Source organism: Oxyura jamaicensis, chromosome 4 (genome assembly GCF_011077185.1).
Source record: "Oxyura jamaicensis isolate SHBP4307 breed ruddy duck chromosome 4, BPBGC_Ojam_1.0, whole genome shotgun sequence".
Lineage (NCBI taxonomy): Eukaryota > Metazoa > Chordata > Aves > Anseriformes > Anatidae > Oxyura > Oxyura jamaicensis.
The window spans coordinates 47,583,586-47,723,070 of NC_048896.1; the positions used below are offsets into that span (position 1 = coordinate 47,583,586).

At 42.5% G+C, this 139,485-nt stretch overlaps 6 protein-coding genes and 1 long non-coding RNA gene across 8 annotated transcripts in view; 5 read left to right on the forward strand and 2 right to left on the reverse strand.

The window, feature by feature from the left end:
• C4H4orf17 (chromosome 4 C4orf17 homolog) overlaps nt 1-124 on the reverse strand; it is a 4,604-nt gene extending 4,480 nt beyond the window's left edge. Inside the window, exon 1 of the mRNA XM_035324353.1 lies at nt 1-124. This exon is cut by the window's left edge and continues 63 nt beyond it. Within this exon, the coding sequence (XP_035180244.1) occupies nt 1-121 (121 nt within the window). The 5' untranslated portion in view covers nt 122-124.
• An 18,530-nt stretch (nt 125-18,654) lies between these two features.
• On the forward strand, nt 18,655-30,103 carry LOC118166836 (alcohol dehydrogenase 1). The gene is made up of 9 exons (XM_035326019.1): nt 18,655-18,830; nt 21,116-21,217; nt 22,233-22,371; nt 24,176-24,263; nt 24,371-24,590; nt 25,280-25,540; nt 26,035-26,170; nt 27,645-27,783; nt 29,701-30,103. The coding sequence occupies exons 1-9, from the start codon at nt 18,813-18,815 to the stop codon at nt 29,723-29,725; spliced, it is 1,128 nt and encodes a 375-aa protein (XP_035181910.1). The 5' UTR covers nt 18,655-18,812; the 3' UTR covers nt 29,726-30,103.
• A 1,763-nt stretch (nt 30,104-31,866) lies between these two features.
• On the forward strand, nt 31,867-37,579 carry LOC118166976 (alcohol dehydrogenase 1-like). Its single transcript, XM_035326146.1, has 9 exons — nt 31,867-32,187; nt 33,392-33,493; nt 34,102-34,243; nt 34,528-34,615; nt 34,726-34,945; nt 35,065-35,325; nt 35,603-35,738; nt 36,254-36,392; nt 36,957-37,579. The coding sequence occupies exons 1-9, from the start codon at nt 32,170-32,172 to the stop codon at nt 36,979-36,981; spliced, it is 1,131 nt and encodes a 376-aa protein (XP_035182037.1). The 5' UTR covers nt 31,867-32,169; the 3' UTR covers nt 36,982-37,579.
• Nucleotides 37,580-49,040: 11,461 nt separating this feature from the next.
• On the forward strand, nt 49,041-58,301 carry LOC118166612 (alcohol dehydrogenase class-3). Its single transcript, XM_035325653.1, has 9 exons — nt 49,041-49,151; nt 50,752-50,853; nt 51,432-51,573; nt 52,155-52,242; nt 53,376-53,595; nt 54,166-54,426; nt 55,160-55,295; nt 55,999-56,137; nt 57,976-58,301. Exons 1-9 carry the CDS (start codon nt 49,140-49,142, stop codon nt 57,998-58,000), a joined length of 1,125 nt encoding a protein of 374 aa, XP_035181544.1. The 5' UTR covers nt 49,041-49,139; the 3' UTR covers nt 58,001-58,301.
• A 2,346-nt stretch (nt 58,302-60,647) lies between these two features.
• On the reverse strand, nt 60,648-86,873 carry METAP1 (methionyl aminopeptidase 1). 2 transcript variants are annotated; one of them, XM_035326493.1, is made up of 11 exons: nt 86,700-86,873; nt 77,918-77,969; nt 74,863-74,972; nt 73,486-73,546; nt 72,120-72,211; nt 71,205-71,288; nt 69,714-69,852; nt 67,458-67,589; nt 64,710-64,853; nt 63,323-63,388; nt 60,648-63,189 (listed from the first exon to the last, which is right to left on the reverse strand). In XM_035326493.1, exons 1-11 carry the CDS (start codon nt 86,811-86,813, stop codon nt 63,029-63,031), a joined length of 1,155 nt encoding a protein of 384 aa, XP_035182384.1. In that variant the 5' UTR covers nt 86,814-86,873; the 3' UTR covers nt 60,648-63,028. The 2 variants fall into 2 exon arrangements, with proteins under 2 accessions (XP_035182384.1, XP_035182383.1); XM_035326492.1 differs by having other exon boundaries at nt 74,863-74,975; nt 86,700-86,870.
• Nucleotides 86,874-86,906: 33 nt separating this feature from the next.
• LOC118167240 lies at nt 86,907-95,377 on the forward strand. The gene is made up of 3 exons (XR_004751040.1): nt 86,907-87,182; nt 91,718-91,854; nt 94,110-95,377. It is a non-coding gene; the product is annotated as an uncharacterized LOC118167240 (long non-coding RNA).
• A 1,900-nt stretch (nt 95,378-97,277) lies between these two features.
• On the forward strand, nt 97,278-121,379 carry EIF4E (eukaryotic translation initiation factor 4E). Its single transcript, XM_035326494.1, has 7 exons — nt 97,278-97,343; nt 105,866-105,972; nt 108,174-108,269; nt 110,225-110,288; nt 112,123-112,236; nt 114,715-114,854; nt 116,857-121,379. The coding sequence occupies exons 1-7, from the start codon at nt 97,326-97,328 to the stop codon at nt 116,969-116,971; spliced, it is 654 nt and encodes a 217-aa protein (XP_035182385.1). The 5' UTR covers nt 97,278-97,325; the 3' UTR covers nt 116,972-121,379.
• The last annotated feature ends 18,106 nt before the right edge of the window (nt 121,380-139,485 follow it).

The following is a 139,485-nucleotide window of genomic DNA, read 5'->3' on the forward strand; positions in this document are numbered from 1 at the left end:
TGCTGGCAAGTGAGCTCCCCGCGGTGTTCCCACTTAGCACCCGCTCTTGTTTGACTTCTTGCATGGGGATGGCTGTTCCGTCACCACATGCTTGTTCTTGTAAAAAGCTGTTTCTTACCATGCAGACTGGAGCATTGTTTAAGCCTGTCCAAAAAAAAAATAATAATAAAAACAAATATATTATAATAATATAGGGCTTGTGGAATGAGTCAAAGGGAATTTCAGAAACCTGGAAAGCCTGGCAGGAAAAATTGCTACTCAGCTGCAAGAAAATTCGCAAACACAGTATGGCTTGGTTACTGTGTTAGGTCCGTGATCGGCCCCTCACAATCTGCTGCAAGCTCAGTAACCTTGATAGGAACAGAGCTGGTAGCAAAAATAAAAATAAAGGATACCTTCTGCCATCTAAGAATGACCCTGTAGCCAGCATTGACCCTGTAGCCAGCATTACAGAGACAGAAACAGCCAAGTTTGCTGTGTACTGTTTCATGTGTCAAGTGAGATTGCCCTTATATTTTTCTCATTTAAAACAAATTTTAAAAACAACCATTAGTTTTATCATTGGTCCAACTGAACTTAGCATGGAGAAAAAGCAGTTCTATTAAGTAGCTGATGAGGATTTTCAGAACCTCAGTTCTATTAAGTATTTGACATAAGACCAAGCTGAAGCAGAAAATAATTACAGCTAAACATTACTCTGCTGAGACTACAAAGTTAGCCACCAAACTAAAGTTCATTTGGCTAAGCAGTATAAGATTTTGGTCTTTGCTGACTGTTGTCAGCTTGTCTTTTTTGCCAGGTTCTATGAAGAGAGAGAGGGAGAGAGAGAGAAATACATTCTATGTTTATGCATATTTTATATTCTTATTTATCTAGATTTCTATATATACATGTACAGAGAGAGAGACAAAATTTTAGACATTATAAGCTGGGTGGTCAATGTGAAAGAAGTCTTTTTTTGTTCCTTCAAAGGTATCCATTCTGAATTGAAGGCTGAAAGTAATTCAGCCTTTTCAGAGCTAGTTTGGTTTACATCACTCTTCATACTTTATTACAAAAGTTGTATCACAGACTCATCAGCTAGCAATACAAATCCTGTAGCAATATCTGCTCATCCTAATAGTTCTCGAGGAACTCAGTAGAGATTGTTTCCCCATCATGAGCTTTATTTACCTTCTGCAATGTAAATCTGGCCATGCATCAACAATTTTATTTCAGCCACTGACAGAAAGATGCCTTTGTACAAACTTATGGGTGCAGCTTTAGAAACAGAAGCTCATCCCTAGAAGTGTAATTTATTTAGCTGATGCAAACGGTACACTGATTTTGACTGTATTCCTTCCAGGTGTAGGAATAATAATCATTGTTAGCATGCAATAGAGCAGCACAGTGTTTTTAGAGCACCAGGTTAGTATGAAATGCTACATTGCATAATATGTTGCCCCTAGAAAGGTATCACAATTATTTAGGTGAGAGTGAAATAGATCTAGATGTCTCAGAGAATAGATGTCTCTGTAAACAGTCTCTGGCACTTGGCATACACTTATATACAGAAGGAAAAAGAAATAAATTATTTTAGCTGAAATGAAATCTCGGACAGTTGTCTTAGTGCAATAGTTACTGGCACACTGTAAAGATTTTAGCATTACTAACCTTTACGTTGTCAGCCCGAGACTGTTTGCTTCTCAGAAATGGGTAAAGATGCTTAGTGGAATGAAATGAAGGTAATGACTTTGCGTGTGCATCGTGGAGAGTGTTTAGGGTAGGTTGTCATCAACAAATTTATACTGAAAAGGGTTTTAAGAGAATTTTTCAGTGTTTACTTCTCAGTAAGCTTCACTCAGAGTGAAGGTTAGTGCTTCGCTCTCTGCAATGAATGCCATGCTATCATGCAGAGACACTGCATGTCCATATTGCCCCCTTGAGGTCTCAGTATTTTGGCCATGACTGATCACGGGATCAGTCATGGCCAAAAACTTCAGAAAGCAGGATCTCTTACTGAGTTGTGCATGCTGGTGAAATGCTTTTCTTAGATACAGGAAATGGGAGCATAGGGTGTTTTTTGAATAAAACTGCATTACACTCGCATTTCTCTATGTTCTTGCCAGGGCAGGCATGCAGACTATCCATGTGGTCCCGAACAACTCTCACCGGGGATGTGGCAGACCATCCGAGGGTGGGGGATGTTCCTGGAGAAGTAGTAGTTTCCCCCTGCGCAGCTGGAGTGCGAGTAACGGCGGTGGTTCCATGGCACGTTGTGGTTGAACTGGGGTTCACACCCCAGCCCGAGGTTGGTATTCATCATGTGAACGTCCTTATTCTCTTGCAGAGTGTCTTCCTGCAGGGCAGGCTGGCTCTTCCGCTCTCCAGCTGAGGCCAAATGCTGGAAGTAAACAACAGGAATTGACATTGACTTTTCCGCTACTTTTCCGTCTATTTCTGTTTTTCTTTTAAGCACTATATCTCTTATTTTTACCTCTTCCATAAGCATTTTGGAGAAGCTGTAAGCACAGGGCGGTGGAAGCAAGCTGCCCACTGCTCCGTCCCTAGGTAGTTATCTCAGCCAACCAACAGTTACATCAGCTCAACCACTGCTTGGGGTCCCTTTAGAGCTGCCTTTATTTCCTTGCTGTTTCTGCTCAGGATCTCAGCTGCCTGATGCCACGTGTATTCGGAGATGTCTTTTTGTAGAAACAGGTATATGGGAGTAGATGGAGAAGATTGCTTTCTGATTGTGGAGAGAAGTGCAGGGACAAGTAGTGACAGCAAAGGAAATCTTTGGGCCTTTTGAATTTCCATCTTTACTAAAGATTGTGCATCCAGAGAGGAGTCCCTTATCTCTTAATACTTGGTGTCTGTTCTAGATTTTATTCTTAGATGTTGAATAATAGACTTGTAGCCATTATTACTGCTACCTTGATTATTTATTCCTTCCGTGCAGTAGAAATCACGGATGTTCACACTGTTCTTTGCCTCTGACGCCTTTGTCAGGTTACTCAGTACCATAACCTTGAAGACATTCCAAGAATGGTGGTTTATTTAAGGCATCTTGCAAATCTCACACAGCGGGTTGGTCTAATCTGTTTTGTGATGGTCTGGAATCAAGTTAATCAAGAAATTAACTTGTAGGTCTCCTGGCAGTACGAGTCTGCACTGGAGTAAGCGTTCATCAGTTACCTGTTAGGGTCATGAAGCAGTGTGTGGTTGTTGTTAGTATTTTAAGTAATACGTGGAGAGAAGAGGTTTGGAAAAGGAAAGGACTTCTTTTCAAGCAATTCTTAATGTTTTTGCAAGATTATTTTTATTCCATGACTGTGTATGACTCAAGAAAAAAACTCCAGTGAACTGACAGATTTTGCAACATGTGCAGAAGATCACTGAATGTGATGGGTGCCCATCTGAAAACAAAAAGTGCAAATTCTAGAGTTGAAGGTCCTGCATTAAGGTCATTGTATGCCCTGACAAACCAACTGATCAAAGGTCAGTGTTTGTCCTCTGTTATCATACCATCTCAATGCAGCTGTGTTAGGTTGGAAGCAACTATTCATATGAATGTTTTGTAGCTAATGGCAAGCTCTTTTTTCTTCTCTTTTTTCTTTTTTTTTCCTTTTTCTTTCTTTTTTTTAAATTTGAGGAAGCATATAGAATAGCTCAGGAAATAACATGACTAATAAACAAAAGCTGAAAATAACAAAACAAAATACAGGGAAGGGCAGGTGATTAAAGCCAATACTCGATTACGTATGATTTGAACTACCAAATCATTTTAGTTGTCATTTTCATCCCATACACCAATACTGGCACATTGCAGGTGTCCTGGTGTTATTCCTGCAGACTGCTGCCCTGCAGAAATTAATTCTTGATTAAAAAGACCAGGCAGCCTGCCAGATGCTCTGTGCTCTCCAGTACCAGTTAGAGTGCATTCAGTAATTTTCTCTGATATTTTGGACGTTTATTTGTTCATAAATTGAATGATAAAGTCAATTTTCACATCACTACCAAGTTTTGTACTAATGTAACTCTACTGGCTTGTTCCCAATTTAAATGAAATTAATTTTGAAGTCAGAGTTTTGGCTTTGGAGAAAAAAAATAAACCTGAAGGCTAATTTTAAATAGCAGCTCTAAGGAAAGCCCTGCGTTGAACTGTGAAGCAAGGTTTGAAGCAGTTACCAATTAACGCTATCTTTGTTTGTGATGAGTAAGTTATATGATGGGATTGTGTTATTCTCTGTTATTGTAAGAATACTTAGAGGAAATATTTTGGTTTTAGTGGATAGAAATGGTAGGTTGCAACAAAGCTGTGGAATGATGGATTAATCACCACAGTGAATTCAAGGTTGCAAAGAGATGTCATGATTTGTGTATTTTCAAGACAAATTTTGCCTCTGAATTGTATAGTTCACTTTTTGTTTGTTTGTTTTGTTTTTAACCACATTTTTAACCACATTTAGTAATACTACATGAAATGAATGTTGATCAAAACATTTTGTTGGGATTGTTGCCCATCAGACATTTGCCTATCCAACGGCTGCTTTTATGCTGCAGAAAGAATGCCTCTGTGCCATTAAGCTCTGATGTCTATGCTATCACAGTAGTCCAGCCTAGCTTTCATCTACTCTAAACACAAATACCAAAATACCAAAAGTTGTTAGGAGACTTTAATTAAAAGGAAGGGGAAGGAAGGAAGGAAGAGCATAACAATATAGAAAATAGACTTTTTTTTTTTTTTTCCCAGATAAATATAAAAATAGACTTGTAAAAAGTAATTCTTTATAATGATGGGATGTATAGGATATACTCAAAGTTAAATATATATATATCTATTAAAAACAAACAAACAACAACAACAACAAAAACATCTCCTGCTATTGGTTGTAGTGTATTGATGGAATAATTAAAATAATGGAAATGGCTAATTTGTATAATATCTGATAACTTATATAACTTAGGTTAAAAATAATAATAATGATTGGGAGATTAGCTTTTCCAAAGCCCTATAATTTTTCTAAAATGTGTAGTACTTTAACATATTCTGTATCTATGTTTAAGATGAAATGCTTACTAAAAAACAGCATATAAGGTAACTTGTAGGAGCAGAATATACTTTCCTTTTCTGTGGCTTCTGATTTTCTACATAATTCTACTTACGTTTTCATGTTGGTTACTTATAAAGGACTAACTACGCCATACTCAAGTTTTTTGAAATTCATGTGAGAGGGTTTTCTTTTTTACTGAATTGTTTAGTAGATTTCTTGGGTAATCTAAACCGTTTTGTGAAACATTCATATAAAATCCCACTAGTTATTTAGAAACATCGAAGTATTACATCTCAAACTCAAAGTATTACCTCAAAGTATATATAGAAAGTATAAAATTATTGTTGGCACAGCGCATTTGGGGGATTTTAGGTGTGTTACTTTGTCACAACACTGTGTTAATAATTAAATTAGTAAAATTAAATGCAGTAACTTCACGAACAGTTGGATGCTTGACAGAACTATGCTACCAGCCAGCACTATTGTTTTCACACTGTAGATAAAATCACACCCCAAATGTTGATTATCATCGCAGTATTCAAAAATACTTCAAAGGCTTCCCATTTCCTTATGGAGGATGCATACAGTAGTCACTTAGAGCAGTCTGTTATCTGGCTCTGTTAATGGGCTCTCGAGGGACAATGTAATTTACACTGTTTATTGCTTTATTTGCCAGTTCTCAACTTTTACCTGGAAAGCGTGTCAGAAGTCCCAGTGGTATAAAGGGTGGAAAGGCCGAACTTCCTGAGAAGCAGTGCTGCAGACGGCTTCCTTCTCAGTAGGATGCCAGGCCGGCGTGCCTTTTCTTTTAGCTACAGCAGGTAAACGTCCCTCCGTAGCAGGCAGTCGTGTGCTCCCTTGGGCAGGGGTTTGCAGCTGAGCAAGTGGAAGCCAGGCTTCTTTGCTCTGCTGAGCAGCAAGCAGAGGGCAGGGGACTGGTGATGGGTGGATGGAGATTCTAGAATCCCCCCCGGTGACACCATGGCAGCGATGACACCACAGCTCTTGCCTCTCATGAGCTGAGAGAAATGCTCTTGTACCACCAGTTCATCCATCACGTTTTTATCACTCTTCCTCTTCAATGTGAGAGGAATATTAATGACCAGAAAGAACTAATTTATCTAGAGAAGTAATGTCTGCATATGGAGGCTGAAGAAATAGATGCACACAGGACTGTAAAATCACCTGACCGTGGTTTTGTGTGTTCATGAAAATTCACACTTTTGGAGAAGCTTTCAGGGATGATTTTTTCTGGAGTACAAAAGTGCAGTGCTAAATATTTTCCCTGATCATTTTCAACCTTGGAAATTGGAAAGGAAATCTAAGAAGGGGATTGATGCATTATGAAGTGGCCACTGTTATTTACCCGAGATGTCTCTGTCAGTGTGTCTCAGCTTTTAGGCTCTTATGTCACTGCTTATATTCCAGAAGGCACAACTATCAGAGAGGACTTTTCCCTCCCTTTGAAGGTAGACCACAATTTTGGTCCCACTGGGGTGCCTTAGTGATCTGCTATCCTGTAATCTCAATTTCAGGGCATTGTACCTGCGAGTGATTTCTACTCATTTAATTTTTGGTTTTGTTAGTTTGCAAGCCATTTTGGAAACAGGAGGATAAAGGTTTTGGCTGAGAGGTCAGCAATAAATTAGGTTGTGGTTTCTTGTTGTGGCTTTAAATTCTTCAGCAGAAAAAGGTGGCACACCCCCTCTCCCTTTTTGTGACTCCACAAGTGGGAATATGTGGTATTGCGCACAATAAATGGGAGAATTAAAAAAAAAAAGAAAAAAAAAAAAGTTTGCTTGTTTGTTTACTTGGAAGGGAAAAAGGAGAGTTCCTGGTGTGACTCTTGTATTAATCACTTTGACAAATGTTTGGATAACTTACAGGCTATCAGACTAAGATGCAATTGAATCTCTTCAAGAAAGAAGGCGGCTGATAGCAGAAGCTATCTGAGAAAGGGTCCACACAGCTCCTAGCTTTTGATCCTGCAACCCAAAATGGCCTGTTATCATTTGCTTTGTTGTAAGGCCCATGTAGAAAAGAGGCTGTTGTGGAAGCACAGAGGTAGCATGAAGCGTAGGCTGATTTTGAGTTGTCACATGTGGGGAGGCAAACTGCCAGAACCCCAGCGCATGTGTTAAAATGTATATTCTGTTCCTGAAAGCACTCGTATAGATTCTCTTTAAACCAAGCCAAGGAGAATGGCATGAAATTGTGGATCTGCTTCCTCAGGAACTCCCTATGTCTGTGGGTTGGGGGAGAGCACAAGAGAACCTGAGTCAACAGAAGGTACCTGCATCTTTGCTACACATAACAGGCATTGTTGTAGGGAGGAATTCAAGAAATTTAAAGGCTGTGGAAGGCACTGCAAAATAGGAGTCTTTCATGCTGCTCTTCAGTTAATTTTCCATCAATGTCCTATATGATATTCAAGTAAACTATGTCAACAAAATGGCTTCCCATGGACCATGGCTGTCTGCCTACAGAGTAGAGTTCAAGCTGCAAACCTTGTTTTTCCAGTGTACGGCAGCTTTTTACAATTGCTTGCGGTTTACGAGTAGTTGCTATAAAAGCAACTTAAGCAAATAGCCAGTTGAATTCGTTAAAAGGTATTTGCTGTTAAGATCTCAAATAGTGCAGTATTGTCTTTATCCAAACATAGCAAACAAAAGTGAAGGTCTGGAACAGCATTTTAGTGAGATGCAGTACAAGGAGCTTAACCCTGTCTGGTAAACTGATGAAAAGGATCATTTGGGAAAACTTATTTTCTTCTTACAAAGCAAAGAGTAAATTCATAGACTGAAATTCAGTGTAATTCTGTGACTAGGATGCATATCAAGAGCTACTACTGCAAAAATAACAATGCATAATATGTTATATGTTAAAGAGACAATGGCATACATAAAAGAAGAAAGAGTCAGGTAAAGGCCAGTAATGTTAGTTGCCAAAGTTATGTGTCTTGGGAGAGATGGATATTCTACAGTTCCTTTGTTCAGCTTAGCCTGTTGACTACAGTGGAAAGTTAAAGGACAAGGCATTATTAAGGTATCAGAATCTGCCAGTAATTCTGGCACTTTGCTTTTTCACACTTTCCTTTCCCCAAAGTTGATCTATATTTCAGCCATTACAGTGCTAGAAAAATGCTGAGATATTTTTTTTTCATTTTTAAGGGAATAACTCTTTATGAGTCCGTATTTTGTTGTGCTATGAAAAACCCAAGTCAAATTTTCCAAATGTTAATTAATTAAGATAACTTTCTCAATGCCAGATGTTCTTCAGGCAAAGGAAATACCACCTCTGTTTTAGATCACGTTCATGGCAGTTGCTAAAACAAGTTTACAAGCAGAACAGACTTGGTCAATAAATAGCAAATGAGAGTAAATAATGAGAAAATGAACAGAAATGCTGGAAAAAGCCAAGTTGAGAACAGTCTGTGATCTTTCTATGTTCAAATATCTTCAGAATGTGAGGGGAAGGGCTGCCATAAAATATTAAGGTCTGTATCTTTTCATGAACTGCCAGCTGAAGACATTGCGAGGCAAATCTTATCAGTTCTTGCTATGGGCAGGGAACCTGCTCCCTTCTGGCTGAATTCCATGTTTTTATCACTCCTTCCAGGGCTGAGTTTAGTATGTTCCATAATGCCAGATACGATTACTTAACAAGTAGGAATATTTATTTAGTAATTAATTGCCTCTCTTGGTTCGAATTTCTGGGTAAAATCAGGCAGCAAGTTTCTTTGATTCTCTGAGCTTTTTCTTTCCACTTATTTGTCTTACTGGTATCTGATAACAATAATTCCATTTTAAGAAAGGCAGAGATTGTATATCTCTTGTTTGAACGGGCCAGGGCTCATTGCAGCAGTTCAGGTGATGGCTTCCTCAACACCTATCACCTGATTTCATGCTTGAAGTATGTAGCTGCTTGTTTTCAAGGAGTATTTGGGTTTTGAAGTATATGAAGGCAACCAATTTTTTTTGGAGTTGTATTGACAGCGCATTCTTGGCAGCAAAAAGCATTCCTAATGAAAGAGCAATTTTGCTTGGTAAGGTTCTCTCTCATTCACACTTCCTTGATTGGGTTATTCAGAGAAGCATATTGTTATGAAATTCCCACAAATGATTTGAAGGCAGTGTTATTGGCAGCCTTTCATGTTCACGTGAGATAAATGTGGACAAGAGATGAAGCAATACCTTTATCTCTGTAATTTTGCTCCTGCACTTCTATGAGGAGACTTTGGTAACTAACAAAGCCGAACTGAAAGTCTAGGATCTGAACATATTTATTATGAAGGAATTAACTGACAAATTATAGTTTTCTTCATTTGTGTTTTGAAGCAACAATCTTTTGGAGTCAGAAGAAGGCTCGGTCCCCAAACCAAATCACATCATGTGACTTGCTGAAGTCTGACTAATAACTCACAACTGTGATCGTAAGCTGTTTCTCAAGCTGTCCTAATTGTGAGGATTTGGATCAAAACAATTTAACACAGACCGCAAAACAGAGATCATTAAACATAAATGTATGGCATTTATAAACATTGTGGCAGTAGCATGGTTGTATTGCAAAGTAAACTTGGTGAATTACACAAAATTCACACTCTCTCTGAAAGTCCTTTTACCCATTTTGTGGAGGAAATACAACCCCAGCCAACATACTCCGTTTAGGTTCTGGATATATAGGTGTCCAAAACAGTCTCTCTCCAGGGCAATTTGCAATACTGCTGCAGGAAGTTACAGGTCTCAGAAGTAACTTTGCAATAAAGATTCCCATGTTCATCTGTACCTGCCTTCTGGGTTTTCTGAAGGTTTTTCTTTGCCAGCCGGGTCCCAGGAGGAAGGTGGGTTCTCACAGCATAGGTACAGCTGTAGGTGACAAAGGCACACAAAGGCACCCAGGAGCGCTTGTGCTGTGCAGTGAACAGGTCTGAGCAGCAACATATCTGGAGTGGGGTGCATGATGCTGTAGCTGTCTGAACAGCTACCAGGTCCTGTGCAGAGCCAGGCTTTTGGAGGCACAAATAATTTTGTCTCTTGTAACACCACCTCTTCTCACAAATGTGAGGATGTTTGCCCTTTGTCACTGCCACTCCTGTAATGTTTTGATCCAAAAATATGCTGGTGCTAGACGTAGAGCTTCCTCCACCTCCCCTTGTACAGTGCCACACACAAAAAAGCTGAGCTGAGATTGAAAAGGAAAGCCAAAACAGCTCTACAGGCAGCATGTACCACTGGCTTTCGAGGTTACTAATTTTTTTTTTTTTTTTTTTCATTTTCATTTTGGATTTATATATTGTATGCAAGTTGTAGCACTGTTTGGTACTCTGGTGTTCTAGCTTGTGGCTTGTGTTATTTAAGAAAGCACATTTATCCTTTGTTTGTAATCTACAAACCTGGCTGTATTACGATTTTCCTTGGACACACCTGAATATTTTGGGTGTGGACCACCGAATCAGATATGGAAGCAGAGATGAATTTCTGTACTTTTTTATAATAGCAAAGGACAAAGAATTAGTTTTAGAGGACAGTAATAAATATTTATGCTCCTATTTACATTTACATATACACTTACATTTATACCTACTCAGGCATTTATTAAAGAAAAATCTTTCTATGAATCCAGCTTCAGCTGTACGAAGTTAACAAAGCTGTAGAAAAATAAGCTGAGAAGTCATGTGCTTCATCCTGCTGTCCCTAGGGCAGATCATCTCTGGCATGCTTGTCTAATCCTGTCTTACAGATCTCCAAGATAATAGCTCCACACCATCCACTATCTCTAATGTAATCCTTGTTGGTTTTGTTTTGTTTTTTCCTCACTCATACCAAGATTATTTTTTTTTTTTCTGAAGTGCAATTTGAATTGTCCTTGATTCAGTTTAAATCAATTCTTCACCTGTCTGCCATGGTGATGGAGAAGAGAACATTAAGAAGAAAAGCTGCACAACAGTGCCACAAGGCTATGATAAATATATGATATAAGTGTATAAGTATATTATAATGATGCCATCAGGCATCATTGCTCTGCTTAGGAAAGCCGTGATTTTCATCACAAGGTTTGTAAAATTTCAGGTGCTGCCAGAACTATTACTTAGCAACCCTAAGCAGCTGCTGAACAGCAGAAAACATCCAGAGATCTTTACACCTAATAATCCCTTCCCTTCCCTTCCCTTCCCTTCCCTTCCCTTCCCTTCCCTTTCCCTCCCTTCCCTTCCCTGTAGGACATGACAGATATACCAGATTTCTGAAGCCTGGAACCCCAGTAGTGCTCATCTGTGCTGTGACCATTTCCCAAACACTAGTACACTACGGCAGGTTGGAGTACTATCCCCCTGTTTGTTCTTTTCTTGGATTCAGGTCAAATTATCTTTGATTTGGTTTCCAGGTAGACTCCTGTCCCATGTCATACAAGCTCGTAGTGACCCTCTCTTTGCTTATGGAGCAATTCTATTCAATTCTTAACTTGACTCTGCAGGAGGACGTCTGAATTATTTGACTGGGAAAGTGCACAGTGTAAACTGACAAGTAGGTTCAGCCTAAGGGAAAGTTTTAGCTTTTGGGGAAACTAGAACAACCTAAAGTGAAGATGCTGTGGCATGTCACAATTCAATTATGTAGGTTCTGTGTCAGACACAGAAACTGACATTCAGCATTTAAAACTGTTGCTGCATATCACACACCCTCCAAAAAGAAAGAAAACAGTGAGAATGTTTCGGTTTTGACTACTAAACCCAGGCCCTCTCTGCATACCCCATCTGAGGGGGTTTCAGTCAGGATGGCCATGGGTGGTATTTTTTGCTGTGCAAACCAGCCTGCAGCACAGGGATGCAGCCAACTGAGAAGGTCCATGCTGACCAGTTATTCTAAACACCTGTGTCAGCACCTTGGCTTGGGGCAGCTCGGCTGCCAGCTGCAGCCAGGAGACTGCCTGTGCCTGCCCTTTGCACCCCAGAGCCCAGAAACCAAAACAGAAAAAAAATACCCAGAGTGCAGTCGAGGACTGCTGGGCTTCCCTTTGAAATATGGTTACCTGTTGCCATCAGTCACTTTGTTGAACTGACTCAATAACTTGATCTTCCTTTGTTGGAAACTTGAAGATCAGTTATCTGCTATTTAAATGCACAGGTAGCTGGAAATCTACAAAAAGATGATGAAGTAAGCACACATTTTTTCATGGGTACACCCACAGTGTTGATGCACGATTTACAAAGATGTAGGCTGCTGTAATGGCTCATTTGGAGATTAATCTGTTTTGATACGGCAAGATGGCACAAGGGCTGTCTCAGGATTTCTAGGGAGAGATTCTACTGTGCATTGGGCACGTTTAGGTGGTTTGCATGTATTAACAATGCAATTACTTATTGATATATTTGTAAAACAGACCTTGAAGATGGCATTTCTAAAATCCTCAGTGCTTGGAGATACGGTGGGAGATGACTGAAGATTGCCAGTGTTTCTTTGACTTAAACAGAACTTTTTATTGCTAGGGGTATGTTGTAGATCCAGCACACAACTAATTAGCCAAGCATGCTGAAGTTGATACTTTTACTGCACTGTTACTTGTATTGGTTCATATTGTTGGAAAGTATCGCTTTACTGCACCAGATTTTAAAATAAGCTTTAGGTAAGCACACATTCTTCTTGTGATAATTTATTTGGAATGGTAGAGGTGAACTTCAGTATGATGTCAAAATCTGAGGCTGACTAAACTTTAGCTCATCTTTGAAATGTATGGCTTAATTGTCTCTCTTCCAAGAAGGTGGCTCTATCAGCTGAAAGATCAGCATCTAATGTCTTGTGAGCACTCAAAAAGGCAGCAGTTAATAAAACTGTTGATTCATACTTATTCCCTTTTGCTCCATTTTTACTTTTAAAGTAGTGTCAGATATCCTTTATTCCTCTCATCTGTTTTGTAACTAGGTTATGATTTTTATTTTTTTTTGAGTTATAAAGGATAGAAGATATTTAAAAAACAAATGTATTTGAATCAGGGCTCTCCTTAGATAATACTTTTTATCTTCAAATTACTTTAATACTTGCTCTAAATCCGCAAACTTTCATAACTGGTGTTTAGCTAATCTGCAGCTTCCAGCTTTGGCTTTAGTTCTTCATTTTACTAAAAGGAGTAAGGCATTGTCTCATGAACAATTCCCAGTTGATTTATTACATATTATCTTTGTGTTCTTGAAAGGTGCTGCTGTTTATTTCCAGAAGTCTTTGGTTATATTTCTCACAAAACTAGGTGTTGTAATTCTGTGCTTGCTTAATCCAGCTCCATTGCCTTGTAATCCACATTTGTGTAATCATCAGATATTTACTCCAAGCTGTTTGAACAGATCTAATTGGGCTTGACCTGTGTGGTATCTGAATCTTACCTGCTGCTCAATTTTAATTCCATTTTAGTATTATTCTAGTGATCACCTGCAGTGTTTCATGTACCTAATCCTTTGGACATCCTGAAACATGTAGGTGGAAGAAATACAAAGGAGATGAGCATTCACAGCTTCCATGCTATGCAGGATGGGGCTTTGGCAATGCTATTTTTTTTTTCTGTTTACTATTAACCTGTAGAGTCTAGAGCTGAATCTTTTGTGTTTATCACGTTGTGAAGAGTAAGAAGTGGCTTGTAAAAAAGTAACTTGGAAATTGCTGTCAGGGAGAGGAAATACTGAAGTTTCAACTCAAAGAACCTCAGTGAGAACAAAACTATTTATTTACTTATTTAGTTTTGGACAGTTAAATCATGGTTTGAAAAGAAATATAAATGTACTTTAGTAAGCTTAGAAATAATATCAACAGTATAGATCTGGGAAAAAGAAACCTATTTTTAAAAAATGCTTAAGTATTGGCCAAGGCTAATATGCATGTTATTTGTATGACAATGTTTACTTACCACTAGAAACTGTGATGCATAATTTCCCTTAAAAGCATTTCCTATAAAGAGTTAAATTACATTAGCTGTGATTATAATTTCATCCTGTTAAATAGGTCAGGTTCAGTGCAAGAAAAAAATTAATCTTGTTTATGTTAAGTGAAGGTGGTTGCAGAAATTACTGGTGCTTTTTACCTGAAGTCAACTTCATGCACCAGTTCAGGAAAGCAGGTGATGCAAGGCTGCTCAGCCCTGAGGGGAATGAGGAGTGAAAAGCAGGCTGTAATGCCTATGAAGTGGGAGTAAAAAAGAATCATCTCCCATTACAAGCTCCTATAGTTAGAAACTGCAGATATGGGTACCATCTGCTGAGCATGTTCAGAGTTGTGTCCTTTGCACAAGTAACAGTCCCAAAGTGAAGATGTCCTGGAGCCATAGAACCACAAAATGGTTGGGGTTGGAAGGGACCTTAAAGACCACCCATTTCCAACCCCCCTGCCATGAGCAGGGACAGCTCCCACAAGACCAGGTTGCCCAAAGTCCCATCCAGCCTGGCTTTGAGCACCTCCAGGGATGGGGCATCCACAGCTTCTCTGGGCAACCTGTTCTAGTGCCTCACCACCCTCAGAGTGAAGAATTTCTTCCTTATATCTCATCAAAACCTACCCTCTTTTAGTTTAAAACCATTCCCCCTTGTCCTATCCCCCAACTCCCTGACAAAGAGTCCATCCCTAGTTTTCCTGTAGGCCCCCTTTAGGTACTGGAAGGCTGCTATGAGGTCTCCCTGGAGCCTTCTCTTCTCCAGGCTGAACAACCCCAACTCCCTGAGCCTGTCTTCACAGGAGAGGTGCTCCAGCCCTTTGATCTCTTTTGTGGCCCTGCTCTGGACTCTCTCTATTACATCCATGTCCTTCCTGTGCTGGGGGCCCCAGGGCTGAACGCAGCCCTCCAGGAGGCTCTGAGCAGAGAAGGAGAATCACCTCCCTCACCCTGCTGGCCACACTTATTTTGAGGCAGCCCAGGATACAGCTGGCCTTCTGGGCTGCAAGCGCACATTGCTGGCTCATGTTGAGCTTCTCATCAACCTACACCCCCAGGTTCTTCTCCTTAGGTCTGCTCTCAAACAATTCTCTAGCCAGCCTGTATTTGTGTGTGGGATTGCCTCAGCCCAGATGCAGGACTTTGGACTTGGCCTTGTTGAACTTCATGAGATTCTCACAGGCCCACCTCTTCAGGCTGTCCAGGTCTGTCTGGATGGCATCCCTTCCCTCCAGTGTGTTGACTGCACCACTCGGCATGGTGTCATCAGCAAACTTGCTGAGGGTGCACTCGATCCCACTGTCCATGTCACCAAGAAAGATGTTAAACAGCGCTGGTCCCAATACCAACCCCCAAGGACCACCACTCATCACTGGTCTCCAGCTGGGCATCGAGCTGTTGACACAATTTAGGGAATATTATTGCCACGTATTGAGATGGACAAATTAGATAAAAGGCTGTAGCGATTACTTATGTTTTAATTGCATAAAGAGGAATAGATTAAGTAGTTAAGCTTAAAGAAAATATACTTGTGTAGTTAACTGCCCTAGAGGGGAACAGGATGGGGTCTAGGGAGCAGTTATGTATTTTGTGGCAGTGCCAAATCAAAACATTGAGCAAGAGCAAACCAAAAAGGGGTAGCACTGCAGCTTCCCTGCATTCTGGGGCTGCTGCATGCCTTGTCCCCAAGCCACACTCTCAGCATCTTGAGCAATCTGGCAGAGCAATGCAGATAAAGCAGTTTCTGCAACACAGTTATGCAAGTTGGCATAACTGGCTCCATGTTTCACTGGCTCCATGTGCAGTCCTTTATCTTGCCACCTTTCTCCTAAAGACTGTGCCACCTTATGCAAGTCAGCTTGTTTCACTGGTTCAAGGAAAAAAGTCCTTTTTCTTGACACTTTTTTCCTAAAGACTGTGCCACCTATACCTGCAGACAGGGTCCACTGCCCAGTGCTCCCAGCAGGAGGCATCCAGTCTGGCAAAAGGAGATGGTTTCCAGGTGGCTTCCACTCCATTCCCTGGAAAAACATTTCAGGGAATCGGCATGCAAAAAGGTGAGGACAAGAGGGGAGTTTTGAGGGGAAAGGAAGCATAAAGGGAACAAAGAAGAAACTGATAATGAAAAATAGCTGGGGAACTTTGGAAGAAAGGAAAAAGATAGCTGTCAAGGAATAGACTGGATTAGAAATTCTTCATTCTGTTGCAATTCTCTTTATTTATTTATTTATTTTAAAGTCACTAGGTCCTGCCTCCCAAGGCTTTGTGAAAAAGTCAGCATAGTACAGGAAGGTAAGCCATGTTGTTTTGGGTTTGTTTCTGTGCAGAGTACACAGAATGTATCTTCTACCTTGAAGGCCTCGGTGGGAGAACTTGGAGGCTTTTTCAACATTTCATATTTGTACTGACATTTTGTGTTACAATACTAGTCTTCTAATAGCACCACACCTCAGAAATTTTCAACTTGACAGAACAAGGTAAATGCAATATAGTGGTATTTCCTGCACTTTCCTAGAGGTGCCCAGCCTTCTGCTTTGGCCTCTTCAGCCATCACCCCACTCTCAGAGATGTATGGTTATGTGGGGTACGCAGGCAAGCTGGGGAGCAGATTTCCCTTTAGCTGGGTGAGGAATTAGTCTTTTTTGCTTTTTGAGGTTGGCGATCCATGTGCACAGTCTTTCCCAGCTGATGTGTCATGAAGTTGTAGCATGAAGTCTCTGTTGGCTAGCTGGCAGAGCTCAGAGCAAGGTTGTTACACATCCACCTTCAAGTGTCTTCTTGAGGGAGAAGGCAAGCTAACCTGGCCCGTTTTCTATGGCAGCCAAAGAGCTGCAGCCCCTTCTTTCAGACATGGCGATTATCTGCATAATCTTTGTCTTGGCAGTGAGTTGGTGTCAGTGCCTTGCTGTAAGCAGTACACAGCAGAAAGCATTTGTTGCTTCCAGTTCCATGATGGGTCAGTCATAGTGTCCATGTATGAGCTTGGCCAACGCAGGGCTTATCTAAGATTCCTTTGCCTTAGATGTGGAACGAAGATTACACAGCTAACAAAGCGTGTAAGCACATCATGTAGCATCTGCTATAATGCAAGCAGTCATGGCTGATCAGCAGCATTATTGGAAATCAATATATTTATGAAATCAGGTTCCCTATGAACTTTGCTGAAAGCAAATGATATTTCTGTGCCGTCTGTAGCTCTGTATTTTCAAGAAGCATCCATTGAGATGAATGATGGCCACTGCTGTATAAAGCAGAACTGTTATGCTGTAAAGGCACTGGGGAGTGGGGAGGCTGCAACAGCAGAGCAGCCCCTATGGATGAGTACCCTGAGGTCACCACCTACAGACTCTGTGAGCCTTTTTACATAGGAAGCCTCAGGTCACACCCTCCTCTTTTTTTCTCTGTGGGCCTTGGAAACAGTTTAGCAGGGGCTCTGCTTTTCTAGCCTGGGCCAAACATGGTTTGCACCCCTAGCCAGCTGTACCCCTTCAGCCTCTTGCACTCTGTTGTCATCCCCAAAGCATTCACATGACATTACATATATCTGCCACATTTCTCCCAAGCTCCTCTTCTCTACACCTTCTTAAAATAATTAATCATACAGGCAATTCTGAGAGACTACTGTACTTAGTACTTATTACTTAGGTTATATGCAGTATTTTATTTCTTTTTTCTTGTTTCTGAAGGCAAAATCTTGATTTCAAGTGTTGGAAATAATTTGAAAATAGATGAAGCTTGAAATCCACAGCAAAGGCATGTGGTGCTGACCACCACCCAGCCTTTCATTGTGTTGTAAAGGTAGAAATCTTAAATACATAAATAAATAAATAAATAAATAAAATAAAATTTTGTATTAGGAAAAAGTATATATTTATTTTTTTAACAAGCCTTTAACAAGCCTCAAGGAGCTCCCCAGTCTGACCACGGTGAACCCTGCTTTCAGGAGCTGTCCTGCCCTTGCCTATTGGTATGGGAGCCTTAACCTGATTCAAAGGAGCATGGAGCCCTTAAATGCACCTGCACCTGTTTTCCACTCGGGATCCGTGGGCAGCACAGCCCCTAGATGTTGTGTCAGGAGAGGGTAAGTGCGTGGGTGCCTGAGGAGCAGAGGGGCCTGGGCTTGCTGGTGCTGGCGGATCCAACAGGTCAGGCGGTCTCTTGTGAAATCAGCAGTGTTGCACATCGTAAGAAACATGCATCCTCTCAGCTTCTGGCCAGCTTACTGATTTTTGTTTTCCCATCAGCATGATCAACTCGTTGCCCTTGGTCGGTGATCACTGAAAGCCAGTCCAACAGATTAATGAGTAGCCAGACTGTAAAACTAAGGAATCGGAGGAGCAATTAGGGCTGCAGATTGACACTGTATATTTCTTAAGCCTCTTGCACAATAATATGTTCTAATTCATCAGCTGAGCTCTTAAGAGTGTCAACAAAATAATTCAACAAAGTCTTTGTGACCCTGCCTCTGTGAGATCAAGAGCAGCTCTCCCCCTTTCTCCTTGCTCCACACATTTGCACTGAGAGCAGCAGGCTCGGAGGCAGCCTCCCGGCGAGGTGGAAAGAGGGGACAGCTTCCAGCTGAGGCCAGCCACCGATGGGATGTGAAAAGGGTGGGGATGAGCCTGACAAAGGAATTGGGAAAACCAAGATTTCAGCAGACGGGTGGCTTATTTTCTTTGTAGTGCTTTGGATGTTTAAGGGGTGGGACTCTGAGTTGGCAGCTTGGCTAAAAGGTCGGAGCAATGCACTTGCAGAGCACTTTGCTAGACAAGCTTCTAGTGTATTGGACAGGACCTGCGGAATCAGCAACCTGACTGCTTCGCAGCTGACCCAGTGGTAGCAAGATCTGAAACAGGCACGCCAGTCAACATGAGCACAGCAGGCAAAGTAAGTGGAAATGTTTTTAGAAAAGTTTTGTTTTGTTTTGTTTTGTTTTGTTTTGTTTTGTTTCTGCAGCTGAGCAATGTATTTTAAATGCAGTTTCTTTGCAGGGACACCACAAATACTGGTAGTATGGTATAAATGACAGTTTCAGAGAAAGCTTGTATGGTAGAGCTGCCTTTCCTTGCAGAACGCTGTACGGTCCTAGGAAATGGTCGTTACACTCTTCAAATCAATAATTATTATGTATTTATTTTAAATATTGAGGCAACATAAGCTAATGGTGCTAAAATGAGAATTAAGTCACCCCAGGGTGAGCAAGCTAATTTTAATCTCTGATTGGATGGGCTAATATAGAATATAGTGTAGTAAGTGTTCAGATAAATAAACGTATTTACCAGCTGTGTTGATTTCCATTCTGAGATCCGAGGCTAGTTCAAACTATTATTAGCTTCTTGACATTTCCTATCAGTTTATTAATGGTTTGTCTTCAGAAAACATTGTGTAATATTTCAGGGTTTGTTTATGTTAAGACTGTCATTAAGTTTGAATATGCATATAATGAGTCTAAGGGTTAAGTTAATGAAGACTGAAGTAAGCATCACATGCAATGCAGTACTGAGCTGGCACTGAAATGAGTATTTACATCTTTGATAGAAAGTGATGAGAGACAGTGAGGTTGTTACCGCTGCTGATGTCAGTGTATCAAGCTTCTCAGGCTACCTGAGAGATGCTAAAATACCCTGAAACGTGGCAGAATCATCAATGGACAGGAAGCCATATACGGAAAATGACTGAAGGAATGCATCTTGCTGGAATGTGCCTTAAGAAAGTACCAGCACTGTGTGCTGCTACTGCCAGCTGTCTTTAGTACTCTGAAACTGAACAAAACAAGAGAGAGAGAAAAAGAAATAAGGCTCTCTTTAACTCGGAGATACAGCAAGTGCAAAATTAGTTTTAATTCATGTGGAGGTAAAATCAGTAAGTTTGGCCCTCCATTCAGCCTTTGACTGAGCATGATAAATAAGGTATTGAGGTGGACCTAAACCACTTTGTTTTCACCATGTTTGTCTTGGAGTTAATACATGAGGTACCATGCAGATTACTTGGTCATGCACCATGATCTTTATCATCTGTAAAAGCATGTGTTTCTGCAACTTACTCTCCCTCTGCTGCACTGACTTGTAAGGCTGGTGGAAAATGTGAATAGAAAAAAAAAATAAAAATGCTGTGACTCCAGACAGTTCTTGCTGTAATAGATCAGTTGGGTGTGAACATGCAACTGTGCTGTTGGTGCATCTGTGGGATCCTGTTACGGCTGACAAAAGTTCAAAGGGAATCAGCCATCAGAACAGAGCACAGTTAACCAAAGTCTAATTGTAAGGAGAGATACGTTTGTTCTCAGCAGTCCATGGTTATTGGTTACTTTTTGTTCTTCAAGCTTTGCGTTTGCAAGTTGTGTAATCATTATCGTGCGGTGTGCAATAAACATAAAGCCCTTTTTTCCAAAGAAATTTCCGTTGCCCTTTAAAATCTGATCTTTGGCTTCACTTGTAAATTTTTTACTGATCACACTTGCACTTGGCACGTGAAGCATTAAATTTAGAGCAGATGTCTCTTGAGTCTCTCTTTCAAAGCACTGTGCTCATTCCCACTTTGCATCTGCCTGCTCAGAGCGTGCTATTTTATTTCATATGTCTATTATTTCCTAGTGCTTATTTTCTTCATTACCAGTTGACAAGTTCTTTCTAATTAGGTGTCTGTTTTTACTTCAAAAGCTTTGATATAAGTTGCTATTGAATTGTTCAGCACAGTGGTGCTACGCTGCACGAGAGCCCCCCCCCCCCCCCCGCCCCGCTCGTGCAGGATGCTTAGGTATGCGCTGACCTTCTTGCATCGTCAAGATGATTCCACCTGAACACTTGCAGCCAGTACAATTTAATGGAGTCACTGTTCCCCATAAGGGAGATGTGGAAAACCTTATTCCATGGCCTGGAGTCCTTTAAAGCTGTGGGATGAGCAGACACCACAAAGAAAGAGCAGGAGTAATGTGGGAACAGAGATATGAACAAAATCAGGTGTGATCTTGGTGGGAAAAAAACATGGGCTTATATATAGTCACTTTGGTATTGGATGTGTTTTTTGTTGTTGTTCACTTGTTTTTTCTCTGTAGTTTTCCCTCTACCCAAGATATGAGCAGGAATTTTGCATGTAGAAATGTAAGAATCTGTCTTGCTGTGACGACCTTCCCCATGCAAGTGCCTTTCCCTTCCCCTTTGCTCTTTTTGCAGGTTATTAAATGCAAGGCAGCAGTACTGTGGGAAGCTAATAAACCATTTTCTATCGAGGAAGTGGAAGTTGCCCCACCAAAAGCACACGAAGTTCGCATTAAGGTATTAAAAAAGATGTGTTATGAATTGCTTTCAATCTTGCTGTTAGTCACAATTATTTCTACAGATTATTAGGATTCAGTCTTGGAAAATATTCAGTAGGTGAGTAGTTACTATTCAGTGAGCTACTGTGGAACATATTTCAAGTCCGAAGTGTGATTACGGGTCAGATTTTTGTTTGTTTGTTTTTTAATAACACACCTGTAAGAAGGCAAAAATCTGAATCCCCAGGAAGCAAAAATTTCTCCTTTACTTTCTTAGAATGTGTGCTAGGAAATTGCTCAGCGTGGCTGGGTGCCTCCTTTTGTATCTGGGTATTGAGCATCTGTTACAGTCAGATGTTTTCATTTTCGTGCAGTATCAAGTGTTATACAAGCGAGGTTTCCTCACATGGGGTCAATGGCTGCACTTGTCAAAATAAAAGCTGTAAAGGCATACTTGAAAGTTTTAAAAGAAATACGTCTGTGCTGAATGCAAGAAAAGGCAAAATGCAATGTAGAATACTATGTAAGGCTGATTTATTTATAGGTAACATATACATGCATAAAACATAATATATAAATAGTAGTCATATACAATGTAATTATAAGTAATTTATCATCACATAATACTTTATATAATATCTACTATATGATATAACAATTTAGATAACCGGAATCAACATTTTAATTTATGGGTGAATATATAAAAATAATAGGAATAATTGATTTTATTCTTTTCTTCATATATTGCTAGAACATTTATTCTGCCAGACAGTCAGCAGTAAAGGTCCCTGTAAAGGTCAGCAGTGCACAGCAGACATTCATAAAGGGACCTTGCTTTGTAGATTAAAGACTAATACAAATGAGGAAAATCATGAGTCTCATAATCAAAGGTGTGACTTTTGATTAGTTTTATTGTGTACATACGTGATTTTGGAGAGAAGCAAGTGACTGCTCCAAATATATGGCATAAGTTGACTTCTGTATGTGACATGACAGTTAAATGCTGAAGTATTCTTGTTGTTCCTCTAAATCAGATCTTGGCCACAGGGATCTGTCGCTCCGATGACCACGTGGTAACTGGAGGACTGGTTATGCCTTTTCCAATAATTCTTGGGCATGAGGCAGCTGGTCTTGTGGAGAGTGTTGGGGAGGGAGTAACTTCGTTAAAGCCAGGTATGAAACAGCATAACACTGAGCACAAACCCTGTGCTGAGTTTTCAGACTCCTTTTTATGTCAAGATTGTTACGTGCATGAATATTTGCAGAGGACTGTGCAGAGGACAGTGTTCCAGCTTTGAGTCTTTTCAAGGCTATCTTAAAGAACAGTATGTGTTATTTGTTCACATCTTTCTATGTTCCCAATCTCATTTTATTTTCAGATTTTTTGCATTCAGCTTAATTTGCTTTTGGCAAAAACAGCTGCACCTTGCTTTCCATCAGTATAGTGCTTTTTCTGTAGGTTCTCTGCTCTTGGTCAGAGGAAACCAGGTATTGGCTGAAGATACAGTAGATACAGAAGATACAGAAGTCAGCAAAAGGTGTTGATTTTCCTCTCACCTGCTGCTAGATGCGACAGGGTTTTGGTACAAATTTCCAGGATTTAACAAATTCTAACAAGGGCTAAGAAGAAATATGCAGTGAGCCAAATCTGTGTAGCAATGCTGAATTTTATCCAGGTGGTTTGTTAAACTTCCTAAGTAGTTCACTTTTAACATCCCTGTACTTCTACTGCCTTTGTTTGTACTGGCTGCAGGTATGAAGTCTGTCCAAAGCAGGTTGGTATGTGTGATGAGAAGAAAGTTTATTCGAGATCTCTGATTTGTTTTAACTCCGAAGAAATATGTATTTTTCAAATTTCAATGATAGCCCTGGCTGCTTTTTCTCTTAAGTTTTGGTTCAAAAACTTGATAAATCGCTCTGTTTTCTAATGTTAGCTGCCATGTGTTTCCAGGTGAGCTGAAACAGCAGGTCTGAACACGCACACAATCACATTTCTCTGATGTTGCTTAACTTACAACTCTGATTTCTTAAAAAGACACGCAAAGCTGTTTTACCAGAATGATTACTAAGCCTACATCAAAAAGTTATAAATAAAGTGGAGGGGGTGTGGTGTGTGTGCATGCATGTGCATACATTTCATGTTCTGTAGGTCATTTTCCACTTTTTAGTGGAAATCAAAGATTTCCTTTAACTTTGAACACATCATATACTAACCACATTTTAAAATTGCCACATCACAAATTGATCTGCATTAGGAATTATCATTCTAGGGATTATTATGGATGTGCCATACTTTATTGTTGTGGAAAATGTACAGCAGTAAAAAATTTCACTGAGGATGTAGCTGCTACTTTGCTATTCACATTGTGCTAGAGAATTACAGATGTCTTACCTTGTGTGTATCAGTGCTTCTCTGAAAAATATTTTACCTGTCTTTACTCCAAAGCAGCAGTAACAGGACAGCAAATAAGAAACACAGAAAGAAACACAAGAGGGCTGGGAAATTAATACTTAATTTCCCATTCTTTCTACTTGCAGTTTACAGCCCTGTTAGCATGCAAACCTCCTGTCCTAATGGATGTCAGTTTTTATCTCCATTTCCTCACCTGTGTAGCATTATTTTTAAGTAGAAGATGCAAAAAACTGCTGAATGTGTACTTGGTGAGTGGCAGCAGCTAGCAAGATTTTATGTCAGAGCTAAGACTCAGTTTTATGAAAGACACCGGGGATATTGCATGTTGAAAGTAGTTGTCATAAGTGCATTAGTGATGTCCTTTACATCAGAGAGATGGTTCATCTTCCAAGAGCATAAGGGCAGATGACAGAAATAAGTTCAGGACTGCACTACTAGTGCACATTTTTCTGTGCATAAAATATGCTTGTTTTATGTTTTTACTTGCATGCTTTCTGCATGCCTTTTTTTTTTTTTTTTTTTTTTTTCCCCTTAACACCCCTTTTATCACTGTTTTCTTTCTAGGAGACAAGGTCATTCCACTCTTCATTCCACAGTGTGGGGAATGCAGCGCTTGCTTAAGCTCCAAGGGTAATATGTGCATTAAAAATGAGTGAGTTTCCTGGGTTAGCTGTGACCCTTATATGATTTTAATTTACACAGAACTGTCCACATCTAACAGATCTCATTTGCCATTATTTCTGGTTATCTTTCAAACAGCATTGGTTCAGCTGCTGGATTAATGGCTGATGGCACCTCTAGGTTTACCTGTAAGGGAAAACCAGTTCACCATTTTATTGGTACCAGCACCTTCACTGAATACACAGTAGTGCATGAAACTGCTGCAGTCAAAATCGATTCTGCTGCTCCTCCAGAAAAAATCTGTCTGATCGGCTGTGGATTCTCAACTGGTTATGGGGCTGCTCTGCAGACTGCAAAGGTAAGTACCATGAACGTTTCTGGGCCATTCAGGATTGTGTGGCCTGAAAACAGGTCTTCAGCATGGCAGCCAGGAAGTATAGGCTGCTTTTGCAGAGTTCAGGCTGGAAAGAAGATACTAGTTCTTTGCCTGCCTACGTTTCTCTAGGGTACTTATGAATCTTCAATTCAAAATCTGATTAAAAAAAAATATATTACTATTTGTTAGGTTTTCTCTCAGAACTCTAACTGTATTACCCCTAGAAAAATGTTACGAGATGACTTATTTTATTGTAATTTACGTCTAGGAATACAGGAAGCCTATACATGGAAAATTCATTATTTGTAGCAGTACATGAATGTGACTTCTTACAGCTGGAATTATCTCCAATGGAGGGACACTACAGATCGTAACACCACTGGAATATAGAGCATCATAAAAAAAATCTGGTTATAAACATGAAGCAGAGTGATCTAATGACGACCTAGTCTCAGAAATGTATTTTAGCAACAAATTACCTTAGTCACAAGTAGGATTATAATAGCACAGTTGGCTACTACACTAGCAGGATATGCATATGCAAATTTCTCTTTAACGGGTGATCTCTAAATTACAAGAATTGGATTAGGTGAAAACATGTTGATAGTAAGAAAATGCATTGCACTTTACCTGGGCTGTAACAGGATACTGTATTTATATGGTCACCGTAGGTGGAAGCAGGCTCTACCTGTGCTGTCTTCGGCCTCGGAGGAGTTGGCCTCTCTGTTATCATGGGCTGCAAGGCAGCTGGAGCTTCTCGCATCATCGCTGTTGATATCAATAGTGACAAGTTCGCCAAGGCCAAGGAGCTGGGAGCCACTGACTGCATCAATCCTAAAGATTGCAAGGAGCCCATTCACAAAGTGCTGATTGGAATGACTGGCTATGGCGTGGACTACTCCTTTGAGGTCATCGGACGTATCGAAACCATGGTATGCAACCAAAAATGTCAAAAGAGGCATTAGCTTGTTAGCTCTCTCTTCTCTAACCAACTAAGCAGAAGGTGAGGGGCTGAGAGCCACTGGCAAAGTGTGAAGCTAACTTTAAACATGTGAAATCTGGCTACCTGCCATTGTAAGGACATGTAACAACAGAAGGACACTCAAAAACTTTGGAAAGGGAGCTTAAATTTAGCCCCTCTATATTCTGATAGAAAGGGAGCCTAAGGAGGGTGGCTAAATTTCACATAACTCTGTATCTTCTTTCCAACAGTGTCTTACCATTAATGAATAAGACAAAGTAAGGAAACAGAACAAGCTAAAATATGACAGCAGACAAAGGACGTGAGCTTGAGAAATTGTTTGATGTGGCTGCAATAACAAAACATGCAGCGCAAGCTGAGTCCTGAGAGAAGGAATCAAATGTTTGTGCTCCAAGTGGCAGGTCTTGCGTGACCCTGGCACGTCCCTCTCTGTTTTAAATGCAGGTTGCAGCCTTGGCCTCATGCCACTACAACTACGGAGTCAGCGTGATTGTGGGAGTGCCCCCTGCAGCACAGAATATCACTTTTGACCCCATGCTCCTCTTCAGTGGTCGCACCTGGAAAGGGTCTGTCTTCGGAGGTGAGAAGTTGGAAAGATGCAATTTAACTGGCTTGGGAACTTGTAAATCATCTTGAATCAAAGCAGATGTATCTAATTTCACCGCTTAGCTTGTCCTATTATATTACTGATAGCTGGACATACTACTGATAACTATTTTGCTGACAAAGTAGTACACAGGGAAATCATTAAGGAGACTCACTGATCAGAAGTGGTTACTGGAGAGAGAAAAACAGAGAGGAAGGGGAAGGGAGGAAGAGAGAGAGAAGGGAAGAGATTAAAAAATACAGAACATGGGAGAAGGAAGGAGAAAAATGAAAAGGAGAAAAAAGGGAGAGAGAAGGAAAGGGGGGCAGGGAGAAGGGGGCAGGAGGACAGAGAAGGGGGACAGAGAAGGAAGGGGGCACAGAAAGAGAGAGAAAGGAGGCAGGGAAAATTGTAAAGAAAAAAGGAGAGAGGAGGAGAAAGATGTGAGAAAAGGACAAAGAGAGAAAAAGTATTTAAAGAGAAAAAAGATAGGAAGGAATGAAGAAAAGATGGGGAAGGGAGAGGAAAACAGAAAGAGGGGAGAGAGAGGAAAGGGGTAAAGGGAGGAAAAAAAAAGGAAAAAGAGGAAAAAGCAAAAGAGTGTGGGAGGGTATTGAGAAAGGAAGAGAAGACCAAGAAAAAGACAAATGGAGAATAAGAGGGATAAAAAGACAGAGGAAGAGAGAAAGAAGAGAGAGCAGGGAAACAAGATGGAGAGTCAAGAATCCCAGAGGACACTGGCAGTCAAACCAACCTGATTGCCATGAAGGTCAGGCCCCAGCAAGCTGCCATCACTCCCAGTTCCTTCTTTTTTCTGAGCTCTTCCAGAGGATTCCTACATTCAGTGAGCCCTAGCTCACTGAACACAAAACTGAAGGCCAGAGGAAGCTTAATTCCAACATGAGATTTTCCCTTTTGCAACCAGTTCCTCTGATAGCTTCAGCAGACACCTGAATAGAATAACAAAAGACAAATTAAGTTTTTCTGGAATGGGATCCTGCTATTAGAGAGAGCTTTATTTAGTACTGCTTCTAAGAAAAATAAATACCTTGCTGCCCTGTTTCGTCTAGGCAATCAAGTTTCTAGCTACCAACATAAATGTCATCACTGTGGCTTTTTTCTTATGTGTTAATGAGGGCATGAAGTATCAATAGACAGCCTAAATCAGTACTTCATGTGGGAAAAAGTTTGTATTCTTTCAAGATTCAAACTTCAGAAACTTAGTTTTGTATCAGGAAAGCACTTGCTGGGTTTGCCATGTGCATTCCACTCCACTGTAGATTAGCTGCACTTATATACAGCATCATGTTTCCTCCTGGCACTCTGTATTACAAAGGCAAAGATATACTGCAACATTTCATCATGCTATTCTGCTGTAGAAAGTTTATCTAAGAATTTAAGTCCCTGTTTTGCCCATTTTCACAAGCATTTAATGGTTTATTATACATTGCCTGTGGATTTCTTTCAGGCTGGAAGAGTAAAGATTCAGTCCCCAAGCTGGTTGCTGACTACATGAAGAAAAAATTTGTTCTGGAGCCATTAATAACCCACACCCTTCCTTTCAGTAAAATCAACGAAGGATTTGATCTGCTAAGGGCAGGGAAGAGGTAAACATTGCTTAATTATAAAAGTTCTGTATAAATAATGTAAATAACTTATAAAGATCTGTACAGTAACAGAATATGACTAACTTCATGACAGAGAATGGTGAAAGCTGTGCCCCTTAATCTTGCCCAGCATAGTGTGTGTCCATGAGTTGCAGCTGTAGTAACAAAGGCAGCAACACCTTAGCTTTTGAAATGTAAGGGATGTTTTCTTTCCTTCCAGAGGAACTTTCAGATTCTGTTTCCTGTCTAGTTCGAGCAAAGAGTCTGAGTGGCAGAGGGAGAAAAACCCACACATCAGCAAATCAGTGCCCACTGTGCTTTGGAAAAGAGCAAGCAACCCAAGGAAACTGAAAATGTCAATCTTCAGAGCACCAGAAGTCAGTTACCTCACATTCCAGGAAACATTTTAGGATGAGGAACAGGAACAGAGAAATAATCTACGTTTACTGGAAAAGCAACTTACCATTCTTCTTATGAGTTAGGGAACAGAGTCCCAGTGCAATTAGTCCTAAAGTCACTGGGTAGCTTGCCCTAAACTTTAGAGCTTTTCAAAAGGGAAACTACTTTGTGTATATATACAACTAGTATTTGCAGACTCAGAATTTGGCTCTCATGCATTTTTCAAATATTGTGAATTCAACTCAGACTGTGTTTCACTGGATGTGGAAATCAGAAATATTGTTTGCCAGAGATGTTTGACAAAGATTCACCACAGCAATAATTGAGAATTCTTGTTGGCACAAGTGGGAAATACTTTTGTGTATTTTAATACGTGTGGGGGCTACCTTTTTGAAGGTTCTAGTTCTTTATAACTTACAGTCTGGAGAATGATGTTGTTTTCTTTTCATTGTCAGTTGCTAGCAATTTTTTAGGCATTACTTGCTCTAAACATAAAAAGCATGTAACAAATGAAGAAGAATTTTGCCCCTGGTGCTTTCTTATAGGTTTGTTCCCAGGTTTTAACTATGCAGCACGTACTCTGTCCTTATTTTAGATGTGCTGCAAATGCCAGTTTTGGATTTTAGTGTGGCAAACAGGGGAGGTGGCGAGGACACAGACACCATCAGTTTTGCTAAAATACCAACAGTCAACCTGAAGACAGAAACGTGTTGCCCGGATCATTTACTCAGTCAAACATTTTAGTGTTTACTAAATGAAATAGTGTTCACAGTGTTCTGCATAGAGCATGCAAGAATCACACTGCAGTCTACCGATGATTGCTTAGCCAAGACCATTAGAAAGTTCAAATTGCCCTTTTAAACCCTTGCAAGAAAGGGAATTAATCACCTTTCCTGATTATCTCTGATCTATGCACATTGTCCCCATACCTTAGGCCGGCTGCACTCTAACAGATGAGGGTTTCATTTGAAAAATGAAATTTCTGGCCCCTTTCATCCATCATCCATAACAGAAATCAACATATCCTGCTTGAGAAAGGAGCCACATTAGAGCTCAGTTAATTATTTTATTGCAGGTTGTTCCTGATCAGAAAAAGAAAGGAAAAAAAAAAAAAAAGCCTCAAAAAGTGAATGGGAATGCTCATACCCTGGTGGTATTTTTTTTAGGCTTACTGTAGCAGGTGTATCTCCACTTACAGCCTGTAATTTGAGGGGTTTTTAGATCAAATTAACCCCTTCTAATGGAAAGAATATGCTTGTCTTTCCAATGCTGAAGGTCCCACTACCCTCCTGGCAGCCTTCAGATCTGCTCTCCTACTCCCTTTCTTTCCTCATTTGATACCAAGTATATTCAGCTTGCTGGACCTTGCTCTATCATTTTCCTACAAGTTGAGGCAGGGGAGGTGAGGAGTACCCTGGTTAGCAGTAATAACCTAGATTTTCAGAAGAAACAGCAGTATTGTGCTGATGTTGTCACAGGGGTTTTCTACAGTCACTAACTTGTCATTTCATATTGCAGTATTCGCAGTGTCCTGACATTTTAGGATTCCTAAATGATAAACAGCAGATGGCTTAGCAGCAGCACAAACTTCATTATCCTCCAAGACAACGGATACAAATTGTGAAATAAGACATTTCTGAAAGATCTGCCACCACCACCCTTGAATAAAAGGATGAAGCTCAACATCCAGACTACCATACTTGCTTCTGTCACAGGTGTTATGAAAGGTTTGGCTTTATTCAAACAGGTTTTAACAGGCAATCTTTTAATTAAAAAAAAAAAAAAAAAAAAAAGGGGGGGGGGCAAGCAAACTGTCTATTTGGATCTTAATAAAGCTGCAAGTTTAACAGTTCACACACCAGGAAATTAAAGTACTGCTCAATAAAACTCTAGGTTGGAACTAAGTATTCATCCTGAATGATTTTAGCATCCTCTTATTCCATTACCTGATAGGCAAGGAAAATATGGCAGAGATTAGGATTTCTGGGTGATGTGGGACCATGTGTTTGAACTAACGATTTCAGTAATAGTTAAGTAAATCATAAACTGATGTACTGGAGAATGGCTCATCGCTGGATATTTTACCACATTAGTACTTCCAAGCATTTTATGAAGAATGGTTGTGTTATGTTTTGTTTTTTAAATTGTGTACCTTTTCAGTTGTTTTAGATCTGTTACCAATCTACACAGGGGTGTCTGATGATTGGAAAACTGAGAATAAATATATGAATGTGCATCAATTATTATTTGTTTCCATTAAACAGAGGGAAGGGTGCCAGACCTTTAAGTGTGAATACAGAAGAAGAAACAGGAGATAGGTAGCAGTGTGCTAGAGATCAAAGAAAGAATCATAATGCTTTCTGCATCTGTAATATGGAAACATGAACAGAAGCTATTTCTATCTTGGAAAACATGGTCAATATTGACTTATCTTTTAAACGAGATGATAGCCACTTACAACACTAATCAGAGCTTGCATGGTAGCTGAGTAAAAGAGCCTGTGATATAAGAAGACAGTGTGCTAACGATGACATAGCTGTTTGTGGCCGCAAAAAGGGGCCTCAAGCAGCCCAGCACGGTTAATGATTTCAAAACAGGTTTGCTAAGAGATTAGACCTTAACAGAAAGAGCTGCTTAAATATGTGTGTGTATCATAAACTCAGTTTACATTGCAATTAAGACCCAAATTCCAAACATTTGTTTCTGTGTGCTTACCTGTGCAGTCAGGTCTGAAGGTTTCTTTATGGACCATAAAATAATTCTTTTTAGGTGCAGTTCAGCTAAAGAATTATCTCTTCCTGGGCAGGCTGCGTGTGAGACTGCAGCATGAACTGGATCACTGAAACATTTTAAACAGAGGGAGAGGGGTTTTAATTCTACTTTAACTGATCTCCTCTGGAGTAACATGGATTCAGTAGAAACAAGAGTGTCTCTGTTCACAGGGTAACACAGAAAATATTTTCTGTGGGGCCAAAACTAATTTACCATATCAGCTAAGAAACATCTAACTCATTATCTAAACAGAAAACAAAGAAGGTTTGTTTGTACTTAGCTTGTGGGGATAGAAGGAAGTACAGAGAGGTAAATTATCCTCCCTGTGCAAGATAAATGGTGTTTCTGTGGCATTCCCTGTTTCTTGATGTTTAGAAAATATAATAATAGGATCCAGAGTGGAAAATGAAAAAAAAAGCAAAACAAAAACTGAGCTAGAGAATATGGTACAACAAACCTCCTTGCTTCTGTCCTGTTCAAGGGCATGCAAAGTCCCTTTCTATTCCTAATCTCCCAAACACAGTAAACATCTGCTAGTAGCATCTTTATGGGTTTACTGGTTGGGGTCTGGAACAATAAACTCTGAAATCATTCTGACCTGAACTCCTGCTCTTGACCAAGCCCCACACCTTGGTGGACACAGATCTGAGAGAATGAAGGGCGCTCGCAGAAGAGAAATTGCTTGCACAACTGGTTGCAAAGTTAACATAAACGTGTCCTTGGAGAACCATCCCCTCCTGACACACTCTTCTCGGTACCCAAGGGAAAACAGCTGCGATACCACAGAGAGCTAAGCTTTACTCCAAAAGGCCAGGCGTGTTTATTCACCATACCATGTTCCAAGGTCTTCTTTTCTTCTGTAATCATTAATCATTTCATAAATATCTGGGGGTGAGCTGCTGCCTGGCCAAAGGTTGCCCCTTGGCAACGAGTGGAAGCCCCAGTGGTGCTGTGAGTCTCCTCCCTCCACCCCAGCCACCAGCACCTGGAGGCTGTGCCTTTCAGGGGGCACAGGGGACTCCCTACTCACAGGGGAACCTCCCACTCTGGTGAGCTCTGGTCCCTGGCCAGAAAACCCGCTGCGCTCCCTGCTTCACCCTTCAGCTGCAGCCGCAGGGCCAGGAGCTCTCAGGGCCTCGACGCGAGGTGCGGGTCCGGCCAGACAGACGGCAGCTCACCTCCAGCCTGCACCGCTGCCGGCTCCTCTCACACCACATGGCCACTTCTGGAAAAGTAAGGACACTCACTGCCTTTCTCCCTTTCCCCCTTCCTGTGGAGATGCTCCGGGAATGGCTCAGCCTGCACACTTGTGCTATGCGCCACCATTGCCCTGACTCCCCCAGCTCCCCCAAACCTCTCGGCACCGCACAAGCCTCGGCTTTCATTCAGCTGCAGCTTGCCAGGACCTGTGTGAGGTTCTGGGCTCCGCTCAGCTCAGGGCTGAAAACACAGAACCAGAAAAGTGCCCTCCTGCTCAACCCCACCCGGCGCTCCTGCTTGAAGGGGACAGATACAAAGCTCTTTGGTGGGGGAAGAGCCAGCCACACTCGGCCCCTGCCTCCTGTAGCGCTGAGCGGCTTCCTAGACTTGGCGGCCTGTGCCTGATGTGGCTCCACATCCTGCAGCAGCATCTCTCTACCTGCTTCTGCTCGCTGCCAGACAGGGTGATGCTTCCCCAGCTGGGGTGGGCTTTCCAGCAGCCTTATCCTGGGGAAAACCGGGCAGCCGCTTTGCTGTGGGTGCTCTCTGGGTGCCAGCTGCCTCCCTGCTCCAGACCCCCTCACTAGATCACTAGACACATGGGGTGGGATCCAGTTTCCTTCCACAAGAGCCATGGTCCTCTCCTCATCTGCTTGGGACAGACCGGTGCAGCGGGGAGACTGTAGGATCCCCAAAAAAGAACAGGCTGCTGCACTGGTCATGGAAGGAGACAGGCCAGGGCAGAACTAGAGGCTGGAACTTCCCCGGGGCTGTGCCTACCAACAGCCAGCCAGCTCCTGGGAACAAGACAACGTTCCCTGTCGTCGGCCCTGTGGCGGTGCAGCCGTTTGGCCGCTCATGTCCAGCGCTCAGCCCTGCTCCTTGCACAACTAACTCCTTCCTAGCTGCAGCTCGCCCTCCCCGGATGCACACACCTGGGGAAAACGCTGGCCGAGCCCCACAGTGAAGGGTCGCTTTATCTCTGTAGCTCAGATTTCACACCAGGCCCATGCCTATTGAGCGTCGCTTGGCTTTGCATGCAGTGGGGCACCGCCGTGTTCCTGCTCTCCCAGCGCCCCCAGCACGTCCCCAGGGAGCGCCCAGGGCACTTGTCCAGCTCTAGCAGCACGTGTGTCAGCGTGCCGCCTCGCACTGCTTTACACGCTCGTCCGACAGCCTTCCCCGCCCCGCGCTGAAGGCAAAGCTCCCCAGCAGCCTAACTCCCCTCTCCTTCCAGGTTATCCGATGCAGAGCTGCTGTTGCCTGGGCAGTGGGCAAACCACTCTCTCTCGAGGAGGTGGAGGTTGCACCTCCAAAGGCGCGTGAAGTCCGTGTCAAGGTAAAAGCAAGGACTGCCAAGCACGAATGCTAGCTGCAATTTCTTTCTTCTAGGGAAAAGACTGATAATCTGATTAAACGCAAACCATTTTGGAACATGCCAGCTTGTGGGTAAAGGCACAGACCTATGCACAGCAGTGCTCTGGGAAGGCGGACTGCTCACACCTGCCAGTAGCTGTCCCATGCCCTACCTGTCACAAACATCTCCCCAGCTTTTGGCACTGATGCTATTCAGGTCAACAGAAAAGAACAGGCTTCACTGGATTATCAAATTCAGTATCAAAACAGTGCAAAGGGCAGCAATTTGTTCCCTCCTAAGTTTCACCATGCTATTTCAGACACAGCCACTCAGGACTCCCCATTCCCAGAAACCAGAGAGCCCGACAAATGCCACCAAGTAATCCCCAGCCCCTGCAGCACAGTGCAGAGGAAAGCCATGCAAAGCCTTCAGCATGAGCAGAAGGGCTTGTGCCTGGCCTGGGCACAGACGTACCAGCATGAGGCAGCAGCACCAACCGTGGTGACACCCAAAGAAATTACATCTAACTGCTGGCTTCAAAAACAACCAGGCTCCTTCTACAGCTCACCTGCTCTTTCCTCTCCAAACAGATAGTGGCCACAGGGATTTGTCGCACAGATGACCATGTTCTGGAAGGTACCTTTCCTGATACAGATTTCCCAGTCATCCCTGGCCATGAAGGAGCTGGCATTGTGGAGAGCATTGGAGAAGGAGTGACCTCTGTGAAACCAGGTAACCAGCTCACACCCAGGATTCAGCTGTCAAAGCCCATGGGGCTGCCCAGAGCTCAGAAATAGCCCCCAGCAGCCTGCAGCTGTGACTGGCTGCACACAGGTGACACTGGAGTCACTTTCTTCATCTGCTCCCCAGAGTGCCCGAGTCGGGCTCTCAACATTTCCTGCGGACAGAGAAAGCAGAGGGTTCATGCCAGGCCACTGCCATCAGGCGCTGTGACAGGCGGCACCCTCCAGGCTGCTGAGCGAGAGGCACCTAACACTGGCTCTGCTTTGTTCCAGGAGACAAAGTCATCCTCTTTGGCCTTCCTCAGTGTGGGGAATGCTGCTTCTGCAAGAATCCTGACTCCAACTACTGCCTGAAGTCACAGTGAGTTTGCTTCCCCTTCCTCATTACCCACACAGGCTCGGCTGTCAGCAGTTCTGCCACACACAGGAGTGCTTTGTGTGATGAGCGACACGTACATGTGTTCCCGACAGCCTCTCCGTGTCACAGTGCCTGCTGCCCGACAAGACCAGCAGGTTCACATGCCGAGGGAAACAGATCCACCACTTCCTCTGGATCAGCACCTTTGCAGAGTACACTGTTGTGCCGGAGATCACCCTTGCCAAGGTAGATGCTGCTGCGCCTCTGGACAAAGTCTGCTTGCTGGCCTGCGGTTTTTCCACAGGCTACGGGGCTGCCATCAACACCGCCAAGGTTGGTATTCAGCCGTGTCAAGAATAAGCACCCCGCAGCCACCTTTGCACCTGCAGAAATGCTCTGCCACAGAAACCTCCTCCTCCTGCGGGAGGCTGACCCGATCCCATGTCGTGCAGGTAAAACCGGGCTCCACCTGCGCCGTCTTTGGCCTCGGAGGAGTTGGCCTCTCCGTTGTCATGGGCTGCAAGGCGGCCGGGGCTTCTCGCATCATCGCCGTTGATATCAACAAGGAGAAATTTGCCAGGGCCAAGGAGCTGGGAGCCACCGAGTGCATCAGCCCTCGGGACTTCAAGAAGCCTGTTCAGGAGGTGCTCACCGAGATGACCGGGTACGGCGTGGACTACTCCTTCGAGGTCATCGGGACAGCTGATACCATGGTATGTGGCCTTCTAACACAGGTGCCCCTTTCCAGCTCATTCACAGCATCCCATCAGGGCAAATTTCACCACAGCACGAGCTTTCTTGCCTGGTGCCAGCACTTTGGAGCTTGTCTTTGTCCAGAAAGGCAACCTGCTGGCTCGCATAGGAGTCTCAAAACAGGATGGTGCTTTCATAGTCTTGTACAGAAAAGACGGTCGGTTTTTAGATAGCAATGAGTGGCAGACAACTGAAATTTCTCTCAAGTGTGTCTAATTCACTCGCCTGTCCCATCAGACTGCTGCCCTGGCCTCTTGCAATATGAACACTGGTGTCTGCGTGGTGGTTGGAGTATTACCATCTGGTACAGTGGTTCCCATCGATCCTTTGCTTTTTCTAAGTGGCCGAACCTGTAAAGGGACTCTACTTGGAGGTATGAAACTAAGGAAGAGATTTCTGACATTTCAGTCTTGTCCTTTCACAGTAATTTCCATACTGTCTGTAGAACAGTTACCCTCTAAGGGTAAATATATATATATATATAAATAATGATAAATATAATAAATAAATACTATATATATATATATATACAAATAATCATATATAAAAACATACATATACACAAAGAACCCCTCCCTGGCAACTCCTTTTCCCATGTCACAATGTACTCAGTGGTAGGGCGGAAAAAACTCCCTCACAGTCATTATCCAGGAGCCCCTTGGTCACTGTGAAGGTTTTGAGCTTGGAAAGACTCAGAAACTCTCTTTTAGTTGTTGTTGCTAAAACGTCAGAAAAGCCTGGTGGAGACACTGAAATCCTTGTCTGCTCCTTTATTCATCTCAGAGGACTCTTGATAGACTTTGTCACCAGACAACGCCACCATTGTTCCCTCTCCATAACAGCATTTCTCCAGTCACTCACTGCAGGTGCTTTCTCCCCCTTCTCTAGGCTGGAAGATGAGAGATTCCATCCCCAAACTAGTCTCCAGCTATTTGGAGAAGAAATTTAACTCTGACTTGCTGATCACGCACACGCTGCCGATCACTAAAATCAACGAGGGATTTGAATTGTTACGCGCAGGCAAAAGGTGAGGATCTGACTCGCAGGAGCGAGGCGCGGCGAGCACGGCCTCTCTCTGGCAGGGCAGCGCTCCAGGCACTCCGGGAGGCAGCGCCCGGCTCGCTGCCCTCACCCAGCACCCAAGCATTGCCAGCAGGCAGGGCCCCCATCTGGGTGGTGGGAGGCCCTGCTGTAAGACGGAGGGAAGAGGCTGCCCTCAGCACAGGGAATGCTCCTCCCCGGGATTCAGCTCAGCAGAGACCCTGCAGCTCTGGTGCAGCCCCTCAGACCCCACACCTCGCTGCGGCATTTGAAAGCACGGGGTGGGCAAAGCAGACTGAGGAGGAAGGGGCATCTGTGGGGACCGCACAGCAACCACCGAAGGGGGAAGACTGTGCCTGCAGACTGAGACACAGGAGCTGCGGAGTATGACAGGGTGCCTTAGGCTTTCCCTTCAGCACCCTCGCTGAGTTCAGAAGAGGCTGGGTGAGAGCTGAGGTGGCCGGTCCCGGCCGCACCTGCCTGCCCCTCTGCCTGCTCCTGAGCACTGCGGCAGCACCACTGGTAACTGCTCCCTTCTTCCCCCTTCCAGCGTCCGCACCGTCCTGCTCTTCTGAGGGACGCAGCCGAGGGAGGACGAGCATGGTCAGCAGCCCAGCAGGCCTTCGTGGTGCAGGCCCTGCTCTCCCACTGCCTCCCTGTGCGAGGCACAAGGAGCTGAGTGCGAGGACCTCGATGGCTCTGGTGCTGCTGCCTGTGCTCTCATGCCCTGCAAGAGCTGCAACGCCACCTCTCCTGAGGAAACACGTGCACAAGTAAAACTTTCCTCAAACGCTCCCACACAGTGCTGCGAACAGCAGGGGCCCCAGGGGCAGGAGGAGCTTTGCCTTGCACCCCAGGTCCCACCATCACACCTCTCTTCTCTGCACTGAGCAACTTCAGTTGCCCCCTCCCCTGCTGATGCCTCTGAGCTGTAAACACCTTGCATGCAGACACAGCAAGCACCTTGCATGCTGATGCATGAAATGCCTTGCATGCTCATGCACCACATACCTTGCACACTGACACAGCAAATGCCTTGCAGACTGACACGCCAAAATGCCTTGCATGCTGATGCACAAAACAGCCTACTTAACACCTTGCAAGTTTGTTGGAAACTGCTGTGAGGGAGATAAAATAAATAAAGAGTGTCAAAGTAATTAAATCACTTAAAAACAGAGCTTGGATTACTCTTGAGAGACCGCGTAGATTAGCTTTTTTTCCCAGTGTAGCATTAATTTTCTGGATCATTGCTGAGAGAGAACTTGTGCTTAAAGGCCTCCAAGTGATGATCTATTCCATTATCATTTCAAAGTGCATCATACTGTTAAAGTATAATGTGCTTGGAGAGAACACATCTCTTGCTCAACCTCATAGCCACTTTTTATAGCCCCAAAGACCATTATTACGTCCCTCTCCCTTTTTCCCATGAAGCACTTCCTTGTGTCCTGACAACTGCATCCCTGTTTCCACAGCCAAACCACATAGCAGGGGGTTGCCAACTCTTGCTCACTTTATCATCCACTACTTCTTGCGGACATTTTTCTGCATCTTGCACTGATCATTACACTTGCACACCTAGAATTTCACAATTACTGCTATTGAATTGCATCCCAATTCTTTAAAAGCATCTCTTTCCGTGTGCTTGGAAGTCTCTCACTATCTGCATATATAACAAGCGTACTCCAATCCAACATAGAAGTCACTCAATAAGAGATATTAACTGGGCTCAGACAACAACAGAACCTTGACAGACACCACTCAACATATCCTGTGAATCAGAATAGCAGATACCAAATAACTAATCTCTCAGTGAGGCTTACCACCAATAATTTCCCCAAGTGGCCGGAATCATAGCACGGGGAGCACATACAGAATCCTGACACAAATGCTCTTCAAGATGTACTTTAGGATGCAGATTATGGCACAGGGGGACACGTGGGTTACCTGGCATCACATGAGGCCATCAATCAGGCTGATGGTAATCTCCCTTCACATTTTTTAAAGCCCTACCACAAAGCAACCTCATGTTTGGTTGATCTTTTACCAGTGTGCAAGTTTTAGCTTGGAGTTTAAGTTATACACACCTCTCATCAGACCACATTTCTACCAATGAAAATTATAACAATTCTAATATTTCCTTATTAATACTTCCATAACTGGACCAGTATTGGATGGGAAACTTTTAACATTAGGAAGATCAAAATGGTCAGAGATGACTGCACATGCTCTTACACATCCGCAAGCAGAAGCGTCATGTTTTAATTCAGTATATATGCAAACAACAAAAAGGTCTGCCCAATTTTCTTATTCTGAAATTAATAAGAAAAATAGTAAATCCACAAGATCTCCTTAAGACAGCAAAGTTCTCTTCTGCCTTGTCAATCACCCCTTCCTAACTCCCTCGGTGTCCTGAGATGTACCATGCATTTCTTACCACTTCAAAATTTGGCACATGAAAATAAACTCACCTATCAGCTGTGACAAATAAAAATGATTTCTGACCATTACTTCTGTTCCCAGTCCACTGCTTATGGGCTGTGTGCTCTGAACTTCCACTAGGAATGTCTGGGTCTAGCCTGAGAAACACGAACTCCCAAATAATTACACCACTAACCTGCAAAGCAGCAATCTTTTGCTGTGGGAATTATCTCACTATGTGGACAGAACTTTTATTCTTTGATAGCCTCACGAGACTATACATCATACCTCTTTCAAAATCAGCTGAAGACAAATGGCTGTAATTCCATTCAGCGTTTTGCAAGTGTTCAATTAACTGCTGACCTTACTGAATGACTGTGCTATGCTTACAAGTTATACCACACTGTTGTCAAATTTCAGTACCGTTTGTGTGCCTTTTTAGATCAACACAGCTTGTAAGATGTTCCCAAACTAATAGTCTTTAGTCTGAGTGAGTTTTCTGTGACATCCTTCAAGTTAACAAACTCATCTCCAAAAAAGAATGGAGTATTGGTTTGTAGTCACCAGAGCAATACATCCAAACCAAGAAACGAGCAGTTCAAAATAAATATTGCACGGGCATTTGTGTAAGTATGGGGCTCAGCTGGCGTTTTCCCCAGGTGTGTGCATCCGGGGAGGGCGAGCTGCAGCTGGGAAGGAGTTAGTTGTGCAAGGAGCAGGGCTGAGCGCTGGACATGAGCGGCCAAACGGCTGCACCGCCACAGGGCCGACGACAGGGAACGTTGTCTTGTTCCCAGGAGCTGGCTGGCTGTTGGTAGGCACAGCCCCGGGGAAGTTCCAGCCTCTAGTTCTGCCCTGGCCTGTCTCCTTCCATGACCAGTGCAGCAGCCTGTTCTTTTTTGGGGATCCTACAGTCTCCCCGCTGCGCCAGTCTGTCCCAAGCAGATGAGGAGAGGACCATGGCTCTTGTGGAAGGAAACTGGATCCCACCCCATGTGTCTAGTGATCTAGTGAGGGGGTCTGGAGCAGGGAGGCAGCTGGCACCCAGAGAGCACCCACAGCAAAGCGGCTGCCCGGTTTTCCCCAGGATAAGGCTGCTGGAAAGCCCACCCCAGCTGGGGAAGCATCACCCTGTCTGGCAGCGAGCAGAAGCAGGTAGAGAGATGCTGCTGCAGGATGTGGAGCCACATCAGGCACAGGCCGCCAAGTCTAGGAAGCCGCTCAGCGCTACAGGAGGCAGGGGCCGAGTGTGGCTGGCTCTTCCCCCACCAAAGAGCTTTGTATCTGTCCCCTTCAAGCAGGAGCGCCGGGTGGGGTTGAGCAGGAGGGCACTTTTCTGGTTCTGTGTTTTCAGCCCTGAGCTGAGGGGCAGAAGAGAAGCGGAGCCCAGAACCTCACACAGGTCCTGGCAAGCTGCAGCTGAATGAAGGCCGAGGCTTGTGTGGTGCCGAGAGGTTTGGGGGAGCTGGGGGAGTCAGGGCAATGGTGGTGCATAGCACAAGTGTGCAGGCTGAGCCATTCCCGGAGCATCTCCACAGGAAGGGGGAAAGGGAGAAAGGCAGTGAGTGTCCTTACTTTTCCAGAAGTGGCCATGTGGTGTGAGAGGAGCCGGCAGCGGTGCAGGCTGGAGGTGAGCTGCCGTCTGTCTGGCCGGACCCGCACCTCGCGTCGAGGCCCTGAGAGCTCCTGGCCCTGCGGCTGCAGCTGAAGGGTGAAGCAGGGAGCGCAGCGGGTTTTCTGGCCAGGGACCAGAGCTCACCAGAGAGTGGGAGGTTCCCCTGCGAGTAGGGAGTCCCCTGTGCCCCCTGAAAGGCACAGCCTCCAGGTGCTGGTGGCTGGGGTGGAGGGAGGAGACTCACAGCACCACTCAGGCTTCCACTCGTTGCCAAGGGGCAACCTTTGGCCGGGCAGCAGCTCACCCCCAGATATTTGTGAAAGGATTAATGATTACAGAAGAAAAGAAGACCTTGAGAACATGGTATGGTGAATAAACATGCCTGGCCTTTTGGAGTAAAGCTTAGCTCTCTGTGCTATCGCAGCTGTTTTCCCTTGGGTACCGAGAAGAGTGTGTCAGCAAGGGATGGTTTTCCAAGGACACATTTTTTTAACTTTGCAACCGGTTGTGCAAGCAATTTCCCTTTTCTGTGAGCTCCATTCATCCTCTCAGATCTGTTTCCACTGAGGTGTGGGGCATGCTCAAAATGTAGGAATTTGGATGTGTGGGAACTGCTGGAGGCCCAGGGAAGGATGGGCAGACAACGGAGCAGCTGAGGTGAAGAAGCCAGTTCCAGGTTTGGGAGCCACTTCTGCACTTGTGAAGCCTCCTGGGGAGGTGTTTGGTCTGCCTGGGAGTGCTGGTGATGTAGGATTTACTGTGAATAAGGATTTTTAGAATGTGCAGATTATATACAGCTACACCCTTAGGAAATCGGTGGGTCACAGTGTTGTCATGTCCTAATGGATGCAGCCCAAGGATACGGTTTGCTTTCTGGGCTGCAAGTGCACATTGGAAGCTCATGTTGAGCATCTCATCAACCAACACTCCCAGCTCCTTTTAAGGCTGTACTCAATCCATTCTCTTCCCAGTCTATATTTGTGTTTAGGGTTGCCTCAGCCCAGATGCAGGACCTTGCACTTGAAGGGCGTTGTTGGACATTGTGAGGTTTGCCCAGGCCCACCTCTAAAGCCTGTCCAGGTCCCTCTGGATGGCATCCCTTCCCTCCAGCATGTTGACTGTACCACACAGCTTGGTGTCGTCAACAAACTTGCTGAGGGTGCACTCGATCCCACTGTCCGTGTCACTGACAAAGATGTTAAACAGCGCTAGTCCCAATACCAGCCCCTGAGGAACACCACTCATCACTGATCTCCACTTGGACGCTGAGCTGTTGACCACAACTCTTTGAGTGTGATCATCCAGACAATTCCTTACCCACCAACTGGTCCATCCATCAAATCAATGTCTCTCCAATTTAGAGACAAGGATATCATGGAGGACAGTGTCAGATGCTTTGCAAAAGTCCAGGTAGATGATGTCAGTTGCTCTTCTCCTATCCACCAATGCTGTAACCCCATTGTAGAAGGTCACCAGATTTGTCAGGCCTAATCTGCCCTTAGTGAAGCCATGCTGGCTGTCACCAATCACCCCTTAGTTTTTCAATGTGCCTTAGCATAATTTCCAGGAGGATCTGCTCCATGATCGTGCCAGACACAAAGGTGAGATTGACTGGCCTGTAGCTCCCCAGGTCTTCATTTTCTCCCTTTTTAAACATGGAGGTTATGTTTCCCCTCTTCCAGTCAGTGAGAATGTCACCAGACTGCCATGACTTCTCAAATATGATGGATAGCACCTTATCAACCACATCTGCCAGTTCCTACAGGACCTGTGGAGGTATCTCATCAGGTTCCATGGGCTCGTTTACCTTAGGTTTCTTAGCTGGTCTCAAACCCGATCTTCTCCTACAGGGTGTGGTTGAACATTCTTCCACTCCCTGCCTTTGCCTTCCGGTGCCCAGGCTATGTGGCTAGAGCTCTTGCCAGTGAAGACTAAGGCAAAAAAAAAAAAAAAAAAAAAAAAAAAAAAAGGACCTGGTGTGAAAGCTGCCTACCTCTTTGTTGGGTAAAGGCAAATTGGGTTATGGAACCCGAGCGGAAGTGGAGGCGGAGGAGCGCCAGCGGAGTTGGAGTGGCCGAGGCAGGTGGTGTGGAGCCCATGGAGGTGGATCCACCTGCAGAGGACAAAGAGCCAATGGAGGTGGATCCACCTCCAGCCCATCTGATGTGGCACAACACCATTGTGCCTACCAGCGAGACAACGCCATCGTCATCGCAGAACCGCCCGGACCCATCCGTACTCCCGGCCCTGCCTCCGCCTCCACAAGTAGGGGGGAGAGGCCATCTCTTTACCATCATGCAGGATTGCCTGCACGATGGCCTCTTCCCCCACCCCCGTCCCGTCCCATCCTGTCCCCCATCCCCACCTCTCCTGTAGAGGTGTCACCTCTTCTGCACGGATTCCCAAGCACTGGGCAAGAGCGCACTCGGCTTGCTCTGGGCTGCTGCACCGGGCGACAGGAGAAGCCCTCCAAAGGCCACGCTGGGCGTGGGGTGTCTCGGTCTGAGGACAAGAAGGCTGCCCAGGAGGTGCTTGAAGACGAAGCCTGGCCCTGCATGGTGGTGCACGGAGAACAGCAGCAGATCCCTCGAAACAAGCATGCAGACAGCTGTTCCTCTGCAGAAGCAGAAGTCTTCAGGCCTGCCAGGAAGAAGCGCGGGAGTGCAGCGTAAAGTCCCTTCAAGGTGCTTGCTTATTGGTTCTTCCCTGGATGGGGCAACAAACCTATAGAATAATCATAATAAAAATAAAAATACATTATAACAACAACCACAAAAAAAAAATAATAAAAACCAGTAAAACTGCTTTCCTCTCTGATCATTTTTTGTCATTGTTGAGACTGCGCCTGGACTGCGGGATCCCCTTCTGGTTTCCCCCGGACAGGAAAGATACTGATGGGTGTTGAGCGGGCCCAGCCCAGGGCACACGAGGGAGTGAGGGGCCGGGGCACACGGCGTACAAGGGCAGGCTGAGGGAACTCCTTTGGTCAGCATGAAGGAGAAAAGGCTCAGGGTGGACCTGACAGCTGCCTGCAGCTGCCTGCTGGGAGGGAGCAGAGAAGATGAAGCCAGCGTCTTCTCTGAGGGGCTCTGTGGCAGAAAGGTGAGCGGCACCAGGCCCACGCTTGCAGGTGGAGACAGCCCAGCCAGCAAAAAGGAAAAGCTTGTCCCCACAGGGATGCTCAGACAGAACCAGTGTCCAGGAAGGCTGCAGAATCTGTCCTGGTGGGTGGCATTGGGTAGCTATTGATGCTTTTATGATATCTTCCTCTTTGTCTTCCTGTTCCTCTGATGGCCCAGCCACTTTGTAGTAGCCTGCCTGGTCTTCTTCTTCCTCCCCAGTCTGAGTAGGAGATCCTCCGCTTTCTGAAAGACCTGACTTTTTCATCCATTGTTTCATCCTGGATACAAGGCAACAGACACTGGCACAGTTTGGTTCCCTGGCCAGCTTTGGGGCCTGTCACAGGGACTGGAATGGCTGCATGGCCCGTTGCAGGGGTTGGAACTGCTGCAGGGCCCATTGCAGGGGTTGGAACAGCTGCAGGGCCTGTCACAGGCATTGAACTGCTATTTCTTAGGTTTGCAAAGGCAGAACCTGTCTATTTAATTGGATCCAGCAAGGGGAAGTGCAAAGTCCTGCACCTGGGCAGGAGCAACCCCAGGCACCAGGACATGCTGGGAGTTGTCCAGCTACAAAGCAGCTTTTTAGGAAAAGACTTCGGGATCCCAGTGGACACCATAGCTAAGCTGACTGCATGTGCCATTGCAAGAAGGGAGCTAATGGTAACCAGGGCTGTGTTAGGCAAAGTGTTGCCAAAGGGCTGAAGGAGGTGATCATTCCCCTCTACTCAGCACTGTTGAGGCCACAGCTGCAGTGCCATGTCCAGTTCTGGTCTGCGCAGTAGAGGAGTGATGTGGAGCTACTGGAGAGAGTTCAGCAGTGGGCCATGAGGATGACAGAGGGACTGGAAGATCTCTCCTGTGAGGAAAGGCTGAGAGAGCTGAGGCTGTCCAGCCTGGAGGAAAAAAGGCTCAGGGAGGATCTGCCAAAAGGGCACTCATTGATGTATTTGAGAACTGCCTGAAGGGGGATCCAGGAAACTACAGGCCTGTCAGTCTGAGCTCGGTGCCAAGGAAGCTCATGGAGTTTGTTATCTCAAGTGCCATCTCACAGCACTTGGAGGACAACCAGGTGATCAGGCCCAGTCATCATGGCTTTGTCAAAGGCAGGTCCTGCTTCACAGCCTGATCTCCTTCTACAACAAGGTGATGTGCTCAGTGGATGGGGAAAAGCCAGTGGCTGTGGCCTACCTATACTTCATTAAGGCTTTTGACACCATTTCCCTCAGCATTCTCCTGAAGAAGCTGGCAGCTCAAGGCCTGGGCAGTTGTATGCTTTCTTGGATTAAAAACTGGCTGCATGGCCAGGCCTAAGAAGTTGTGGTGAATTGAGTTAAATTCAGCTGGAGGCCAGTCACTAGTGGTGTCCCCCACAGCTCAGTGTTGGGGCCACTTTTCAATAGCTTTATCAGTCATCTCAGCAAGGGCATCAAGTGCACCCTCAGTAAGTTTCCAGAGTGCTACTCTGCAAGTTAGGCGTGATCAGCTTGAAGTAGGAGGGCTCTGCAGAGGGATTTGGGTAGGCTGGACCGACAGGCATCATACACCTAATGCCTTTTGACCTCTTTTGTGCAACTCTTATCCCAGTCAACAGCCCTTTGAGCTTCTGGAAACCCCTCGGTATGGTCAGCAATTACACAGCACATCATGAACACACAAATGAGTTATTAAAGGTTAACAAATCCCATCTTGCTGCCAGTTTACAGTCATGTTTGCACACAGAACTCACTTTGCCCTGCTGTAAAAGTCACCTTTAATTCTCTTCATTACTTTTAAAGTATAAATCATTAAGGCTGCAGGTAATTAGATGACACCACAAGAACTCGTTTTAATTGAGCTTCAGCAGTCCCCTTCCTAGAAAACACTACAAGTTCCTCCCAATAAACTTTGACGAAACAAAATTTGATTGCTACAGAATACGTCTGCCTTGAGTCAATTATAACTTGCACTTTACCGGTTATTTATTTTGTGCCCTTCATATGAAAAATAGTTAAGCGCTGCAGAGTACTGGTATTATAGCAGTGCCACCTGGCGGTTACCTCCTACCACTTCCTCTGTGTGCTGCTGATCGACTTTTCCTGGCCAGGCAGGAAGCTCTGGATTTCCACAAGGACCGACATTTGCCTGCAGCAGACGTCCGTGGCTCATGCTCGCCCCGGGCACGGGCACTAACAAAGGACTAACAACATTTATATGAATGTATCAGAAGAAGACGCTGTCAAGTATGAGCAGGGAATTATCAGCATAACCCTTCCCCTATTTTTATCCTTCTGATTTCTCTTGCATGGTATATGCATCAATATACTAGAATCAACCCATAAAAGAACCATCCCTAGTGGTGTATTTGATTTGTATTTTATTTATTTATTTATTTTTGAAATCAAAGAGCTAAAAATATTAACCATGAACATCCCCAGATGACTCATTTTCATTCCTAAAATATTAAAAATCATTTACTATTCCAGCTTCTTGCATCTCTACTGAAAAAAAAAAAAATATGATCATTTTACACACTTCCATATTTAAATACACTACATTAGCATGGGCCTTTGATTTGAGAACTTATTTTACTTTGGCATGCTTTAGTATTATACTTCACTATAGTGAAATTACTCTTCTAAACATTTTCCTTTCCAATCAACCATTTCTTTTTGGATGTATTGGATAATGTTTTAAATTTATATTTGTATTTACAAAAGCAGAATTTTATAATTCACTCAGGACTATCCAAAAAAATATCAACCAGCTTTGAGTATTTCACATGAAAATATATATATATATATTTAAAGTATTTCCATTTTCCAAGCAGCTATGACTTGTGAAAAACGCACTCCACAATCAATAAGAAATAAGATTGTAAAGTAGGTATGTTTATTCAGCGCTGGGCAGCACAGGGGGTAGTCCCACCAAAGTTGTGCGCACCTGACATGGCAACTTGCCATGGTTATATGCAGCAAAGAGTTACATATGCACAAAGTTTCACAATATGCCTATACATATTCATAACCTGTCCCGCTTCATATTAAGATTAGTTCCAAGGAGTCATTTCCATAAACTCCTCCCATCTGTGCTTGCACAGTGTCTCCTGGTGGTGGTCGTCAGGGGTCGTGGGAATGACGGTTGATGACTCTTCCTTATCACCACTAGCTGACCTCTTGTCTTTGTGCAGACTCAGTTGCTCCTTGGCTCTTGTCCATCTGCAGGGCCAGTTTCTATCAGTTTCTTAAGATAGGCTCACACTCTTATTAGGAGACTGACCTTGGTAAGGGGCCCAAGGCTTCTTTAGTTAATTCGCACAATGCACCATAGTTAGCAAAGACACTAAGTAGCATCCTAGTTTAATGCTGTTAGTGCTCTATCTCTACTTGATAAGATTCTCCTAACTCCCTCTCTCAGCTATAGATGTATTTTACAAAAATAAATTGTTGCTTTGAAGAACAATAGGAGTTTCTATTTCTTTTGAATGCTACAAAAGTATTTTCCAGTACTTCATAGGAGAAGGTAGGAGAGCCTAAAACAGAATTCAGAAGGCTGGTTTGGAGAGCAAGGCCCCACAAAAAGACTGCTTTACTCAGGTACTCACAACTAAAATTTCTAGATCTGCCCTGTCGCACTTGCACACGGGAACTTGCAGAATGAGGGCACACGTTATCACAGGTTCAGTAGGGTTGATCTAATGAAATATATCTATAAAAACTATTAAATCACATTGGTCTTATTTGGGAAATTGTGTTAATGGGAGAAAAAAATACCTCTGGGGCAATCTAGCACTGATTCTGTTTGTGGAAATGAACCAGGTGATGTTTCCCTGAGGGCATCTCAGTTTTTCCAGCAGGTAGGTGTGTTGGTCCCCTCCTCTCCAGCCACACCTCACCACTCTGTTCAGCAGTGCGAGGTGGCAGGCAGCAGTTACAGTGCCACCACCTTCCTGTTCCAATGCTGGCACACTCCTCGTTTCTCCCTTTGGCACTCGGGCTGCCCAGGGAGGAACACCCTGGCAGATCACTTGCAGTTTCTTCCAGGACATATTGTTTGCCAGGCTTACAAGAGACTTCTTTCCCTGGATCTTCTTGCATTTCAAAGCCAAACTAAGGTACAGAAACACCTTGCTAAAAAGCACTGCCTCCAGGAGATGAACAATGATACAATTCAAAAAATAAAAATAATAAAAAAGAAGTCATAAAGATTCCTAGCTGTTTTGGGCTCCCTCCCCCTTGCAACGTGGAAAAGAGAACTCCCTCCAAGCAAAAACACAACTGCCACAAACACACAACTTTCTCCCACATGCTCACAGTTCGTCCAAGCCCCCCCTCTTTTCCAACCCTGACTAGTGCGAAACATCTGCCAGAATAACATATGAGAGACCAAGACCAACCCAACATAGGAAATAAGAGTAGCACTGGGAGCCCTCGCCTACAGACCTTTCCCATATAAACATACATGAAACATACATGACAAAGCATATATAGTTCAGTCAACAGCTCAGTGCGGTGACCTGATTTACTTGCGTGGTTCAGAGAATAGAAAGAAAACTGCAAAACCATGTACCACATCCACGGGCTTCCAAGAGTAGAAGGCAACCCTAGAGACAACAAGACAAAACAGCAAGGGAAGGGGAAACAAAAAAAAAAACAACAACGCATTTATCTCTGAAATTGGACATTGAACATTAAGAAGTTATGATTAATGGAGTTATGATTTAGGTACTTATGCTTTTATCTACCAGAATCAGCACTTAAGAGTTTCCAGAACATCAATGATAGGGCCACTAACAAAAGCTGAGCACCCATGGAGTTGAGCTAACCAGAATGCTTGGAGGCTTTTTGGAAGCACTGACAAAGCAGGGGTGATCAAGAGTACACCCTCTGGGTGCAGAACCTTTCCCTAACCCCCAACCTGACCCTCCCCTGTCCCAGCTCCATGCCGTTCCCTCGGGTCCTGTCACTGTCCCCAGAGAGCAGAGCTCAGCACCTGCCCCTCTGCTCCCCTCGTGAGGCAGCTTTAGCCTTTATAGACTTCCTTTGGACACTGTCTAAAAGTTTTATGTTTTTCTTATACTGTGGCACCCAAAACTGCACTCAGTTCTTGGGGTGAGGCCGCACCAGCACAGAGCAGAGCGGGACAATCCCTTGCCTCCACCAGCTGGCAGTGCTGCGCCTGAAGCACCCCAGGGCACGGCTGGCCCTCCTGGCTGCCAGGGCACGCTGAGGACTCACGTTCAACTTGCCATTATGTCATTAAATACTGTAGATATTATTTACGCCATAAAAATCCATGCTATCTTTCAGCAAGCTGGTGCCGCTGTCAACCAGTGGCATTTGCTGATTGCTGGTACTTAGTGGGGGGGGGGACACCTCAGCACCACCCACAACGCCTCAGGGGCTGGCGCCTGACGGGGACTGCGGGATGGAGACCCTCGCCCTGCCATGGGGTCGCACCGAAGGGATGGAAGGAGGCAGTGAGGGAGGAACCCGCCATCTTCCCGCCCCTCCTCGACCCCCCGCAACGGCTCCAACGGCCATGCGCGTGCCCGCCTTGGAGCGGAGCGGGGCGGGGTCGCCCTCCCCTTCCGTCCGGAGCGATGGCGAGCGGGGTGAGGCGGCGCGCGGGGCCCTCATCCCCCCGGTCCCCTCCTGTCCCCCTCCATTTTGTGTCACTGCGCTTTGGGGGGGGGAGGAGGGGGGTCGCGCTGTGCCACCCTCACACCCCCATCCCGCCCCGGGGCGCCCCCCAGCACCGGGAGGCTTCAATTAACGACAGAAATAATGGGATTTGCGGGCTTTGGGGGGACCTCGATTAGCAACAAAATTAATGGGATTTGGGGATTTGCGGGCTTTTTGCGTGCACCCGCGGCCGTCGCCATCCCAGCAGCCAGTTCAGATTTTTGTGGTGACATGCCCAGTGTCTCGCCTGGTGCAGTTTTGCAGCGTTCAGCCAGGTAGCGAGAAGCAGAGCAAAGGGAATTTGGCCCCAGTTGGGCTGGGAGCAATCCCTGCTTGCTCTGCTGGGGTTATAAGTTTTTGGGCCTTTTTGGGTCGGCAGCAGTCGTTTCAGCGATTTTTGCTTGTGGCTCTGCTGTTTGGGGTGCAGTGAGGGTGGTAGCCAGCTGTGGGGGATATCGTCTCGCTGTAGGACAGGAGTACCTAAAACACTGGGCGCTGTCCTGGAGTAGATCACCGAGGGTCTGCTCCAAGACAGGCGAGGCAGGATGGCGTTCCCTGCTGGGGTTTGTACCATTGAGGCCGTCAGCGTGGTCCCACGACTCAACCAAGTGACCAGCAAGAAACCATCATGTTTGCAGAACATGCCTGGCAGAGGGCAAAGCCCATTTTCTTCTGTGGGACAGACCTGGAGCTGTGCTTCTTACAGCTGACATCTAGCACTGGCAGCACCAGAGCCTGCTCTGGGCTACATGGCTGTGATGCTGGCTGTTAGAGCCACCCCAGGGGAAGCCAGGCTGGTGATCAGATTGGGCTTCTGATTCCACATGCTGCAGACTCTGCACCGTTTGTCTTAAAAAGCTTGCTGGGAGGTCAGGAGTGGGTGCAGAGCAGCCTGCTGGGAGCAGTGAGCACCAGTTTGCTCGCAGAAAGCTGTGCAGGCACTGTGGATGTGCTAGTGCACAAGAACTCACTGCCAGAAACCCTACAGCAACATCTCACCAGTCCCCATGCCCCACTGTCAGGCTCTGCACATCAGCCATGTGTGTGCACATCTTCTTGTTGAAATCCTACTCAGAAGCCATCCTGTTATGGAACAAGAAGACCCCCTTTAGTATGGGGGTCTTGGACTGTTACGTGAATTCCAGTTTGCTTTCCAGATTTCTAAACGAGCACTCTGTGCTCAAGGACCACCTCTTACATGAATGCCTGTTTTATTTTAAACCACAGTTTTTATTACGCAATCTCTCCATTCTATTGCTCGTTTCACTGCAGTGTTTGTTATGTCCCAAGCGGTCCTGGGTTTATTATACTTTTGCTCAATAAGAGAATAACATTCAAAGTTCAGATCTTGGTTCATTCACTCAGCTTCCAGGGAGCAAAAGTAGACCAATTAAACCTTTGTGCTGAAATGATGTATTTCAGATCTGGGATTCTTTCCAAAAGCCAGTAGCCTTTCTCTCATTTCCTTGCTTGGTTGAACAAGAATTATTTTAACAGATGTCCTCTCTTTTTCTTGTTGATGTCTTTTAGGTTATTAAATGCAGGGCTGCTGTTGCCTGGGAGGCAGGTAAACCTCTCTCTCTTGAGGAGGTAGAGGTTGCTCCACCAAAAGCTCATGAAGTCCGCATCAAGGTAATTATATAAATCTTTAACTGTATCCATTATGTTTTGGGAGACTGAGTATTAAAGCTGTTTACCAACAGAATAAATGTTGAATGGATAGCATTAGTTCATTAATATCTCAGCGGTTTTGCAAAGAAGAAAATTATGGTATTTAGATCTTCTGTTTATGGAAAACATTTTTGATTTCTGTTGGTCTCAGTCCAGAGCCTGGTCTAAAGTTCATAGCTAGTCTTGGGGGTTGATTATTTCAAATCTGGGAACCCAGCCTGCATTGAGATGACTTGGACTACAGATTTCTTGCCTGAGGAAACAAGATGACATCATCTACCCCTTTCAAAAGCAGGACATAGTTGGTGGAATAAGAAAAGATGTGCTATCCCCAGAATTTCCTTTCTTCGAAGTGTGGTATATGCTTTGTGCTATGCCAGGAGTGAAAATATGCTTGCTGTATCACAAATGTTACTAGGATTGGCAAACTCCTGTTGGTGATTTTTCTAAATAACCAACCAAAGGGTAATATTTAAATCTGTGTTACTGTTCTATTCTTCAAGATACCTCGGCTTATCTATTTATTTATTTATGTATAGATAGTTGCCACTGCTGTCTGTCACACTGATGCCTATACACTGAGTGGTGCTGATCCTGAAGGATGCTTCCCTGTGATTTTGGGTCATGAGGGAGCAGGAATTGTGGAGAGCGTTGGGGAAGGAGTAACAAAAGTAAAGCCAGGTAAGAAAATACCTGACATCTTACAAGTTTTCTGACTTCCTTAAAAGTGTGACTTTACTATAATGGCAACTGTCAAACTGGTCCACTCACTTGCTATATTGCAGGATATAATGTTTTATTCCGAATGTCTGCATAAATTTCTTTTGTCTGAGGTATAATACTAATCTATTCAATGTACGCTCGGTTTAAAGATTGGAAGACTCCAGATTTCTTGCTTGAAATTGGATCGATATAGTTAGAAGATTTTTTTTTTCAAACGAAAGTTGATACCTGTTCTTTTAAACAACTTAAAAAAATGTGTTACTATTGGTTTGAGGTTGTTTTGTTTTACAGTAAGTTCCTATTTGTTCTTGAATGATAAACTTCTGATTGTCTGTCTGCTCAGACATGAGAAAAAGTGTTTTATCTAGCACTCTCTATAAACAGCGCTACTCTGGACTGTAAGCAGGCTGTAAAAAGAAATGAACAGTTTGAAATTAACAGTTGCTCACATAAAAGCCATACAAATTGAATAACTCCACTTCTCTCTTTATGCCTTGCTTGACTCAGTAATAGCCAGATTTCATTTATTTTTTCTCTAGGGGATACCGTTATCCCTCTGTACATCCCCCAGTGTGGTGAGTGCAAATTCTGCAAGAATCCTAAAACTAATCTGTGTCAAAAGATAAGGTCTGTATGCTTTTTATCTTGACACACAATATAGTATTTGTTCAACGTATACCTGTTCTAGTTATCAAAAGTAAGAAAGTACATGTTTAAGGAGTCAGACACTACTTTCCATTCTTCCTTAAGATTTCTTCTTAAATAAACCTGTTTCTTCGTTTGTACGTTTGTAAAGGTGTAAGCTGGTAGTTTGTTTCCACAGCTTTGAAAACATAAATGCTCTGACTCTGTATTTAATCCGTACTTAAGGGAAATACTTCAGGGAATTTAGCTCTTGTTGCAAACACTGAAGGCTTTGAGTGGTACAGAGTTATAGAGAGAGCTCTTTTTCCTTAATACATGCTTCTCTGCTGGTTTTGCAGCTGGGTCCAATAAGCAACAGGGATGGCGAATCTCAGGAAGGATTCTCCATTGGTGGGACTGATACACCATTAATACCGTTTAATGGGTTGTCTAGCTTGCATGCGCTAAGTGGGTCCTAGTGGTACTTTGATGAGTCTCTTTGGCAAGGACAATATTTGGCTTTGGTCTCTATCTTCAGCCCCCAGGAATATTGCATCTCCTTTCATTTAACTAAGAGCTATTGTTCATACCTTTCACCTGTAAAGTTACTGTGCCCCAATTTCAGCTGGAGGTTCTCTGTTTCAACCCAATTGTGCTGCCACTCTGCCAGCAACAGGCCATAGTAGTAATGTGACCGCTGTTTGGACATGCTATTTAAATTACTATGGAAAAGTAAGTGTGATTTAAGCGTAGATCCCATTCTGAAGAGAACAGTCTCGCAAAACCAAAAACACAGGGACATAACTGATGGCTGCTGCTTGAGGGAAGTAGACTAAAGGAGGTGAATGAAGATGGGAGTGTGGTACCATGGCACAAGCAGTTAGCACTCGTAGCTAACAGGGTCAATGTGCTGATAAACTCCCAACTCTTTCCATACTTCCTTGGAGGAATTAACAACATGAAGTGTTCGTTAGGAAACTAGTGTCTAATTTCTGTAAATTCATGGGTTTACTGGAATGTTCCAAAAATTACGGTGCAATTATGCGACTATATCCCTGTGCCACTTACACAGTACAGCCTAGTGAGAGTAATCACTGCTTAAGACTCTGACTCTACTTTCCTGTCTTTGCCTTAAGAGTTACTCAAGGGAAAGGACTCATGCCTGATGGTACCAGCAGATTCACCTGCAAAGGAAAGCAGATTTACCACTTCATGGGAACGAGCACCTTCTCGGAGTACACGGTGGTGGCTGACATCTCCGTAGCTAAGATAGACGCTGCAGCACCTCTCGATAAAGTGTGTCTGCTGGGCTGTGGCATCTCTACTGGCTATGGGGCTGTTGTTAACACTGCCAAGGTAAAGGCTGCGGTTGCCTCTGCCTTTTCTCTGTAACTGTGCCTGAGCCAAAGTACACTAACAGTTCAGGGACTACATTAGGACTGTAGCCATGATGTACCAAATTTCTGGGTTTTTATGCTCTTCAGCTGGTGAAATTTAACTAAGAATTTCAAACTTCCATAAAGGGCAGATCAGGTCAGAAGAAAATTAGAGGGTTAGACAAAATCCACGTGGAAGATCCTGCATCTCTTCTAATACCAACTTTACTTTTCCTGAAATTACTTTTCCAACTCATCTTAATCTTGGTGCAAGTCATTCTGGTAGTTTTGAAGGTCAGGGTGAAAGAGAGGGACAGTAGGTGAGCACACATGAGGCTAGGGCAGGTTACAGAAGTCAAGTCTTTGGGCAAAAAGGAAAGCCTAGCACGTAAAGAGGTTTTCTATAAACTTTCTATAGAGTTTGCCTTAGCTAAGTGATAAAGTCTTGTAGCCATATATATTTACCCCCACATTTTCTTCGTAACAGACTTGTGTTTTTCACTCATGCGGAAGAATTTTCTTTGTTGCTTATGGCTTTTTCTTCACCTAGGTGGAACCTGGCTCCACGTGTGCTGTCTTTGGTTTAGGAGGAGTTGGGCTGGCAGTTATTATGGGCTGTAAAGTTGCGGGGGCATCCCGGATCATTGGCATTGACATTAACAAGGATAAGTATGCCAAAGCCAAGGAGTTTGGAGCTACCGAGTGCATTAACCCTCAAGACTTCAAGAAACCCATCCAGGAGGTGCTGGTTGAAATGACCGATGGTGGCGTAGACTACTCCTTTGAGTGCATCGGTAACGTTGGAGTCATGGTGAGTGAGTGCATAACAGCAGCAACTGGAGGGAGGGCATAGCTGGTTGCCACTTTGTTGTTTAGCTAAATAGGAAACCAAGCTGCTTGCTTGTTACAGGAAACATGCCATGCTATTCTTTTTAAATAGTAATGATAACTGCTGTGACTAAAAAGGACAATTTACATCAAATCCTAATTATGCAAATTCTGTTTCTTATACTTTGCATAAGCTTTTCTATCTTTGAAATCCTGAGTTTTCAGCTGCTGAAAAATTAACAACACATAAAATGTATTGTACAATGTACAATATATAATTTACTTATAATAATTATAATAATTTACAAATGTAAAATCTCAAGGACTGCTCAGAATCTCCCTTCTCCCCCAGATAATGAATTTAACTTTTAGAATCACAGAAGTACTGCTGAATGTAAGGCGAGGCTTTCAGGAATGACAATAGCATTTCTCATCTGTCAGTAACATGGTCTACGTTGTCTCTGCTTACAGTTTATCCCAGCTTCTAGGGGAGTGACTTTTTTGGAAGCCAGATGGGATATAAAAAGAGCAGTCTTTAACAGTGTAAGGAGTCTGAACCGATGGGAAACTTAGCATAATTTTCAGGGGATTTATTGTTCCTTCAACACTAATGTGGCGATTTATTAACTGGGGGAGAGGAAGTGCAACCTGTGCCAGCCTAGATAGCATAAACATTAGCAGTAAACAATCTGTTTTTGTTCTGTTCTTCTCTGAAGAGGGCTGCCCTGGAAGCCTGTCACAAGGGCTGGGGAGTCAGTGTGATTGTTGGAGTGGCTGCCTCTGGTCAGGAGATCTCTACGCGGCCATTCCAGCTAGTAACGGGGCGGACGTGGAAAGGGACCGCATTTGGAGGTAACTCTTTTGGTTTTGGGATAAAAGTAATTTGCTGTGGGTTAAATGCGGGAAGAACATATAATATTCCTACAGACCGGCTACAGATAAGCACATTGAAATAAGCACATGAAATACAAGATTTCATGTATTTCAAAGAGAGAATATAACCACCTGCTAGTCAGTTCTATAGCAGTGGTATAGTGGGATTGCTTTCTTATTAGCACAAGGTTTGGGATGCAGTAAAGGACCTGGTCTCTGGGGAGATGTGAACTCAAAGATGGTTTTTTTGCTTAGTCAGTAAGCAAACTGCAAGGCTAAAATGGGAACTTATAAAAGAACTTGAAAATAAAAAGCAACAAAGTCTTGATAGACCTTTTCTGCCATCAAACCAGAAGCCCGTTGAGACTTGTACAGCCGCAAGGGGCTGATAGAGATACTAGTGCATGCTTTCCTAGGTGAGGGCTGCTCTATGCTAAAAGTTGAAATACCTAGTGAAAGGTTAGTGCACTAATGTGTCTGGGATAATGTTTGCCCTTGCCAGATCTAACTGCCCTCTTACATTCCTTATTCAGTGCCTGAGTAGAGCAGGATTAACAACCACCACCAATCTCGGTTCCTTTCACATTTATCAGATGATAACCGCTATAAGGGTTTATGTTTTCCTTCCTCTTTGTAGAGGTGGGTGGAAAGGGCAAAAACAAATGCACTCACTGTCTTTCAGGCTGGAAGAGCGTAGACAATGTGCCTAAACTGGTGACTGACTACATGTCCAAAAAGATCAAAGTGGATGAATTTGTGACTCACACCCTGCCTTTTGACAAAATTAACGAGGCCTTTGAGCTGATGCATACAGGAAAGAGGTAATGTTCATAATACTGAAAGGTGTAGATGTTTGTTGATGGGACAGTGTCAAAATACAGGTTCCCTGCCCACGTCATGTTTTAAACAGGTAGGATAAGAGCTGACAGGTACCATGCACTTTTATTGTGAGACAAATGCACATTCTTTGAGCTCCTAGCCACATGCCAGAACACAGGCAGAGAGTGAAAAACAAGCATCTATGTCTAAGGGAAATATGCAGGTCTGTAAAACTGATAAAGGGGCAAGCCAGTCTTAGCTTTCCATTTCCAAAAGTATTGCTTAAATACTCCTTAAAAAAATAAATGTAGACAGATTGAAGGAGAGTTATCACAAATACATCTTTATAAGTCATTAAGCTATTAGTCCAGTTTAGCTGTTAACTAAATAGTAGATTTCAGTGTATTTTCAAACAATTATTTAGGATAGATTACCAGCAGAAACAGTCACTTGGAATGATCTTTAAATATACTTTAAAAAAATATATTTTTCTCTAGTTTGAATTGGGGTAGAATACCAACATGTTCAGTTTGTACTTCTTAATATGGCCAGAGTGCTTTTACAGCAGCTTCTGCCTTCATTAAGGTTAACAGCAGTTTAGACTGTTCATACTGCAAACTTCTGCCGTCCACTGCAGATGGTGAAAAACCTGCTGGATGCTTACTGAGCCTTGCTGCCCTCATAGCAGTAGACTATGTAGCGGTTGTGATTGGGTTGCAGCAGTAGCACAAGGCTCAAAGTGTAGGGTATACTCATCAGAGGATATATTGGGTGATGCCTGTGAAGCCCTGTACAGATACAGGTGTGGATGTGCTTGAAGGAAAACAGAGACTACCTGGGGATGCTCTGGCAGGATTTGCATCTGCAGGTTAAAACCCAAGGTGAAAAGATTAGTCAGTTTTAACCTGAGAAATGTTCAAGTTTGTTCTGCTGTGTCAAGTGCAGGCTTCTTTGAAATAATTTTATTGAGATGCTCTGTAACTTGTTGGAAATTCATAGACTGGCATAGCTACCGGTGTCTCTTAGAATAGAACCCAGCTTATCAGCAGTCTGGGTTGCATCCTTTTTCAGAAGGTGTTTTCAAGAAAGAATAAGATAGTGGACAAGAAAAACTGGAGAGATGCTCTAGTAGAAAAGACTCTCTCTTCCTACGTATTTACACGAATGCAGGAATCTCTGTCCATACTTTGGTTTACCTGCACATGGGTAAATAGGTACCAGCCTTACTGCAAGAATCCACTACAGTCTTTCTGTTTGACCTCAGTCCATATTGATACTATAACTTCCTCAAAAATGACTTTCTCTGCTTTATCTGATACTTTATCTGTGTTTCTAATTTGGGTAAGTCAGTTAACAGTAACCACATTTGTACCTTTTACAAATTTGAAACGCTGCATCATCTATGCAAATTTATTCCAGCAGTTGATCCCCTTACCCAGTTACAAAATCTTATGCTCATGCAGGAATAAATCATCAAAATGATTATGTCCTATGAAAGCAATAATGAAAGCTATGTAAAATTCTCCAAGAGCCAAAAGAGGGAAAACCTCTAAATATTGATTTTTCATAATCAATATTCTTGGGTAGTTACTGAAAACTGACACACATAGTTTGAAAGGGCTTCCATTTTAAGTACACCTTTTCAGGGGAGGAACTAAAAAATGAATAATGAGCATTTAGCAACCCATTTTTAGGCAAGATTTTAAATAAATATTTATTATAGGTATGATTTCATTTTTATAAGTTGAAATTAAGTGAGATTATGTCTCAACAGTGAAGGGGAGGGAGGGGAGAAAAAGGACATATTTGTAATTCTTTTTTTTTTTTTTTTCATTTTAAGCATTCGAACAGTCCTAAAGTTTTAGAGACAAACGTGGACCTTCCTGCCAGCCAGCCACATGGTAACTGTTATTTTATAATGGAGCTTCTGATAGAAGGTAGAATCAGGTAAATGCAAACTCACCAGGACGAGGAAGATGATAGATTTTAGGGTGATCATGATGAATATTAAATAACCGTTTCTTCTGAAAAAAAAAACAATCAGTAACCACTGGGGAGTGTTACATAATTAACACTGATGTTGGAACTTCTATTTCTGTACCTGTTCCTCAAATTCAATAATGCTTAACTCAATCTACTTAATAAAAGCTTATTTCTAAACAGAGTGTTGGAATTACTGAGCATAAAGACACTGATGGCTGTGTCACTGTTTTCTTCTTGTGGTTGTATATTATTATAATAGAGGAAGAGCATTTTTCAGAGTCAGTAGCAAATGATGGGGGGTTCATTACACCAGGCAGTTAGCTGTGCACGACTGTGCTGAGAAGCAGCACTCGTGTGCTGCAGCTGCAGTGCGAGAGGGGCAAGAACTGCAACAGCCCTCAGGCTCTTGAGGCTGTTCTAGGACTGCGAAGGATCTACCACCCAGCTCTCCCTGGAAGCCACCTAACAGCAGACAGGTTGGATGCATGACCTAAATGTCCAGGTGTACCTGTGTTTGCTTGGGCAGTCAAGTCCCTGTTCTGCTTTATTTGCTACCTGGCTCGTTATGCTGGCTGCAGGCAGGCCTGTTCTGAAGATGACAGCAGAGGAGCACTCGACTGGCTTGCCTTGGTGGTGTCCCCTCCAAGACTTCAGTAGCACAGAGAAAGTTTTGTCATTTCCTTAAACTTACTGGCAACTGAAGAAGCCTACACTCAGCACTGTAAAAACAAAACAAAAATAACAAATCTAACTTGGGATTGTTATCTTTAATTGGTCAGAAATACAATCAATCCATTGAAGAAGGGAGTATTACTGTTAGAGCAGCAGTTTCCTCGTGAGGATCATGGGAAGAATAGTAAAAGGCCTTGACTAAGGAAGGCTTCAGGGTGGGTTGTGGTGTGTTTTTTTTGTTATTAGCACTGTATTTTAATTTAAAATTGCAGGGTTTTTTTTTTTCTTTCTTTCTCCCCTTAACTGTGACCCGACTGGATAGAATGTCTTAGCATCAAAACCTGGAAGCAGCAGCATGGCAGGTCCAGAAAAATGGGAGGGAAAAAACAGGCTGCAAACAGAGGTGGAAAAACTACCCCGTTTAAAATATGGTTGCATATATGAGAAGCCAAACATACTCATTAAGGGAGGGATTTCATTTTTTAAAGGGAGACTGGTTAAAGCAACTGTTCAGAAAACTCTTAATGCAAACAGTAATTATGTTAGTGGTGAGAGGCAATTTTCTTCTAATAATTGCCTTGCCCCAAGACACTGCTATACAACTGGGACACTCACATCTTTTCCATTTGTTACTGGAAAGTTACCCTGAGAGCACTCTGAAAATAGTTGAGGTAGCTTTATTTCTAATTTCATTTAAGACACAGCAAACACCAAAATCTAATCCCTGTTGAATGTCTTTAAAAATTGAATGTTAAGCAACTAGAAGAAATAAAAGTGAATTTCTACAGGAAAGCAAGCCCTCCCACGCAGCAGTGAGGTGATTCTCAGTACCTCATAAGCTCCAGAAATACCGGCTGAGCATTAGAGAATTAGGTAAAAAAAACTTAATAAGCAGTTCCCAGTAGGGTGCTCTGTAACTACAGGGTTATATCAATACAGTATTAGCTCAGCATCTTAGCAAAACCACTCTCCCAACTGGATGCAACTGAACTGAAGTACGTACAGCATAACAGTTGATCCTCTGGGTTACACATACCAGATCATGACCATACCATTATGCTGTACGGATTACATTCTTACTCTGGAGAACCTGCAGCTTAGCGTGTTTATGGAGAGCTAGTTTTGTGACACCAGGGTAAGAAAACAAAGACATTTAGCAATACAAGAGTTCAGTTCAAAGACTTAGTTTCTTCCCAGGCTGAAGAACTGATGTCCTAGCTGTTGGGTAGCAGAGTTTTCAGACTACTTTGTTCTGCAAAGCTGTTGATTAAATGAAGCATCTTTGAAGTAATCTCTTTGTAGTTGCTCGGCTAACAGAGGGATTCATTAACACAACTGCTCTTCCTTACACCTCATGCTTGGCGATTGAGGTACTGTATGAAATTGTACTATCTTGCCACATGCAAGGACTTCAGTGACCAAAAGTTTCCAACAAATGACTGCATGTGAAATGCATGTGTACTGTCACGTGAAAATGCAGCAACTCTGAACTGGCAGTTGTTCCCTGGCCTCATGCTGTTACTTTTATTCAGCATTACCTAACACATCATCTTTCCTTAAATATGCATGCCAATTTGCAAAAACAGCATGAACAGTTTTCACACCATCATGTGTAATTTTGGAATTGGAGATGATAGTAACAGGAAAATACTTCCAGAGATTGTTTCAGAACAAATTGCACACTTGTGTTTTTGGTAAGAGCCAACAACTTCTAAAAAGCACCATCAGAAAGGTAAAATTGTGTTGTTTTTTCTTTTGAAGTAGACAGTAATTCCTGCAAAAATCAAACACAAAAAATTTCCCGCATCCAGTCAGCACAAGTGCAATGCATAATGTTCAAGCAAGGCTGCAGCCAGATAGGTGAAAAAGATTTTTTTGCAATATTTTTATTAAATAAGTTCTGTTCTCCAGGCTGATGTGTTACCTCATGTTCAAAGAACAGGTGTAGATGTTCATCAAACTTTTCACTTGTTTAAAAATACCGCAATAGTATGAACTCAATAGAAACAGTTTCCTTACTGTGGTTTCAATTTATAGGCAGAAATGCATAGCATCATAAATTACCTGTGTTGAAAACTTGCAGTGTTGAATTTGGTTGTATCGGTGCAACAACAAAGAGGTATTCAGGTTACACATGCACAGGTTGAAGACTGGTTTTGAACTGGCTGCATGCATCTACGAGTAGGCTTGCGCTAGTGCAAGCAACCCTGGATATAATTGAGAATGCTATATCCGGTTTTGGATCACAAAAATGTAATTTCTGTTAAAAGCAGCTGCAACTTTTATTTTATAGACCAAAACTGAAGTCCCCCATCACGCGCACACACACGCACATAGAAAAGGCAAGACCGCTGTAACCATTCAAGTGAGTGATACGGTAGGCAAACCTCCAGGATAGCCATCGCCTCAGTACATTACATTTCATTCAACACAGCTAATTCCACTCGGAGTACTACAGTCTGTTCTGTTAAAATCTATACACACACACACGCATACGCACACGCACTCTATACGCATCATTTCAGGTCACTTTACTGCATTATTAAAAATAATAATAAAGGTAATGAAAACATTGCAATGGAACTCTTACAGCAACAGAGGTCTGAGGCACTCAGGGCAGAGAAGACGTTTCCTGGTAAATTTGGTATTTGGTAGTACGTGTGTGAGTCCAGTTCTGTGAAGCACTAACCCCTTTTCCCCACCTAAATTCTGCAGTGCCAAGGGGAGCCAAGGGGATCCAGTACCTCATGCTTGGGTCTAATGTGGCAACAAATTCACCAGACACCTTGGTAAAAGGTGTGTTTTATGCCCATGATGGCATGATGGTATGATTTTATGTCTGCATTGGTTTGACTATGTCTTGCATTACAGTGGTGTAAGACTTCTAAGTCTGCAATGGGGTCTGAAAAAAATTTCATTACGATTCAGAGAAGAAAAGAAAAAGTAATCCCCTCGGCAAAGACAGCAAAGATAATGGAAAGGAAGTGGGCAGGGGAAAAGAAAAAGTAGAGAGAAGACAGAGGCTCAATCCACACTTGTTAAGGTGACAGTTCCCAGCTCATTGTGACCCACTGATAGAGAAGTGTATATTGATTGTAAGATTGCCCACTCTATAGAGTCTGAGGAAAAAGATCTGTTCTCCTGTGTCCCCCTAAGACTTTTCAAAACCATGAAACTCTCTCAATTGCTTGACTGGAAGAAAAAGACCTGTTTTAGAACTACCAAAAAAAGGACAAAAAAAACAGCATTGAAGATGTTTTGTCTTCTCACACTCAGCCTTTTGAGATACATACTCATCTCACTGTAAGTCTTGCAAATCCAATCCCCCACAGCTACTGTGGATGTACCTTTATAAAATGTCCCACAGCTGACCCACGCAGGGATCTCATTTCTCGTGGGATCTTTTTGGTTCTCGTTTCATTCCTTTCCCTAGCCAAGTCTGATACATCAGTTTCACCAAGTGTTTGGAGCAGGAGACTGCCTGCAAGCACTGCTCCGCAGAGAGGTGGCTTGTTCCAGGGAGCTGCATTTAAGACTGAATTTAGTAATTTTCCGTGTAGGAAGCCCATCCTATCAATCTCCGGTAAAAGAAGCCCTGCCATTAACACAGTGCGTCACCTACAGTCATAATTACCACAGAGGCCATCAGCAGAGAGATGGGAACAGAATTAAAGGTAACGGTCACCTACTCTTGGCAACATGCATGTCTCTCTCCCCTCACCCACTTCTCAACTGATAACAAACAAGGCCCAGCCCATTAGAACAGTATCTGCAGAAGCAGGAGCAGGTCTTTGGAACTAGAAATGCTTAAAATCTCAGGTGCCGCTCACACCAAGAGAGACAGGGCACACTGAAGTAGTGAAAAAAACCTGGATCCCAAAGTCCCAGTGGGAAAGGTTACCCACGCTTTTCTAGCTAATATCATGGCAGCAACAGAAGCAACCGCAGGTCTAATTGGAAGAAAGGTGCAAAAGAGATAATTGAAGAAAAAAAGAAAAATATAGCATGAGTGTTGTAGGTAGGAGGAAAGCAGAAAATTCTTTAAATTCTTCTCTGCTTTACCAGACATTGGGTCAGGTTCTTCAACGTATTCCTCTCTTATCTACAATCAGTGAGAACAAAGTAAATGATGAAATTCCTCTCTATTCTGTACTCTTAAAAAATGCATAGAACAGAGACCAAAAAAAAATAAAGAAAAAAAAATGTATCGTTCAGATCCACCTGCTCAGTCTAGACTATCACTGGGACATGAAATGGGGACGAATACTATCCAGCCGCCGAGTGAGGATCTCACAGCCTGTATCGGTGACCAGAAGAGTGTGTTCAAACTGGGCAGATCGCTTTCCATCTCTTGTTACCGCAGTCCAACCATCGGGCCATGTTTCATCTTGCCAACCACCTAGCAATATTAAACAAATCAAAAATTCATCATTTAAATACCTGATATTAGTTCCCCTAAAATTTTACTCTATTCAGGCATCACGCAGAATCAGTTTAATTTAGTGATTTTTGGCTTTTGCCAAATTGCTTACCTTCACAGATCATTGGTTCAATTGTAAATACATGACCTGGCTTCATGACTCCAACCGCCTTATTTTCTGCAATGAAGTAAACAATCAAGTTAGAAAATTTATCCCATCTTAGGTAATAAACGAATCCTTGTCTTAGAGAAGACAGGAGGAACAGTGTGAAGCTCTTCAACGATGACCAGTTCACTTGTCCATTAGTTTTTAAAATAAAATTTCCATTAGTCCTTTTTCCTTCTCTCCATGCTCTAACACTGCAATATTTACTCAAGGAACTTGAAATTAATTGTCATCTTTCTCTAGAGTTCAGCCCCAATTCTGTAAAAACAGAACGGTCCTGCATACTTCCATGATGAAACACAGCAATTTAGAAATTCAGGAAAAATATGAAGTATTTAAGATATTCAGAGCAGGCTTGAAGACCTCTTAACCTGGTTCCACTGAACCATTAGTTCCAATCAATTTCAAAATAGGCTAATGGTCAAGTAATCCCATGATTCCATTTATGAAAGACATTCTCATTATTCTGGAATACTAAAGAAGTCGTCTTGGGATGATAATGCTACTTTTCTTTAAGTAACATTTCTTTAAGTAACATTAAAGAAAAAAAAACAGTTTCCAACATTGGAACTTTCTGATGTTAGATTCACCAAAAGCATTTGTGTGGAGGCATAAAATGCTTCTCCATCTCCAGAGTCCAGATTCTCTTAGAATTGTAGAATGACTTGGGTTGGAAGGGCTGGAACGTTTCTCCTATCCTTAATAGTCCATGCAAGTTTAAGCTTCTCTCCTTTGTCTCTGTGGATGCCGTCTCATAGTCCTGCTGCCAAAATCATAGGGACATTGCCATTTCCAAAAACTAAAGCAGAGAACCTGTGGGGGCAGCAGGTCCCTCCTCCTCTACCACACACTACAAAAGTTTTCCAGGAACACCACAACACTCAAATAGAGAAAAGCAAAATACAACAGGATCCAGATTCAGGCACACCACCTGCCTACACCATTCAAAAAACTTATTTACATCTGGAAACGGCATTAAGCTTTTACTTAGACCTTCTGACTGGAAACATTTGCCTATTCAGGGCAGACAAGGACTGATGTCTGAGGGATTAGTTGGGAATTCATGCAAGAACGTTTACCACTAACTAGTTCAGGTGAGGGCTAATCATTAGTGTAGGCAGATTGCCTCAGTATGTGACACAAGACACCTTGCTTAGTTTCATAAAGCACTCTGTGGTCCAGAGTTCAGAAAAATATCTCACAAGTGCACAAATGCTAACTTGATGGCTGTCAGGCAACGTGCTATTTTATTAAAATATAAGCAAGAAATAAATTGGGTGAGCTCATTGCAAAGCATATCCTGCCTGCAGGACAACACAAAGGGAATACTCACTGGCATAGTGTGGCACATTAGGGGCTGTATGGAAAAGTTTATGGATTCCATGCCCACAGTAGCTCCGAACGACCGAGAATCCATTTGCTTGAGCGTGTTTCTGAATAATGTTTCCCAGTTCTCTATACCGAACACCAGGTTTTACTGCAAAATTAAAAAAATACAGTTACAAATTTATAGAGCTTTCTTTCAACATAAGTAACCATCTAATGCCATTCAGGCTAATACCACCTCTGTAACACTCCTGGCTTGCCAGCCCATCTGTTCTAGTATGCAACCTCCTCCCTCCACTATGTTCACTTAATTCACCAAGTACGTGAGTGAGTGCAATAACGTGAAAAAGGGAGGAAAAAGTCTCATATAAAAGAGACAGTGAGGGAGAAAGAGAGAAACTCCTTCGCAGGAACATTACTTTTTTCCTTTCATGGACATAAGAGCTCACATATTAAAAGGATGTTGAAGTTTCAAATTAAAGACAAAAGATTTTCAACACGCTTTGCAACTTCTCACATCCAGAATTTCAGTGCTTCTTTCAATGAATGTATGAACTGTATTTTCATACATACTTACCTCTCCACTATGTGAAAAGTGCACACAAATTAATAGGGAAAATGATTATAGGTGAAGAACGAAGAAGGGAAAAAAGATAAAACGGTTATCTCTACTCCCTGACTCGGTTTTTAATGGCAAAGCTACAGCAAATAAGAATGTTCATATGCAGGGCTAGTATTTTTGATGGTCCTTTACTTAATTTTCAAGGCTTCCCTAATTTGCCACTGATGAAAATGGTGTGAAGAATTCACTTTGAGCACAAGGGATTGAAAGTACCATAAAAGCAACGATGCCTCATCTATCAACTAATGAAGCTGCATACCAAAAGCAACCTTGAACAGCTAAAAAAGGAAAAAAAAAAATGAAATTTTATTTCAAGATCATTCACAACTCCCTGAATATGTGCTGTTCTTTCAGGAGCCAGATCTTGGATGGTTAAGTGGAGCCATGTTAAGCAGGATAAGCCTGAACAGTTCGCATACACAACTAAAAGCTTGCATAAAGCAAGCCATGTAGTTCACTTCTCTGCTAATGTGAGCAACTGTAGCTTATAAATTCAGCTTACTGAACTTACAGAAAATAACAAGAAATTTGGCTTTCTACCGGAATGTGCATGCTTTTCCCAAAATATTAAGACAGACATGGTGGAGAAGACAAAAAGTTAATCTGTTGGTGTTGTACTGAACAGTTGTGAAATAACACTACCTTCTTCAGGCCTCATAATCCCGAGCAGCTCAGTGCAATGCAGCAAGGAGCTCTCTGCTGTGCTCTCTGACACAACTCCCCTTGTTAGGGCTCTGCTGGTCCAACACCCCGAATTTAAGATGGCGTGACCAGGGCAGAAATTAAGATGGCGTGACCCTTTGCTATAAACGAGACATTTGCTGCTAGAATTTCTATGAGCAGGGAATGGCTGAAAGACATTGAAAACTGTTACGTCATCTGAAAGGTTAGTAAAAAAAAAAAAAAAAAAAAAAAAACACTTATACTGAGAATTTATATATCGGTATAACGACCGCAAGGAGTGAACCATCTTAGTTTATACATCAAAGCCAGGATATGAAAGGTAAGAGACAACATATTTAACATTTGCTATTAGAATAAATACAGGAGCAAAGATAAACAATTTAGGTCTAGCTCTGGAAAATCAAGTGGTCCTTCCAGAGCAGTAATCCCACATAAAATAATCTATGTCCTTCACTGCTCAACTCTACAGTTATTTTCTCACTCACACAACAGGTGTGCAAGATCTTTCACAAGGATTTTTTTCTTTGCAGTTTGGCTCGCTATCTCCAAATTATTAACCAAAGTAAGCTCACTATTTTTTTTCATTTAATTAAATGCATGTTTAAAGCCTTCAGATATAGTAACATAAACTTCAGCCTGCAGAGGCCATGAAGTGAGTAAATTTTACTGGGGATTCTAAGAAGCTACAGGATACGTAACATGCAGAGGATACAATTATTTGCAGGGGCTTGAGGGATTTTTGTTTTCCCTGTTTGTCCAAGAGAACTTGGTATATTCATTTGTGAATGAAGTTAAACACAGCATTCTCTAGCTACCTTTCTGTCTCTAGGTGTGTCTCAGTGAAGGTGTCCTGAATTATATTTAAGCAACATAATCAAAGTCCTGCAGGTACTGAAGGATATAGATCTCTAGATCTCTCTTCCCCAGCACACTCCCAAAGTTTAAAATCTAAGCACCTAATTAGCTTTATAAATTAACCATCAAGTTTATGGGGGTAAAAGGGTGAGTTTAAAAGTCTTCAAACAATGTTTTACCTTATTGATTAATTTTACAATACCATGTATGTTAGAAAAGTAGAAAACCATACTCTGGTTTTCCAAAACATACTTTGTTCTTTACATTCCCTGAACAATTCAAACCAAGGACGTCTTATTCATCTAAGTAGCCCCAAAAGCTTATTTCCTTGTAAATATCAGCACACGTGGATCACCTCAGCATCAGTTACATTTCCCTTGTCAGCCCACGTTTCAAATAAAAGTTGCAACCACCACCCACAGAACTGTAGGGTTTGAACAATCACTGTGTTATACAACATACATCATCTGCTAGTGACGCACACTACCACTTCTGTGTTCTGCAACAAAATTCATTCCCAGGAGATAACAAATATGAGCACTCGAGCTTGAGAACCAAAACCGTAATGCTTCAGGCCTCAGCAAAAGCATTTACCTGCATCGATGGCTTGCATTAGGCACTCATACGTTGTTTGGACAAGCCTCCTTGCACCCTCATCAACTTCTCCAACGTAAAACGTCTCGTTCAGATCTCCATGGTAGCCATTACGATAGACAGTAATATCCACTGCAAAGAATACCAGACACATCACAACACTGCCACTGTATTTTCCACTGTCTTTTCACAAATAAAGAGACAAGCAAGAACCACATATGAATGTGTTACTGTAATTGTGAAGTTCTTTCTCTAATTGTGAAGGATTCCTCATATCAACTCTTCCAGCACACTAAATTCTGACACTTACCTGTAGATTTCAGAGAATTAACTATTAAGATAATGTTTCACTAGTCAATGATTTAAAAAAAATAAAATGGAAAAAAAAAATCCACCTGTGCAACACAGTCATGGCAAGCTTATGATTGGTTTTCTAGGCAAATATAAAAACAAGAAACAGATGCTCTTTACTCCATGGTGATTTACCTGGCTAAAATATTTCCTTAGAACTAAGTCCAGCACTAACAGGAGGAAACTGAATTTAAAGTAGGAATGTAATAATGTTTTAAGCCATATTTTAACTTCAGTACTTTCAATGCACATTTAAAATAATAAGTCACATATTTGCAGTAATCAGAATGCCAAAACCCGTTGTTTCCAGCCTGAAAGGTAAAAACTTTTAGTGAACATTAAATACAAAGAAATTTTCCAATATTATTCCTAAGAAAAAATACACTAGATGGCTTTAAACTTTCTTCTTTTGAATTAAATTATTTAAACATTCGGTATCAGGCAAACAGCAAGAATGAGAAGGGGTATGCTTAAAACAGCTTAAGTTTAAAAACCATAAAATTAGAGCTTATAACTATGCTGCAGCAAAACTTACTTGCTTTGTGTGTAAAGTTGGTCATCAACTTAAAGTTATAAACTTACTCTTGACAAATATAAATATAAGCAGTTTTATTAAATATATATCTATCATTTTTAGTTTAGCCCACTCCAAAAACATATCTTTTTTGGAATGTCTATACAAGATGTTCATCTCACTTAGTCCTTTTATGAAACGTGGGAACAGGCCTACCAGTTGAGACACAGACGTCATCTGTTCTAGAATCCTGTCTCTCATAGCAGCCATGAGCAAAATATTAAAAACTGCTATCATACAGTCATTATATATAGTAAACACACATAAAACATTCTAGATTTGCAGGTCAAGTTGATGTCCTGTGGTAGAAGACCGTACTCAGCAATAATACTTAAAGCATACATACAGCATGTGAGCTGCTTAGTGAGACCAGTACAACCTCAATGGGAAACATGGGAAAACACATCTGTGTCAACAAATCTGTACTGATGGCAAACGTGGAAGAATGAAACTACACTGCCTGTTATGGATGCATGCATGTACAGAGCTACACCATACTCACTGCATGACTACGTGCAACTACTGGAACATTGAGATCAGTGAACTTACCCAGTAACACAACAACACACCACACAGAAGCCAGCAGCCAGGTAACTTACCCAGGTAAGTTTCTTGCAAACTACATTACCAGTGTATGCTTGCTTCAAATAAGCTATTTCTATAGGCTACATGATTATAAGACTTTATCCTGACACTGCCAGACATGGCCAAAACATCTCACTTTACACAGAATCTACTCACAGGGTACAGTATGAAAACAAAATGTAATGATGCTCTGCTTGGAGCAGGAAATTGGACTAGATGTCACCTGGCTGTACCTCCTGGTCCACGTTTTCCTATGATTGCAATGAAAATCCTGTTTTAGACCTGAAATGGACAGCTTTTCCTTCTACCAGGCTGAAAAGCTTTAGGTAAAGAGAAATATGCATAGGTGCTCCCTCCACTGGACTTTTTCCTATCCCTTCACTTTACCCTGTGTTCCTCCTTCTAAAGCAACTTTTGAGAAACTACCTTTCTAAAAGGAAGCCTGCAAGCCTTGGAAGCCTTTTGAGCCTGTGGGGAACGTACATTTGATCTACAAAACATGGACCATTTTGTAACAAGACCTACCAAGCAACAAAAGAGCCAACAAATTCTTCCAAACCAAAACAAAGGAGTAGGCTCAGGGCTTGCAGAGGTATACTCAAGGCAGGGATGTGAACAAAGGTATTACTAAATCCTCTTATAAAAGGTATTTTCTAGTGCTGAGGTGCAGCCCTGCAACACGAACTGGTAGAAGGTAAAACTGTGAAAGGTTAAAAATGTAAAAGTTAAATTTTCATAGCACTTACCATTAACAATATCCCCCTCCTGTAATGGCCTCCTATCAGGAATTCCATGGCAGATCACTTCATTCACTGATGTACAACATGACTTAGGGAAATTATAATAATTCAGAGGGGAAGGATAGCAATTCCTTGCAATACAAGCCTAATTTAGAAAACATAATTACATGTATTAGTGAGTTTTTTACAATGAAAAAACATAAGCACAACAGATTTACAGTAAGAATGATATTTTGAAATGCTGTGACTCCTGAAAAGATTTTTGAGCTTTTTTTTTTTCATTATGATATTTTGTTACGCTTTGCGCTTCTTAACAGGAAGACAGTAAGATTAGTTTCATTTTATTTCTATTCATTTTTAAGTTCAACTATGAATGCTGAAATATTCAGGTTCCAAACAATGCATGGGAATATTTATTCAGGTAGAAAACTGTCATTTTCAATGATTGTTTTTAGCACCTGGTCTAAGATTTTTAACGTTTTTGCAAAAGCCAATCTTGACAAAACAGTATTTAGTACCATTCTTTTACTCCCCAACTTTAAAACCTTATGCTGCTTCCTTTGCCTTCACTTTAATAACCTTTCTGTCATTTTTGCAAAACTGACATATACATGCTAAGAGACATACTGAGCAATTATGGAAAAATAATAGTGTCTTAAAACTGCAGAATTTCAGTCAGTATCAATCTCCTACACAAAAGTTTCCAAAAGGTGGAGGGAGAGTATATTACCATTCAAGTTTAATGCAGTTCCAGAAACCTCAGGCCTAGTTTAACCATAGGAAGTGCCTTACAATCTCAGCTCAACAGCTGCAAATGCAGACCTATCTACACCAAAATCCTGGCCTTCTCCACACTGCAGATTGGTATCCCTCAACTATCAGTTTAAACACCTTATAGAAAGCACAGCTAAGAAAAATTAATATTACACAACTCAACTTACCTACGAATTGTCAAACCAGAAAAATACTTGAACATACATTTCAAATAGTTTGCTAGACTGGGGCTTTAGTTCACCTGACTGCATCAAACACCTCATCCCAATTCTATCTCAGGCTCTGCAGTTCTGATTCCCAATCATAAATAACTGAACTTTCTCCTCTGTACTTCTTAACAACACTTGGCACAAAAGCCCACGGCCTACATATGATGCTCTTTAAATAGTGATATAAGGAACCCAAAGGGTTTACAAGAAAAAAAAAAAAAATGCGATGTTGACAGAAAAAACCTGTGAGGAAACTCAGAGTCTAAAGCTGGAAATCATCTAAGGAGCTGATACAGAGTCCCAGGAGTTCCTAATTGGGGGCTTATTTTGAATCTAGCATTGTGCTATAACGTACTTCTAACATCTGCTCTACCTATTTGTTTCAAAATGAGAAACAGTTCAAAATAAAGAAAAGGAATTCATGCAACGAAGAAAAACCCACAACACTCATCCCAAAACAGAAAGAGAGAAGAAAGCACTTAAAAACACCACAAGAACAGTAAAATAACCTTACTAAATGGACAGCATGATCAATTTCTTCAGTAGTCACACCTGCTTTCACCATCATGGCAGCGACATCCAACACTTCTCTAGCAAGCTGCAAATAAGGAAATAAAAAATACTGATTTAAAAATGAGACCAGGGCTACTCCTTGGAAGGTTAGCAACTCATTTTCTGCAGCTACACTGAGATTGCTAGGAACGCTGGGTAGACTGGGACTACGCAAAGTCTTCAAGATGCCTGAAGTTTATACTACTGAGTCACCTCAGAGACATCTGAAAATATTTTGAGAACACCCCAGTAAAATACCCCAGTTAAGATTTCTATTAAGATTTCACAGCATCACAGAATGGTTGATGAATGAGGGAACTCTGGAGGTCATCTGGTCCAACTCCCCTGCTCAAGCAGGACCACCTAGAGCTGTTTGCCCAGAACCATGTCCAGACAGCACTGGATCACAATTTTGTCAAATACCACATATATGAACCAGACTACCTAAGTACATTTCAAAGTTGGATTGGTTTTGATAGAAAGACTTTTTCCAAAATTGTCAGGAATGGGGCACTGTTTTGGTTTTGCTTTTTAGTTTTTACTTGGCATTAACTCTAGGAGAGGAAAAAAAATCTGTTCTCATTCACGCACTATAAAATATATTCCTAACACTAACAACATTTCAGCCACAGACTATTTCTCACTAGTAACAACAATGCCAGAAAACAGATAAAAGTCATCTTTCTGCTTGCAAAATAATTCACTGCAACTTGGAGTCACAAGGAGAAAGAAAATATGAGATTTCCCAAACTATTTTTCAGTGCTCAAAAATGGTTTGAAAGTCTGAACTCTGAAGTATGCTGTCACAAACTGATAAAGTAACTATATTTTTTTAAAGAATAAAGGCATTTTGTAATGAAAACCAAAACCTCCTTACCCTACATACTACTCGCATCCCTTCTATATCCTCAGGTGAGAGTATTTTTATTTGAGAGGTTCCTTTTAAAGCCTGTTCTGATTCAGACATTCCTGGGGAAAGAAGGGGGGGGGGGGGGGAATAAACAAACAAAATTACGTGGAGGAACAATTGCTACACATGTCCAATCAAGGAACTTAATTAGCTTACCAACAGCAATAAAAATATATATTTTCTCACTGGAGAATAAAATAAGAAACCCACCAGTTATAGCATTATCAACATTAACCAGATTAATTTGCATTCATAAGCCTTCCACAACATCGTGATGTCCAAATGTGTTCAGGATGCCCAGTCACTTAGATGCACTTGCCCAGTCAGTCAAAACACTCTCAAAACACAACTTTAAGATTACACTTTCAAGGGAAGTATTTTATTCATAGAAAAGCCTTTTTTTTAGCTACCTTGGAGATAACAAATAATATTATCTATAATAAATACTATTATAATAAGTAATATTATAATAAATATAATAAATAATATTCTAAAGCAGCTATTAAAGGATTATATAAGCTTATGACTATATCTAGCTATCATAGAATTGTTTGGGTTGGAAAGGATCAAGTAGTTCTACTGCGATAATCATGTGATAAATACTTCTAAAGTTCTTCCTATGAGATTCTGTGCAAATTCAGTTTTACGGTTGAAGGACCTCCAAAAAGCAATACTTTGTGCTGTTTAAATGGTTATATTCAATAAAGTCCAATTAATGACCCATTAAAGATTTAAAAATAATTCCAACGGATTTTTTAGCAGTTTTTTGAGAAACACAAATCATCGACACCAATGCAAAAAGGGGAAAATACCCAAACAAACCAATAAGCAAGTAATTTTGAATCTATCCTCTCTCTGTCTAAAAACAGATGGAAATCATCAGTTTTCTTTTGGGTGTTGCTTACTGGGGTTTTGTTTGTGTTAGTTATTTTACAACACAGTTCCAAAATGCCACTGACAATGGCTTATCAAACCTCATCTGTGTCAGCCAACTTTTGCTATCTTTTGCTGTCTGGTACGAAGTTAAACACAGGAATACAGCTTGTGTATTTTTTGTCTTTTCTTCCCTGAGCACCTTTGCAAGACAACTCATTACAAACTTCAGACTTAAGAAAACAAAACAAAAAACTTGTAATCATTTTTAGTTGTTGTTTTTTTTTTTAAATCAGTAAGTTCATGGAGGAGGCAGGGAAAAGCAGTAGATGAGAAAAAACATACAAAAGAAGAGATTCCCCTTTTCCAGTATCTCCTTCATGCTTTAAAGGCTTCTTCAATCAAAGGAAAGATAAAAAGCAAATATAACACGCCATAATTGTGATTTGTTTCAGGTTACCTAGTGGATGATCAGCATAGTCTGGTCTCTGAATATAACTTGGCACAGGTCTCGTTGGTGTCTAAATAAATCATAGTCAAAGCTAGTTAGATTGCAAGAATACATACTGGAGCCACAAAAGCAGAGACCCACACAATAAAATCAAACACACTGAAACATGGCTAATTCCACGCAGAAAATGATGCAAGTATGCAAACAGTCCAAAGCTCTAATCTCCATTTCTCAAAGAACCTCCTGTTACTCTTTACTGCTTTTATATGATACACCCTCTAATAGCCAACTTCACAGCTTTATAAAACCAAATTTGTGTCTGTCAAATAAAGAGTTTTGTTTTAGTTATTGTAGCATTTATTCTGGCACTTCCCAGACTGCAAATGTAGTTGTTCCAGGCACATCCTTCCTCTCTATGATTATTAGTGTATTTTAAGATTGTTATTTTTAATCATCACCCTATTTATTATGAAATTTTATTATAATTTCATATACATCAATCCTACAGGAGTCAGGAGACAGAAAAGCAAATGCTCAGTAGTAACACTAGTATATTACTTGGCCAGTGACATATCCAAAAAAAAACCACCAAAACCAACGTTCTCCAATGACACAAAGACACACACATGGGCTCAGGTTCTGTTGGTCTCTTCTCTGAGCCTGTAACAGATGCTATGGAGAGGATGCCACAGGGGCAGGATTTCTAATAGAGGCCAATTAGAAAAGACACATGTAACTAAAACGCCATTGCCATTAATACTGTAGAAGTTTTGCCTTATTCCACATACAAACTTGTAGTAATTTAAAAATACAGCTATACTGAGGTTGTCTTCTAAATCCACCTTTCAACTCTGAAGATGTTACTGACCTCAGCTGTCCTTCACCATTCCAGTGCTGGAAGTTACCACATTCTCTGTTTCATCAGCTTATTCATTGGGTTATTTCAAACCATTTATATACAATTATATCAAGTTATTTATTTAAATTCTAAATTAACCCACTGTTTTTTTTCCTGACGCAGACTGCTCCATTATTGGTAAGAGCAGCAGACAGCTAGAAGACACCATCTTAACTGTCAGCAGCTTTTTGCAGAATAAATGTCAAAATGTACAGCCAAAAGGCACGAACTGATGCGCGTGCTCTCACAGGCTTTTGCTTCATTTTAAATATACCAAGACCTAGATCAAGTTGACTAAAAACAAGCCACAATTATTACAGTCATACATGTCCTTCTTCTTCCTCAGGTTGAGACTGATAAAGAAGCTTTCCTCCTTCAGCTAAAATATGGAAGGCAATCAGGTCAGGAATTCTGGTCCATCAGTTGTTACACAATGCAATCTGCACCTTTTCCCCAGGCTGGAGTAGAGAGTGCCACTGAACACTTACCAGGGGATAATGTGGCCTTAGTTTCCCAGTATATCGATAACCAGACCAGGGATTTGTGTTAATGTCACCTTCAAGGGTCCAAGAGGAAACTTCATGTTTAGCTTTCTCATCTTCTGAAAAGAAAACAAACAAACAAACAAACAAACAAACAAAAACAACAGCAAAATCAGTCCTACCAAGAACTGTGAGGTCCAGAAGGCAACCTACAATAGATAAAGCTGACATTCATTCTGGTGGATTTTTTGTTGTTGGTGGTGGTTTTGATACTACTGATACATAAAAGTGTAGTTAGTACTTCTCACTTTATTTTTTGATTAAGTTTTTCACATTCAATAAAATCACAGCCTGCCAACCTTATCTTTTCTCATGAGCAAACTGTGGATTGTCAGGACAGCAGTACTGTGGGCACGAAGGCAGTGTAATAGCTATTTGAGTTGTTCTTCATTTGTAGCTCTAAAACATAGCTCTGTGCTTCTTTTCATTCTTGGGAGATGAGCATATTTCTACAGAAATGCTCATTATCCCTTCAATTAGCAATCTGGCACTGCAGACGAAGACTGCTTTTCTGCAATTTCGCCTGGCATTCAGTGACAGAAATGACCTGGGGTGAGGAGGAGGGTATCCAACAACTAGTTTTAAACTGGGAGCACGCTTCCCCTCCAGATCTTACTCAGAAAGTGTAGGTGCAGCCACTTCAGGCAGTATGCGCACCTTACGAGATGGTTCCAATCTGCCGCAGGTTCCATCTCCCTTAACCTTGTGAAACTCACATCTGATTCAGTCCGGTGACTGCATTTATTCACAAGTAACACTAACCTAACAGGGCAGATTGATGGTTTTAACGTGGAGGATTGAAGCAAGTTGATCCTGGGCATTTCCAAAAGGGGAAAAATAAAAGGAAAAAAAAAAAAAAAAAAAGATTTACTTGGAAAGAGGAGGCAAGGGTAAAGGAGGAGTATGGCAGCGTTAATCTTTAACTCATAACCTGATAGCTTAAGTCTGTTTTCCCTTTTCATATCTCACAAGAATGAAGAAATGGCAAGAACTCTAACATAGTAAGCCCTAATATAAATTTTTCAGTCTCCATGACTGACTTCTGAGCTGCCTGCCTACATGACATTCAGTTTAGATGAACCACTGAGAAACAATAGTTTAAAAATCTGAAGTAATCGTGAAGGCATATTTGAGATTCCTTTGAGATGCTTCAGTAATTTGTGACACTGAGGGCTTGAGGGCTACCAGAACCAAGGCCACTCATGCTGAGCTTATCCTGCAGTTATCCAGGAAGCCAACAAGATTGTGGATTTGGTGGTATCATCAAAAAATTCTCTGTCAGATAAACAACAGCATTAGAGGACTGCGCCAGAGGATTACCAGGATTATTATATTGAACACAAAGACAACTTCATATTCAAACTGGTGTAGAGTAACGGGATTGAGAATACAAGTGTGGACTATGAGAACTCTACAACAGGAAGGCAGAAAGAGGGAAAACATTTTTAATGGTCTGTGCTACTCCCAGCTATTAACCATACACAATATTTATGATGGAAAAAGGAGTTTTATTGAGTTTTAGGAAAGAAGGAGGTGAATGAACTGAGGACTTGGCCTTCTGCCATGACACTTTCTAATCTCAGCTCCTTTTTAAGTAGGCCTTGATCAAGTTGGGCTGGGGAAGGCCGGTGTAGAACTGGGGTCTACTTTCTCTTTTTTTCAGGTTGGTTTTAAACTTATGGATTATTTCAGCTCCTCATATAAGAGAGAAACTACCAGCACTCCTGTACCAGAGCTACCAGCAAATGTACATTTATCAATACAGATCTTATTACCTTCAACTAAACTGAGCAAAATCCTTGCTACAAAATCCTTGCTCCTACCAATTGCAACATCAGTGCACAAAACCATTTTGGTATTTTTTCCCCAGAGGGGTACACCCCAAATATGCAGGCTGGCTGCACTCTGACCGGTGCGCTTGCATTCCAGCAAGCACCGAATCAAAAGACTTCGCTAAAGCCTTTTGCACATTACTGCCTCTTACTTCATCAGGCATCAAAATGCTACAATGGTACAAGTTTACAGGCCTCATCGTTGTGATTTATTGTTGTATTTGTCCTCTGTGTCAGGATCTCTCTTTTTCTCTTCATACAACTGGTAATTTAGCTCAAGGAATATGTTAGGCAAAAACGGAAGAGAAATAGGGATTTCTGTATCACATGTGGTCTCTGAAATTTTACATTTTTACTCTGAAACGTATCTAACGTGCAGATTGCCAGGAACTGAGCACAATTTCAGATATGCAGAACACAATGCCAGATACGTTGGAAAAATCCTTATCATTTCTTGGCACAGAATCACAGAACGTTGAGGTTGGAAAGCACCTGTGGGGGTCCTCCTGTCCAACAAGAGCAGGCTGCCCAGGACCACGTCCAGGAGGCTTATGAAGAACTCTAAGAGGGAGTCACCACAAGCTCTTGGGGCAACCTTTGCCAGGGCTCCATCACCCACATGACACAGAAGTGCTGCCTGGTGTTCAGGGGGAGGTTCCTGTGTTCTGTTTCGTGCTCACTGCCTCTTGTCCAGGCACTGGGCACCACTGTCAGAGCCCAGCTCCAGCCCCTTTGCACCCACCCACCAGGTATTGATACACATGAATGAGAATCTTCCTGAGCCTTTTTTTCTCCAGGCTGGACAGCCCCAGCTCTCTCAGCCTTTCCTCGGAAGAGAAGTAAGTGCTCCAGTCCCTTGGCCCTCGTCATGGCCATTTGCTGGGCCCTCTCTGGTACACCTACATCTCTCCTGTACTGGGGAGCCCAGGACTGGACATGTTACTCCAGGCACAGCCGCACACTTACGTGTGGAAAGATACAAAGCAAATGGCACTGTGCTGCTCTACCACCAATATTCACACACACACGCACTTTCTTTTGAAGCTACATTAAATAAAACACGATGATGCTGAATTATAAGGGGGAGTAAATGCGCAAAGAAGAACAGTTTTCTATAGGCACATTCAAAACAGAGTATTAAAAGAGATAATAAAATAAAAACAACTTACTTGCTTTCTTGTGTAATAACTTGTGAGTAGCCCAGCTTCCCTTAAAGCATTCCTAGAATTGCAAAGAAGAACAAAAAAATTAAGTAGCCTTATCCTGGACAGACACATAATTCCCAGGAAACTGAGAAGCAACTGTATTTTAAAATACTAAAATATGGAATTTACTAACCTTTGTATCAACATGCAGTAAATGCTACTTTAACTGCCAGTCTCTGCAGCAGAAAATACCACTTTCAACAGCTAATGAGCCAAAACAGTCAGAAAGCACAGACAAACAGATGCACCCATCCAAATGAAACACGCTGATCTAATCCTATCTACTAAATATTGTCCCCTTATCAATTTGAAGAGTAATTAAACCCCATGGTTGGCCCAGGTTGGCTGAGACATTGTGCTGTTCAGGGACATGGGTACGAGTTCACCTGGTCTACCTCCACACCTAACGTGATGGTGTTGCAGTGGGCAGGATGATCCTCCCTCGGCTCCTACAAGGAGCCATCTCCTCCTGCTACTTGCCTCCCTTCTGCCTCCTTCCCCAGCATAAGAAAGCAACGGAGGTCAATCAGCGTGATCACAGGGGAAGAAATTAAAGAGTTTAAGGTGGGGAAAAAGACTGAGAGCTAGTGAATGGAAATGGGAAATGTTAATCCCAACAACAGAAGCAAAATGAAGTTGAAATGGAAAGCAAGGAAAGAGTGCACGTGAAGGAGTTTGTGTTTTTCCCTTTTTCCCCCAAGCACATACAGATCAGTTCATGCAGTGAATAATGAATGAGAAAAGGGGCAGGTGGAAATGCCTGGCAGCTGGAGGAGAGTAAAACAAGACTGAGGTGAAGGAAAGACATTAAAAAAGAGAGATGGAAATGGAAAAGCTGCTGAAGTAGGCATTTAAAGGTGATTGTTTAAGATACTAATTAGGAAATTGATTACTTTTATAGACAGAAGTCGAATTCAATGGCTACGTGTACACAAAACAGCTGCTAGAAAACTGCTAACTCCGATTATTTACAATAATGCTGAACTCATTCTGAAGAAACAGGCAGGAAGTTTACCTGTAATAGGAAGGACAATACTAATGGCTGAAATACCATCATAAAGCTACTGCCCAGAGCCAACGACTGATTCAGCCTAACATACACAACACAAAACCAACCCAAGACCACAGATCTGAAAACTAAGCCCAGTGTGCAAAAGTCTGCCCCAGCTTCACGGCTGCATGGCACAGTCCTAACTGCCTGCTCGCGCAGAGCCATCTTCTTCCCACCTTGTCTGCAACCAGTGGTCATCAAACCGCGTCCAGAAGACCACAGTAAAGCGGTGCACAAGTGTGCCAACGTTCAAAGAAACCCTGTTGCCCTCATGACCAACACCAGATCTTTGCTGTCTTCTGCAGCAGCATTTGAAGTTGCCGCTATCATCACGGTGCCGCGTGATGGGTGGGACAGCGAGAGGCTTGGAAACCGACCCGTTAGGCTAACAGGCCTTCTTGTTAAGCGAGCACTGGGAAGTTTTATTGTCACGCTTGTATAACCTGCTGCACACACAGACCTTTGTGCCACGCACACCCACCAAGCCATCCGTTTTGTGCAGGCTCGGTCACACGCTGCCCGTAAGCGCTGGACTTAGCAGGTACACACCAACTATTTGTGTTGGACAGCTTACTGCGCAGGCACCACCCCGCACATGTCCGCACAGCTCTGCCTGGGTGCTTTCAGATAAAAACACGGCAGCTGTCACCTCGCAGGCTGGAGAATCGTAGCTGGGGCTACAAAGCACTGTCGATGTACCACGGCATGCTTCAAACACCCTCACCTTCTCGACAGCAGGCTTCCTGACAAGCCATGGAAGAAAGCCACTCTTCCCCACCATCTGGGCCACTTGGTGGAGAATTTTCTGGAGAAAATTCTGCCTTTCGCTGAGCCTTCTCTGCTGAGACACTTACTTCAATCTTCCCATTATCATTCCTGCCTCTAACGAACCTTCCATGTTCCTATGCCATGCACAGATCAAGATAGAAAATTGTCAATGACTAAATAAACAAAATACCCAGAGTGAATTTCAATATTAAAATCAAGAAGTGAACAAGACTCTTTTCTAATATTGTCAAAAAAAAAAAAAAAAAATGAAGACCTGGCTTCATATGTCTATGTTTGAAAACATTAACTAGCTTCCGAGGGAAAGCACACAGGAATAACATGATTTAAGCCACGAGCTTCTTGGAAGACTTCCTGGATTTTATTTCAAACGTTCCAATATCCCATTAGTATCCTGATATTATTATCCCACCCCTGTCATTTAAAGCATTGATTTTTCTATTGCATGTGTTTTTCATGTAGCAATCAGGACAGACTCGGAAACACTGAAGAGGACTGTGCAAAGCGAGGGGTCAAATGCATGGGACAAAAAAAAAGCGGTGGCAGGAGGGAAGTGGCCAGGGGAATCCTTAACTGGTTTAGAGCAATCTTGCGTACAACTAGGCTGTTAGCAAGAGAAATGGGGTTGCAATTTTTAGCTAGAGACCATTAACATATTTAAGCCTTGAACAACATTTCTGACCTGCTGAAACCAACCCCACTGATGCTGTGTTCAGAGACGAGCTCGATCCAGTGTTCGCCAGGACCTGTGCATTTACCAAAAGGTAACACAATCACATTACACTCTGGAAAGACTCCTCTTGGATCAGCTCATGGATGCCAAGCTATTTCTCCTTAAGATTTTCACCTGAAGGACTCAGTCCAACACCTCCCAGATGAAATATTAACAGGAGGATGCAGCCTGGCAGAATTTGTTTTACAGTAGGGGGCATTTTTGTGTGAACAGAAGTGAGAGGTCTTTCAATCAGAGGTCACTACCAAATGTCTTTGACTTTAAAAAAAAATCAGCCATTGAAAGAACAACAACAACAACAAATCCTTTAAATTAGTTATTGAGCTACTTAGCAAGATTTTTTTTTTTTTTCAAATTTTAATTGTAATTTTTCCAGTACCAGCAGGAAACCAGGAATCCATGCAACTGCATTAAGGGGCAGAAAAACATAACCAATGTCAAACACCAGAGAAGAAAAGGGGGTTAAACGGACCAAGATAAGGCTATATCCACACTGCAAACCTCTGTACAGCACAGACATACCCAAACTAGCTTTAAATAAACTACCCAAGTACAGGAAGCTGTGTAGGCAACACAGAATTCAAGACACCCTCATTTCTTGTGTTTCTGAACAACCCTTGCAAGGCAGCAGCTCACCCGAAGCGCACTCTGCCAGCTCTCCGGCAGCGATTTCCATCCAGGGCTGCTGCTTTCTTCTCCAGGCTCCCCATCCCCTCGGGTACTGCTGCTTTATACAACCTGGCATTTGATGCTGCAGACACACCTGACAGCAGGTACGCTGAGACTGCCCAAATCCTGGTGCCGGACAGTTTCTAGGAACTCCAGCTCATTCCTGACTTCACTGTGCTCAGCATTTAGAGCCACGGAGCTGAATTTCCAGAAAGACAGAGCGAAAAATGTTCTACAGCAAAAAAAGACAGCTGGAATTGAGACTGTGGGGACAGACTGGCTGGCACTCTGCATGTCATTATACCCTGAGTTGTAATAGTTAGGCAAACGTCTAGGAAACAGTGCCAAGCAGTACGGTGCATTTAAAAATATTCTGAGTGATTACTTTTTTTTTTTTTAATACAATTTTAAAGTGCCCTTTGGAAGGTAAAATTATCTTGGGCTTAATCCAGGATCGTGTGATTTTGCTTAATGAGAACTAGTTTTTAACCAAACCGCCTTTAAGGTATGCAAACAAAACAAAACCCTGAAGTGTGGCATTTAGCTTAAGAAAAACGTCAGGTTATCGGTGCTATATGTGTAATACGACACAGATTAACCTTACATCTTATCTGCAAATACAAGTGTCTTGAGGGGTGCGATTGCTACTGCACTGGATGGTAAAACAGGTGCCTTTTAGCATGCCAAACTCTGTTCTTCTAGGTGCTGTATGAGCCCAGAAGATGCTGCCTCTGGCCTGAAAAACTGACTGCAGAACTCACACACCTGAGCAGCACTTGTGACTGGGCTGTTTTTTAGATGAGCTGAATACATGCTTGCAGATTCGAGGGAAGCACCTACACACAACATCATGGTATCAGCAATGCTTGCTCTGCCTTTCATCTAAGCCCAATCTCAGCCCAAGACTCCTGGCTCCCAGGTGACAGGACTTCAGCCCTTCCTTGGAGGAAGGGACCGTATTTCACAGCTCTTCAGCCACTGAGGTATACGTGTGGCTTCTGGGAGCAGCGAAGGAACAACCAGCAAGAGAAATTCAAACTGGATGGGCCTTTCAGTCCATTGGACCCAGCTCAGACAGCCCGCCTGGGAGCCTGAAGTTGACCATCAACAAGTTACGAGCACTCTGCATTTGTGTCTCAACAATAACCAGGCATTGACCACAGGCACAGGGATTTCTGGTGATTTACAAGCAGATAAAAACGTCAGCTTGCTGGCAAAGGGAATCTGTCAAAAGACCTGGAAGGGAGTATCTGCAGAGTGCCATTTATACCAAAAGAAAGCCATATCTGTTGCAGTTGGATCCAAGCAGCAGGTTCTAGCCTATTTTAGGCGCAGCAAAGAAGAGCAAACCAAGAATGAAATATGGCACTTCTGTCCTATGGTCTGACATGAGAGAGGGCAGAAAATGCTTTCCTCCAAGCCCACAGCTCCCTGCTGCCCAACCCAAGCACACTGAAGGTGCAAGGAAACAGCAAAGTGTACGTGGGGGGACCACTGCTCTCTTCAAGATCCCAATTTTTCTTAAATTACTGTGACCTTGAGAACTCAAAGCTGTCAAGGGCCCAGGTCTGAATACCAGTGACAACGTACCTCCCAGAAAGGAATAAGCCAGTACCCAAAGCCACCAAGGGAACAAAGCAGAGCTTCTTTCCCATCACTGAGATTTAAAAAGTCAGCCCCTGTTCCAGCTGGAAGGAGCACCCCAGCGTGTACCCACCACTGCCTGAGAGATGCTGCACAGCGCACAGCTCAGAGAAGCCGTCTGTGGCCTCCGCATCTCAGAGAGGAAAAAAAGGCAGCATGGGGCACTGAATTTACAATGTGGGAAGGATTCCATTATGTGCCTGGAAATGGATACTTCTGAACTGGGATGGGGAAACCACCCCACATCAGGATCTCGTCTATTCCAACAGAAAATCTCAGGTGGCTCTGTTTAGTCCGAGACACCTATACAGACACAAATAGTACGAGAGAGGAATTTTTCATCAAAGCAACACAAAATTATTAGTAAGAGATCAATTTATAAATAGAAGGTTCATAGGAAAGTAGTAACTGGAGATCTCAAGAATTGTTACTGCTTCTCCATTTACCATTCAGCAGCTTGCAGATGTCATATAAGAAATACAAACTGTGCATTTAAGCACCAACTATTTCTGTATACTACATATGATTTACACACAAGTGACATGTACCTAACAAGGCAGATTTTGCAACTGCAAATTCATCTTAGTAAGAGGAACACCACACTTCAGATGCCATGCTGGACATCTGTGTTATTTCCACATTCAGGATACAGTAATTCAGTCTATTATGCTGATAAATCCATGCAATGCTGTTGCAAGTCTCTACAAAAGAGAAAGCAAGACAGTGAAAGATAGCTGGTGGCGACAGGACCTGATTTACTAGACTAAATGAAGATGATATCAAAGGTTAATAGCAGACAGAATTCCTCAGTAGAATATTCCCTCTCATTACCCCTTGGACTGAAAGGAAGAAAAAAAAAAGCCAGCGTTCAACACACTACCAAAGCTCCTCTGCTACTAAGAGCTGTCTTGACCTCACCTCTATTACCAGTTCAAAACCCCACTGTTAGGGCACAACTTGGCATCCTCAGCCCCTTTTCCACCCCAACCCACCACAAGCCCAACCTTCAACAGCGCGCCCGGGTGACAAGGTTTACAACACCCCACTCCCAGGTCAAATGCTGTGGCTCAAAGGCATTTCCGAGGACGTCACATTACTTCCGAGAAAGCATTTCCAGGGCATGTTGTTCAGATGTCCTCTTTTTGATATAGAAGGGGGAAAATAAATGACTAGAATAATGCCCTTTACCGAGGAAAGGAGAAACACAAATGATAAATCCACCAGGGAAATCACTGTCCTGGTACAATTTACATGAAAAGTTCACTCCAATTCCCTACATGCAGTGATGAAAAATAATGTTTAATAAATCCTAAGATTACTTCCTCACTACACTAAGATTCTCAGTCCTATGCTACCCACTTCAGTTCTTCTTAACAAATTATACATTGCGACTCACAAACCAAAACATTGTCTACCTTTTAGAGTAGTTCACACTTTTGTATAGTTTATTCTCAGCACTAGAGAAATGAACTCCAACAAGTTTGATTTTAGCTCTTATCGGAGCTTTGGCTGTATGAACAAGCTATTGCAGGCTTCATGCAGATTAATTACCGTAGCACGCAGCATAGGTGTAGTTGACACCTCTGTGCTCAAAAAGGAGGGGCTGACTTTACAGCTACACCAAACTTGGTGCAATGGACATGCCTGCCCTCAGGCTGCACCATCCTGAAGCACCAGTGTTCTCTGACCCTGCAGCACAAAGCCGTGGGAAGCTGAACTAGCAGAAAACTTAATGCAACTGCTGTTGCTCCATTAAAAAAAGAATGAAATCCTAAAAACCCACGTAATGGCTCACCAAAGAGTCAGGTCCAGCTTAATGGAATGGGTAGAAACCTGCAGCCTTGGAGGGACAGGACAGGAACAGCAGGCCTTTAGGTATGCAGGCTGCGCCATGGAGTAACATCCCAGTTCCACTTACTAGCTTATCAAACAGCTTTTCATGCGTGTAATGCCTCAGTGGAAAGGAAACCACTTAGGAGATACCTTTGGAAAAGTTTCCCAAATGCTAACCATTCCAGTACTATTGGCTGAAACTTGCTGGAAGTTCAGAGAAAATTTCCTGGCTTTGAAAATTTCCTGCTGAGTGATGATAAGCCTCTCAGTGTGTGTATAAACAGCCAGCCAGTTGTCAGCGGCACCTCACCTACCTTACTGATGGTAATTAGTGCCCCCAAGATGACATCTCCTCCATCGGATGATACAGAAGACTAAGGGGGACCGAAGCTCCTCACTGCGGGCTGAACATGAGGACTCCTCTCTTAGTGCGTGACATCTTTTGCACATCATGGAAAGGGACAGCTGTCAGCTTCCTTCTCTCTTCTGTGAGACACTTCACCCCAAAATTTCAAAGTACCTTTCATATGGGGAATAGCTATGCCTCCCTACTTGACTGATCAAGGGAATGAGGAGAAACAAAACACCCAAGGTCTCCCAGAACTAAGAAAAGCGGGATTCCCAGTTTTATTGCTTAGGCAAGACAGCTTTACAAGTAGTCAGTTACCCAGCAGCCTATTTTAACAAGCCAATAAATATTTCCAGTAATTTTACCTTACAGCAGTAGCAGCTATTTCAAAAGAATTAAACCTAATATATGGACAACCACAATCTCCACCTTCTGTATAAACGTGCTGAGCTGGGGACAGGACAGAGGGGCGCGACGGTATTACTAGAACTTCCCACGCAGGCCTGTTCGGTCTGTTGGAAGTGGCATTGTCACCGCCAGCTGACACCTGCACGTGCTGAAGATGCATTTACGAAGAGCTTTACATCAGGCATGTCAAAACGCGCAGTGAAACGCCGAGCAAATCCTACAAAGTGCCTAGAAGCACCACGCGGGAACCAAAGGCACAGAACCGTCGGTGCAGTTTGGGGCCGCACTCGGTGCAGTTTGGGGCCGCACTCGGTGCAGTTTGGGGCCGAGGGAAAGTCCCAGAAGCCTCGCAGTGGGCGTACGAGGTGCACGTGGAAAGCCTTCCCCAGGTCCTGTGCAAACGCTAACTACCGGTTTGTGTCCTGACTCAGAAGTGACTTTTTTTTTTTTTTTGGCTCAATCAGGAAGTTACTCTAGCTGATGTGATTAAACGCTTCTGATACCTACAAAACTTCGATGATTTTACCCCAAATTATACTTCTCCCAGGGAGCTGCACCACCGATCTCTGGATCGTAGCTCCTCACTTGATGCTGAGAGGAACAGCACGTACAGAAGGCTCAAAGTCTTAAGATATGTATTCTGCTCTGCATTTTCAAGTAATTAAAATAAAATCAATAAAAAAGACATGCACAGGCATCAGGCAGCCGTTTCTGTTTAAATAATGGACCTAACCATATCACCACCAAGGTAATAATGAGGATAGCTGAGGCCTGCAGAATACATTTAGCAGAAGTTGATGGTTAAATGACAACTGGCCTAACCTGAATCTCCCCGTCTGGCAGCCTTAAAGCAAACCATCCAGAGGCGTTTAAAAGCAAACAAAAAGTAGGGCACCGTATCGCCTCCCTCGGAGCCCTCACCTCGCCAGAGGACACCCAAAATCCGGCCGGCAGAGCAACAAGTCTCTGCCACAGCCCCGCGACTCCCGAGCCGGGGCTGCTGCAGCCGCAGAGGCACACGGGGCGGGACGCGAGGAGCACGCCTCGTTTCGCCCCGCCGAGTCCCCAAAACCAAGGGGGGACCCCCGGGGGGACCCTCCGGGGGACGAGGAGGGACGAGGAGGGACGAGGCGCCCCGCTCCGCCAGCGGGAGCAGCCCCGGGGCGGCGGCGAGCCCCGAGCACCCGCACACGGGTCCCCCCCCACCCCACACACACACACCCCCACCTCCATATCCCCCCGCCGCGGGGGGAAGAGGGGGCTCTGCCCTCACCTGAGAGCAGAAGTAGGAGCCCTGGATGCCCAGCTTGAGGCAGGTGGGGCACTGCAGCTTGGCCTCGCTGCTGCAGCCGGCCGTCTCGCAGACGCGGCTCTCCACGGCCGCCATGCTGCCCGCCTGCCACAGGCGCGGCGCGGCGAGCTGAGGGAGGAGCTGCCGGCTTGGGGCGGGCGGAGCCGCCGCTCTGCCGCCCTCCTTCCCTTCCCTTCCCTTCCCCTCTCCTCTCCTACCGGGGTCGCCTCATGGCGGCGCAGGGAGGTAACTGCCTCAACGGGCAGCCCTGAGGGGCAGGTAGGTGGTGGGCTTAACCCCCGGGGGTCCCGCCGTGCGTGCGGCCAGGTGCCCCCAAAATAACGAAAAATAAAAATAACTGCCGGTGTGCGGAGGTGCTGCCCCTGTGTGTCTTGCAGGTGGGCTTCTGGAACCGCAGCGACTTGTGACTCGGTGACAAAATCACCCAGCAAAGGGGTGGCAGAGGTAAGAGCAGAAACCAGGCTCCCACATCCACACAGTCAATTTATAAAGAGCGTTTATGATAAGGGATGGTGTTGCCATTCCTTACTCATCAAGATCCAGAGATGCGTGTGCTGGACACTTTGTATAGCTTCGCTTGAAACGCGCTTGAGTCAACTGCATGTGTTTCCAGCTCTGAGGAAGAAGGAGGCTCCTGGCCCTTAATCCTTGTGTTTCTCGCCAGTGAGACTATCTTTTCAATTTCATTATTCCATCATACCTTCTTAAATTTCTTATTATGGCACATGATTTTAGTCTGCTGGACTCTGTAGTCTATAATAATTCCTTGTGTTTGTAGCTCTCATTTGGAGGGAAAAAGCTGTCGCATTCAATATTCAGTTAGGCAGTAACTAAAATTAGAAAAATAGTCTGCAGAGTCACAGCGGTATTACCGGAAGAATTCTAGTTTTCTTCCTGGAAAGAGAAAGATTAAAGATAAACGATCTGTTTATATCACATAAAATCTTTGACTAATACATATGTTATTATGCATTGTTCCCATCAATTCTCCCATTTATATGAGTTGATCTCAAAAAAGATACTACCTGTGCCTATAGAGCTAATCGTGTTTATGTTCTCTGAATATCAATGTCAAAACTATTCCATGTATGTACTAAAATATCTCTAACATCAGTGCGAGACACTTTTTACTGGTTTGTATGTCAAGAGGAAGTTGCTTTTTATAATGAACACAGCGAGATGTCTGTTGAGTAGGAGAATCACTGCCAAAGCCTTCAGAGCACATATTTGCTAGATCCAGCCATTAGTGCTGGGATCCCACTCCTTGTTCAAATCTCTATTGTCTTCCCACTAGCTGGCAGGCACAGCCTGTTATTTCAGTCAAAACTGCAGGATCAGATTCTCTTGTGGTGTAATGAAGCCTGCTTCAATTTCACTGAGTTCAATGAAATGGCACTGATTTATTTCCTGATCTTGGTACACAAAATATTCCCATTTCCTGACTTCCAGATAACTTCCCAGACAGTGCAAATCAAAATCCAAGCTAGAATTTCAGGATTTTCTGCAATTATACTGCGTTCTGTTCCTTTTGGTGTTCTGGTACCATTTTTTTGTAATAATAATAAAAGTATAGCCTAGGCATAGAGGTGAAGTGAAAATTTCCATTTACTAAACCCAAATATATATATGTCCTATTAGTTTATCGGAATAAGTGTATTCACACAGATGTCCTCGCTTTCTTATGTCAATAGGTAAAAATGGACTAAGTAGTCCAGCTGATTACAACACCAAGTGACAGATAAGACAGGATTTAATCCTGGTTTGTTGTGTGATAAACGCTTGCACTAGCACAGTCAAGCTACCAAAGGAATTTGATACTATCCTATTACTGAATTGTAATTGCAGGTGGGCACTTGTCTTTGTGAATTCTTCTGACAATCCTTGCCTTCATTTTTCTAACATCAATAATATTTGTGTCAGCCTATTTTTTTGTAGAAAGGGAATAGTGTGAATTAGTAAATGTTCCTAGGAAGCTTTTAAAATACAAAGATTACAACTCTTATTTTCTTCAGCAGGTAAAAATAGCTATGTATTGATTTATGCAGCTCATGTTGTGCCAGCATTTAGGTCCAGATTCTGAAGATAGGCAACCAATGACCAACCAACGTCATGAAGTATCTTTAAAGGACTCATTCACAACCCGACTTCACACATTCCAAGTCCAAACCATTATTAAAGGCTTGGTTTAACCTTTTTAAAGCAGAATGTTATTGATTGGGCACAGGCACTCTTACATGATAAATGTTGCTAGCAGGTATTGCATTGTGTACAGCTCATGAAAAATCAGTGCTCCTTTGCCAAGTAACCAGCAAATCGAGCTATCAAGCACTGTAGGACAGATGCCTTTGTACACCTGAGTTGCCACTTCATGTCATGTAAAGAACCCTAAGGAGCTGTAGGCATCGTTTACCTGGCTAAGCAGGGTTTACAAGTACTGTGAGTCACTGGCATGGTATAAAAAACCTGAAGCACTCTGGTTGATCTAGTCCACTGTACTCCGCTCAAATGCCATCTTTTGCTTCTTGATGAGATTTCACTATAATCATCATTAGTAATTTTGCATACTTCACTACACTTTAAGAGTATTTAAATCACATTTAATTTCATGTCTGAGTATAACTTCACAAATGGGAATAAATTGTATCTCTCAGTACCCTTACTGGGATCTTGTCGCTATATGCTTGTGCTGATTTTGTAGCTGTTGACTATGATGCAGGTTAGGAACAGAGGACTCCCTTTTTAGCTAGTAGACAGGGCTCCTTCTGTTACTTAGTTTTATTTATTTTCTGCATTTCTGAAGCTCAAAATAAAATCATAGTGTTTCACTGCTTACTTGGAGAAGCCAATGATGCATAAGTTAAAATAATTTTCAAGATGTATGTAGTTAGAACAGTAAATTCCCTAATCGAGGAATTGATGGAGTTACTTATTTGTTCTCCTCAGTGTTTGGAGATAACATAAACCACGTTTGTGGATCAACCTTGAATAGCAAATTCTGAAAGATTAGGCCTAAGATATTTTTTTGTGTTGTGATTTTAGGGTTTTTTAAATAGCCCTATCTTATTTTCTCCATATGAAAATTATATGGCGTATGTGGTGTTTCAGTGCTTTTGATTTCCCAATTTGGTCTTGATTTTCTGATTTGATAAGTGAACTGATTCACGCCTCCTGGAGGCCCATCCACTGCCATCTCCCGTTATCTGGTGGTACGCTTACCAGAGCATTTCACTGACCTTTGCTGTGACCTTACTTGAGTACAGCTCTTTTTTCTCTGTCAGGCTTTTCATGTCACCTTCTAGCTGCCTGTCCCCCGGTGTCACACAAACACACACAGAGGTGTGTGTGAGTTGGAAATTGTATAGTCCATTTGTGATCCTTGATTTATGTCCACGCTGTAGTCCTCCTGTCCTCAGAACTCCTCCAAAGTGATGCAGGGCTGGGTGAGTGAGGTTAGCAAACAAGGGCAGGAGGAGAGGTCAGCCATGTCTCATGGGTCACATAGTCACTGCAAAAAAAGCAGGCGCAGCTGGCAACTGAGACAGCTGCTGGTTAGGAAGAAAATGGCCACTGAATTTGACATTACTTAATTAAGAGAGTGCCTTAGCTCATGTATCCCCTTGTCACTTTGCTTCTGTACATTGTGGTAGTAGGGGGTGGGTAATTGTGCTTTCCCACTGAAGCTCTTGGGTATAGTAGCAGTCTTCTGTTTAGGCTCATTGAAGACCCAATTAAATGACTCTTTGTTTAGTGATAGGTGAAACAATGAAAAAAATACCACCCAGGCACTAGAGCCCATGCAAATATGAACTATGGCTTGGCCAGATGGTGCAGGCACTTACTGGGATTCCCATACCAAATGCAACAGTTCAGTGTATCCATATGTGCATGCAAGGAAGAGAAATAGCAAAACCATCACAAATGCACACAAGGACAAATATTTGAAAGATAACCACAAAAAAAAAAAAAAAAAAAAAAGACTTTAAAAATATTCTTTGTAAATTAACAGAGTTGCATTAAAGAAATATCTGTTTCTCTGTTTTTCCTTTTTAAAGAAAAACGTTGTGGGATTTCAAAGTCTGCCTAATACTGTGGGCCAAAAGATGCTGCAATTTATTGTAACCCCCTGAATTGATCTTGTTCCTTCCATTAGAGGAGATGCAAATTAAATTACTGAAAGGCCCTTTGCAACCACAATTCATAATGGAGCAGGTGTATTCAGAGGCAGTTCCAAGAGTGTCTTCTTTAGTTGTGGTTGAAAGGAAGATCCTGCACATCCTTCAGTTTCATTATGTTTGGATAAGTAAACGCTGCCTTTTGCAGTGTTCATATAGTGAATCAAAATTTCTGCTGTGATTTAAGAGTGGTTTTCTCTGAATTCAAGAACACTAGTCTGGTATCCAATAATCTTAGCATCTTTCAGTGTATGTTTATGAAACCTGTTGTTTCTCATATAACAAGAACAAAGGAAAACAAGCTACATCTTTTTTAATAAAATGATACTTTATAAAAAACATTCCTATTTAACCACCAAGTTAAAGGTTTTAAAGAGAACAAGTCCACTGCTGATGATACTTGGAAGAATCCATAGATGTTTCTTGAGGTGAGAAATACTTTTATTCTGTAGTATGGTAATGTAAAAAAAGTTGTGAAGTTCTGATCCAGTGAATTCAACAGGAATCTCATACTGATATCAATGTGGATTTCATATGGCTTTTGTCACTGAAGTCAAGGTCATAACGAAAAAGACTTAGCAGCAGTAAAATACTAACAATATTTTCTTTCCACTTTAGATAGCATGGACAATGCTTATGAGACATAACATTTTTTTTCTATCTTTAGGTTTCAAAAACAAACTAAGATGGTGAGATTAGTGATGTGAGTGATCTGATGCATTTCCACTCAAATCAGTGAGAGGCAGGTGTGAAAGTCAATTAGAACTTACGCTTGCACGCCTCTGACTTTGATGCCATGCTTTGCAGAATGAAACAGAAGTTCCTAACGGCTACTTAAATTCACACTGATGCTGCTCTGACGTGCGCAAGGATTACTGAAGAAGAGGCATTTGACACTTCTTTACTTCAGACCATTCTTTTTTTTCCTAAAGGAACGTCAAAAGGTATGATTTTGTGGGTGTAACTATGATACCTCTTTGCCTTGTATGTTGATTTTCCTTTTAGTTTGAAGACGATGTCACTGCACAAGATAGCCATGCCACTTTGAGGATCTTACTTACGTATGTCAATTAATTCAAAGAAAAGATTACTGTAATTCATAATCCTCTCATTGCTGTAAGTTGCTGGATAACTTCTGCTGTCATCTTTAGAGGCATTGTGCCTCTTTAACTCAACAAATCAAAGAAAAATGTGTACCAAATCACATGTGCTTACTTGTTTGCTTAGCCATGTTCTGAACTCAGTTGTACTATATTTATCTATCTTATTCAAAACTGTTAGTATGCATACCTATCTTTTAGGGGGCTTTATATGGTTAATGCTGTGTTCTCATAAGAAAAACAAACACAGCCATATGCAATATGACATCACTGTCATTTGGTGGTTATCACACATTCACATTTCAGTAAAATGATACTTAAGGCTCTAAAACATAGTTCTGTACACTTGGCTCATTGAGAATGAAAACACAAAGTTAAATACAAAAGAAGCTGTAAAGAAAATGATCAGCAAGGAAGAGGATTCTGGATGGATTATCTTTATCTGTGTTAAGCGGCTTTAAAGGCAGGATTAAAACAGAGGCAGTCAAAGCATGTGCATGGTTGCCAAACAAGTAAAATGGAATATCAGATCTGTCTGGCAGCATATTAGGCAAATATATAGGAAGGCTCATTAATTACGATATTCACATTAAACAGTCTGTAAAAAATTACTAGGAACCAAACATTATAAAGCATGTAAAATCAAGAACATGTCGCAAGGCAAGAAAGTAATGCTTCTGAATGTATTGACATACCTTCTAAATGTACATATTTAATAGATAATGTTCTTTTGCCACCATGAGTTAACATTCTACATCATATGGATAATTATTTTTGTACTAGATTTCCGTTTCATCACTAGGAAGACATGCCCAAATTATTTTCTTGTGAATTTTCTGTTCACTATTTATTTTTAAAACAGTATTATAAAAGATTAAGAGCGTCGATATATTTTTGTTGTGTTTTTATTTAGAGACACCAGGTGGCAGATAACACACTACTTCATTGAGCCCTCTCCCTTGATTAAATAAAAAACAAATCATAACACGTGAATTCAATGGCAGAAAGAATGCAGCAGAAAACTTAGTGTTCCAAAACATTTTGATGATAAATTATGACTATTCAGTGATCCACAAAGAAATATAGGAGAAGGCAGCTTTATTGCTTCTCCTAGTAATAAAGAAACAACAATCAAATGTGATACCCTAAAACCATCCTTAGGTATCAAATGTGATACCCTAAACTAACCTTGACTTGGAGACCATGTCCTTTCTTCAAGTCTGTGTACTGATTTTGCAAGTGATAGATACTTTTTATTAAAACATTCACATACACACTCTGTCTGGAGTTCCATAGAGAAAATCCTTAGTTCTAAAGCCAAGGCGTTTGCCTGAGTACTTTAAGCCCTTCCTGGTACTTTTCTGCTGGCACTGTATATCTGTGGCCTTGGATTTACTTGCACTTCTAGAAACATTCTTCCAGAAACAGTCTTAAAGTACCACTGCCCCCATGGGAGTTAAAGCCAGGCATTTTTCTTTTGTCTGTTGTCAAGATATTGGAGTGACAGGAAGTCCACCTCCCTGTAAAAAACAGTTTGGGTTTGGAAAAGCAGCTCTTTCGATCAATCCAATTAACAAACTCATTATTAGAAATGAAATTCAGAGATTGCTAATGCAGAGATTAACATCAGGCCTAAAGAGGGAGATCACAGAAGAGTAGAAAAAATGACTGAGTTGTTCTGTAGTTAACTAACCCAATGTTGGGTCAGTTTTACTAATAGTGAAATGACAAGGAAATGCAGCTTGTTCAGCAAGGGAAGAAGGTACAACAGGTACAACAGACTTCATTGCTTTTATGTAGGTTGTACAAATGTTATGTCTAGATATAAAATACACATGTTGGAAACAAAAGGTCTGTACACGCTTGGATTATTAAAGAAAGGTTGAGAATACACAAAAGGGAGACAGCATAGGTAAACAGCAGGATAAGGAAGGTTGTTAGACACAAGAAGACATCTTTTAAAAATGTTCAGTAATACTCAAAAAAAAAAAAAGGTAGAAGGAAACATAGATTCCTGCAGATTAGATGTAAGAAAACAGTAAGATTGGCTCCTTCCAAAAGGAATCAGTGCTAATAATAAATCTTTCTTCAGTCATTAGAAACAGGAAGCCTTCCAGAATTCTGCTGTACAAATCGATAACCATGGTATTAACAGGAGTACTCAAAGAAAACATGCCATTGCAGAGAAGTTTATAAACTATTTGAGTCAGTTTTCACCAGGAGGAAACTGGAAACCTTGGTGAGAAACTCACCAGTAGTTTCACCTTCCTGGAAATGGAAGGGATTTTGAAGACAGAGTGGGTAAATCTGATAAAATGAACAGTAAGAAACTATTAGGACCAGAGGGAAGTTACTAGCAGGTGTGTGTAACTACACTTTAAAAAATGTAACAATACCTGTTGTATGCAGGATAGCAAATATAACGTCAACTTTTAAAAAGAGTTGCATGGAAGATAGGGGGCCTGAGAGGCTGGACACCTGGATAAGTATGATTGACTTGGTAGAATCAACATGACTTCATAGAGGAAAATTCTGCCTTACAAATGTACTGAATTCCCTGAAGTCAACCTGCATGTTGAAAAGTGTGGCTTGTATAGCCTCACTGCATGTAAAAGGAACTCACCTGCTTGGAGCAGAAAAGGGAATGCAAGCCTAGTTGCAGCATCTGGAGTATTTATTTCCAATCTCACATTACTTAACAACAGCTAAACAGCGTTTTTTTTCACCTATTCCCAACACCTTCCTTAAATACCTGTTTCTAAGTCATAGTGCTGAGTAAAGTACAGCTAAGTCCCTCTGTCACCTTCCTTAACCTACTCTTTTTTTAACACTGTAATGTCTTACTTCCTCTCTGTCATGAGAGGAGCAATACTGTGCTAGTTCTGGAAAGTGATTTCAAGGAAGAGAGCTTTCAAAGGTAGATTTCTAGGGGGAACTGAAAGCATTCTAACCACTATAATTACAAACCCTCTGTTCCTCTAGTTGTAGCTCCACTTCTGGGTTCCTGAGAAAAGGGATGCTGCATGAATGTGCATGAATGAACTTAGTCTCAAAGCCTGAAAACACCTTACTTGCTAGCAAAGTCTAGCATGTAAAGCAGAATGGACATGTGCAGATCCTATACCAGACTTTTTGTGACGGCAACATTTCAGAAGGAAAATGAAATGTCTCTCTCTGGAGGCTCACACGAATTCTGCACTGCTACAAAATTTAACCATGGAACCAACTTAGAGCTCAAACACAGTGTTACCCCTCTCATACTGCTGTGTTTCTACAGTTCATCTGTTTGAGTGTCATTTTTGATCATGACCAGCAGTCTGAAATACAGGCTTCACTGTACTGTGTGTGAAGATCTTATTTCTAAAAATCGTTCCACTTAACTTTTAGACCCTCCTTGTAAATTAGGGGTGCTGGAACCTTGACACCTTTTGATCTCCTGTGAAACCATCAAAAATTTGAGCTGTGGTAGGTCTCATTTTGTGAGAACCTGAACCCTGCTATTTGCACACAGCAAAGCAATGTTTTTCTTCCACAGCGGTTGGAATAAATTTCTCAGGACTTCTGATTTATTTAATCAAGGGCCAAGGGGTGGGGAAAATACAGCTGCTGCAACCCCTGCAGTTGTGGTTAGAAATACAGTTCTAACTGGCAGTGGAATGGGACTGAGACAGCTAAAATAGTGGAACAAGAAGCAAAACATCAGCAAAATGTCAAGACCTTTCAGTTTTTATATGAGAGCCCTTTCACCTATGTCTTCTCCCCTCTTTAAGAGGACCCTATCTCCAAGGATTTTGTATTTAGAGATACTATTTTCTGAGCATAGGAACAAACGCAATTGCTCTCCCAGAAACATAGCCCTTTAGTAAACTAGCTTTATGGTTGTTAGTGACACACAAATGCTGGATGTCAGCCTGCCTCTGTAGTTGCAGACACCAAGGGAAGATGACACATCTGTAAGGCAACTCATGTGCAAGCATGACCTCAGCTGAAACCCAAAATGCTCGGTGGTCCACCAAGTGGTAGACATTTGGCTGGAGGACAGCATGCCCCAGTGTGCCTTGCAGTGCTTTAAACTGCCAGAGGGGCTTAGGGATACAAAGACCAATGTCCCCAGGAGGGCGGGAGCCGACTGGAGCTGTCCTTAAGCAATGCGGTGCCCTGGCAGCCCTTGCCCCTGTGCAGGCATGTCTGTGAAGCTAGGCACGATTCCTGACACTCTGAGTTACGGCGGAGAGCCTGTATTGTGCCAGACAGAGACACATGTTTGCCAGCCGTGATTTTCTGTGCTTCATCTGCCAGCAAAGTGCTCAATTGGTAGTGTTATGTGCCTGTGCCTTCCCCACCGGCACACCCTGGGCACATTTCATTTCTGTGCTGGGAACAGAAGTGGATGGATGTTGCTGGCTTCTGCTCCCGTGACACACGAGCTGGGGGGGACCTGCAGCATGCTTTGACCAAGTTCCTGATCTAGGTGATCGGACCAGGTGTCCAGGGCTTGCCAACTTACTCCTAACCTTTAAGCATCCAGCACCCTTAATTGTCAAAGCTGGCTCATTGTGTGTAAAGCACTCCTCCCTTCCCTTCTCCAGCACACCTCGGCCTCTTCTCACAGGTAACTAGTGATAGGACTAGAGGGGATAGCCTCAAGTTGTGCCAGGGGTGGTTCAGGTTGGAAATGAGGAGACATTTCTTCTCAGCAAGAGCAGTCAGGCATTGGGATGGGCTGCCCAGGGAGGTGGTGGAGTCACCGTCCCTGGGGCTGTTCAAGGTTGGAGGTGGTGCTTGGAGACACGGTTTAGTGGGTGACCTTGGTGGTAGGTGGATGGTTGGACCAGATGGTCTAGGAGGTCTTTTCCAACCTTAATGACTGATTCAGTGAGCCCCACCATGTCGGTGCGCATCTACCATGCGGAGGAGTGAAAGGCAGAACAAAACGACACGCATCGGGCACATGGAACAAATGAGGCACACGGCACAAATGAGGCAGGTGATCCAAAGCACTGGGCTGGCCTCCGCTGAGCGATTTATAGCACCGGGCGCCTCAGCCTGGGCTCACCAAGCCCTCACTCCCTTCCCCGGCCCCCTGGGCCGCCTCCCGCCTCTCCCCCACGCGGCAGCAGCGGGGGGGGCTCCGCGCCTACAACTCCCATCAGCCACCGCGCCGCGCCCGGCGCCCGGCGGCGCCAGCATTCCCTCCTTCCCCGAACGGCCGCCGGGCCCACGTGACGCCGGCCGGCCAATGGCGTCGGGAGCTTTTTTTTTCCTCCTTCCCCCTTCCCCGCCCCGCAGCGCTGGTGCGGCCGGACCGACCTAAGATGGCGACCGTGGAGCCGGTGAGCGCTGCGCCGCCGCGCGCCTCCCTCTCTCCCTCCCCTCAGCCTCCTCCTCCTCCTCCTCAGCCTCCTCATCCTCCGGCCGCCACCGCCGCCGCTTCTCCCCGGTGGGAGCCGGGGCCGGGGCCGGGGGGTGCGGGCGGCGCCGGGCGGCTCACGCGGCGCGGCGGGGGTGGCCATGTTGCGGCGGCGGCGGGCGGGCGGGCGGCCCCGCATGGCAGCGGGCGGGGGGGGGGGGGGGGGCGGGCTTTCGCGTTGGAGTCCCCCCGCCGTTTGGGGGCCCCCCGGGACGGGGACCCCCGGGGGTGGAGAGAGGGGGGGGTGGGGGCTCCGTCACTGCTGCTCTTACGTAAAAATTTATTACCTTTTGTAAGGGAGGTGGGCTTGTGCTCCAGCGGGTTGATTCTCATGATTTCTCCCCATAACAAATAAAGTACCCCAATCTTTACTTACAAGAACGATTAAAGTTCTCCAGCGTTTGTAAATCGCTTGACAGTTCTCCAAAGGATCGTTAGGAGCCCTCGCCGCAGTGAGGTAAATGGCCAGCAGCACCCTTCCCCTGCTCGCCAGCCGGGGTCAAGCGCTTGGTTTTGCGGCCCAAACGCGATCGTTGGGCTGTGGGCCACGTTGCCAAAGGTGAGGCCTTTGTGTCAGCTGGGTGCTCAGCGATGGTCATGGAGCTCAGCAGGTGCTGTGGTAAATGACTTGGAAGTTTGATGGCCATAAGAAATTGAAGTGACGCTAAAGGCATGGCTTTGACTTTTCTTGGCCAGGGTGCTGGTACAAGCCTGTCTCCACACCATTCTCTGTATTGAGTTTTACACAAGTGTGTGGTCATATGTCAACCTAGACCTGGGGCCTTATTTAGCGCAAAATAATTAATTTTACTAAACCATTTCCCAACAGGTTTTCTTCCCCAGATCCACTTTATCGTGCAGTAGTTGCTGTGCTGCCCCGGTAAAACCAGAGGTTAGGGAAACACTTAGTAACACCGCTACTGAATATTCTGCTTTATTTAAAGTATACTCGACTTAAAGAAACAAATATCAGCCGTACTTGTTTATTTTCAAACTTACTTAAATAATTTCTGTTTATTATTCTTTCAGGTGGCTCACAAGTCTCCTACCTATGCTTCGAGTTAGACCTACATTGTAACTGAGATCGTAGATGCTTGATGTTGCATAAATACTATGTGATTTTCAGTTGAACAGATGAGTTGTGTGTGTGTTTAGGGATTTGATTACCACGTGATCATAGGGAGCGTTCTTACAGACCTTCAAAATCTGCACCTAGGTTTGTAGAGATGTTTTTTTTAGCAAACGTGATAGAAGTTATTGCAAGAAGTATTTTGTGCAACTGCAAGGTAACCTTGTTTTACTAATTAAGTTAAAGGGGAAAATAGGCTAGGGAGTGAAAGAAAAGGGCGGTATCAGCTGTCCCTCTTAGACCTATGTGATGCTTCCCTAGTGTGAAAATGTATCTGTGCCAATGCAGAGCACTCATTAGTGCGTTTCTTCTTAAATACAGGGTCCTGCTAAAATCAGCAATGTTTATAGAACTTGCATGTTCTCAAATGCAACATGCATTTTATGTCTAGTTAAGAGGCTGGAAAAACTATTGAAGCTATTTAGGAATATCAAGACTTGAGGTTACGGTACTGTCAAGAGTTCCATGGAAGTTGCAAAGAACAGGAAGATTATTCTAGGTAAATATAAACCCACTGCACAGGGGTTTATATCCCCACTGCAGGGAAAACTTGAACCTCTGCAAAACTGAAAGGTTAAGGCTGTCAGCTTATCTTGTGCTATCCAGATGGTTGCTCTTTTAAGACTATTCCCGATTAATTTGCCAGAATATGCAGAAGTGTGTCCTATTAGTGTGCTTGTATTTGTAGCCTTTGAAGATTAAATGTGATAAGATAACACTGTGCAGAAGTCCACAAAGTCAACAACAAAACCAATAGTAATGCTTTAGTAAACAGTAGTTTACCAAAGGTGACTCTAAAATGTAGCCATGCAGAGGCTAACTTGCAAGTGGGGATAAATTGCGTGGAAGTAACTCAGATGGGAGCACCGGATCCCTTATCGCTCAAATTGGAAATGGGCATCGCGCTTATTTGCTTTGTTTTGTGACAGTTACCTTTATACCTGGGCAAGTGCAGTTCTTAAGAACTTAATTCCCCATTTCAAGGCTAAGGCATGCAGGTGAAACTCAAGTTAGGTATAACTTGCAAAGTGCTTGTTTATACAACTAATCATCAATAGGTAGGGCTCAAAGCTAAACTGCTCCTTCTTTAAACGAAGTAGTATTACTTCTGAGGGGTTACAGACGTAGTGGCATAGAGCCTGGACATCCTAGGAAATTCAAAATAGCTCCTGAAATACAAGGTATGCTGAAAGGTATTTATTTTGTATTAGTGACAGACAGTTAGGATGTAAATTAAATGCGGGTCAGGTTGAACTTCAGACTTATTCTTATGCAGGTCTTTCTGCTGAAGTGATATCAGTGACCTGCTGCGGCCGAAATCAGTACAGTATTCAAGTTTAGTACGGTGAACACTTGTTCCTGCGTGTTTCTGAAATGCAGGATAAATGTATCTCAGGTGCTGGTGGAGAGCTTCAATAACAAGCTGACTTGCGAACTGTAAATTCCCTTTCTGACTGAATACAAAGCTTCCTATAATACTGTTAAAGAAGGAAGGCGTTAGATGATTTGTAACCGAGATAAACATTTTTCTGAAAGCAACTCAAGAACAATTGTATTTCACAGAGCATATAAAATTTCAAACTTATTTCAAGCTAACGCATAAAAATAGCATACGAGACTGAATTGTGTTGCTTCTGCTGATACTACGTGCAGGTGTGGAGGGCATGGGAAATTTCGATGACAAAATGTGACCCCTTCAGCAGCCTTGTAAAGATCATTGTGAATTTTGAGGGGACAGGGAAATCAGCAGGATGCTGGTAGATAGCCTGCAGCGTGAAAGGGAAATACAGATTTTAAAAGGGAATTCATGACTTTTTCTTCAGTGAAATGAATCTTTTTTTTAAAGCTATTTTTAAACTAGAAACTTAAGTAGCCACTCATTCCTAAAGTCCTAAAACCTAGTCTGTTTTAAATTGTTCATGCTGTAAAGGTATTACAAGTGTGGTCTACAGATTTAAATGTGATGTGTACTGCAGGTGGTTTTTTAATGCCTGCAAATTACACTTTGTCATTTATTATATAGTGGATGTAAGACAGTGAAGATTTACTGTTTTAAAAGTTTTGTTTTACTAGATGTGCAGAACAGTTGTTCAAATGAATAATCTTTAAAATAGCACTCAGTTTCTCGCATCCAGTGCTGTTTGTCCAAGTAGCTTGTGTACATTTCATGCTTTACAGTAATCGGGCATACCAGTGATAGGTCCAGGGCTTTGTTTTTCTTTTTGTGGTCGAAGACTGATCTCCTAAGCATCCATTCACTATAAAATAGTTTTAAATTCATTTCTGAAAATTGATCGTCTTAATTTTTCAGCCAACGTACAATTCCAGTTGGTTGTAAGGGTGCCTCGGTGTGCTCACAGGAATTTGGGGTGCTCTTGTATCTGTTGCAGAAGTGAGGATGAAGGGAGATGAGAAGTTTTACAGATGGCCCTTGTTCCTCGAGTCATCTGAACTCTTCTCTGCAGTTTTTTTTGGAAGCTTTTGTTTTCTTGACTGATTGTCTTATATAATTTAGTGTTAGGTGTTACAAGTCATCTTATTCCACCTGTAGATTTCATGTTCCGGTAGCCAGGGCAGCAGCAGTGTGCAGACTGGCATGAGATGCGGTAGCACAAGGGCAGCCTGCTTATACAGGTAGAAAAAAGACGCTGAAATGTTTTGATCTACCATGTAACCTTTCGACTAATTTCAGTCGTAAGATTGTGTGTTAAATGGTGAAAATTTGATGGGTACTTTTAAGTGTATGTAACCACTGTTTCAGAAGTCAAAAGGGCTGTGATCTTTCGCTTTTAAAAGCCGAGATTATATTTTCTGTAAAACAAAGCGTGTCCTTCGAACTCTGGAGGAAGTGTGTGACTCTTCTACTTGAGTCTCTTGTTCCTGTCCTGTACATGTGTTGCATTTCTGTTCTAATTTGGTGGGATGTCACTGTTTAAAATCATGCTGTAATTGTTGCTCTAACAGTGAATGCCTTTCTAAAAAATCTGTGGCGTTCTAAGTAATAGTGTATGCTGTTAGTCTAGTTGCTCCCTATTAGGCCTTGGTTACGTCATGCCTAGAATTTATTTGTCCTGGTGTCTGGAAAGCTATTTAATAGTGCTTAATTTGCAGTAGGTGGCTGTTGGTACCTTTCTTCCATCTAGTAATACGTGTACCACATAGGATTTTTACCTCTGTATATTCATTCCTAAGAGGTGGGTATCAGTCCTTCAGTTCCTGTGCTTGTAAGAATACACCGTTTATTTTGTTTCCTTACAACGCATACTTGTTTGTGGGTGGGCTTAAATCCCTTTTTTTTTGTCCAGAATGTTTGAGATAAATAGGTCTTGGTTTTTGTACTTTGTGAATTGTTATCCAAAGTGCAGTGTAGTAGCAGTTATCTGAAGTAAGCGCCAGGAGATAACTGACATGCTTTTGCCCTAGACGCCTGCTGACTGGAACATGCATTTCTCTTGTTCTGCTGGAAACCCTAAACAAGGAGGTGGAACCTCTTGGCTGTAACTTATCCTGGTTTAATGCAAGAAAACTTCACAGGCTTCTTCCACAAGCTGAATTCTCTTAACTTTGAGCAGGAAGGCCTAGCTGTGCAAAGTGGCATCCTGCTGGGATGTAAATGTCTCTTCTAACTGGACTTCCTGGCCAACGCCTGTAGGTTGTTAACCAGAATGAGGTCTGGGCAGCACCTGAAAACACTGGGTGAGACCTGGTAGAGCTGGTCGATTCTCTTAAATAGCCAAACCTGATTAAGCAGCTTTTACTGTAAGTAGCCCTTGCTTCCTGTCCCCGTGACACGCACGCCTTCCTTTGATATGTTGGTCATTACGTGCTGCGGAGAAGGAGTGAGTAACACCAATTAAAGCGACAAGTGTCAGAAGGCAAGTAACGTGCAGATACGCACAGTCATTAGATGCTGAGTAGGCAAATGTTTCATAGACTTCTGCAGGCTCATTCCTACATCAAAAAGCATGTGGGTAGTGAATAAATGTCATTCTTAATTACGCGCTGTATTGTGCGTGAGGAGCAGGATTGGCCGTATGAAGCTTTCCAGTTTGGCTGGTAATGCTACCTGTTTTTATTACGTCTGCTTTAAAAACAGCAAACCCAGTGATGGCTTACCTTAATAGTAGACGCAAAGTCAATTTTAGGTTAAAAGATGCATTGGTTATGAGCAAGAGTAAAATACTACAAATGAATTTTAATCTGGAAGTCCAGAAACTGCTGGTAGAGATGGTCTGGCTTTAAGTTAGTAGTATAGCAGCTGCAAGATTTCAAGGTGTGAGCTGTTAAAAATGTATACAGCATAAATTTAAGAGATGCTGTATCCACAGAATCATTGAAAACCTGTGTTAGGTGCTTGCTTGGGACTTGCTGTTGAATTTCAGTGCCTGGGATGAGGTTGGATGCAAGGAAGGGACTTCGCCAGTTAGTGAACTTGCACGCTTTGTGTTTGATTAATGGGAAATACTTTGCTGTACAAATACTTCAGTCAGAATGACGAGATAAATGCGAGAAGAAAAGACATGGGAGCTGGTATGGTTAAATAGCTAAAAATTGTTTTCTGTTTGACAGAAAGGGAAATAAATGGTAGCACGAGTAAGCTGCTTTAAGCTTCTGTCTGGGACCAACCAGAAAGTGGTGTGGCAGAAAGCTCTGCTTGCATCTTCACACCTGTTCCCTGTTCACACCTGTTCGAGTTTGTGGTGCGTGCAGCTGTGCCTATCCTCAGTGGGCAGCCTGGTCCTGAAAAATTCCTCCTCCGGCTGGCTCCGTTCTTGAGGGGAGCTGTGTAATCCTGAGCCATGGCAGCAAGCTGTCATGTGCTGTTTTGGGCAAGAGCCTGAAATGTTCACCTGTGAAGGGTGGCCATCAGTATGCAGGGCAGGCACTGGGGCTTGCCAGGTTCTTGTGTTGTCTGCAGGTGCTGCCTTAATTCTTTCTAATACTGTCTTGTATTAAAAAATGTGAAACTGAGCACATGCAGGGCTAATAATATATAAATGGCAATGGTTTTGTATTGATTCTTTCAGTTTAGATTGTTGTACTTCTGGAGGAGTGACAAGGGAGACGTTAGGATCCACCCTTTGTATTGTGACAGCTATTTGCTGAGCAAATGCGAATGAGATTCTCAACTGAAAACATTTTTTAGAAGATGCCCTGCATCTGTCAGAGTCCTTGGGATGTAAATCTTCAGTGCAATAGCACTTCTAAATCAACTGTAAATGTTAGATGTCACAACTGAAGAGTATTGTGAATGAAAACGAGCATTAACACACAATTTCGTGCTTAGTTTACTTCTAAAATACCAACAAGATTTTTTTTTATTTACACATCTATTTTCTCTAACTCTTCTAAGTCAGAGAGGGGCAGCACTTAAATTGTAGCTATTGGTATGTCTTGACCTCTTCTAGCATAAAGCAAACTGTAACTGAAAGGGAGATACTGAAATTACCTCTTAGGTGTATTTGACAGCCTCTGAGCAGTGACCATCCTGTGTGTGCTGAAGGGAGAAGGTGTATATCTGATTGCATCGAGTTAAAATAGATGGGGCTAACACTAGAAGCTTCATTCAGATAAAATTTGAAGCACTTGCTGACACTATTTTTTTAAATAATTGTTTAGTTTTATGTAGTATTACTCTGAAGGAGATTTGACAGGTTGCTTAACACTGTGCGTCTGTGGGTTTGTCAGTGACGGCTCTCATTAGGGAATCTTGAGAAAGCAATTCTTCTCATAAGAGGCTGGAAACATTACTACCTGCCCCTTGTACTGAGTAAATCAAAGCAGTATCCTAATTGTCACTGCCCGTTAGCCCTTCTCGTTTCAGTCTTTTCACTCTGAGCATGGGGGTGTACAAAGACATTTTCAAATGTGACAGAAATTATGTTTAGCTTTTGAACTGAGATCTTTGCTAGTTAAACTAAGCATGTTTGGGTTTTCTTTCCCAAGCTTAACAGTGTAATTTCTCTGAAGTAAAACGTACTGTGGTGCTTAATTAATGGTACTTGATACATTGACAATGAAGGAAAATCCATGTTAAGCCAGTTCTCTAGATGTGACCTGAAGAGCTTGCCAACTGGTCCCGTGGAGGTTAAGAAGTGTTGGTTGTTATCACTTGAAATCCATCCCACTTTTCAGCAGCTTCGATGATGAGAAACTGGAAATTGCTCCCTTAATTAGATGACTGACTTAATCCGCTAATTTCCTTAATCCACTCGTATGCTGCTTTATTCTTTTAAGACCACAAAGATTAAGTTCAGTTTTAAGTACTACTTCTGTATTGCTGCTCTAAGGAATGTCTAGAGTCTTTGGACCTGCTGTAGTTAATACTGGTTTATATTTACATATACCCCGGTGCTTTTTTGTGCAGCTCTACAGGCTTTTTTTTCTCCTGGTAGCAGTAGGAAATGAGCTTTATTCCTTGTTTCTTGTCGGCAGTATTCTAGTGCAGACTGCAGGTTAGGGAGAGATGACTAACTGGGGGAGCACTGGCCTCACAAAAATGCTTTGTTTCCTGCTCCGAAGGAATGGCATTAGAATTTCAAACCTGACACGGTGGCTTCTCGAGTGACAAGCTTGAGGGGTTTCACATGCAAAGGGAATATATTGTTTCACTTCTCTGTGTCAAAGTATATTTGACATCTCTAGTGCTCTCTGGAGATTTGAGAAAATAATACATGGAATCAGCCTAATCTGTGGTAAACCATATGTATAATTAAATTTCACTTTGACGTTTGAGAGCTGATAATTTAAACATGTATGTTTGGTGCCTGAAGCTTGGTTAGCAGTGATAATGAAATAAAGAGAGCTACCTACCATTTTGTATGATACCTGATTTCAAACCTGGAAGTTCTGGTCATGTCTCAGTCTTGTAATAACACTCTTTTTTTTTCTAAATAAGCAAGGACTGTATGTCTGAACCAAAAACTCACATTTTCATTCTGAAACATGATTGTTCTGGGAATGAATTTGGAGGCGCATATTGTATATAACGTACCATAATGTGTATTCCTGAAATAACTCATCTTAATTTGAGACAGCGCTAAGTGTGTTAAGTAAACAGAGATGGAAACGAATGGTGTAGGAAGCAAGTCAACGGAGAGCAGAGTGTGAATTCGTGCAGCTAGTATTTTTGGGCCCGTTCAAATGGCAAAGAATAAATGGATGCAAATTCTGCTGCTGTGGTGTGGTTTGTCCCCCCCAGTCCGAGATGAATTAGAGGGAATTTTTAGCTTCAGCAGTCTTAAAGTTACTTGAAAGAACTGAGGTATCTCAATAAAAATTGAGAAAGGACTTATTAATCTCCTTTCTTCAAACAGGAAACCACTCCCAACCCTCAGCCTTCAGAAGAGGAAAAAACCGAGCCAGCACCTACTCAGGAGGTTGCCAGCCCTGAACAGTATATTAAGCATCCACTACAAAACAGGTAAATAGTAAAGAAGCATGACGGAAAACTTGCTGAAGATGGAAGAATGCCTGCGGCTTTCCAAATGTCTTGTTTACCTTACTTGTTTTCTAGCAGCGTTTTGAGTGTGTTTTGAAGATATTTGCAATGAATGAGGGTGTAGAGAAAATAATGTGATCCTGTTTGAATTTAGAGCCTTTTCAGAGTGTTATTATGGAAGTTGAAATCTTTTCTAAGTTTTCATACTGCAGCAAGGAACTTCTGCAGACAGGTAATGAGAAAGTACAGGCTTCCTATTTAGGCGGAGGCAAGCAGAGATTTTGTTGCTTTTGTTGTCTGATACGTCTTAAGAAGCTGATGCCTGAGATGAAGTTATTGCTGAGCAGAACTGAAGGTCCTTCTGTTCTGCCTCTTACTTCTGGCAATTAAGGTGCAGTTGTGAAGGCTTCTTTTATTTCTTCTTGGGCTTACTACTTCATATCTTATGACTTCTCTCTGATTTAGAACAGGAAGTTGTAGAAACTGAGTCAGCCTAAGAGCTTTTTATTAGACTTGGATCATCTGAGTGGCTGGTGTCCGCAGTTAGTGTCATTACCTGTAGAAAGCACAGCAGAAGAAACCCTGCGAAGTAGTAATGCATGCGTTTGTGTCAAAGTCTCATTAAGGGAAAGCTGCAAGGTACTTGAATTCTTTGTTTAATGAGGAAAACATGGAGCGGCAGTTGAAAGTAAAGATGCTGAAAAATCTAAGCCTTCCTCACTAAATTCTGTGTTCAGCATGCAGTAGGTGCTTCTTAAATTAGTTAGCTGCTACTGCTTTATGACTTTGCTGTAGAGACAATGAGGACTTCTCAAGTACAAAGCTTCTTGATAAACCTGCACTTGGACTAACTTCCTGCAGGAAAGCAATCTTAAGCTTAACAGGGTGAATTCCTTTAAATGTGTGCAGAAGCAACTCCAGCAGAATATGTACGCTTCAAGCAGAGCAGCTGGGAGGTAGTTTTCCCCAAACTGCAGTAAGCTGCAGAGCTGAGGAGCTGCTGTGAAGACCTCGGTACTTACTGTTGATGAGTACTGCCCCAAACTGAGCATGCTGCCAAGTGGCCCCCTTACTCTTTTATTTTCTGTAAGTGTTGACCGAACATGGAGAATCATGCTTCACTATACTGCTGTGCTGCGTGCGTTTTGTTTTTCATTTCCTTTTCCTTCATTTTCTCTCCTGTCTACTTCTATCCTTCCTATTTTTCATGTAAATGTTTTGCTTAAATTGTTGCTGACGGACTCTAAGTGGTCGCTGGGCTATTACTAGAAAATGGTAAACTTCCAAAACAAGGTTTGAAGTGTCAGGAAAGGCCACAAAACAACAGATTGACAACAGGTGTCTTCAGGAGTACTCTGGGAAGATACATCTGCTCTAATGATAACTTGAGTGAGCTCAAGACGAGTGAAATGATCAAAATGAAAAATAAACCTGTTTTATTAAATGCCTTTTAAGGTACCCTGTTCCAGCATTTTAGACAATGCTCTTTAGATTCTTAAAGAACATCTTTGAGTGTAAGGGTTCAGTTTATGCTATGTGTTGTACTCAGTGGAGGTGATGTTGAAGAAAATGGGGTGGAAATCTTAATTTAATCTTCATGTCTATAAATCTAAACTCTTGAAACAAAGCTAAAGTTGGTGATTTTGTACAGATGGTTGCCGTTAGCAACAAGCTTAAAGCAGCTTCCCTCTTTATGTTCTTCTGGTATATGAGTGCTTGGGAAACTTTCATGTCATATTTAAAACTATGGAATTATTAAAATTATGTTTTGTAACTTCCCTAAATAAATTATGGGAAAGGGAGCTGTGTTCCTAGTTCGACTAGTTGATGGTGGTTTAGGTCATAATTGGTTATTTGTGGTAGGAGACTGTAGTTAACCAGTGGCAATGAGGAGAAACATCTGTGGCTTAGAAGTTGAGTCATAGAAATGATCCAAAGGTATTTGAAGTACGTACCTGAATGGGAATGATCAATTCTCCCACGATTCTTGTAACTTGAACAAAAGTATTGTTGACTTGCAGACTTAGATTTGAGAGCTGAGGTTTTTCATGTAGCATATTGATGAAAATTGGCTTCCACACTAATCTCTTGATATTTGGATATTATAATACACAATACTGAACTTTATTTGTTATGTACTTAAATTTCTAGATGCTATTTTTCTATATTCTTTTCCCCTCTAGGTGGGCACTCTGGTTTTTTAAAAATGACAAGAGCAAAACTTGGCAAGCAAATCTTCGTCTGATCTCAAAGTTTGATACTGTTGAAGACTTCTGGGCGTAAGTAAAGGTTTTTCAATCTGCACACTGCTGGCATATATTAGCAAAGTTTTATACCAAAGTCAAAACATACAAAGAAAGTACTCCATTAATTGCAATTCCTCAGATACAGTCTGAAATTTGTTTACAAAGTTGAAGGTGGGGTCTTTGAATTAAGTGCAGTTGGAGAAGTTCTTTGTATTTCAAATGCACTTTGCAACACCGATAACACTGCTTACACATGGTATACGTGATGTAAATAATACACACTTGATTTTCTATGTACTAACATAAATTTGTAAACTCTCATTAAATTCTCAAAGCTGGCTCACTTCAGATATGCAAGAATGTCTGAATCTGGAGCATAGTGCTTGGAAGACTGAAAATTAATGGCATCCTTAAAGAACTTTTTATTAGAGGTTAAAGAAGAAGCTACTTTCATTCTGAATCGCAAGTCTGCAAAAACAATTAGATAGGCTCAAAGAGCAAGAACAAAGCCTGTGAAGGGAGCACTGTGCTTTCCAAACTCTTGCTTCAGTTAAATTCAGGTGGCTGACTTGAAAGGTGTTGCCTTCTGAAATGATGGAATATGGGGAAAAAAATCTTCTGTGTAAGTGGCATGAGACTGAGAGTAGAAAAATGTGCTACATACTTTATCTTTGCTAGGTGCTGTGTGCTACCTTGAGTGTCAGGGTTCCTAAGGCTTTTGTTGCGTATGTTCTTTCAGATGCCATCAGTAAGGGAGAGAGGGTGTCTCAAAGTGTGGAATAATTAAACTCATCAGTGAAATTAGCACCATCAGGGAAGTAACAGATGAAGTTGCTGAACAAGTATTTATCCGTGTAGTCAGAGGGAGAGCAGTGGGATTCTGTTCTTGAAACCAGCTTATGCATTCCTGCTATGGGGGAGACTGATGGTTGTGTAAATAGTAATTTGCAGCGTATGTGCGGAGAGGTCAGAGGTTCATCAGTGAAGTTGGTTATGGGTACATTTTTGAGGTCATAATCAAGACTGATCTGGAAAATTAAGGTTTTAGATAGCTCTGTTCTAGGTATAAAGTCACCAGTAAAAGAATTTATGCCTCCCTAGTGGTCAGACTGGGAAGTAGGTGTGTGTTTTGGGGAGAAATTAAGGTTAATGTGAATTTAGGAGGAAAGCTGGTAAATCCCTAACTCGCTCTTTAAATTCCTGTGCCCGATTCCTAGTTGTTGGGATATCACAGTAATTAGTTTCCTTTTTAGTGCTGGACCATGACAATGCCAGTTGGTCTTGGACTGCAGTTTACTGTGATGTGCACGGGCCTTTTTCTGAAGTCATACCTTAACAATACAGGAAACAAAAGCATGCCACTCCTTGATAGAAGAAGAGACTGTATGGCCTTTTGGCTTTTTTGCTCTGAATTGTATAGCTGTGGATTTAATTTTGAGTATCCTTTGGTTTGTTCATTCAGTCACTGTTCTTGCCTTTCGAGTTATTTCAATTTGAACTCTCAGACCTAAAGTCTTCAAACATAGAGTACTGTAGTAAATAAGATCAAGTTGAATGTTCATCTTAAAATAGCTCTGCAGAGAGAGTAACCTTAGAAGTGTACGTTGTTATCCTTATTTCATGTATGGATATAGAATACGCATGCACACAGAACTTCCTTTATTGCCATGAAAGTTCAGTGAGTTAAGTTTCTAATAATTGTCAGGAGGAAGTTTAGAAGAAGGAATGGTACTTCTGGAAAATACTATGGTATAAGAACCCAGCAAGTGTTGATAAACCAGGTTCCATTCTGCTTCTGTAAGCCCAGAACATTGTAGAGCTAATGCTTTTGTACTGCTGAAAAATACTCAGGTAATAGAGTTGCTTCTGAAATATCTATAATGATGTTTAATTCTTGTATTTTATTGTCATATGTCTTAATTTCTTTTTAAATTTTTGTATTTTAAAGTAATGCTTAGTTTTTAATCCTGCTTTTTTCCCTCCAATAGTTTATACAACCATATCCAGCTCTCTAGTAATTTAATGCCTGGTTGTGACTACTCGCTCTTTAAGGTATGCTTGCTAACCATTTTTTTCTTCAGTTGTGGATGTTGCTTGATAGTTTCCCAACTAAGCAAGATAATGTTCAAATGTCTTGCTTCAGACATGTAGGAACATAATTGGAGATGTCCTGGAAGTGTTAATTTTTAGGAAGTCTCAAACACGCCCTCTGAAAATCAGATGGTTAGTCAGTGGTTCTGAAAATGCAAGTAATTCTTTTAACATCTAACGTGAAGACTTTTTTTAATCTGCAGCTATGTTTGTCGTCACTCTAGGTTTGTTTGTGTGAATAATTAAGTCTCAATTTATATGATGTGAAAGGATTTTCCAGCTCTGTCAGTTAATGCCATGTGAAATGAGTTAAGATGTGTGAGCTCTATGCAAGACTGCAATGTTCTATGGTATTCTGCATGAACTCTACTAGCCAGGTGCACAACATTCCCATAATTAATTTTCGCATCACCAGTTAAGTGCCATATTCCTTATGCATGAAATAGAAAATTGTATAGGAGGCTGGCAGTTAAAGCATCCTGTCAGTGTTCAAGCTAGCAATAGGAAATGCTGAGGAAAAACTACATGTGAAATCCTGCCTCTTGTCTGGAGTGGGCATCTTACCTGGAGCTCTAAATTAAATCCTAATCTCTACCAAGTGCTTCTAACATACAGCTTTCTTTCTGGATTGCAATACGTAAATGATCCTGTAAGTACCGATGCCTCGTTCCTACTTTCCTTACGAGACACAGCCACTGGCTGGGCCTACTCAATAGGCTATATGCAATTTGTAAATCCCAGCAGCTTGAGGCAGTGAAGAGGTGGTGATGCTTGGGTTTGGGAGGTAACAGTGTTTTTGGTGACTGAGAAACAGTACTGGTAAGTGTTAATCTGTGGGCCCTTCAGATGGATCGTGCTTATGTTTTTGTCTGAATCCTAAGCTTGTCTTTATATGCATCTATTCTGTTTGCATATTATCAGCAAAAACTTAATTATTCACAAGTCTGTGGAACGGGTATAGAATTGGCAGCTGTTGTGGGCTTCTGAGTGATCTGCTGCTGTTGTCCTTCAGTCGTGACCTCATAAGAGTTCCTCTTAAAGGTGATGAAGTTTGAGCTCTGCAGCTGCCAGTGAGGGTGTTAAATTTGAGAAAGTGAACTGGCACCACTCCATCCTGTATGTTGAACACTTAACTGATGTGCAGCTGAAGTTCTGTAGTGCAGCTCTCAAAAGCCACTTCTTATCTGAATTTGTCTAGACGTTTACCTTCTTTTTTTAATGACTAACTTCCCTGAAGAGCAGCGTAGCTGCTGGTGTGGGAGTGGCAACCAGCTTCTTTGCTGGATCAGTGCATCCAGAGTCATTAAATTCAATGCAGGACCATTGATAAAGCATGACCAAGACTGCAACTTGCTTCTAAATGGTCTGCTGATTTTTGTGGTCCTAGCAATTAAAACCCTCTTATTCCCAGCCTGTGTGTGCAGGAAGTCATTGAGACAGCCTGCCAGGTTATCTTTCAACAAAGTAATCATCACATAAGTGAAGCACTTGGCCAATGTTGCACTGAGTCCAAGATTTAAAATAAGGACTCCAGAATGTAGCTGCTAATTTTATCTGGTTTCAGAGAGGACAAAGTGAGTGTTTGACTTTGCCTGTTCCTGCAGTTTTTTTTAATACAATACTGTGTGGCCAAAACTGCTGCATGAGCTGTGAGTCTTCTGTAGAAACAAACAACAAATCACTATGGAAAGTGTATTTTTTAAGCTGGTGCAGTTTCAGTTATCGCTGGTCTTTTGGTTATTCCTGATGAAAAATACAAACCAAATCTGATCTAACTTCTGACTGTTACTTGCAGGATGGGATTGAACCCATGTGGGAAGATGAAAAAAACAAGCGAGGAGGCCGATGGCTAATTACACTAACCAAGCAGCAGAGACGAAGTGACCTTGATCGCTTCTGGCTAGAGACAGTAAGCATTATGGCCTTAAAAGTCCCAGCTGAGGAAACTTTTATTTATAGTTAACGCTTTAACTGCTCTGTTATTGCTGTATGCCACTATGAACTTTGAATTTCCTGCCTGCAGAGCATCCACATGCAGGCTGTATTTTATTGACAGGCTGTACTTGAAGCATGATTTTTCCAATTGATGCTCAATGTAGTTGTATGTTATTGAATACTTTCTTACAAAGGGCAGTGATAAGGATGATTGTACTAACTTTTTCCTGCAGAGTATACTAGACATATTTGCAGAGCTATCAGTAATACTTTGTCTTGAACGTGACTCCCAAATTTATTTTAACTGCTCAAGGATAATGGTTTGTTTTACAAATACTCTTACAAGCAGATGGTTTCCAGGTTTTGGATTTGCTGAAACAAGTTTCAGATCTGTTTTTTCTTCTTTCTGTACTTGTCCTAACACTAGGGTAAGAAGGAATAGCAAAATCTTCCTATATACTGTAGAAGTACTTCTTTCCCATTGCTACTATCTGTTTTGGGGTAGATTTTTTTTTTGAAAATTAAATATGTTTCTAGAGATGATATGGCTTGCAGTAGATGTATTGTGGAAAAGAATACAACTGTACTATCTAGGAAACAGCTAAGAGTAGTCTAAAAGATGCTAATAAGGTCTGAGTTCTAGGGGCATCTCTTACAGGCAGTGTAATGCAAAGCAATTTCATAAAAATAGCTTTTTTTTACTCTTCTTCCCTGCTTGTTTGTTTGAGAGGAAAGCATTCTACCTCTTGAAAGGAAAGAACGGCCTTCAGGATCAAAGCAAACATGTCCAAATACAGGAGCATTTAGGACATTTCTAGTCGCTGTAATTGTGATTAGAGGAAAGGATGATGGACATCATACTACTGGGCACTATGATTCTACATGAGTAGACAAGACTCAGGCTGTATGCATTTGGGCTTTCCACCTGAATATTTGTATGGGCCCTTCTGACTTCAAAGCCACTTCACGTGGATTGGAAACATACAGTCTATATAGACTTAGGCTTTGCTCTTTGTGTATTAACAAGTAATGGCACAGCCCAAATAGCCAGGTCATGGATAAATGCTCTACAACAATCCTGTCACTTCTAATTCCAGTAACTATTTGTAACTATCTCCAATAAAAATCAAAGCCTCTTCCTTTATCGCTTCCCTCTGGAACAATTTTTTATTAAAATCTAAGGATCTTTACCATTATGCGTAAACTAAACACTTGAAGACTTCCTCTTGTATAGCGTTCATGAAAAATGTCCTTGACTGTAGTGCTTATTCAGTGTGGTGGTCATCTTTGCGTATATATCTGCCAAGGCTGTTGATCAGTATTTTTGAATGTTTGAGTGGTTTAGCCTTAAACGTTTATGGCTTTCATTACTCAGTGAATATGTGCATGCTGCAGTTGGGTGTAACATTTAAAGTGTGTGTAGTTAAACGTAACTTTCTGTTGCCTTGATGAAGTCAGCCCTTGCAGTTCTCAGGTGCTGAAAGACCTGCTTTGTTCAATATGTTGCAAGAGTGTTAAATTTCCAAATGTCATAAGCAATTCTAGAAAATTAATGTAATGGCAGTATACTTAACATGTAATGTGCGAGTGAAGCAAACAAGTATTTGTTTGGCGATGAGTGCTTCAGTGTGCAGAAGGATAACTACAAGAAGTTCAGCTTTGAATATCTAAAAACTGCTTGTTGTATGATTTGAAAGGTGAAAATTTTAAGCATCACTTTCACAGTTTCATAGTGACATAACTTAATCTGAGGTTCCTGAGGTGTTACCGCCTTTGTCGTTTCCGAACTTTGCCATTAGAAATCTGTGGGGATATTCTTGTGTAATTCATATGCTTGTATTGTTGCATGTGCACTACACTGCTCACAATGACTGATACCCACTTCAGAGTCTGTGGGAGCGCTGAAGCTTCTTCAGTGTGTTGATAGGAAGTAATGCTTCATTAAATTGTAACTTAGATGAAAAGTGGTGTCTGACTTACCTTTGAATTGATACATTTCAGAATTGAAGTTGGATCTTGTATAGCTGCCACATTGCCCAAATAGTTTTACACAGGTTCTTCCCAGGTAATGAATGTAAACTACTAAAACTTCAGATTTGTCTACCTGTGTGTCAAGTGTACTTTAGAAAGAAGAATGTATTCCTTTAATTCTTAATGTTTTTGGATTGGGAGAGTGGGAGACATAAATGATCATCTGTCAGAACTTGCAGCTCTCAGGACAGGGGAGAAACTTGTGGACGATACCCTACTACAACCGAGTTAACAATCGCTTGTAATGCTTGAAATTTTCATACGATACTCTGATAATTAGAAGCTTTATTGTTTCATGGCACGTGGCTATGAGCAGTAAAACATAATATTCCTCCAAGTCCTTCTTGTACACAGTGTTTTGTCTGTGAAGTGGGATTCTGACTTTGAACTGCTACTTTAATGGTTAATCTTTATTTTGTAGCTGCTGTGCCTTATTGGGGAGTCATTTGATGACTACAGCGATGATGTATGCGGTGCTGTTGTTAATGTTAGAACTAAGGGTGATAAAATAGCAATATGGACAACTGAATGTGAAAACAGGGATGCTGTTACGCATATAGGGTAAGTAATGCCACTTGCGTCTCGAATGTGAAGTAACAATGCATTTAAAGCTAGTTATCTTGGTTAAATGTGTGCTTTTGGCAAATGTAATCCGAGCAGAGCTGTGTTCCAAATTCAAGTAGCTCAGTACAAAATTTCTTGCTTTCTGCAGTTTTTATGGGCATACATAGGAACTTTGCACTACTGTACTCTGTTTGCTGTAGCTTAGAAATAATCAAGCATTGAACACAAATCTTAGCAGAAGATTTTCGTTTCAGAATGAGGCGTTGTTAGTAGTGCCTGTAAATAGTGTAGATTCTGTTGAAGCATGCAGTGGCTGACAACTAAGTATAGAGCATTGGTAAGCTTATTATTGGGAAAGCGATGCTTGGAAATAGGAGATGAAGGTCGCTGTTAAGTCTTAAACTTACCAGGATGTCCTTTCATTTGAAGGAAGTAGTGATGTGCTACAAAACTCTACAGATGTTTTCCTGTCTCTTTTGTCTTTTTAAATATAAAGTGAATAAAATAATGCTGGGTTTCATAGGTTATTTGGCATGTGTAATAGTATGCTCTAATCTTTGTTGGTAAAAGACCATACCCATCTCAGATTATCATGTATCTCTACTATGGAAAATACATGCTGTTGTATTCTTCTATTCAGCAAGTACTGCTAAAGCCAATGGATTCCTTGTCCTGTGATATTAATGCTTCAAAGTTAGCTAGTGTTAAATTTGTCATTGAAGACCTCTTGAATCTTTTCAGTGGCTTGTATGGGTTCTTTCCAGTTCAGCAAGTCAGTCTTAGGCCAAACTTTAACTGTCAGGCATAGCAGCTTGCTAACATTTCTCATGTATTGGATGGCTCTCTTGACACATCCCTCCTTGGGCACCTCTGAATCTGGTGAGGTCAGTCTTGCAGTGACAACGGCAGTGCAATCTTGTTCTGATGTGAAAGGTGATTGACAATATTAACAATAGACAAACTACGGTGGTACACATCTTCTGCTGGTAGAAAATATCTGCTAGGTTTGATGTAAGGTTATCAGAGTGCACTTAGAATGGCATTAATGATTAACAAAACTGCTAAGACACCTCTGTTAGAGAACTAATTGCAAAAGTTGAGACTTTGCAGACTGACGCAGACTTGACACTCCACAGTCCACTACCTGCTGTCACATTGCCAAAGATGCTACATCAAGCTTTCATTTAACAGTTAAAATTGGAGTAGGTTATGGTCCTGTAAACTGCCCCACTATGATCAGTGTAAGTTAAAATAATTAACTGTGTATGATTTTGTTAGAGCAAGCCTGTTCAGCTGCAGGCTGGTTTAGTCAGAGCTTGCAATCTAGAGCCATTAGTGGCTTGCATCTCTTTTCTAAGCAACAGCGTGTAAGGGGCTACTACTGCCTCTGTCTCTGAAGTCAAAAGATCCAAGCTGAGCTTTTTCCTAGAGCTCTAATTGGGTAGCTGCCCATGACAGTGCTGTAATGAACTGGGCGCGGCGCGGCCGAGGCCTGCTTTCTCCAGGTAGTTAAAGAAAAGACAGCAAGTCTGTTCAAGTGATGTGTATAGTGGTAAAAAACTGTGTTCAAGGGAATTGCTTTTTAATTTGGTTCAGGTTACTTTATCAGCTCAGTTACTTGATCACCTCTGGAACTGTGGGCATTGACTTTTTCATAGCTCTTTTGCTTGTGTGGGGGGGATTATGGCTTGATTATACTAATAATATTCACATAAATGCAGTAGAATCCCTGTGCTTGGTATTTATGTGTTGTATTTCTTATGACAAGAACTTGTCCTAACTTATATGGTAAGTTATTGTTGATACGGAACTGTGAGCTGATTTTCTTGATGCAACAAGCTAGAAAAATTCTGTTTAAAGTCTTTATACATGAGAAAATGATTCTAAATAGGCAACTATTTTCTCGTGGAAGTGTCAGTGGATCTTAAAAGCAGGTGTCCTGTTACTAATTCCATTCTAAGAATTGTGTTTAAACTGTTGTTCTGTTTCCGTTCTCCAGGAGAGTATACAAGGAAAGATTAGGACTTCCTCCAAAGATAGTGATTGGTTACCAGTCCCATGCAGACACAGCTACTAAGAGCGGCTCCACCACTAAAAATAGGTTTGTTGTTTAAGAAGACACCTTCTGAGTATTCTTTCATAGGAGACTGCGTCAAGCAATCGAGATTTGGGAGCTGAACCAAAGCCTCTTCAAAAGCAGAGTGGACTACATTTAAATTTGATTTCCATCTAAATGTTGCTAAGATTTGTGAGAAGTCTCATTCGCCTTTGTCTTGTACTTCTGTGTTCAATTTTTTTCTATTTTGGCTGAAGTAACCATTACCAATCAGAATTTTAGTACACTTCACCCCCCTGAGTCATAAATGTTTTCCTGGCCCACTCTGTGATAGCTTGGTAGAAACATTACTATTACAAAAAACATTTGTTTATCCACAGTATTCAGAAAAGTTGCATTTCTGTACCTGCAGGAAATTACTCTGTTTTACATTTGCATTGTATGCAGTAACATTTTGCTGGTTTGGAAAAGAGTATGGTGCATACAGTTTTCTAGCAATTTTTTTATACAGCATCACTTTTGCTGTAACCTATGCTGATGGCTGCTAGATTAATTTATTTGTTTTCCCTATTTGATAACATTAGTGATATTTTGATTTCAGTTGTTTTTGCTCATGTAACATTGGTGAAGAATCTGGGAATATGACAAAGGTGGAATAAACATTAATTTTGTTCATTCTTTGGTAATTTTTGTTTTTTTGTAACATCAAAGCTTTGATACAAACTTATGCATTTCAGTCAAATCAGTGATCTGTTTGTGTGATTTCCTAAACATAATTGTGGATTTTTTTTAATGTAACACCATAATTTACATTCCTTACTAGAAATAGTATGTCTGTTTTTGTATCTTATGCTGTATTTTAACACTTTGTATTACTTAGGTTATTTTGCTTTGGTTAAAATGGCTCAAGTAGAAAAGCGGTCCCATTCATATTAAGACAGTGTACAAAACTGTAAATAAAATGTGTACAGTGAATTGTCTTTTAGACAACTAGATTTGTCCTTTTTTTTCCTCCATCTGTACAGCAAGTATTTGTACTTCTTGTGACAAGGCGGTCTCTGCTGTGGCTTCTATTGTAGTGTCTTCCAAGAAAGATAAGTCTGGAGCTATAGTTTATTGAAACTTAATAAATCTTAGATAGCACCCTAAACGAAAGTGAAATGATATTGATGTGGCTACTGTTTTTTCTTAGTGGTTGGTCTAATTGATCATGGCTTGCGCTGTTTCTCTTTTGACTTTGGTGCGTACCAAGAAATTTGAAGGTACTTGGCAGTTTGTTTGCAGGTGGTAACTACACTAAAAGCACTGAAGTGAATGACTCTAAGTATATGAAGTACAAGTAAAGCGCACAAGATAGAGACGTGGCTGCAAAGCAGAAGTATGAGGAACTAGGTGGTTTGCTATTACGCATGTCTTGCTATGAAACAAAACTTGTTGGTCTGAAAGTTCCCATGGGAGATGTAGGCTAGTTTGACATGCAGCATTAGGGGAAAAATTTGGAGGAGGCCATTGTGTTAACTTCTTGTTCTGAGTACAGTGTAAGAAGCTTTTTCTTTATAAAAGTAGAGTATACAGCAAATTAATGCTGTTGCTAATATCCTAATTTTTAGTCCTTTAGGATCTTGCCAGGGCTATATAGCTCTCTAGTTAAACTTAGAAGCAGGTGCATATGAGTTTTTTGGTCTTTAAGTGATAACTCAAAGCAAGTTTAGTCACTGAGGTAATGAAGCTTTAGTTTAATCAGGCTTTTAAATCTGCCTCTGATTAAAGCACTGAAGTGTTTCTACTTGCATAGATAGACTTAAACACTTTCTTGCACGTTTTTTAAGAAATATGTTAAGTAGAGCATTAGGTGATACCAAAAAGGCATTACGTTAGCTTCTGAATATCTTATATCTATTTTGAAGAAACACTTAGAGTAGCTATCTATATCTAATGGTACTATGCCTTCAGTATTGGTCGCTAACCAGGCTGGGTGTTGGAGGTACAGAGCTGTTAGGCTGTTTGTAAGCTGGTTTCTGTGGGTTCTGGTGTAACTGGTTGCCTGCCCTGAGTCTGCAGGAGTGCTAAGCAAGGTGGGTTTGTTTAATAGGACCATTCATAGGCTGTGGTAGGCCCTACCTGTCTTCCAACTTACTGTTCCAGTTAGTCATCTCTTCAATTAAAGTAAGCTCAAAGTTTCTGTAAACTACTTCTGTTCTGTATCAACCTCAAGCTAAGTAATGCTTAAATAGCTTTGACACTTCCTAATAAGCTAGTATGCATCGTAAATCAGTGACGTTCGTACGCTTGGAGAAGTTAAGATGAACTGGTTTCCTGAGTGGTAACATTAGATTGTCTAGCTATACGTAAGTTGTTGTCTAGCTCTATGTAATTTGGGAGCACTGTAGCCAGGCTTGCTAAAAAGAGCATAATTCAAAAACGTAGGTAGTGCTTTCCTTCTGTAAAGAACTTTGAGTTTAAACCAAGTGCTCTTGTGAAAAGGATAGAGTATTGTTTTTGTTGAATTTCACTACAAGGCTGAATAGAATATTGTTCAGGGTAGCTGTGTTTTGTTCATCTAGGAAGGTGGTTGATGGTATTTTCAGTGTGGCCTCAGGTTTCTGAGCCTGTGCCTATTTAAGCAGCCAGCTGACTTGCACCATAATTTGAAAACTTGCAGTAGGTTGATTTGAGGTTGCTCAGATAGTAACTGCTGTGTTTCTAGGAGACTTGAGTGAAAATTAAATTACATACTTGCTTTATCAAATATCTAACCGATGCCTGTGACTTCTTGCCAGAAAAAACAAGTGACCATGAACCTTGTTCTCTCAAACTTGCAAATAGCTTTGTGCTGCATAATGTTCTTCTGAAAATAATGGTGGCATTTGTATTCTATAGGATACTGTGGGAGAAAGCTAAGAGCTGTCCAATTTGTGTATTAATAAAATAGCCACAGGCTTACAAAACAAAAAGGTAGTAAACATTTAAGTTTGTTTACATACCTAGTTTTGTACAAAATAGTTAATGTCATTAAACTTTCAGGTAAATGGATAGCCGTTGTCAACTTCTTGCAGTAAGCCTGAGGAGACTGAAGAATAAATGTCTGAAGCATCAATTCTGAAGTGTTTTTATATGGTATAAAACCAGTAAAACAAGGAAAGAAAAAACTGTTGCTGTATTCAACGAGGTGCAAGAAAGTGCCAAATATAGCCTGGGAATAAGGGGTGAAAGATGAGGAATGTGTGAACTAACAGCGTCTGGGTGTCCTGTAAGTGTTGGAACATGCAGTGCTTTTCATTGTCCCTTGTCCAGCTGCGCTGTCACTGTCTTGTGTTTCAGGCTGTCTGTAGCTTAGAAAACTTAATTTTTAATGAGCTGCCCAAATTCTGAGAGTTTGAATTAGTAGTTTTTAGCAAACCTTAGACTGAACACAAAACTTCCATCCAGCCTAATGTTACCTTTTCCTACAGAAAGGCTTAGAAAAATACTCTGGACTCCATGGGACCCTTACTAAAAGCAAAACACATTGTTTCAACCTAGTAAAGTGACATGCATTTTCTCTTGTACATGTAAGTCTGGGCCTGATGGATTTAAAACTAGATTTTTTTGAAGAACGTTCTGCACTGTGGAGTACTAAACAACATAGTTGAGCTTATAAGTTAAATCCATAGGGCTTTCAGACTGCCTACCCCTGAAGTTTTAGATGACTTCCCATTGCCCTCCTAAGAACAGTCAGTGGTTTCTATGATTTTGAGTGACTAGCATTTAATTGGGTCATCGAGTAAAGTTCTTACGTAGAACATGTGCCTTTTCACATTGAGCAAAATGTTGTCTTGTTTGGGAACTTTGTGTGTCAAGAGTTTGTTTAGGTGACTTGATGATTTCTGCTCATGCTTGTATACTTTCTTCCTCACCATCTTTCAGCTGCCAGTTCAGAAACAAGTGAAAATGACATCAGAAGTAAAGAATGGGTTTATACCTGGCTATTTCATTTTGAATCTGTCCCAGCTAGACCTGGTGAGCAGGAGTGCAGAACGTATTAGCAAGCACTGTGGAACCAAAGCTGTCTTAGCTATCAAATGCACCTGCTGAACCTCTCCATTGCCATTTCAAAGCTCCAGAAACTGTTGAATTTTGAACATAATGCATTTTGATCTCTCCGGCGTAGCTGCTTGCTTGAACAGAATTACTGCCCTTCAGCCCTGAAAGTTTTGTTTTCTACCAGAACTTGTTTGCTGGAATCTAGTTCTGCAGCAAAGCCTTTAATAAGCACTTAAATCCCTTCCCATATAACAAAACCCATGGTCGTTCCTGTTCTTGCCGGGTGGCTGCCTGGCACTTCCCCAGAAGACCATGGGATTCCCTAGCCTTCCTATTCTTGAAGTGAAGCAGATTCTGATGTCCAGAGCTAAATGTGAATTGTGGCTGAGCACATGATTGTTTTGCTTCCCAGCACTAACTTGTTTTGTGTGATGCCTAAATGTGTTTAAAAAAAAAAAACCTTTCTGGCTGAAGTCAATCTGTTAGTGTCAGTTGCCTGCTAACCAAACGTAACTCAGTCTTATTCCCTGCTAGTACTGAGCCAGTGATGAGTTTAACCATGCATTTGTGGGGTTTGTGATCACCTGTGCTCCTGTGCTTTTCCCATCTCATTTTTTTCTAAATCCTGGTCCTTTTCAACTTTATTAAAATGTTTTTAATAAAGGTAAAAACTACACTGAGTCTAGTCGCTGCTTTTTTGGTCACTCTGATACTATACTATGCGGAATTCCACCTGTTGCTAAACCCAGATAAAGACTGTGTGATTTCTTTGGCATAATCTGCTTAGGGGATTTTCCTTTTTTTTTTTTTTTTTTTTTTTACCTCTAGCCATGTAAGTATGATAGCGAAAATGATACTTGAAAGTGTGTGTGAATATATCATAAAAGCAAAAATGACTCATCTATTTTTTCAAAGTAGAAAATGACTGTTTTTGTTATTTCTAAAGGATTTCTTTGGATGACTTTCTGTAATGAATTCTTGGATTTTGCTTACAGTAGGTAGTTAACGAAAAAATATTGATCTGATGTTGTGCCTGTTAGTGTTACCTAGGAATTGGAGCCAACCTCATAGGTAAGGTTTGGCGTTCTCTGAAATAGAGCAACTTTTTTGTTTGAACTTTCTCTTCCTTTGTACAAACAGGGTAGTTATCTTAGTGCATCTCACCCTGAGCCATATAAATATGCAGAAAGTATAATGAGAAATTGAAAGGTACTACTTTATTTCTGTAGTTTGAATGAAAATAAAGCTTCTGAGGAACTGAATGTCTCTGCTTCTTGACTGTATGGGATGTTGAGAAATGCAAACCAAGGACAAATGAGTAGTGTTCAGTCTTCAGTTTGTTGGGGCTCATGCATAATTTGCACTTCTGCAGTTTGTCCACAGGTTAGCCTTGCTCCAAATAATGTATGCAGCACGGCCAGAAACGCTGCTGCCTACTGCTCTTCCCTTGTTTATCATAGTTTCTCCAGCAGGAAAAGTGAAGCCTGAATACGCTCGTATAGTGGTACCAGCTATCAGGGGATTGCAGCTGCTCTTCTCACAGGAGCGCCTGCCTTCCCGCTGTGCCACCCAGTGGTGTTGAGCAGCTGGAGACAGCACCCTCAGCTGGCACAGGGGCCTGCAGGCAGTCCTCGGGGGGCTGCACAGCCAAAAAGAAACCAGGAAAGAAACTTGCTCTGTAGGCATCTCATTGCACAGCTGTCCACCTAGCTGTCCACCTAGTACTGGAGAATTTAGTGGGACACGAGACTGGATGTTTGCTGTAAGCTCACTTCACCACAGGGCCTCAGTTCTTGTGTGTTTGCCAAATGGTGATGTTCCTGTGTAGGTAGGAAACGGGGCCTACTGCCTCACAGAAGCGGAGATGCTGCTTTAACGTCTCCCTGAACGTGCCCCAGTCCTTGTGTTCATTCCCTAAGGGCAAGGGAGGAATAGCCATAATCTGGGCAGATGCACCCCAAATCTGGGGGGTTAAAAAAGCTTAAAAGGCCTTACAGTTACTGAAGTCACTGGTGGAGGGCAAGGAGGAGTGGAGGATGAGGCCAGAACTAAGGTTTCCTCAGACCATGAGGGTTGTTTAAAGGTATTCTGGGAAGTAAAAACTCAAAGTGGGATTCAGCACCAGCAGGTTTAGCTGGGAAGTAACCTAGGTCTAACTCTTTGTTGCCAGGAAGTGGTATTCCTTCCTTTTAAATACTTCTGAACAGTTCACGTTATTTTTTTTTCCTGTTCTGGAGTCCATGTATGCACCTGCAATACTTACAGAAACCTTCCCTCGTAAGTAGCCCCATATCCTCAAACTAATGTTTGTTAAAATTTGTGAAGGTCACCTGTTCGGCTCATATGGATTTGTCTCATCGTTCACCTTCGTTACACTGGGAACTTACTCATTTTTTTAAAAAAAATTTTGGTTTGTAGTAGAGGTGTGGACTAGTCATAAGCTGCAAGAGCAGCGAGCTGTTTGGGGCTGCAACACAATTTTTTCTGCATTTGGATATAGGTACTTTAAATGGAGCAGTTGGTTATTTCATACTTTGGTCAGGTGTGAAGATGGTGAAAAATGAACTACATGGTGGTTTTTGTGTGTTTTTGTTTATTTATTTATTTACTTACCAGAATTCTGGGGCTTTTCCTTTGCTGTTCCTTCACAGATGCAGCACTGCTGAGGCTTCCCTCCCTGGCAGCGTGTGCAGTGGGTCTCTCCCCTGGGGAGTGCTGGTGATAACTGGGGTGCCCCCGTTTAGAGGCAGCTCTCAGCAGCTGGGATCTGGCTGTATTCTGTAAGTTTTTGCCATGGGAGCTACCAGTTACCTTTGTTAAGCTCCAGGACGGAGGTGAGGTTTTCAGCTCTACCCTCTGAGGTCGTGTCCGCCAACTGGACCTGTATTGTGGTGTGGAAATGTGCTCTCGGGCCTGATCCACCTGACGTTAGTGCACTGATCCTGTCACTTGTAGGATTTATTTATTTATTTTATATTGTGATACAATCCAGAACAAGTATTCATGTGAAACACTAGGTCTCCTGCCAGAACATGATTAATTCTGAACACAACCTCATCATTTCCTCAGTTGCGATCCTGGGGCTACATTTCTACTGCACTGAAGCAAATGGTTTACGGTCATCTCTAATAAAATTCTTCCAAGGCATCTCAGTCCTTTTCTGCCTTTAAAAATAATAATAATAATAAAATAAATGCATGGCCCCTTCCCCATGTTGTGTCAGTTTGGAGGGGCCTTTTCTTTCCATGCTTTATAACACACAAAGACTCAGGACTTCCCCAGCTTTGCTGAGCCCTGCTCAATGCTGAGTGCTAAAATGTTTGACCGGTTTTTGGGTAGCGTGTTGGTCAAGGCACCTGCTTCCAGGCTGGGCTGGGTGCAGCTGGGCTTGGCTCTGAGGTCAGTACGTTTGCTTGGAAAGGAAGAGAAAACAGATTCCTAGGGGCTTAGTGCCTGTATTTAGGGGGGTTTCCGAGGCTGAGCTGTGACAATGTGGAGAAGGCACGTAGTTATAACAGCTTTTCAACTCTGCGCAGGAGAAAGCATGGAGGAGAGTTCAGCAGCAGATAAAGAAGGAGCAGAGGCTCACAAGGGCACGCCACAGGGCAGTGAAACTATGACTCAGCCGTGCCTGAGCTGCTGGGGCAGTGGAACAGCTCTTGCTGGATCTAAGAGATAACTTAAAAGACCATTAAAATCCATAGGTTTTGTCCTAAAGAGCTGTTTGATGTGTGATACGGGCAGCAGCACAGCGCTGCCTTGCATGAGCTCTGAGCAGCGTGTGCCAGCCGGAGCACCGAGCGTCCCCAGCCGCGTTTGCCCTGCGGCTTCTCGTCAGGTGGACTTTTGCTCGGTTAAAATGCAGCTTCTGGGCTGCAAGCAACAAGCAGCCCTTTAGTGGAGGTGAAATTCCAAAGCAGCCCAGCAGCAGAGCGTGTGTGAGCTGTTCCATGCCTCGTAATGGCATTCGGGGACGGGTGACTTACGCTGGAGGTTTTGTGCCAGAGAGCTCAGCAGGCAGGCATCGTCCCGGCATTAATGCCAACGAGGAAACGAGTATTGGTGGTGGCGATGAGGACACATGAAAGGGAGCCAGGCCAAAGCATTCCCTTGGGCAGATGCTGAACCTGGAGTCAGGCGTGATAAAGGTGGAACAAGCCGTACAGTTCATCATCGGTCGGCATCACGTCCTCTCTGTAGAGCGGCTGCTCAGTTAGGCGAGGCAACTGGTGCACATAATGGCTCTGTCTCTTGCCTACCTTCATGCAACGTTTCAGGTTTTTCCTTTTTCAGCCCGTGCTGCTCCCTTACTAAAGCAGACAAATGGCGTTGCTGAACGGGGCGGTTCATATTTTCCAGATTGCAGTCCGAGCTCTCCCTTGAGCTCAGGGCAGTTGACTGTGAAGGCCTTTTAACTGCTCCAGTCTAAATGGGGGGAAAGTGAGCCTGCGGCTCTGAGCAGCAAGGTTCCTGTGGAGACATCACTACTCAGCCAGAAGAGAAAGAGCTTTTGCTCTCTGGACAGAGCTTGCCCCAGCATTCATCCAACGTGCCCCCGAGGTGCTAGCAGATGGCGATGTGAAAGTAGGAACGGCAGAGAAAAACACGAGTTTCCTTGAGTTCCCACTGGTCTGTCTAAGTCTGGTCAGGTCTTCACGTCTGTGTGGTGTTGGGGTAAAACACACCATCCACTGTCTTCCCTCCTTCCCTGGGATATCTTACAGAGAATTAAATTGAGTTTGTGATCTCGTACTAGGGGAAGTGATTCAGGTAAGCTGCTACTCAGCCATTTTGTTTTCCACCTAGTAGGACCTGGTGACTGATTTATTTATTGGCAAATACCAGCGAACACTGAGGGCTGAGCTCTTTTCCAGTATTTTCTGCCCTGTGGCTTCAAGTTCATTTGCTCCATTCTTAGCTCTGTTTTTCACCCATGCAGAAAAGTGGTTGGCAGCTTAAAAAACACTAGTCTGTTTTGTTGTTATTTTCCCCTTTCAGCAAAGTTTTATTTTTTGTGTTTTGTCATGAAGCAACATGGAGCTGATCTGTTGTGATGTAGATTTTTCTGCAGAGGCTATAAAGAGTGACAGGCTGCAGGTGTTAAGAATTTGCTTGGGATAAAGGAGCTCTTCAAAGCCACACAGGTGGCAAGAGCTGGGAGGACCAAGCAGGGCCCAGTGCTCCCCCTGGGAAATGATGTGCCAAGCGGCATGGGGTAGTGAGCTCCTGGCGGTCCCGCTGGGCTGCAAACTCCCTCCTGGGCTCCAGCACCACCCCTACCTTTTGGGCATCCTCCTTTCCCTGCATGAAGAGCAGAGCCGAGGGGACATGGTCACACAGCAAGGAGTGTGAGAGCTCCATGAGTGCTCCGATCATGTCGGGTTTGCCCTGGAAAGGCTGAGCAGCTGGGCCTCCATGTGCAATAAGCAGCAGGTCCCAAATGGAGCTGCACTGAAAAGCACGGGCAAGGCAAAGTACAAGCCAGCAGCACCTTGCCTTCTCCCAACAGCTGGCATCGTGTTCGTCTGCCGTGTGTGCAGGAGCACACAAAACCTTCCCAGTGCTTTCCCTTAGAGCTGTTTGTATCAGCAAGAGGCACTTAAGCAAGGTTTGGAAAAATCAATAGGCTTCAGCTGCGGGTGGCACGAGGTGGCGTTTGCACCGAGCCCTTTAGACAGCTTGTTCCTTTTTATCTAGCGGCATGAGATGTGCAAGAGGAAAATAACTGTTGCGGAAAATGTTCTTGTGCCTTGCCACCGTCGAAAGCAGCAGGAACTGCCATAGATACAGCAGCTCTCTGTAGCTGTTGTGATTAGAAAGGTAACTCCGCAGCCACGGCAGACTCGGCAGTGCCAGCACAGCCCTCGGTTTGATGTGGCTGTTGCTCTCCCTTCAGTCCCGAAGGACAAAGCTGTGATATTTCTGTTCACATGGTTAATCATTATCTATTAATTGCAGTATTAGTAGGAAAAAATGAATTATGTTTAAATGTAACACGGGAGCAAGCTGACAGGAGTTTTCTCATTAAATTCATGTTCCACAGACTAAAATGTCACTAAAAAGAGAATAAGCTTTATTTTTCTCCATGTGGTGAAGTCCAGGGCCTGTTTGTTCTTTGGAGACTTTAGGAAAATAATAAAAATAAACAAACAACAAAAAGACACAACCTTCAAATGCAGGGTTTTCATCACTGCTAGTAGAGCTACAAAAATGATACTTTATTACTTAGAGCATTCCATGCAGAAAATTGCTTTTCTGGCTCACTTGGGAGCTGGGAGTGCTGCTGTTTGCCTCCCCTTGGCTCATACTGTGTTCTTGGCCATGCTTATTTTAAGCTTGGGGCTGACAGCAAGGATGTCCTATCTGCTGGCTTGGTTAAAATATTGACCTAACCCATTTCCCATTTCCAACAGCGGTTAATGACAAAACACCTTAAGAAATTAAAGATCTGTAGTGTGATCCTTCCTCTGGCACTCCCTCTCAGCTTCTGCCAATAAAACCGCCTTGAATCTGGACCACCGTATTTAGCAGCTGCTGGTTGATCTGCCTCCATTGACTTGGCCATTCCCCTTCTGAACAGATTTATGGTGTTGGCCTTAGATATTCTCATAGCGATTGAGATTCCAGCATAACGATGCATTGTGTGGAGGCAGTGCCACCTCTACCGTCCTCTGCAGTAACTTTCCTACAAACAGACCCATCTTCAGGTTGAGCTTGCCCTTCCAATTTAGTCCGGTGGCAGACATGCTGGAAATATCACTGTACAAAAGAACGTAGAGATAAAAATCTAAAGCAAAGATCAATCTATCAATCTATGTCCTCCACCAGTCCTGTTTACATCTCAGTTTGTATCTCTTCTTCATTTGGGTTGTTCAGTTGGCAAGTACTGGGAATCTGGTTAAATTAATTTCCTCCATCTAAGACGATGCCAACCATATGTCATGGAATATAAACAAAAGTCTTGCAGTTAAGCAGACGATGCCTTGAAATGAGACAATGCCTTGAATGGAATGACAGAAGCAGACGGATAGCCAGCAGCTCTTCTGCAAAACAGCACCAGCTGCCTCCTCCCCGTGACCACCTCACCTCACAAAAAGGACCGGGTTTGTACCAAATGCAAGCCTTGTTTTTCTTTTTTTGTTTGTTTGTTTGTTTGTTTGTTTGACCTTAGTAAAAGTTGGATCATGAAATCTGGATTTCACTAGGCAGAGCTGTCCATATCAGGCTCTTCACTCTTCTGCCTCTGTAAGTCCCCTTTTGACTAAATATAAATTCAAATGGCAAATAAAATACACTGTATATTTGCAAAGGAACCATCCCTCCTGTGCCTGTGCCCTGTTGTGTTAGCTATTTTCACGCAGCCGCCACCGGTTCCCGATTACTTCAGGAACCTTGTGACCTAACAAAAGAAACAGCCGTAAACAAAGCCAGCCTTATTCCTTCACGCCAGGCATTTTGCCAGGAAAAGTCAGCGTTGGCCGGCTCAGCTCTGTTGTCAAACAAGAGGTATGAGGAAAGAGATGACTCACATCTCAGCTCATCTTCCCCCGGCACTGTGAGGGAGCTGAGGATGTTCCCCTCCCTCCATGGGATCCCCCCGAGCTGCACCCACCCAGCAGCAGGACCTCACGTGCAGGCCACGTTCACCTGGACTGGAAGCCTGCGGGGCATTCCCCTGGGGCTGGTCCCCGAGGGGAGCACAGGCCTATTCCCTCATGCTGCCTTCTTCCAGAGCTCAGGCTCCCTCCTCCATTAAACATAATAATAAATAAATAAATAATATATTTTTTTTTTTTTAAAAAAAAGCCTTTCACAGGTGTCTAAGGTAGCTAAAGTAGCCTTTATTTTAATGCTGACCTTCAAATGAATAAATGCCTTCAGCTGAATCCTATTTTTGACTACTTTCTTCCATATGAAGGAAGGCTGAAGTGAGAGTGATGGTTGAGGATGTCACGATTTTTCTTTTCTGCTTACTCTTCACATGACAAGTTGAGATTTCATCTATCCTGGATGACAGAATGGCAAAGCTGGGAATCTAGCAAAAGGCTGGATTCACAAGAGGAAAAGATGGATCTACGTGAGAGGAAGGGTTTTGTTTGTTTTGTTTCGTTTTGTTCTAGAATAAATAAATTTATGGTGGAGCTTGCAAAAAGGAAGGAACTCTTGTTAATGATAAATATGGATATGAACACACACACACACACACACAAAAAATAAAAAATAAAAAAATGAGTCCTTGTAGATATTTTTTCTGTTACTGAGCATGAATTTCAGGTGCATAGTTCTCATGTTTGAAAAGGCTGGTGTCTGCAAAGGAGGAAAAGCCTGACCCTGCTGTAATTGCTACAATTCCCCCATGTAGGATTATTTGTTAATTTTTCTCTGCCAAAGAAATGTCTTATCAGCTCTAGATGTATCATGTTGTCTACTGAAATAAAATTCAAATCTATCCCAGTTGAATTTAGTTGAAGATAGAAATACTAGCAAAGGTTTTTTTCAAAGATAGAAATACATCTAAAACAATTGTGCTTTATTTGTGCACAAGTTCTACCAGTAAGAGAAACTTAATGAAGGTCTGTCTTCTTGTCTCTATAAAACCAACTTTCACACATCTCCTTACTGTAATTTATTAACAAAAAACTTTTCTTGTACTTACAAAAATATCAGACATTCAACATAATAGCTTTTTTAATATAATTTATTTTACATTCCCAGGGTAAGGGGATACAAATCTTTCAATAATCATAGAATCATAGAACGGCCTGGTTTGAAAAGGACCTTAAAGATCATCTAGTTTCAACACCCCTGTTCTGGGCAGGGTTGCCTCCAGGGATGGGGCATCCACAACCTCTATGGGCAACATGTTCCAGTGCCGTACCACCCTCTGAGTGAAAAACTCTCTCCTAATTTCTAACCTAAGTCTCCCATCTTAATTTAAAACCATTCCCCCCTTGTCCTATCACTATCAACACATACTTCTTGTCCACTGAGACCCCCAAGTCCTTCTCTGCAGGGCTGCTCTTAAGTTCTTCTTTGCCCAGTCTATATAAATACCTGGGATTTCCCCAGCCCAAGTGCAACACCTTGCACTTGGCCTTGTTGAACCTCATTAGTTTCTCATGAGCCCATCCAGTTTCTCCAGCCTGTCCAGGTCCCTCTGGGTGGCATCCTTTCCCTCTATTGTATCGACTGCACAACTCAGCTTGGTATCATCTGCAAACTTGCTGAGGGTGTGCTCGATTCCGTCATCTATGTCATTGATAAAAAAGTTGAAGAGCACCGGTCCCAAGACTGACCCCTGAGGGACACCACTTGTGACCAGCCTCCACCCAGACATAGAACTGTTGATCACAACCCTTTGGCTGTGACCAGCCAACCAATTATTTATCCACCTAACAGTCCATCCTTCAAATCCATACCTCTCCAATTTAGAGAGAAGAATGTGGTGAGGGACCATATCAAAGGCTTTGCTCAAGTCCAGGTAGAAGATATCCATCATCAGTCCCCAGGGGCTGCCTTTGTACAACATGGAGGGGGCACTGCTGGCTCCGTCCACATCTCCTCCGCCTCCCTCGTGAGGGCTGCCAGGCCCTGGGGGCTCCCTTGGCTGCCTCGAGTGGCCTTGATGCTGGAGAAAAAGCCCTGCCGCCTCAATCCCTCGCTCCGCTGCCCTGGAGCTGGTTTCCTCAGCGAGTGGCTGAATAAGTGTGTGAAGACAAGCTCAAATTAACAGAATATCCCAGGCACAACCTATTTTCCTGTGAAAAAAAAAAAAAAAAGCACAGGGCAAGGAATCTAAGATGTATAGACACACAAAGAGTTTGCGGTTTATTTCAGTCCTCAGATTTAATTGAAGCAACTGTATTTGTGTTAGGGACCTAGGTGTAATGCATAGGCTGCGCTTACTGTCTGCTTTAGGTAAAGTGTCTTAGGAAGTGGCCCCATGGAAGAAATGACACAGTGATGTATGTTCCACATCTTTAGATGGGTTTACCTAAGAGGGGAAGGATGTGCTTCTTGCTCTCTGACTTTATGGATACGTGCTTGGTTGGGAAAAAAAGATGTGTTATTAGTGCGTGATAGTTCACATCCTATCACGGACAGAGCGGTTTGCATTTTAGTGTGAGTCACACTGAACTATGCACTTCCTGATGCCAATCGGTTGCTTCATCCTGTTAGCTCTTGCTAAAACTACGGCTGGCTTGCTCTCACCTACCCAGCATTAGTTACCTTGCCTTAGTCGATGTAGGCTCAGGCTACACCTTTTTCACAACCAGAGACAAGGCCCAGGCCTCCTGCTTGTACAGCACTTGTGATCCTGCCAGCCTGGGGACATACCTTGGATGAGGGATCTGATCTGCAGCTTCTGTCAGTCATTATCATTTTGTGGAAATCCTGGTTTCAAACTTACCTGGCTGCCTGACACTGCCAGGCTTCCCTTTGGATGTATTCATTGGATCTGACTCTGGCTTTATCTACTGCTAGGTGCTATTACTTGTTTTACTGTTGCAAGTCTCCCCTTGCTAGACCAGAACTTGTGGTATTTGTCAGAAAGAGACAGCTTTAAGGCAGCCAGATAACCTGACCAGCCTGCTGCTCTGCAAAGAGTTTTGTGGGATTTGCTGATAACGACAAGGCAGCTGCACTGAAGGTGAGTAGATGCTGATAGCTGTGGGGGAGCAAGGCTCCCAGTGGCAGACTCATACCTCTCTGGCATATTTCTTCAAATACTCCTAAAGAAAAGCACTTACAAACTTGTGAACATTTACAGGATCCTGTTACTGATGATGGTGTCCATTCACAGTAGTTTCTCTGTCTCTGCATGTCATGAAGCTTCAGATGTTCAGGCACATGCTTATGATTTCTTTCTCATTAGAACAACTGCTTTGGTTTGCAAGCCTGCAAGAAATGCTCCTTGTCTCTTTGCAACAAACTAAATGATATCAAGCTCCTTCCAGACAGTCTGGGTGATATTTATCCAAGAGTTACTCATAGAAGTCTTGCCTGTAGGAGACCATCCCCAGTACGAGGCATCAGGACTGAGTGCAGTTGACCCATGGAGCTGCTGGTTCCATTAACTCTATTCAATCTGTTTCAGAAACTGGTTTTAAGACCCCCAGGATTAACATAAGCTTTTTCACTTAGGGACTATATAGACCTACAAGGCCATGCGGGTGCTATTTTGCTAGCACTCCCACTAGTTAAAATTTTCATTGTAGCTCAAATTCAAAGGGATTCAAGTATTTTAAGACTGTCATTCAACCTTGTATGTATGGGCCAAGTCTGTCTGGTATGCATCTATAATGAAAACGTTAAGAAGAGCAGAGATGCATAGCCTCAGTACGAGTGCAATAGAGAAGATGCGGCTTTAGGCTTAACCTGGTGGGCTTCACCACTGCAGGGAGGTATGGAGAGAAACACTTACATCCTCCCAGAAAACAATGAAAATAGAAAAACAAAGACTGCAAAGCAAAAAGCTGAAGGGAGAAGCTGCGTCTAAGGAGGAGACAGTTCAGAAGGAGGTCAAACAGAGAATCGCTGCATGTCCTGAAAATATTTGCCATGATGACACATGGGGGGGCATAAAAGCAGTCTGAAAATTTGAGGATTTGCCATCTGCAGAAAAAGAAGGGGAATTAGAGTGCAAGTGATATTCTTTTTTCTCTAGCTTTGTTGTCAGAGTGCCAAGACAAGTTATAGTCACAGATGAGGCTGCAACCTTCCTTGGTTCCCTGTCTGCAGGGGATGCAGGCAGCCTGGCCAGCCTCCTTGCACTGCTTTCATTTCAGTCCAGCTCCACTCTCATGCCAAATGATTTTAGAAGATCTGCAGACTGTCCTTGCCCGCCTTTGCCTTTTCCTATGTACTTTTCACAGGAGGGATGGATCAGTTTTGCTTGACATGACTTTGAAGTCTGCTGCCTTTGAATCAACCCATGTGAGACTCAAGTGGCAGCAGCAGCAGGGAGACTGTTCGGCTTCAAGAATGGCTGGAATTGTTCTGTGACCCGACAAAGAAGGTGAGCAGATTTTGCTCCCTGTGTGGTGGAAAGACATGCATTAATGGAGATAGAAAATAGGTGTGTGGGAGGAAGCCCTCACTCAAACAGTTAATACACCTAAACATGAAGAAAGAGGATTTGGTGTCAAGGTATGCCTGTTGCCAATGGCTTGATCCAGTCAGCATGACATGTATCGCTGAACCTTTGTTCTCTGATGTTGTGAGCATTTAAGTTTCTGCTGGTTTTGAAATTTACTGCTTCTGACATGCAGGGATATCTTTTTTTTTTTTTTTTTTTTTTTTTTCAATGTGCAAGTGGGCTAGCCTGTGGGACAGGAGTGTTGATAGCACACAGCTGACCACACTTTGCTGAGAGCTTTAGTGCAGCTGAATTTTCAGCTCCTGGCTGCAATGATAGTTTGGAAGAAAAAGGATCAAATTGGACAGCTCTCATCAACTCCTCTGATTCATGATTCCCAAGGAGATTTTCCTCCTATTCTGTTTTTCTCTGTTATATAAAGGAAAACATACACACTTTTCCCTTTGTATTTAGACAGCAGGCATGGATTAGGCTTGCTAACCAATAATCAGCTTTCATTGGCTTAAAATTAACTAAAACGACCCTATTTTTTTCTTCCCTCAGCTGGTGCAGCAGGGCTCAGAAGGTGTCTGGAGGAGGTAGTGTGACTTGTGTACCGGGGTGAGGAGAGAGATGACCTGCGGCAAGCTCTTTCCATTGCCAGGGGCACGGTGTCTTGTCCACCCATGCTTTTTCCCTTCCTAGCCTCCCGGCTGCCAAGATGGTGAGAGGAGAAAGCTGGGCTGCTGCGGGACGGAGGAGGGGAGAGGTATCCTCCTGGTGGGGATGGGGAGAGGGCCAGCAGCAGCAGGAGTCCTGTGCCACCACCCGCCACCCTCAGCCCACTCCCACCCTTACCTCACAGGGTGATGGAGAGGAAACATGCTTGTGTTATGTGCCCTGATCCCCTGCCTCTCGTTGAGGCCTGTTAGCTCTGCGTGGCCATGCTCATGTCACCTCCCGAGGGCTCGCAGTGCCTGCAAGAGGAGGCCGGAGCCTGGCCCTGCCCTGGTACAGCTTCTCTGGAGGCTGCTTTGCTGTGGGGCTGGGGATGTTTGGCCTTACCTTGTCTCCTCTAATGAAATCTTCTTTTATTTTCATGTTCATCTAGGGGGTTGTTTGTTTTCCAGTTGCTGGAACCCTGTAGTGTAACCGTAGTGTGCGTCTCCAGGTTTGTGTCATTTTGGTTTGGTTTTTTTTTTTCTTTTTTTTTTTTTTTTTTTTTTTTTTTTTTTTTTGGCAGAGCAGCAGTTAAAGTTTTCCCTTTTCCACTGTTGAGTGGCTGGGCCAATGACCTCCTGAAATCACAACAGAGGCCCGTTTTCTGTGCTAAAACAGCAGCTCTGTAATAGTTCATAGGGTAGCACAGAGCTGTGCCCAGCAGGCAAGGCTTGCGTTCCCAGCTTCTTCTGTTGGCCAAGCCATGCTGGGAGGTGTAATGTGAGGCTGAAACCCTCCGCAGGGTGTGGAAAGGCTGTCTGTGTGTGAAGCATCTTTGAATCTCCTTTTAGACAGTGTTGAATAAAAGAAAGCTATTCTTCTTTTCTAGCGTTAGGGGGAGCACAGCTGCTAAGAGAAAGTACATGGGTTAAAAACAAAACAAAACAAAAAGATAAAAGCAGAAAAAAAAAAAAGTCCAAGCCTCACTAGTCTGATTTAAACCCTCTCCCTGTATTACGGTCTGTTTATATTCCTTGTGCCACCAGCAGCTAATCTCCTGCTGCTATCCAAGGCTGCAGGACATTGCTTCCAGAGACAACAAGCAAGACAAGGAATTAAAATGGACAGTCTGATCATGCTTCAGCCACTTAGGCTATATTTGCTAAGAAGCAAAGATGACTGAACTGCTTTAGCAATTGTTGAAACCTTGCTTGGCATCCCAGTTTCCTTGTCTATGACAGTGCTAACCATTCAGGAATGCTAGTACAGACAGCAGGGCTGTCTCTGAGATGTCTCATTTTACAGATTACACTCTCTTGTTTGAGCTTCCAGTGGTGTAATGGGTGTCTATGTGTAGGGCCTTGGCTACGGAGGAAAATATTATTCTCTTGTTCCAGGCCCTTGGCTCAGCAGATGGGTTTTGGTATGCATTTTGGTGGGAGTGTTGCCCAATAAGCTGTGTGGTAAAATCTCTCCACCTCCAGCCAAAATCACCAACTCCTATTGATCTGCTCAGAGCTGGGAGTTTGTGTAGGGAATCAAAGTGCTTAGGCCTGTGCAACCGCTCTGCCACCACCTCTGCTGCTTGTGCTTGTTTCCTCTGCTCACAAAAAGTGCCTTATTGACCAGTCCTCTTCAAACCCACGAGGATACTTCCTGGCTACCCTGTGGGCCAGGCTAGCAGAACCAGTCCCTGAGCGCATAAAAGACGCCACAGAACAACATTTAGGCTAAATGTTCTCAAGGATATTTGATCTCATGTGTTTTTCTTTGAGTCAGCACATATTTTAATCATTGGGATGGTTGTGCTGATTGATTGTTTGGCTGATTCCCCTAGATTCAACACCTAAAAATAGATGTTCAGAAGTTACATAATCCTGGGGCTAAGGCAGCTCTCTGAGTTTTCTTTGGAAACCACAAGCCCAAGATGAGCCTTGCTGCTCTGTGGAAGAGCAGAGCCCATCCTCTGAGAGCTGGCAATGATGTCCCAGACTTGTTTTTTAATGAGAAACAAGGGGGAACATGGTGGTTTGGTTCAGCTCTTTCCAGTGATGTGATCAGATGGTTCTTGCTCGTGTTACTGGCTTGGTTCTATCAGGTTTGCAGGAACGTGGCAGCCTCCATGCCTCTCATCCATTTTGCACACATTGGATTGACTTATTTGGGAATACGCTAATGCCCGTATCACCAAAAAAATGAAGGATAAAGTGAGTAAAAAGAAGGATTTCTTCCCAGGGAAGGGTCAGTAATGCCCAAAACAGACACTGATAGCTGGCAAGCAATGGTACTGCTTGCTGCGATGTGAGGAGGACAAACTCTGTTGTGTGTGGGTCTTTCCTTGGTAATATTAGTTGAGAGGAAGTTTCTACGAGACTTCTGGTGTTAGCACTGCTTCCAGAAGTGAACAGAAGGAGAAAGGGGAGAGAGCTGGAAAGGGGCTAAAGAGGGAAGAACCTGGGAAGGGAAAGAAGGACAGTAAGAAAAAGCCTTAGTAGCTAGCTAAAGAAGGACATGAAGGCAACAGGGGGAGTGCCACAAAAGCTACAAGAGAAGTCACCAGTGGGAAGGGATATTCTTCTTCCCCCCTCTTTTTTTTTTTTTTCTTTTTTTTTTTTTTTAAGATCAGAAGGATGGCAGGAGTATGAGGCAAACTGTTATTTATGTAGAGGGGAAGAGATACATGTGAGGACATCTGTTTTAAGGAGCTGCTTCAAAAATAACCACAGTGTTTGGAGCACAGTTAGCAACCTGCAGAGAAAGTAAGACAGTGGTATCCTGAGGGCAGGCAGACCCATATCCAATGAATACCCAAAATACAAGACAGAGGGATGCAGATTTGGGTACTATTCCATCCTCAAAACAAGCCCCATTTTTCCCCCTGGAAAAATGAAATAGCAGAGAGAGGTTTTGAAGCAGGATGCTCACATCTAGCATCCTGTTCTCTTACTGAGTGCTGAAGCCAGGAACAAGTAGCAACTTCAGGCCTCTGGGCTCTTCTTCAAATCCGGCCTGTGATTTACTGGGGTACTGTAAGAAAGTCCACTAAAGCCTGCTTGTTGTCTCAGCCTCCCAGCAGGTAAAACAGATGTACAAAGCACAGCTTTTCTGCTCCTCTCCCTTCTAACATCTGCAGCTTCAGACAGCTCTGAAAGGGCTGTGGAGTAGGATTCAACACAAATATCAGGTGTGATCCATCAGTGGAAAGAGAGGGGCAAAGCGTGATGGCACGAAGCAGCCGTCCCACCACGGGGCATGGCTTATTTCTGCTGTTAGTCAGGTGAAATATCATGTTTGGTTAAGACTGCATGAAATATAAGCATAATTTGCTCATTGGGAGATTCAGCCTCTCTGTGGCCAAACGCTCCTAGAACAGAACCAGCAAAATCTTCATGATGAATCTGCATCCCTATCGACTTTCCAGTTTTGGGTAGGAGAATCAATGGCAAGTAGCACTCCAAAGTAGCAACCAGATGTGTTGTTCTCCTTGCTTTTTCAGCTGTCCGCTGAAGGTAATAGAAACATGACGCAAATAGAAGTGAGAGTCTGAGATATAGTAGCTGATATCACCCTGGTAGGAAACAGCTGTATTTCTTTTTCCATGTGAGTGGCTGTCAGCAAGTAACACTGACTGAACTGACTTCGGATATCCTCTGCCTCAAGGGAAGCATTGTCCTCCACGCTCTCTCCAGTACTGTGTTTTCTGATAAAGAACAAACGTGTACACTGAAATTAGTTAACGCTGCAGTAACTGCTTGGAATGAAACCTTGTTTTCAGTTACAAAAGTTCTCAATTATGGCAGAAAGTAGCTATCATAGTTTCACAGAATTATTGCGTATTTACCTGGCTATGCTGGGCATAGCCATGACTGTCCTTTGGCCGTGTTTTGTGGCCAAGTACAAATTGCAGTGCAGTTTCAAGGGTATGAAAGCCAGAACGGGATGTGCTTTGGACAAAACTGGATATTTCAAAAGAATTCAGCAGCAGTCAAAATAGCTTGGGGGAAGATGTAGCAACAGGGAATTTAATGTCATGCTCTGTTACTCGATGGGTTGACAAATATAGATGGAAATCAATTGCTTGTTACTATGTAGGAGAGGCAGTATCTTTAATCTCAGCTGTGGTAAGTAAAGCGCTGGCATCTAGAGCTGGGTAAACAGACACCTGGCTTTATGCTTTTACTAAAGTTCAATTGACATCAAAATAATGGCCATTTAATGTTCAGGATGCTCAGGTTGTCCCACCGGATGCCTGTTCTCTGTGCCCAAGCAAATTTCATATGAAGCCCCACAGAACTTGCATCTGACTGCTTTCAAGTGGATGTGGGCTTCTAAGCATGGAGATTTTTGAAATGGGAACTCTGGCAACACTTCCCTTGGATGTTTTACTTCCCTTTATGTTTTACTGTTCTGATGTCTCTTCAGGCCTTGCCAAGATTAAGCTTTTTCTGAGTTGTAACCATATTGAAAATATGAAACCGTTCACTCTCAATACACTTGGTAGGTAACTGTTTTATCCTAGCTTGAACTAAGCATATGGCTTTCTCCATGTAGCTGTTTGATTGCATCCTCCTTGTTTCAATCATGACAACCAATTTGGCTTACAACTCTCTTTCCCCCGTGTGAAGTGGGACCTGAGAGCATAGCACCATTCTGTTGGGAAGATCCTCTAGAAATGCTGTTCTCCGCTAAGGATCTACAGCAAACTGCCCCCATTTTCTGGTACTGCTGTACAGGTGACAAGTCCAAGATCCCAGGGACACAGATATATTCTAAAAAACAAACAAACACACACACACACACACAAAAACAAAACACACAAACAAAACAAACAAAAACTACCTGTCTGAATAATCACTGTAAGCTGTTTCTGGTGTCTAGCACTCTAGGGGTGAAAAAGATAACACTGACTGCAGAGTTTTGGGGTCTTGTCTCAATCTAGCAAAACCTGACCTTGGATTTGCCACATAAAACCAATACACCCGGTCACTTCTGCCAGCCTTTCTCCTAACTTAGCTGCTGTCTCCTATGCACTTGAGCTTGCTCCCTAGACATTCTACTCCAGCAGAGTCCTGCAGCGTCAAAATTTGGTAAGAGTTAGGTAAAATGTCTCATTCTTCCTCTACAGAACACGTCTGTGAGCTTCCCCATGGCAGGCAGACTTCAGCATGCTGCACATCAGCGTAATTTACCACTAGATGGCTGGACCTCCTCTTTGTCCCGCTCTGTTTTCTCAGACTGACAATGCGTAGAGCAGAACAATGGACTTCTTGTAAACTCTCTGCCCACCCCCTTTATAACTTAACATTTTTAAATGGCTTATGCTTTTAGCAAATTTACTGTTATGATGAATACTTCGATTTTTTCAAACATACTGAAAGAGCTGTGCTAATTTCTAAGAAAGTGATGAATGTTTCACACGGCGGAAACTAAAAAGAAAAAGCTTTCTATTGCAGTTCTTTCTGCCTTCCATTGAGCATATAAAACAACTTTAATTGAGCCTTTTTATTTCAGAGGTGCATGTGGGAGTGTCACACATTCAATGGTTCATCCCTCAGACTGGGATAGAGCACAATAAAGCCCCGAGAAGCCATGGCATAGCAGCCACATAGCTTGGTCTGGTGAATTTGGTAAGGTACAATTTGCAAAACTTTTATAAATTAGACATTTATGGTCACTCTGATTTTGCTCAGGAGGGACATTTCTATCCCAAATTAGCTTTCCTTATCCAAATAAAAATTATTTTGCTCACAGGCAGTCTCTTCCAAAAGGTTATACTTCTGGGTGAAAAACGTCCACCTCCCTGGTGACTG

Bases quoted from the DNA above. Each gene is read 5' to 3' on its own strand.
- EIF4E (XM_035326494.1), top strand. The intron at 105,973-108,173 runs GTAAATAGTAAA...TTTCCCCTCTAG, and splicing joins AAGCATCCACTACAAAACAG to GTGGGCACTCTGGTTTTTTA. The intron at 108,270-110,224 runs GTAAGTAAAGGT...TCCCTCCAATAG, and splicing joins ACTGTTGAAGACTTCTGGGC to TTTATACAACCATATCCAGC.
- METAP1 (XM_035326492.1), bottom strand. From the start codon at position 86,813: ATGGCGGCCGTGGAGAGCCGCGTCTGCGAGACGGCCGGCTGCAGCAGC. The intron at 73,547-74,862 runs GTAAGTGTTCAG...TGATTTATTTAG, and splicing joins TAAGGCCACATTATCCCCTG to ACACCAACGAGACCTGTGCC. The intron at 63,389-64,709 runs GTGAGTATTCCC...ACTTCATTGCAG, and splicing joins TAATGTGCCACACTATGCCA to AAAATAAGGCGGTTGGAGTC.
- LOC118166836 (XM_035326019.1), top strand. The intron at 21,218-22,232 runs GTATTAAAAAAG...CCTCTAAATCAG, and splicing joins CACACGAAGTTCGCATTAAG to ATCTTGGCCACAGGGATCTG. The intron at 24,591-25,279 runs GTAAGTACCATG...TGGTCACCGTAG, and splicing joins CTGCTCTGCAGACTGCAAAG to GTGGAAGCAGGCTCTACCTG.
- LOC118166612 (XM_035325653.1), top strand. The intron at 53,596-54,165 runs GTAAAGGCTGCG...TTCTTCACCTAG, and splicing joins CTGTTGTTAACACTGCCAAG to GTGGAACCTGGCTCCACGTG. The intron at 56,138-57,975 runs GTAATGTTCATA...TTTCATTTTAAG, and splicing joins CTGATGCATACAGGAAAGAG to CATTCGAACAGTCCTAAAGT.
- LOC118166976 (XM_035326146.1), top strand. The intron at 35,739-36,253 runs GTATGAAACTAA...CCCCTTCTCTAG, and splicing joins TAAAGGGACTCTACTTGGAG to GCTGGAAGATGAGAGATTCC. The intron at 36,393-36,956 runs GTGAGGATCTGA...TCCCCCTTCCAG, and splicing joins TTGTTACGCGCAGGCAAAAG to CGTCCGCACCGTCCTGCTCT.